The sequence below is a fragment of the Neopelma chrysocephalum genome, unplaced genomic scaffold (assembly GCF_003984885.1).
Source record: "Neopelma chrysocephalum unplaced genomic scaffold, ASM398488v2 Primary Assembly neopelma1_60, whole genome shotgun sequence".
NCBI lineage: Eukaryota > Metazoa > Chordata > Aves > Passeriformes > Pipridae > Neopelma > Neopelma chrysocephalum.
This window is the reverse complement of record NW_020897715.1, coordinates 17,540,755-17,662,650: the sequence shown is the minus strand read 5'-3', so window position 1 is coordinate 17,662,650 and position 121,896 is coordinate 17,540,755. Positions and strand designations below refer to the sequence as shown.

General features: G+C 43.5%; 4 protein-coding genes and 2 long non-coding RNA genes across 7 annotated transcripts; 2 read left to right on the top strand and 4 right to left on the bottom strand.

Annotated features, from left to right (window-relative positions):
- Positions 1-1,737: 1,737 nt before the first annotated feature.
- Positions 1,738-35,400, bottom strand: FAM131B (family with sequence similarity 131 member B). Of its 2 annotated transcripts, none has more exons than XM_027681411.1 (7): positions 35,110-35,400; positions 16,016-16,125; positions 14,556-14,591; positions 11,899-11,992; positions 11,099-11,305; positions 10,653-10,796; positions 1,738-10,220 (listed from the first exon to the last, which is right to left on the bottom strand). In XM_027681411.1, the coding sequence occupies exons 1-7, from the start codon at positions 35,135-35,137 to the stop codon at positions 9,676-9,678; spliced, it is 1,164 nt and encodes a 387-aa protein (XP_027537212.1). In that variant the 5' UTR covers positions 35,138-35,400; the 3' UTR covers positions 1,738-9,675. The 2 variants fall into 2 exon arrangements, with proteins under 2 accessions (XP_027537212.1, XP_027537213.1); XM_027681412.1 differs by having other exon boundaries at positions 9,676-10,220; positions 11,099-11,296.
- ZYX (zyxin) lies at positions 35,127-64,956 on the top strand. The gene is given in 11 exon segments (XM_027681407.1): positions 35,127-35,193; positions 35,196-35,285; positions 55,984-56,244; positions 59,875-60,068; positions 61,043-61,135; positions 61,431-61,937; positions 62,252-62,393; positions 62,478-62,647; positions 62,805-62,983; positions 63,210-63,330; positions 63,753-64,956. Coding segments are annotated over 11 exon segments (1,935 nt in total). The 3' UTR covers positions 63,864-64,956.
- Positions 35,656-41,620, top strand: LOC113966555. Its single transcript, XR_003533869.1, has 3 exons — positions 35,656-35,694; positions 37,524-37,823; positions 40,198-41,620. It is a non-coding gene; the product is annotated as an uncharacterized LOC113966555 (long non-coding RNA).
- On the bottom strand, positions 50,489-52,238 carry LOC113966556. The gene is made up of 2 exons (XR_003533870.1): positions 52,029-52,238; positions 50,489-50,677 (listed from the first exon to the last, which is right to left on the bottom strand). It is a non-coding gene; the product is annotated as an uncharacterized LOC113966556 (long non-coding RNA).
- Positions 64,957-68,583: 3,627 nt separating the features above from the next.
- On the bottom strand, positions 68,584-102,649 carry EPHA1 (EPH receptor A1). Its single transcript, XM_027681387.1, has 18 exons — positions 102,495-102,649; positions 99,384-99,451; positions 87,619-87,894; positions 85,571-85,961; positions 80,573-80,728; positions 79,329-79,661; positions 77,968-78,092; positions 77,706-77,865; positions 75,094-75,190; positions 74,310-74,365; positions 73,911-74,033; positions 73,622-73,807; positions 73,113-73,174; positions 72,513-72,722; positions 71,778-71,927; positions 70,950-71,143; positions 70,473-70,628; positions 68,584-69,609 (listed from the first exon to the last, which is right to left on the bottom strand). The coding sequence occupies exons 1-18, from the start codon at positions 102,559-102,561 to the stop codon at positions 69,531-69,533; spliced, it is 2,889 nt and encodes a 962-aa protein (XP_027537188.1). The 5' UTR covers positions 102,562-102,649; the 3' UTR covers positions 68,584-69,530.
- A 10,539-nt stretch (positions 102,650-113,188) lies between these two features.
- LOC113966642 (olfactory receptor 10AC1) lies at positions 113,189-114,199 on the bottom strand. The gene has a single exon (XM_027681566.1). The coding sequence runs from the start codon at positions 114,197-114,199 to the stop codon at positions 113,189-113,191; it is 1,011 nt and encodes a 336-aa protein (XP_027537367.1).
- Between the last annotated feature and the right edge of the window lie 7,697 nt (positions 114,200-121,896).

Below are 121,896 nucleotides of genomic sequence, written 5' to 3'. Positions count from 1 at the left end.
TTTAAAAAAAAACAAAACCAAAAACCTGCTTTTTTTCTCCCCCTCAAACTTCTACAGTGCACTTAAGCAAATGGGCTGTGAAAAGAAATGGGAGCTGAGATGGTTGGATTATGACCAAACATGTCACAGAATCTTATGCTTAAATCAAATTTGCAATTTCTCTGGCACAGAAGATATGAACTGTTTGAGGAACTGTATAGAAAATACCCTTGCAGCTGGCATAGTGCAGATTCCAGTGAGGTGTGCAGCAAAAATGCTCTTATGCCCTTTTTATTTACTGTTTTCATAAATGACTTAGAAGTAAGATAGGAGAAATTGTAAAACAGTAACATGAGAGAAACATATGGTAGGTTTGCCATCTAGTCTAAACAGAGAAATAAGCAGAAAGTGGAAATCAGAGCCTGAGGCAGACACCATAGAATAAGATTCATGTTGGGGCTAAGCAGCTAAATCCAGAGGAGACAAACTTAACTGAGGGAAAGTCTAGCCTAGTGTGATGGTAAAAGAGTTCTTTTAGGTGAAACACTCAGCGGCTGGACATCATCTTTGTAGCATAATGTGAAATTAAGAAAAAAAGACATTGCAGAGATATGACTTTCAGGCCCAGAAAAATCCTATTTTCCCAAGGACTTAAACAAATGTGGAATAACTGATTTCATTTGGCATATGTCTAAAAAAACCCAGTAGTGACAATTTAAAGGCCATTTGGAAAAAAACCCAAAAGACAGAAAACCCCCCGCAAAACCAGGAGAGAGTACTGTGGGACTTAAAAGGATTGACAAAAATAAAAAAAACCTGAAGAAGTTAAGTGTGTCTTATGCAAGTCAAAATTAATTATATGCACATAATTATGCAGATATACATACCGAGTGGTGGGTGGCAATCTATTCAAGTAGCAAAAGCAGGTAAACTAGAAAGAAGCAAATTAACTTCAAATAGAATACAGAAAGCAATGATCACCTAAATAGCCCTGATTGTGAAATATGCTATGCCTTAAGCAGGACAAGGGACACTGCCTAGCCCCTGGAAGAACCAATGGAAAAGCACAAGTATCTTGACAAGGAAATATATATCTTTTATGACTGGAATTTAAAAGTCTCATATGGCAAACAAATAGCTACTGGATCTGGCCTAATGTCCTAGATCAGAAGCAGATGACACAACAATGTTGCAAGCGCAGAGATGTTCCTTTCCCTCTGGGTCAACTAATTCCCCAATCTGCTACGAGAACACCAGGCTGAGAAGCACTGATTTAAAACTGAAATGTGAACTGAAGAGTTGTGCTACCCAAAGTCAGTGTCTAAGCATCAAACTCCTCTTTGTGTCCAGTCCTAACCTGCTGTTGTGAAAGTTCTGTCCAACTCTGTGCCAGATGTGTCTGCATGTCACCAATATTGGGACAAAACTTACATGTATCCAGTGTAACAGGAAAACTCACTCTATGCTAAACTAGAGGATTCTGTTGATGTGATGGTATCTATCCTCAAATCTGCCACAATGGCCTGGGATTCATGCCATGGTAGTCACAGACACACATCAGATTTTAGCTCTGTATGGTCAAACATTCTTATCTTCTTAATGAGAAAGAGCGTATCAGATATTTCCTACTCTGGAATGCTTCTCAACATGGTCCATCCGACTATGGAAACCCAACCCCTCTTCCTAGGATCCTCCTTCCTGAGACGCAACTCCCCTGGAATCAGTCCCACAGAAATAAAACACTTCCACCAGCCAGGATGGCAAGACCACATTCTGTTTAATAACAACTCCATAAAGGACTGTACATGCTATTTTGAGCTACCTCCCCTCCTTTACTGTGGTTACTGCCACATACAGGCATGGAGGTGTGTAGTGCCATATAGTTTTCTAAGTCTATATGTAGTGTGTGCACATGTATGTATGTGGTTGTACATGTATGTATTTATATATATCTTTGTAGAAGTGTTATCTCATAAGTCACATTATCAAAACATGCGAAGTATATCCAACAAAAATTTTCAGGCAAACATGTTTTGGAGCTGGAAGACCAAAGGCAAATCAGACTCATTTTAATTATTAAGGGCTAGGGTGGGACAAGGTAAGGATGAAAGCTTTCAATAGTGGGTCCCTTTCCCTTTTTGTTTTACTTCAATTCAGTACTTTCTCCCCAAACATCAATGCACCTCTGTAAACACTAGCTTGGAAGAACAAATATAATCACCATGCAGCCTCCCCGCTACAGAAAGTGTACAGGCTTGGGGGAAGCTCTTTAAAATTGCTTTGCAGCAACCTCCATTGTCCCATACACTTATGCTAAAGTAGTTTCAGATACTGAGAATACAACATTTAAAGACCCAAGCCTTTAGTTATTTTTATACATGCTTCAGGAATCCATTCTGCATGCCACCCCTGAGACTCCCATCCACCACCCCTGTACCTCCCAAAATCTCAGTCTTTACCCAGCCATATCTAAAAAAGAGCTGAAACAAGAGAAATCCTGTTCCCCATAAAATTGAGTCCCAATTTTATAATGTAGGGATTCCCAGAGACCTCCAATCATGCACAACATCCACAAATTAGAGAAGAAAAATGAAAGCCAAACAAGAATATATACCTGCAAAAGAGCTTTTGGCTTGCTACATTGCTCAAGCATGCAGTATCTGAAAGGAAGGGAAATCCACTTGTACTTGCCTCATGGGAACTTGGCAGGGCTCTGGAAGAGGGTTCTTAACCTTTTGGCCTCCAACTCATGACCAGATTTCCATGCCCAATGAAAATGAACCCAGAAGGCCAATGAATCTGGACTAGATGCCTGTATCTTATTAGAAGCAAATCTTCATGCATGATCTTGTCTACATAATGGAGAAAAGCCTTTATTGTCTTGCTAGCATGGACATTTGATCCCTTATGGGAAAGCAAAAACAAGACTAGGTTTCAGAGGGCATTTAAAATGTCCCCAGTCAAAGGAGATGAGGAAGATCCACAGAACACTGTAATCTCTCTCTTCCTAGAAGACAGCAGTTACTACTTATCAATAGGTAAGTCCTGCCCATAGCAGAGGGGTTGGACTAGACGATCTTTAAGGTCCCTTCCAACCCAAACCATTCTGTAATTCTATAGTATCTGCACTGAGAACATTCTTGAACAAGTCTTTACAGTTTTAGTAAACATAATCTTTCTCGGACTAAATTTTTCCTCTTCCAACAACATGTATCTGCACTGGAAAAATACATCACATATTTATTCTCTTTTGTGCAGACCAACACTGACAATCACAGAGCTTCTCTTCATTTCCAAGGAAAAGATAACACTTTGATCTGCCTATGCTGGGGAAAAATGCCAGTGCAAGGATGTAAATAGACCCTAATGTTCCAAGTGCAAATCGTCCATGTCCATTTGTTAACACAATAACCATTTGTCTTCATGCCTACACCTGTCAATTCATGGAGCTGGTTGTGCTGCTGAGAGAGTGTAGTGTCTCCAGGTTCCATGACAAATTCTGAGTTCTCTCAGAGGGACATTGATCTGGCACACAAGTCCAGCTCTTCTGCTCCTGCGCTACTTAGCCTGGGAAAAGCCTATGACACAAAAGAGGCACCTGACATTGACTTTACAGCTTGCAATCATATTTGAGACTGTGCTTTAACGACTGTAGTCTGTCCTACACATACGTTTAGTTCTAATAGGCACTATTTTACTCACATTTTCCCTGTTTATTTTTCCTTTCCCTGAGCCACGGCATAGAAATCTTTCCCTGTCAGATTGCTACAGGGGAGGAAAATCAAAGATGAAACTGTTACTTAGTTACATTTTTCTAGATGTAAGGGCACCGGCTTTTTTTTCTCTTTTTTTCTTTTTCTTTTAGAAAAAGTCAAAAAGTTAATTTAAAAGACATGCCAGAGTTGTCTGAACAAGAAACGTTGGAAATTCCACCTGGGAGAAATCAGAAGGAAGAGCTTAGACTACATCAATGTTGCTCTGCTTTCTATAGCATTTAGAGGTGGATTTACTTGAGTTTCTCCTTCTAGACAATCACCAATACATCAGTTAAGGCAAACTGAGCTGAATTTAGGTATTTTGAGTTTCCAATGAGAACAAAACTCACATTAACTTCATTTGGACAAGGAGTAAGTTCTTATTTGGTGTATTTCTCATAAGATTTCCCTGAAGAACTAAGCATATTGTGAATGGTTTTTCAAAGATAATGAAAAGAAGCTAGCAGGTACCCTTTCCTATCACTTTGTCTTACAGAAAAAAAAGTGTGGCTTGGACTAAGGAGTACTATAAGCTGCAACAATCCTGGACTTACAGCTTGTGCAGCAAGTCTGCCATGAAGCTTCCTACCCGAGTTGTGTAAACAAAAGACATTCAGCTTTTCTCGACCTTTTCCCCAAGCCTTTCTCTCAATGTCTTTCCCTCTCTAGCTAGACTTCTCCTCGCCATTGCACAGAGCACACATAGATGTCCACAAGTCTGTACTGTTGCACACTACCTTGCCTCACCACCATACCTCATACCTCTGTCCAACCAAGAGAACAATTTCCTCTCTCTGGTTCTCTTCTCTGGGACTACAACTAACATTTTTTCATTGTTGCTGTACACAGTACAGCATGCACAGACTCTGCGTAGGTGAGAAGTGCTCTTCTGGATCTCACACTAGAATGGAACTGGCTTAAAGACAGGGATAAGCCTCCCTTGCTCCAGCTGTGCTTCACTCTTGCACAAGGCTCTCCTCTTGCAATTACAGGATAAGACTTATCAGTACCTTTAGCTGCCATGGAGTTTAATCACTGAGTGCATATGAGATTTGTGCACGTTAATTTTATTAATTTCATGCATCTATCAAGTTACTCATGCCCTCCTGTCCCTTGGAAGGGTTTATCTCAAAAGAGCCTTTGGAAAGGAAGGGAATAGTGAGGGAAATAACAGAGCATAAATAACAACAAACACCAAATCAAGTAAGAGATACTAGAAATTCCAAGAAAAACACTATGGGAGAGAAAGGGGAATATGTCCTTCATAGTACCCCAGTTGGGCTTATTCTTTTCAGACAGGTACTTCACAATCAGCTTAAGCCAATTTAAGTTGCATCGGCAACCAAACAGTCTTCCACATGACCATCTGCACATTTTACCAGCCCTCAGTGATGCTTGCCTCACCAAGTGAAGCAATATGAAGAGTTCATCCCACTGAAACCCTTATTTTGATAGGGGACTGGGTTAGTTTTCAATGGGACCAGTTCCTGAGCAGGCAAATGAGTGCTAGTGCTGGTGCTTTTTAGGCAGTAGAAGTACACAGCTGGTGCTGGCGGAAAGGAGGAGGCATGAGAGCTCCTTCGAGCAGCTTAGGTTCATCATGAAGATGCCACTTCAAAGTGCACTTTCCCTGTTTCTCTAACCTGATATAAAGGAAAGCCAGCTGCTGCAAACAGCACTATCTCCCCCTCTGCTCACAGCTGTTCCCTCTTCACTTTTATAGTAGGGTAAAAGTGCATGGTTTGCTGTGGGTCAACTGTGCATCAGCATCAGCACAAGGGCTGTGGGAGGTGAGCACAGCCAGGGCAAAGGGCTGCCTTCCTTCACAGCAGCTGACCATTGGATCAGCTTAGAAGCATGGTTAAACTGTTCTTTGCTGCAAGTCTGTCACTAAAGGTGACATTAACATTTTTAAGGGGGAAAAGCAAGTGGGTGACTTGTCGGCAGCTTTCCAGAAGAAGGTGATGGTAATTTAGAGGCACAGAAACTGAAAGGAGCAGACTGACTTCTCCATCCCAGAGTCTGAGGTAATGGAGTTGAAGAGAACTCAGAAGGCTTATAAAGAAAGCTTCAGATTTATTAAAAAAAAACAACAACTTATGAAATAGTGTAATCAGGTATGAGCAATCATGGGAAAAGGAACAAGGGAGAATTTTCTTGCAGTGGAAGCTTTTAAATTAGGGTCACTTGTGTTTAAGCTTTCTTTGTGTTTAGCATAATAATTTCAACAAGTTCCTATTGAAGACAAAGGCTTGGGGAAAAGATGAGAATCTTCTACCACCACTGCTTCAAGAATATCCAAATTTTTTCTGTAGTGCAGCTCTGCTTTACAAAAGGTTTGTGGAAACAAACAGCAGGCTCAGTTTCTTAGTAACTGCAGATCAGGAATATTGAGCTTACCTTTCTTCTTATTTTCAGCCTCACAAATACAATTTGGGCTCTGACTATTTGGCTGGACTCTCTCCAACTCATCCCCCCTCACCAGGATAAAGGGATTGCAGGCCAAATTTCACTCACAGAGCACCTGTGCCTCCCATATGCTTGAATAGGTGTATCTACATAATAACAGCTTTTCTGGGAAACGTACACTAGGTTCCAGGTCTCTCTCTAATATTGGATACACACAATCAGCAGGCCTGTTACATAAGAAAAGGCCAGGTTATACAAACAATTTTCCTCTTTCAAAGAGATTCAAGCTGCCTTTCCAGTTCAGCTCAGGATGCTCACACAGGCGGCAAGTGTAGATAGGCAGATCTGCTCTCTCTGGTCAAGCTCCTAGCAAATATAGATACATTTATCTTTTGGATTGCGGAGAGGTCATGGAAAATAGCCTTTTTCTTTCTTTCAGGAAAAGGCTGAAATTTTATTATTCACAGAAAGTCAAGACTTTTATGAAAAAAAAATTTAGTAAGTTTGGAAGTTTTTACAGAGAGTAGTGTTCAAACTAGTCTGTATTCACAGAGAATGAGGCTATCTACAGGTTTCTAGAGATCAGGTTATGGAATTATACAGCAGGGTATAATTCTCTATCCCATTCCAAGGAGGTTAATTTTTTTCACATTTCGTCCCATGTAGATAATTCCTTGTCACTGTCTTCTATGGAGATAATGTACATCTTTTAGACATGAGTCACACATCTTAGTAAATGTACCACACATCCATATTAAAGAAAAAGAAGCCCTGGACAAGCTAACCCATTTGTCCCAGTCCTGTAAACAACACAGAGGGATCATTAGAAGCTACTCTAAAGTTACCGTAAACATCCAGAATGCTCCTGGAGAGGCACATGGGAACAAAACGGTTTGGAGAGGAAAACAAGAGGCCACCCAAATCTCCCAGAAAGAAACATACCCAACCAATGTTTGTTTCCCTGAAGGATTTTTAAAAAAGAAATAAGAAAAGGTTAACACTCACTCATTTGTCATCTGCTGATGTGCTCTTGGCACTTGCCCGATCTCCCTTTTCTGGCTAGTGTGATTTCCTAGGCCCCGCTCTAAGGCTAGACCCAAACCAGTTCAGGACAATGAGCTAGCACTGGCCCTGCAAGAATTATAGAAGATCATATTTATGAAACCCTACTGCCCAGGGGAGGTTAGCACCTGAATGTGTAAACATCTTTGAAGAGATATTGAAAGGTCATCATTCAGGAGAAGAGCTACCTCCTTAGAGAGATGTAAGCAAGACCAAACAAATGGGTAAAAAAGATGGTAACAAAAACTTTTCCCTCTTACCTACACCAAATTACCAATCTTACTTAAACATCCCAAAGGTCTTTCCTTTAGAGGTGCAAGACAGGGAAGAGAGATCCGCTTGAAGTGGACTTTGCTGGAACAACTTAGGTATTGAAAGAGGAGTCCCTCTTCATGCAGTTGCTGGTGTGAGTGGGAGAAAGCTGAGTGGGGTAAAGTTCTACCTGAGAGCCCCATTCCTACTTTTCATAATTCCTGGATGTCACCTGCTTTGCTTGCCAGGAGCTGTCTGAACTCTGAGACTTGATGATATTACTTCAGTCACAATTTCTTCTCCTTAGACATTTTTCCCTGCAAATATGCAGGAACTAAATCTGAAGCAGGGAAGGAGCACGCATCACTCTCCTGTCATCCAAAAAACACAACAAGCCCGAAGAAGAGGCAAGGAAGAAACAAACGTACCATGAATTAAACAGAGCAGATATGAGTCAGAGTAAGTGAGAAAGAGTTGCCCCTGGAACAGTATGGCAGTGCCCAGGCAAATTCCTTTCTCTAGCTCATCAGATTTAGCATCTGATTTACACCCATGCTTTGCTGATGTTTTTTTGCAAGACGTCTTGCAATTAAAACTCAGCATTTGGGTAATCTCTGCTGGTTCTGTTCAGTTCTTCAGCAAAATCAATAACCTTGTACAATTTTTGCTTTTGTCTATGTTTTTTTTTCTGGTGAGAGCTCAAAAGGAGACAATTTCCTTTCAAAACCTCTTCCTCCCAAAAGGAGGTCTGTAGAAACACGGCAAGGAATTGCAAGAGACCAAATTCCCCTGGTCAATGAACCATGTTTTTTTAACAAAAAATGTAGAACCCGTAAAAATAGGGAAAACTCCTGAAATCAGCTTTCTCCACACCTAAAAAAGAGATGGGAGGGAAAAACAAACAGACCAAATACTGAGCATTATTGATACCGCTTGGGGGTGGGAAAACAAAAGAAAACATAGGCAAGAAGAAGACAAATAGGAGGAGAAAACTTCCTCTCACCCCTTTTCCTCCAGCTACATTTGGCACTGCAGAAGGAGTGGCAGAAATGGGAAGTGAACAGTCATTTCTGTTAAGTCATGACTGGAGTACAGGCCTTTCCTATTATTAACTGCTCTGTTATTAACACTTATCCAGCAGTATAAAAAGATTTAAAAAAAAAAGCAAAAGCTGAAAACTCTAATGTAAACTGGGTATCTGTGATCTCAGAGCTGTACACGCTGTTCCTGGATCTGCTGCCTACTCTCTGGGTCTCCCCATACCGCTGGCAAGGAAGAATACAGAAAGATGCAGCAGCAGCACCAAGATGGACATGTTCTCAAGCCTCCTGCAAGAGTCAGCTTTTTATTACTATCTCCGAGGCTGAAAATGTCCTTTCCACCAGCTTCCAGTGCCCAATGCCAAAAGGACACACCGCTCTTGCCAGCTCCTGGGAAGGCAGAAATGTCAAAGAAAGAAACAAATAAATGAAAGAAACCAAAACATGAATATCTGAGAACAGGGTTAGATTCGCATCTGCATCCATTCCTCCATGCCACAGCAGAGTCTGGCCCACAGAGCCACACCATCTGTACAGCAGCATAGCCCGTGCCCATGGAGCACAGTTTGTATCCATCAACCTACCATTTTGTATCAAGGTGCTATTGAGGATCTGGTTACACAGCAAATCTTTCATTTCAGTACAATATGTATTGAATACAGCCCTATTGTCTGTATCGGTCAAAATCACACAATACTAGTGCAATCTATATTTGCAAAGCCAAATCTTCATTTTAAACCAGTTTATATTCACATATTCTATCAAAGGGGACCATGTGCACAGAACACCATCCATTCTGCCAAGATGAATTCTAGCCACATAGCCGCTCCCTATACCCAGCCTGTCTCATCAGCCATATCAGAAGAATTTGTATCCACAGCCAAGACTTTGTATTAAAAAGATTTAGAAATTATTTACCAATCCAGATCTCTACAAGCACCTCACATGTTGCCCAGAGCAATGAAAATCCAAAATATATGTCCATGGGAGAGGGGAGAAGAGGTTTTTATGTGTCAATCACTTTGAGATTTTCCTCTTGTTTAAAAAAATAATTAAATGTCAGGAATGGAAGGTGTGCCTCCTCAGAAATATGGGGAGCTGGAGAGAAGAATCCCTGTAATTTCATTCCTTGCCACCCCTCTCTTTGTTCAGCAGTGATGAGAACTTCACAGAAAGCATCAGTTATTTGTTTCTCCCTCTTCCTCATCAAAGGACTGCACCCCAGAGGAGGTGACATCTGAGACTTTGCGGCTCAGTGCAGCATGTTCCATCTCCTCTCGAGGAGATAGAGATTCCAGGTCCCGGCACACTGCATCATCCTCCTCTGGAGAGGGCTTCTTGTTCAGGAGAGGAGCCTTCTCCAGCCGTGGGTTCCCTTCATCCTCAATGTGGTCCTCCATGTATGTGCTGGACTCAGCTCCACCTCCACTCTGAGCAGTCTGCAGGGGCCACACGTGGACCAGCCCCGTGCTCTGGATGAAGTTCTGCTCCTGCCGCTGTTGCTGCAGCTGTTGCTGCTGGAGAAAGCTGCTCTGAAGCAAAATGCTTTCCTGAAGGTTTGTCTGGGACTCATCAAAATTCTGGCCTAAGTAGGAGCCAGTTGCTGGGGAAGCGATGAGGGACTGATCACTGGCTTCCCAGGCATCAGATGAACCTAAGCAATACATGCCCTGCGAGACGTAGGAATGAGGCCAGCTATCATACTGCGTCTGGGCCATATGCTCTGCAAGTAAAGGAGGGAAACAACACACAGTTAGACACTCTCTCTAGGCCAAGCTGGCTCATTCAGGTAGCCTGTGCGCCTGTGTATGGCACTGCACTGTACAGGGTAAATGAATCCCTTAGAGGGAAGGAGGGCGAAGAGAAAACACAGTTCTAGGCAGTAGGCAGATAACCTTGATTATATCCACAATTGACTGCAAGGGCTGGTAGCTTTCCACAGTTGTGCCCGAAAAAAGGCAAAAAGAACTGGACTTTGGAGCCTCCCTATTATAACTAGATTCCTTGGACAGCTCCACAAATAGGGATGACTCTACTAGTCCCACCCCCAAAGATTGAGGCTGCAGAATAAAACAGGGTAAAGGGAAAGACAGCAATGTGAAAACAAGAGGAGGAAACAGAAGTTTTAAGATTAGCAAGAAGCACTGGAGCTTACCTTGGCTCTCCATCAGCTCCTGATAGTTCTCAGAGTAGTTGCTTGCTGGGTTGTCCTGATTTGAGTTTACACTCACATCCTCACCATCCATGGAGGACCAGGCCATGAGAGTTGCTTCAGAAATAGCAAATTGCTCCATCACTCCTGTGCCAAAGGAAACAGGAAGGGTAAACAGGGATGTGTGAAGGTCTCCACTTCTCATCCCCCTCCTTAACCTCATCTCTTGGTCACACTGTCCCACTCTTGTCCTATCTCAGCAACACCCATCACCCACAATGGGCCCTGACCCTCTCACATTTGCATTCCGTTGGCAATACTTCAACCACCAAGTCTCTATCTGTTTTGGCCATCTGAACAACCCACAACCTCTCCTGAGTGGTCTCTCGGGGATTCTGCTCTGGGTCATCTCAGCCAATCCAATCCACATGCCAGAAAGTCAGTGCTACCTGCAAGGAACCGGGCCTCCTTCTCCCCGTCACTCAGGTCTGAGTAGGCGTCGGCGTCTTTGCGCGCTGTCTCGTGCGTGTGCTGCTGCTGCTGGCTGTTGGCTTTGCCCCAGCCTTGCCACTCAATCATGTGAGCCACACGGCCTTGGCCCATTGCTGTTGGCTTTGTGACATGGTCCTTCATGCTGCGAGATATCCCTAAGGGGCCAGACATTAGAAAACAAGGAAGGGCTATTACACAGTTCCAGGGTCGTCTGCCATGCTGTTTACCTCTCTTAGAAGTGGAGCTTCTCCCCTCCTTTCCTGACAGGATTCATGCCTGCGGCTGGGTGTCTCCCAGTTTCCCTGTATCACTCTCCAGGAGAGTTTCTCCATGTTTCCTTGGACTAGCTCTCAGAAGGGGGAAAAAGGGAAACCCAAAATCTGAAAGACCATTTCCTTCCTTGCCTAGAATCCATTTAGGATAGAGTTGGGCATGAAGGATGAAGCCTGGAAGTGAACAAACTAAGAAACAGAAAATGGGGTTAAACTCAAGACTGTTTGAGGGGAAGCAATTGAAGATGTCTGAGCGGGGGTGCACGGTGAGAAGTCAACAGGAGTAAGAAAAATCTGTTCTTTGAAAGGGTAACAACAATGAGATTTCTGTATTTAGAACCATGGTGGTGGAGACTCCTCTAAGGCCTTGAAAAGGCGAGAGTCAGAAAGGAGCAGGTGTGAGAGCAACAAAGAGATATGGGAAGAGGCACAAAGGCCTGTGGAGAGAAGCTGCCAAGGATAAACTCAAATTCTGAGGACCTCACCAGAGAAAGATGATTTAGCCAAAGCCCCAATCCCATAAGCATTGGAGTTGCGTTTCAGCTTGGGGAGGATGGAGGTCGTATCTTCCATGGAGAGCTGAAAAGAGAGAGAATACGAAGAAATGATATACAGGAAGGAGAAAAGGAAGTGAATTGGAGTGAGAAATCAGTAGGTAGTTGGAAGATGAGGAGCAGAAGCAAGCAATAGGAACAAAAGAAGGAAAGGAAAAATTAGAGGCTATTTAACCAGGACTGGGTATTGCATAGCATTGGCTATGCATAGCATTGGACTGAGTGAGGCAAGGTCAGAGGGAGAGGCAGAACCAGGCTGTGAGAAGCCTCCCTTTGCTGCTGCCAGTCCTTCACAGACATGCTGCACCGTTCCCAACTCTTTGTTAGAGATCCAAGACATGGCTGATGGACAATTCAGGGAACTTCCAATGGGGAGCTGTCAGTGCAAATGGCAAGGCACCGTAATTAATGTATCATATATTCATCATACTACAGTTAATAATTTTTATATGTCACTTTGGGGGTTTTTATTCTTCTCATATGGTCTTAATAAAATGAACATGACTGTATCAGTGATGTGTCCCGTTTCAAGCACCTACAACTACCTGTATATAAATGTGGTATACAGCTCTGCTAATTTTATTTATTGTCTTCTCTATGTTCATCCAAAGTCCCAGAATAACAAGGACAGGACACTAGTGGGACAGGCAGCAGTCACAAACATCATCATGAAAATAATCTCTCAAGATGAATTCATAAGGCTTCTTCAGAGATGCCACACATTTCATCTGAGGCTTAATTTTCACAAGGGCTAAACAAGCATTGCTTCTGCTCTTCATTTCAACCTCACCAAAAATCAAGGCCAGAATGTTGAAACACAACAATACTCAAAAGTAGTGACCATGATGCCAGAAATTTTAAATCCTGACACAAAACAAGCATTTGGTCACAGGCACAGACCTCACAAAAAGTGAGTGGAGCAATAACTGGGCAGTGAAATAGCTGCAGGCAAAGAAAGGCATTTTAAAGATGTTGAACTGCATATAATTCCAGTCAACTGCTGAATTATGAGAGATGAGTTTTTCTGGAAACTGAGCATAAAGGCAGCAGCTAAGGCATCCTGTAACTTTGGAACCAGGAATGCCTGTGTGTAACACGAGCTGAAGAAATCACAAAGCAGGAGAAGAACAGTAAAAAGTGAGAACACATCCCTTGTTCCATGATGCATTTCCTTAGGTGATGAAGCTTGTTGGAGAAAGTCCATCTATGCCCCCACTGGTCATTCCTGCCTGGGCACTGCTGTTCAGTATCCACTCACTTGTTCCATGACAGCCTGCAGGCTGGGCCGTGAGCTGCCTCATGGAAATCGTCCAGAGAAGAAAGTAAACTCAGAGGGTTTCTACCACTGCAAGGTTGGAGAGCTATGACATGAAGGCAGGAATGAATGGGATCGGAAGGAAATTAATGATCCAGCTTAGATACCAAAGAAGGTTTATGGAATTACGCTGCTAAAAAGCTGCATTACGAAAGAGCTCCATGGATTCTGAATGGGTTGGAAAATGGGAAACTGCAAGTAAGGAAACTGTCTTGTACTTTCTTTAAGGATACATGACTGTGTACCTTGCTTTCAGGTAGACAGAGGTGCAGTGAGGAAAAAAACCTGACAAACTTCTTCTAGACAGTTGCTGCATGCACCATTAGTTTCCTGCACAACTTGTTTCTCTAACTGATCCTAGGCAAAAGATCCCAAGCCATAAGTGCTACAATAAAAGAAGTACCAGCAGGGTGAGAATTAGTTAGAAAAATGTCCTCTTGATATTCAGTGTCCCAAGTGCTTTTAAACCACAGATAACCAGAAAATTACAGACATTTTAAAAGTTTTGAAAGTATATGGAATATGAAAATACTTCTACTACTTAAAATGGAGCTTCTAATCTTGCCTTTACAAGTGTACCAAACTATCAAGTTAACTTATGTTAAAATATTTTTTAAGCCTACTGAGCAAAAAAAAAAAAAAAAGAAAAAAAAGTTTGGTAGCATAAATATGCATTATTCCTTTTCCAAGATGTTGGTTTTGCTTTTGTGAAAAACAAAACAAAAAAACCACACATTTTTTTGTTCATAGCACAGGTATTAAAAGCAAAAGAAACGTGTTAAAATGTTTGCTTGTTTTTTCTTCTGCTTGTTAACTGAAGTTAACTAGTACTGACCATCTCCCCCCAGGGGACATTAAGAATTCTTTTACTTCTGTATGCAACTGAATATGAGAGAGACATTTCTCCCAGAGAAGATCAAATTATGACCAAGGACTAACAATCTTCTTAACATGCTGGACAGACACCTTTCTTATGTAGCAGCACCCACAAATTTCAAAAATAGAACATAGGAAACGTCACGCATTTGTCCCAAAAGGGATGAAGGCAACTCAATAGCCATCTGCAGATCTAAATACCTGCCAGACAGCAAAAAACGCAAAGCAAAAAAAAAAATTTAGCACCATCCTTTGAATCATAGACAGTTCCCAGAATTTCAGTGGCACTAAAAACTTTCAGTCGTATTTCCATTCTGGCCTCCACTGTGTCCAATGGCAGACAAATCCTGGTCTTCCTATAACTGGAAATTTGAACAGTAGTGTAGCGCATACTCACATTGATGCCATCCCAGGAGAAATCTGTCCGTGTTTGCTAAAGAAAGTAAAGAATGACAGCACGTCAGTGCAACAAACAAGTTGCAAACAGCCAAGCAACTCTAGTAGTTTTGCCATAATCAACAACCACTACGTTATCTGATATATTAAAAGAACCTTGTGTCTTTCAAGCTGGTTTCATTCCCTCCTGTTGATTACGGCGTCTGTAGGTGTCACGGTGTTTGGAGGTGCAATAGCAGATAGGATGATAGAGGAGGAAAGGGAAAAACACTTTTTCACAAGGCTCCCCTTCCAACTGTGGGGGTTGCACCACTTTGAGGCTAACACAAGGAGGAGCTACACCACCTTTATATTTTAAGTTATAATACAGCAAGCAACAGAATTCTGCTGAAGTTATTTTTTCTTGTAGTGTTTCGGTTTGTCCATTCTGACTCACTCTCCCCTTGCAAACTACAGCCATTTCCTATATCAGCCATCACAGCACCAATTCATAGTGTGTTTCCTTCGGCTGGGAGGACTCACATCTCAACAACTTGGTTTTGGGGATGTGGACACAGGAAAATTTAGATGAGTCAGTTACACCTATTGTATCCATTCATATAAATCAAGATGTGCACTGAGGTGTAGTTTATGCTCATTGACTTTTAGATCTGCATTTGATTTAACTGAATCTTTCACACAAGATCGGGCCCAACAATTTCTGCCAGGATTCCATGAAACTCGAAGTTTCTTGAAGTTATATTCCAAGACAAAGACATATAAAAAGGAAATAAAAATACCGATACATTAATATTTTTTAAGGTTTTGCAAACTGTATGTTATTTTTTAAGGTTATTTGTGAACATTATTTGTAATTCTTCAAATATTATGCATTTAAAATAGCTTTGGTATTTTTATTAATCATCATTGCATGCACTAAACCTTACCAAGCTGAAAATTCAGGTATCTAAGAGTGCAGAAGCTGCAATAATTCAGAACAGCAAATGAACCAGCCCTTGAGATACTGCATGGTAAATCAATTGTCTGGGAGTTACTAGTGAATGCAGCCCTAAAAATCAAAATGTGAACAAATCAAAAGATTTTATGGCTATGCTGCAGAAGCTGGGACAGACATAGTGCTGGACATCTCAATATTAATCCGTACTCAAGGAATGCAGACCTACAGGCTTGTGAGAACTGTCACTGTTTATTCCATGTTGTGTTCCACTCCCGTCATGAGTGGTTAAAAAGCACTTTCATTTGCAAATTCTTACTCACTATGGATCTTGTGAAGGAGTGACTCAACTCTATTCAATGCAAGCCAAACTATACAGGTATGAAAGTCTGGTGCTCAGGTGCTCATTGGCATTCTGGTCCTCTCCCAGATGATGCCTCAGTGATGCACAACACCCGCTTCTGACCTCAGAGAGAATTCAAATTTTCTGATCCCCTTGGGTAAGTAGGTCTGGGACAGGCACTTACCTCAGTGGAAGGTCGATGGAAGCTGCTGCCATGCAGTGAACTCGTGCTGTCCATATTGATTTGGTCCACATCTTTCAGTCCCTTCCAGTCTACTGCAATCACCTCATTTCCTGTGGGAACACATCTGGTCAGGCCTCTGAATGCCATTACAATTTGTTCTATTAGTCTTAAGCCAACTCAGCTAAGCAAACAAGAGAATCATTGAGTTTAAGGCCACAATAGCCTCAAATCAGATATTCTGTTTTTAATCAGACCACATGTACATCATCAACTATTATATTTCTCACAGCTATCTCCACATGAAGACTAGTCACTTGTGTTTTTCTCAAGCATAATGTATGCTTGGCTGAAGCACAGATTCATCCAGTCATGATGTGTGACTGAGAAAGAATCAGTTCTTTTGATATTCCCTTCCAATATTAAACCATCATCACTTAAAAAGGCATTTCTCCATTATAATTTTAATTGGTCTGACATCAGCTTAGGGCTGCTGGAGCCCTTGCTTTGCCATTCTCACCAAGATTAAAGACCTTCTTAATACCTGCCATTACATTTCAAATTTTAAATATCAATAACATAAAATACAAATGATAAAATTTAATTAAGATTAAAAAATTAAAGAACATGAAATTTAAAAAGCGAAACTAAATGCAAAGAAGCACACATAAATAGTCAGCCAAGTAACCAGGACTGTTCTGTGCTGTTAGTGATTTACTGTGCCTTCAGCCTTTGTGCCATCCTCAAACTCTGCTTAGAATTATTTGCTGCCATGTCAGAGAGGAACAATTGTACTGTCTTTAAACTTGAGCCTTGCTAGAACTTGGCAAGAAATATAGCTCCCCAAATGATCATTTATTCCTGGGATCAATTCAGCAATGTCTAGTCTATTTGGAATGCCACTGAATGTGAATGGTTCTATTTCCATCAGCTTTTAGCTTTTTATTTACTCTTTATAGCAAATTTCTCCTCCACAAACATATGCACACTCCCTTGCTTGTTCTAGCAGCTCTGCTAGAACATTTACATAGTTCTCATCACTGCACTTCCCAGGTAGAAATCTTCTGACAGGCAAGAGATGCTGTGCTCCACCCCACATAGGTCTGCACTTACGGGTGGGAAGCGTGAGGCATTCATCAGCTGGAATTCAAAATGCAAAAAAATAATTTGGTCCCCTAGAAAGGCTAAACACGCTAATATGTAAAATATCAGAAAGCAAATGTTATTTGTATACTGTGGTGTCCACCACTCCTTCACATCTCAATTTTCTGCTGTACAAAAACATCTCCTTTCTGAAAGAACTAAGGGATATTTTTCCCTTCACGTCCAAAGTGTGTTTCTGTTCACCAGGATTATTCAAACCAAGTGTTTTAATAGCTTCACCCATATGCTTCTAACTAGGCTCAGTAAAGTTGCAGTTAAAAGAAACTTAACTTAAAAGAAACTTAAAAGAAAAAGGATTCCTGTACTGTATTCTACAAAGGTGAGCATAGAGGTCAGACACGGCCAGACTTCAGGAGAAGGCAGGACACAAAGACCACCTCTCAAGGTTGTGATCCACTCAACTGATTTTCTTGACAAGCACATGCATACATTTGGACTCACTGAGCTCTTGCTGACTGCACTGCCACGGATCAGAGTGGCAATCTTGAGACTTGGGCATTTTTGTATTCAAGCGAGAGGAGCAAGGTCTTAACAGGCCACTCATGAGTTGCTTATTTCCAGCATGCCTGGAGACCTCTTTGATCTGGGGTCCAAGCAAATCTTGCAAGGCTGGAAATATCTCTGGCAAGGGGAAGTGCCAGGCAGAGCTGTGAAAGCCCAACTGACAGTCCCAGGCACATCAGCTGTAAGGTTTGGTTGTGGCTTAGAATGGAATACACTTGTATTCGGTCTAAGGAGTAAAGGGGAGAAGAAACGGGCACTGTCAGGAAGCGCAAATCTAGGGAGAACAGGTATGAGAAGCAGCGGAGGGGTTGACTGTGGTCGGGTTGAGCTGAGGGATCAACAGAGGTCAGCGGGAGGATGAAACTGGAGTGAAGAGCAGAGCAGGAGCCTGTCCCTGCATGCTGGGATCCAGCTGCCTTTTTCTGTCTGTGCTCCTTCCCTCCACCTGCAACCCTTCACACTAGAATGGGAGAGCTGGGGCATTCCTGCCACAGACCTGACCAAGGCAGGGATGTTGGGGAGGCAGGGGAGATGCCACCTCTCCAGAGCAGAAGGCAACTGTACAGAAGCCTTCAGTGCAGGTAGCAGTGTCACGCCTGTTTTATCTGTTTACCGGAGGTCGTTTCCCTGTACTTGCAGCTGTTTCTGAGCATAACACTGTGGCCCTTCTGTAAGTCTACACAGACATCCTGGCACACATCACAGGCTGCAGCACAGCTCTAGGAATGCACTGCAAACACACCCCCACCCCTGCCAAAGAAACAGAACAACCTCAGGGAGCCTGGTTCTCAGCACATGCGGCTTGACAGCCCCAGAATTTGGCAAATGACACCCAACCTTTGCTCTCAATTTCCCTGAAGTGTTAAGACTGTGGAAAATATTCCGAGAACCACATAACGCTTTGGGTTGGAAGGGGACCTTAAAGATCATCCAGTTCCAACCCCACTACCATGGACAGAGACACCTTTCCCTAGACCAGGTTGCTCAGAGCTGCATTCAACATAGCCTTGAACACTTTCAGGGATGGGGCATCCACAGCTTCTCTGGGCAACCTGTTCCAGTGCCTTATTACCCTCACAGTAAAGATTTTCTTCTTAATATCTAATCTAAAGCAACACTCTTTCAGTTTAAAGTTATTCCCCCTTGTGCTATCCTTCCATGACCTTGTAAAATGTCCCTCTCCAGCTTTCGGGCCCCCTTTAGGCACTAGAAGGTGCTATAAGATCTTCTCAGAGCATTCTCTTCTCTAGGCTGTATACTAACATTATTCTGGCAGATGGTGGCATCAAATGGTTGAAGAACAATGACATCAAACAATTATTTGTCTCAAAGTCCACACCTGTTCCACAATAGCAGAACTAAAGGCCTACAGAATTTTATTTATGACTGGTTTTCTCCAGTTGAAATAGCTCATCCACCTAGTTCAGGGAAAAGAATGAGTAATATGTGATTTTGCATGCTCCATAAAGATTGAATAATTATTGAAAATAAATTCTTGATCTAAATAGTTTCATAGGTAGTAAGAAAGAAAAATATTGAGGGAAAATAACTCTTTAACATCTGTTAAATGCTTTTAAATGCAGTAATATCTGCTGAAGAGTTACAACATCACACACTGGCTGAAAAGAAAATCCCTGTGTTCTAACTGGTGTTGGGTCTGGGCCAATGTTACTTTCTCTTATTGAAAGTTGGATAAAGGTTACTGGGTTTTTTTCTCTTCTGCTAGAAATAGCAAGAGCAACATTAACCCACAGACACGAAAGATGAAGTTCTGCTCTGACAGATGGAAGGAAAAAACACAGAAAATCAGGAAAAAAAGAAGTATGGACAGTGAAGTGGAAAAAGAGGAACTGAAAGCAGTACACTGTATATTAGCATTGTTTTTATCCAACCTCTGGTCAACTTCTTTCTACCATCAATTTGTATGGTTTTTTTTCTTTTGTAATGGTATGTTTCTTCTCCAATACAATTTATTTTCTCTTATCCATCTTCCATTCCAGTTTCTGCTAATAATCATGACTAGTCCTTTTGTAATTCTATGATCAATCACCTCTTACAGAGTAGTATTTGCTCTTCTCCATATAGAACTGATAAGCATTTTAAAACGAGTGGGTCATAAACCTAATTTTAAAGTGGGATTTTTACAAACACATGCTATCAAATTTCTCATTTAAATATTCTGAAATGAGATGATGAAAGTTGAAAGATAACTGGGTTTCTGATTTCCTTGTCATTGTTTCTGTATGGTGTGTACAGCAAGGATATAGAGGGATTTCACTTTCATTAAACTCTTAAGAGATGTCTTCATTTTATTTAAAAATTTAATATGTGTTTTGGGGGTTTTTAACATCATAAATTCTGCTCTGGAAGACTCAGTAGATGACTGAAGAACAAGTAGGAAGCTGATTACATGAAGCAATGAGAGAAAACCAAAGCAGTTGAAATACATAAATATATTAAGACATTATGGCAGATCATCGTTGCTTTGTATTTTTTAACATAAATTAGATAAAAACAACCTCTGAAAAACACTCATCAGAAAAAGGTGTCTCCATTACAACTAAAGTAACATTCCAGCTCAAGTCATTTAAGCCTTTGGGGGAAAACATCATCCCTCTTTTTCTTACATTATTGTTAAGGTAAAAATCAAGATTCATTTTTAAATCTAGCCTTTCTAAATAATAGAGATGAAAAACACTCAAAGCAGAAAAAAATGGAAGAAAGAAAATACCCTTTTCCCTACTTTTTGTTTTGTGGGTTTTCTGAGCAACATGGACTCTGAGAAATTAGAAAATGTATGTACCAAGTGTTCCCCAAGCAAAGTGACCATTTTGATGAATGCACTGGAAAAATCCAAGAAACCATCTGGATGACTGTATCCTACCTTGCTGATATAGTATAACTACTTTTTTTCCCTATTTCGGTAGTTCATTTTGCCACATACCTTAATTTACCATGGAGACACAGAATTTCTTAGTTAGACATATTTTCAGTTTCTTTGCATTTCTTTGATCATAAGAAATTCACTTCGGTTTGAATTACTCATTACTTAATCTAAACAAGTCCATTCTCCTTGGGTTTCCTCTTGACATTTTCTCAATTGCTATTACCACTGTGCATTCGCTGATACTATATTTGGTACCTGTGCCTGTTTTTTGTTCATTTAACAAGGTATACATTTGAGTCAGGCTTCTGCATCTATGACTTTAATCTGCATCTACAGCCTGTAATAATCTGTTCTGTTGTAACTTCTGTGCTGGATATTAATCATCTTCAACTTGTCTTCTCTATTTTGTTCCACACTAAGTAGATGAGTACAGTTTTAAAGACTTAAATTCTGTTTTTCCCTTTTGGATATCACACTAGTGAAGATGTATACCGTATACCAAATATGTATTTGCCTCATTTGCTTTCTGATGTGTCATGCCAATTAACGTAAGAAGAAACATATTATTAAACAATGACTTTCCAGCACTGCTATTATGCCCTGTTAGCACACTTTCTTCTGTTTCTCAAATTTTACTTTCCAGCAGAGAGTAGAAACCTTATCATTTGATATCAGTAGCCAATGTTAATGTTGGTAAAGATGAATATTTAGAGTACACGATTCATTATTCTTTTTCATTCCCTTCTTTTCCCTGAACAACTAAGAAAACAACAAATGTAATTGCAGTAATTATGATCAGTCTGTAAATTGTTCTTTCCCTGGTACCAATTTTCATGATACTTGTGGGAGTGTCTGTCAAACACAACATCACCACGTCTTGTCAAATGTGGTTGAAATTAAAGCAGTTGAAGCTATAGGGAAGGACTGACAGATGGATGGATAGCATAACCATAGAAACCTTCTCCTCCCCTGCATGCTTTATACAAAGCCAACCAAAGCTAGCCAAAAGGTCAACATCAAAGAAAGGAATAAACCTCTGTGAGGCAAACAGTCCCTGAGGTGAACCTCCAGTGGAACTATTCAAATTCTCTCAGGTAAAGCAGAGAAATCAATTCACCTGAGTTATTCACAACTCCATAAGTATTCCAGCTTGTACTGCATAAGGAAACATAAAAATTAGTTAGTTGCTGTTGGCACCTACCAACAGGGTCACTTGTCGAAGAGGACCAGAAAAAAAACCTGTTTTCTTGGATGAGACAGAACTGATCATCAGCTCAGCTGGTGCTCATCAAGGCAGAGAAATGTCTCGGTCTCCACAAAACAGATGTCTTGGAACTTTTTGATAAAAAATGAAAACACCTACAGCTCTGAGATGTCGGTAAGAATAGGAATCAGACGAGCAGTTCTCTGGATCTTTGCTTTGGATTTGGATAATTTCAATAGTTTCCCAGACCATTCTGCCTCTTTCTGCAGGTAGGTCCCCTTTTTAGAGCTGTTTAGGAAGTAGAATTAATGAACAAAATCCAACACCAACATTTTTCTTCTTGACTGGAAACATTTAAAGGCTACTGCATATCACATCCTTGAAACTACGAGGAGATGAACAGAGAGCGTAATGCGAGACACAGGCAGTTCTGTCCTGAGAAGCAGTCATGTCATTTAAGCTAAGGAGGTACTGCAAAATGAAACACATCCAATTAACACAAATTTTTAAAAAAAAATCTCAAAGTCCTGTCTCATTTGCAGAGCAAGTATCAGCCAGCATGAACAGTGGCAATGGGTTTATCCTCATTCTTCACTGCCTCTCTGAAGTGCAGAGAATGTGTCCCCAGGGGCCTCATTCAGCACAGTAAGTATGAAAACGTCAATATGAACCAAGGTAGCAGCCCTTTTTTGCTGGCCTACAGCCAACATTACAGAAGTAATACGCAGCAGGCAATTTCATATGTTGCTCTCCATATGTGTTTAAATTTTAATCTCTCTGTAGCCCGCATGTCACATGCGCACTGTCCTGGAGCATAAAAATACCGCTCAATGTGACATCTATGTGCCATAGCTTCATCCCTAACAGTATGGAAGAACCATATCCAATATTCCTCAGGAGTCAACCAGCAGGTGACTACATCTTTCTCCACCACAGCTATCACACACTCAGTCACGATCATCATCAAGCACCTGGTTTTGGAACAGCAGCAACGGTCAGAGCCAGCCAGGAGGCACCGAGACTGCTGACTGCCTCTCACCGCTCTCCCCAAAAACCAAAGTGTGAGAGTTCACAGAGGCAGTGATACCCTAGGCCATGACAGTGACCTCCAAGCCATAGTAGGTTTTCTTCCTGGCAATACAAACCACCCCATGGGACGCAATGCATAAAGGGCTCTTGGCAAGGGCTTCTTCATCCTCCTCAAGCCCTTCCAGGTGCTGGGTGTAGAGGTGACACTAATTTCTGCCTCACCCCTCTTCCCAATGTGGTTATTCTCATTAAACCTCCCTTGTTTATCCTAAAGAAGCTGGTATTTCATCTCTCCTCTGAAGGGCTGCAAAGGACAACTCCCTCAGCCAGTGAGTCCTTATCCAGACAGTGAGGCAGGACACAGCCTGGAGAGCTGCAGAGTCCTTTACATTCAACAACAGGAATCTCTTTGTGCATCCACAGCTCCTCAAGGGACACTCCTGAATTGCCTGCTTTCTGACCCAGGAAAGGGTCATTAATCCTCCAAACAGTGAAGGAGTGGTCACAAGCAGATAGCCCACACACCTGGGAGGACCCCATGCAGGAGGAGAGGGCTGTTTACAGGGAAAAATTGTTACTTCTCATGCATTCCTCTGTTACTTCCTCTGTGCATTCATTGTTGTCTGAAGACTCAAATCCTCTCCACTGACAGCACTGCATGGGGTTGTTTTGACCCAAGTGCAGAACCTAGCACTTCACCTTGTTGAACTGGCCTCAGCCCATCAATCCAGCCTGTCCGGATTCCTCTGCAGAGACTTCCTGTCCTCCAGTACATCAACACTCCCACCCAACTTAGTATTGTATGTGAACTTACTGAGGGTGCACTCAATCCCCTTATCCAAATCACTGATAAAGATATTAAACAGGACTGGACCCAAAACTAAGCCCTGGAAGACAGCACCTGTGACCACTTGCCAACTTGATGTTAACTCAATTCACCACCACTCTCTGGGCTTGGCCATCCAGACAGATTTTTACCCAGTGAACAGTGCACCTGTCCAGGCCATGAGCAGCCAGTTTCTCGAGGAGAATCCCATACAATCACAGAATGATTTGGGTTGGAATGGACCTTAAAGATCATCCAGATCCAAGCCTCCTGCCATGGGCACGGACATATCCCACTAGACCAAGCTGCTCAGAGCCCCATCTGGCCCCACAGACCAGCGTGTGTGTCTAAGTGGTGTAGCAGGTCTCTGACCAGTTCCCCTTGGATTATGGGGGCTTTATTCTGCTCCCCATCCCTGTCTTCCAGCTCTGGGTGCTGAATACCCTAAGGACAACTGGACTGACTATTAAAGACTGAGGCTAAGAAAGCATTTTCCTCATCCTTTGTCACTATGTTTCCTCTCACATCCAATAAAGGATGGAATTTTTCCTCAGCCCTCCTTTTATTGCTAATATAGAAACATTTTTATTGCCTTTTATGGCAATGGCCAGATTAAGTTCCAGATGGCCTTTGGCCACCCTAATTTTCTCCCTGCACAAATTCACAACATCCTTGTAGTCTTCCTGACTGGCCTGCCCCTTCTTCCACTCTCCCTTTTTTCCTGAGTTCCAGCCTAAGCTCTCTGTTCAGCCAGTCCAGTCTTCTTCCCTGCCATCTCATCTTTCAGCACATGGGGATACCCTGCTCCTGTGCCTTTAGGATTTCCTTCTTGAAGAATGTCCAGCCTTCCTGGACTCCTTTGCCCTTCAGGATCTGCCTTCCAAGGGACTCTGTCAAACAGACTCCTAAACAAGCCAAAGTCTGACCTCCAGAAGTCCAAGGTAGCAGTTCTGTTGAACCTCCTCCTTCTGAGAATCAAAAACTCTCTCCTTTTGTGATCACTATGCCCAAGATGGCCTCCAGTCATGACAGCACCCACAAGTCCTTCTCTGTTCACAAAAAAGAAGTCCAGCAGGTGCCTTCTCTAGTTCGCTTACTCACTAGTTGCATCAGGAAATTATTTTACACACATTCCGGGAAACTCCTAGTCTGCTTCCTCTCTGCTACATTGTTGCATTTCCAACAGATATCTGGTGAGAGAAACTATTCCCAATCCTAAAAATCCATCAGCAGGGCTTCAGGTGCCCTCACCAGACAGAGCAGCACAGCTCCCCAAGCAACTGGGAAAAACAACAAAGACCTGCTAACCCTGAGACTGCAGCGGCTGAGCATACCAGGCAGAGCTGCAGGCATAGAGTGCCCAGTCCTGTCTCCAACTGCCCAGCCCTGTACCTGCTGGGGTGAGGCCACAGTTCACCATCACAAACACCATCACACCCACCCCTAATCCTACCTCACAATTTTCCCTGCTGTCCCCAAGGGCATATGCACCTACATGGAGCAGCCTTCAGGGGGTACTTACTGTTCATGAGGCCCCTCTGATCCCCAAGGGCTACCCCACTCCCTCTGCTGTTTGTCCTCACATCAAAGGGACAGTCACTGCTCTCTGTCGGGTGAGTGCAGCAATTGTTCAACCTCTTCCCCCTTAAACACAACCACAATACGTGGTTGTAGGACCACTCGTTTTCAGGAGAGACTGAGGAATCCCGGCTGCCAGTTTCTACTTCAAGTAATTTCATGGACCATTGGGAACATCATTGGGAAAATCCTTCATCAAGCAGAAGGCACAAGTTTCTTCACAGGACCCCCTAGGTCATGTTTCTTCTGCAGTCAGAGGGAGGCTGGTACATCAAGCATGCCAGTCTTCTGACTCCTCCAGAACTTATTATTAAGATTCTGGCTGCACTTCTCACATCTTTACTCTACAGTTCCTATCCCAAGACCCACTAAATTCTGAGCTCTCTTTATCAACTTTCCCATTTCTCATCAGGTTGGCTATCTTCAGCCCCAGGAGGAGGAAAATCCAAGATCTCAGTAACTAACAGTGTGCTATTTCTATTCCCTTGTTCTGAACAGGGCATCACTAGGCAGTGTTTACCAGTTCCTGAATATCATGGAAATACAGGAGTGCTCTGCTCTCTGTTCCTCTCTGGTTCCCTATTTTCAAGGTTTTAGCCTGTTAGTCTTTACCTTGTACTCTTTTCTTATTTCTTCTTCCCATTCCCCACTCCAGTGACTGTCTTTTTTCTCTTTGGTTTCTTTTCTTCACTTTTTTCTTCTTTGGGGGAGTGGTGGGAAAGGAGGCATTTAGTATCTGTTTGGGATGGATATCAGCTTGCCCCTAAAGTGAGAGTGGATGTGTAAGAAAGAGTATACGAATAGAGGAAACAGCAGTGATATTTTCCCAAAATACTTGTCCTAGCCTGTCACAATTTACACATCAGGTAGTTCCTGAGACAGAGACATTGCCTCTGTATTTAGTCATCTTTAAAGGAGTTTTCTTCTATTCATCTGTTCTCTTTTTAAACTAAAAAAGCCTCTTAGTACCCATAGCATCCTATGCCAAGTAGTTCCATAATTTAATTCTGTGTTGCATGAGGAAGTGCTGACTTTTATTTGTTTGAAACTTGTCACTTGCTAGTTTCATTTGATGTCTAGATTCTCTTTAGAAATAGATAACGAAGTATTCTTCCCTCATCATTTTCTCCATGCTGCTCCTATCACAGAGAAAATTCATGATTTTATAGATGCCTGTCATAACTTTCCTTAATCATCTCTTTTTCATACTTGAGAAATCCCTGTCTATTTAAATGGTTTCTTACATATTCGCCATATGATACCTTTGATTGTCTTTGCTGCCCTTTTCTGAATCTTTTCCAGCTTGATTATGGCCTGTCTGAAATGGGAATGGACAATTAGGGACAACACATTATATTCAAAATAAGGGCACAGAATGGATTTATGCATAGTATAATGCTGTTTCTAATTTTACTCTCTTATTCTTTTCTTAATTGCTAACATTTGACTGGCATTTTTAGTGATACTAAGGATTAAGTTACACATTATAATCCCAAGATCTCATTCTTGCACGGTAATAGTAAACTCAGAACCTCCATCATTGCAAATGTAACACTAGAATTGCTTTACCTGTGTGCATCATCTTACATTTATCCACCTCAAATTTCACCCATAATTTATGTTATTCGATATTGTGAAATCAAATGACCTAGTAATTCGATATTATGAAATCCTTTTTCAAATTTCTGCATGCAGTTTTTTGCTTGCTTCCCCAAATGACTACTGTTATTATCATACTTTGTTACCTCATTAGATACCCCTCTTTTTTGTATAATTTATGGATATGCACAAATCTGAAAAAAATATCCCTCTTTCATGCTAATCCTTTTTTCCTACCTTTACCCAGCTTCTTAATAATTTCAGGAACTTCTTTTTGATTCAACAGCAGATTCATGTCTTTAACAGCCTGGGGTGAGTGACCTTATTAAATGTTCTTTGCAAACCCAAGTAGACTATAGTTACTGGATCTCCGTCAATATGCTTGTTGAACCCCTTCTAAGACTTATAAATTGTGATGTTCCTTAACAATAGTAGTGTTAACTCTTTCTCAGAATATCTTATTTGTCCATGCATGCACTAATTCTGTTCTTCAGAGTAATGTATATTAGCTTGTTTACTAGCCTATAGTTTTCCAAGTCTCCAAATCATTTTAAAAACTGGCACCATATTATCTACCTTCCAATCGCCTTGTACCAAAGTAATTGGAAAGCATTACAAATAATAATCAGTAGTTCAGCTCTTTCACACTCAAACCTGTCAAGAAGCCTTGTATGAATACCATCTGATGGCTTTTTTGTCTACCTGTTCTGCAACCTCGATGAGTCTTTGATCTGAAGCTGATCTGATGCACCTCCAACACAGAAAAATTCCACCACTTCTTCCATGATGAACAGATATAAAACTGTTGGGGTTTTGAGGTTGGGGGTGGTGGTGGTGGTGATGTTCTGTCATGGTCTGAATCTCCCCAAGTCACTTGAAGCCTCTTTAGTAGTACCATCATGCACTAAGTCATCCTAACCATTGCACAAGGCAAGTTACTCTTTCACAGTCTGTTGAATAGCTCCTGAAGTAAACACTTAATCTGCCAGCCTACACGGAGGGTTAACTGAAGTCTCTGTTACTACCGAGTTTCCTGCCTTCATAGGTTCTTTGATCTTCCTCTGGCTGTCACAGCTTTCTGTGACCATCCTAGCCAGTGAGCAAAAATGATCAGTAGTATAAACCCTAAAACTCTTTTTCCCACGAGGAATGTCAATCCACATGGTCACCATTTGGATCACCAAACTATTTTCTCAAATGTACTTTAGAAATTTTGCACTGAAACTCTTCCGCAAGCCATGTCTGATCAGTATCTGCAGATACAACCACATTCATTCCAGGATATAGGAATTACATTTCCTGTAAAAGTTTAGTATACTCCTGGACTCGAGAACTTGTAGCTTAAACTCAGAGAGAAACATCCTGATCATGTAATCTGACCTCCTTGAAATAAAGAGAGGCTAATGGTATTCCCTTTGTTAATTATACTTTCTGCTGCTGTGCTTGAACTAGAGCATTTTTTTTTAATCTTGATTCGTATATGTTCACATGACAGAGGGCTCACTATACTCTTGGTAAATTATTCCAATAGTTCAGTATCTTTACCACTTGATTTTTGCCTTATTTCCAATCTGAATGTATCACATCTTAACAGTTTTCTACTGGGTTGAAGACTCAGATGACTTTGAGGTAGTTTTTTCTTCAGTCAAAAATTTAAAGACTGTCATCAAGTCACTTCTGTAAGTTTTTATTCAGGGTTCCATGTTTATTTTCTGGCCATTTGCGTTATTTCTCAAAGTGATAATAATAGAATTAGACAAAGTAGATGAAAAATATTTTTTTCACAAGTGCCAAATGCAGAGAAAAGATGTCCTTCTCTCCTCCTGTTCGATATTCAGCTCTCAACAGATCAAAGAACTATATCAGCTTCTTTGACTGCAGCATCACAATAGTAGCTGTTGATTTACTGATTAGAAGTTCTGATACCTACAAGCTTTTTTAGTGTGACTGCTTTCTAACATAGAGTTCTGGTCCTGTAAATACTATTCACGCTATTCATTAAACATATGAACTCATATTTGGCTAGATTGAAATACACACTGTCTGTCAGGCCTCAGTACTCAAAATGAATCAAACTTTCCATATCAGCGATTTATTCTTTTAATTTGTACTTTCATTTTTAGCAGTTCTTCCAGTCTTTCTAGATTCTACCAAGTTTATCAGTATTTTAGATCTCCCTTAGGATTTTGAGCAATATGTTAAAATCACACAGTACTGTCAATTGCATTGAGAGATGTGGGCTCACATAAGAACACAAGTTTTTCAACAGTGATTCTTTCTTTGTTACTATTTTGCTATCTATTGAATTTTGATGCCTTTAAAATGTACTGTATTCATATATTATTAGCCAGAGAATCATGTGGTGCTAAGCCAACTGCTAACTGATCAGTGTTTTTATCTTTTACCAATCTCATGTTTTAGCTCCATTACCGTGGTTGTAGGTAAAGGTACTTCTATCACAGAAGTACTTGGCTGCAGGGAGTCTCATAAAAGTCAAGAAATTAAGTCAGTTTGACAGGATCTGTTTTCTATAAACCCATTCTCACTGACATATTGTCCTTCTAATATTTTATTGGGAATTTTATCAGACTGACAAAATTAAGTACCTAGGTCATCTCAGAGAACTTTTAAAGTTGTAGTAACACCCCAGCTTTTCACTTCAAGTTCTTCCTCACTGTTTCAAAACTTCTAAAAACAAAGCTTTGACTTTTGATCCAAGCACTTAAAAACTCTCGAGTGCAAATTATCTTGAATTGGCTGTTGGAAGTCTAAAATCAGGTTTGTTTACTGTTGGAGAGCTTAACCTTATTAAACAAGCTGAAAACTATTTTTTTCTACTTCCCCCCAAGAAAACAGACCTACAATATTTATTGATTAGTTTCACTTTTTCTGCTTCAATACACATCAGTCTATAGAAGTCAGACTCCCAGCTCTATCACGCCAAGGAAAAGCTATTCGTTACTTCCATTTTTTCATCAGCTCCTTCATAATTTTTCTCATAATTCTTTTATATTACTGTCCATAAGAGTTCACAAAGTCAGTATGTTGTTCTTGAGTTCTGTTCCTCAAAATCTGTTGCGTTCCTCAACATCTGTTGTGTTGTACACACATACACACAAAAAAAGTCTTAGGTCAATCAGCAACATGCCAAAGACTGCTTTCTAATACTAATGACTATTGCTAACACACACATACCTTGCACACCTTTTTTAGTACGGTTTCCTTATACAGCCAGGCTTAGGCAATCATGCTATTTGCTAGATGTCTCCCCACAACAACTTTGAAACAACTCACCTATGTTTCAGAAACCCTGACAAGAGAGACAGAGGTCTCAGAGATGATCAGTTTGTATGCTCTTCATGACAACTGGCTGCTAGGTCTGGGAGACGGTCTCTGTTCAGATCCTTACAGGCAGAAACAAATTCTTATGCCTGAGCTCTTTACTTGAATTTTTAAAGTGATCAGATTGAGAACGGCTCAAAAGTGAAAAAGCCAGACTGAAGAAATATGAGTAATGAAGTGAGAACAACCTCAAACCAGTCTAATCTGGAAGGAAAGGTATCCCTCTGTTCTGCTTGTCTCTCCCCTGGGTAAGAGAGGGACAGTACATCTAGATGCCCATCTCCATGTATTCCCACACTGCCTATAAAGCGGCAGCATCTACATGGAGCTCTGTGCTCCTTCCCCTTCTACCTTTGTGCATGCAAATAAATTAATATATCCCTACTTTCATGACTCAGTTTCCTTCTGCATTAACATTTCCTCTCTGAGCCTTCTCTCTCTATTTCTTTTCACTGACTCCCTTATATGTTGAAGGTGGAGGAAGGAGGAACTGGACACTGGGCCTCTTGATATGTATGATGTATGTATGCAGACTGGATGTCTCAGTTTTTCACACTCCAAGTGTGTAGACTACACTTGGCATTCCAGATCTCACTTTACACACCTACAGATCTGTGGGGGGCATGAGTAAGGAGAAAAATGCAGGGGATGTTCACTGCTTGCTCCAGCTGCTTTACCCCTCTCCTGTCAGTCTCCTATCCTGCTCCCACTCTGCTGAATCTAAAGTGGCTGGATTAGAAGTGGGTGGTCTTTGGCTCCACTTCTCCTGCTGTGGATGCTATGAGCCACTCATTTACACCTAGTATAGAACATCCAGTGCAAAAGCAACGTAGAAAGTATGTACTGCTGCCTCTGCAGTACGCTGACCATTCCTTGTAGAGGGCAGTCCAGCAAGCCAGGTAGCTGGCTTTGGCCAATCAGATTTGACCCAGAAACTGAAAAATGAAAACCACTGCCTTTACCAGTCTGCATGGTCAAGAACCGATAACTCGGTGCATGAGCCTAGCTATGGCTTGGGCTGTTTCTTACAAAACTGACAGAGCAAAAACACACAGGGAGGACTTCAGCTGACAACCGGGATTATCATGGTGAGGGATTTTAGTACTCTCAGTAGTTAAAGGAAAGTGGTGATTGGGGGAATGTATAGGAGTGTACTAACAAAATGTAGAAGACCCGGGGTCCTCTGGCAGAACAAGACTAAAGCAATGGGTCCAACCTGACTCAGAAAGGCAACTATGCCAGGCTTTAGATCCTAAGCATAGGACCACAGGATAATTGGGTTGGAAGGCACCTCCTGAGGTGCAAACTCCTGTTCAAAGCAGAGTCAGCTATGAGGTTAGACCAGGTTGTCCATGGTTTTATCCAGTCTAGTCTTGAAAACCTCAAAGAATGGACACTGCACAACCTCTATGGGAAACCCCTTACAATGCTTGACACTCCTCAGTCAAAAAGTTTTTCTTGATACCTAGTGTGAGCATGTCTAGTTTCTCTTCTCCCACACTTCAAAAGTACTATTGGTTTTTAATTTCTTGGAATATTTTCCCACCGTTTTTCATTACTTCACAAAACATGTTTGCTGCAGGCTTCTGTGCAAATACATGAGAGAAATCAGAGACAACACTGAAAAAAAACCCAGAGAGCAATCTTGAGCTTAATAGGTTTGAGCTTTCTATTAATCTAAATCCATTCAGGGAATTAAAAGAAATCTTGCCACACTAATCAGAATAGCCAATGTTAGGAGATGTCTAAGCTGTGGTCGAAAGTATCCTTGCAATGCATTCATACATCTATGCAGGCCTTAAATCCTAAACTTGGCTAATTCAGTTACTGACACCAATCAAGCTGATATTTCGCATTTAGTTGGTACTCAAATATCTACGAGTTCCTCGCTGGATTTTGCAACCTTAACTATGTAGCAATCTCAGTGAAAACCTTCTGTACATTGCCTGAAATTGAGTCCCACTATGACGAGAGTTGCTAGACAGCTCTTTAAGAACTATGATGGGGTACCACCAATACAAAGACCTGACTTGTAGCTATTACCAGAGGCAGAAGCCAAGCTGCAATGCTCATTGTGTAATTGCTATCATGCCATGTTACACAAGGCACATGTATGACATTGAGATGTGACTGGATATCAGCTTAGACTTTTAAGATCACTTTTTAGCTTTTTCCATACCCTAGGAAATCATAATCTGATCATTACCATTGTGTGTGTCCTCTATAAAACTAAAAGATGTTACATGACTCTGTTACGGCCCTTTCAATTACTTTTCCCCAGGGAGAAATAACCAGAAAACTCATATTTGGGAAAGAAAATGTAAAGTTGCACGTCACTAAACATGTGCAAACTATGACATCTAACTAGATCATAGTAAAACATCCCTGCAGGAGATGAAGAAATCATGTGGCTTGCTTAAAATTGGAATGGAAAAAGGCCTGGAGCAAGCTCAGGGCACAATCCTGCACAGGCCCTTGTGTGGTGAATAAACTAAATGTGACTGATTACGAGCTTTCTATCACTAATTAAAACCATCCAAGTTCTGAGTTCAAAATCTGTCACATGCAAATTCCAAGGTAAAGCTAATACAAGAGTACCATCTTTCTCCTACCTTTAGGACCTCTTTCTTTGCAGAAACTAATTCTGCAAAAACCTAGATACACTATACAGCGAGAATACAAAGCTCTACATTCATGCTAGGGTGTCAGAGCCAACCGTATTCTAGAGCTCAGACCTAGTACTTTTCCCTAAACAGGTCTGAAGAATCCTCCCTATAACTTCAGGAAGGCTGGAGTGAAAAATCTAGGAAGCCATATAAGATTTGTTCTGAACAAAACTCCTTAGATGGAGGAGTCCAAATAAAACTCAAGGGTCCCATCTTCACTCAATCCAGCCTTTAAGACTGAGAACAGATGAAGCCCCTACTAAAGCAAAACAGCATAGAAGTTTTACACAAAACAGGCATCAGGCACTATCACTACATTCCTATCTGACTGCCACGGAGATTAGAATCACAGTTGTGCAATCCCCCTTAGCACACACCTTCATAACACCAGGTCAAGAACAATTCCTCAGTTAACTGTACAAATAGGTCCCTAATGTCCACTGTGCTATTACCATCTAGAATGAACATATACTGCATCAACCAAAAGTCACTATCATATAGGGAGTCCAATATCTATACCATTAAGGTCTGTATTTAAGGACTGCAATTGGCAGATGAAGTCTGCAATTATCATTATCCCATCATCATTTTAATGCACAGACACTATTTTATACTTTCATCTAGGCCCACATATCTGTATAACATTTATAAAAATATATATAACTATATATATTCTCATATGAGAATGATACTTGCAATAGCTCAGTTATACAAAGGGGTTTTTTTGTAACAGAGATTTCAAGTCACAGACCATAAAAACACTGGCATGCACAGGAACAAATATCTGTATGGTTAGGTATGACAGCTTAACTACACTCTGGAGTGGAGAGTGGGTGCTACTAGATGCATGCTCTTTCTTTATTTCAAGAGTGTTGTGGTGTGGGAAGAGAGAACAAGAATTAATGTTGCTACTTCAGACACACATCAATAAAAGGCACATGGACAATTTGCCAGCTAACAGGATAATAATGTCCTCGGCAGTGTGGATGTGTGAGGGATATGGGCAACGCAGGAAGTGGAGGCAATATATGTTTTGATATGCTAGAGAGAGAGAGATCCAGGTGAGCTTGAAGAATCTTAAGGGAAATAATGCAGTGATCATTATCATGTGGACATTACAGAAGATGTCAGAGATTTCTTTAGGTCATGAGGATATCTGAGACCACTAAGAGACACAGGCTAGATGTGGGAATTAATTCCCAAAGTAGAAATGGGATTCTGTAGTTTAAGTTTGCTGCTGCAGGAGTAGATTCCCTGGAAGTGCTCGCAAAGGGCTTTCCCATTGAGACAAGTGTCACAGCACCAGGTTTTGAGACAGCCCCTCGGATTTATTCTGGGGACGTGCTGCAACTCTGTTGTGCTCAGAGGTCTCCTTTTCCCACAAATGTCACCATGCCCATGTGCTTTGTGGACAGGGTTGGTAGAGAGACGTGTACTACCAAATGAACTCTGCTCTGCTCTGCTCTCAAGACATTCTTTTGGTGTCTTGAATGACACATCTCCATATAACTGATGACTGTACCTGTGGTTTGCACAGAAAGAAATTTTCCTGCAGGGAAGAAAGTGTGCCCAGGATGCTGGTTTTACCTGTAGAGACCTGTGCTTAGGGATCAAGGGATCTCTTGGTATCTGCATGTGTGTAGGAGGGGAGAGCTGGGTTACACAGCCTAAAGGCTTGGGATCCTCTGCTGTAAAATGTGCGTGGCCCACTAGAAGGATGCGATCCCTCCCCGGGTCCCCTCGCAATGGCTCTGCGAGAGGGAAGGGATTCAGATTTGTTTGCTGTTCTCCATTGAAGTCTACGTAGGGGGAAGGGGGAGAGAAGAAGACGTGCAGATCATGCAATGTTATGTATCCTCGGATAACAATAAACCGCTACCGAGCAAAGGAGGCAGCCGCCGTCCGCCTGATCCCGCTCCGGGAGGCACGGCACGGCACGGCACACCCCGCTCCCACCCCCTCCTCCGGAGGCGCCGCACTGACCCACATGTTCCACGACCTTCCGTCACGGGTGACACGGGCAGACGACCCCCCGGACCCGGGCACGTCTCGCCGCCGTGCTGCCAGCGCCTAGGCCAGCGGCCGGGGCTCCGCGGAGCCCCGCCACGCCACAGGAGACCGGGCACAGGAGGAGGTGGGGAAGGGTCGCACGCAGCTAATGGCGCTGGACGGGCAACCAGGAGGGGGGCTGCGAGGGGCGACCCTCCACCCGCCGTGCCGGGGGCTGTCGTGCCGGTCCCCGGGCGGGGTCCGCGACTGCCCGAGCATCCTCTAGCGCCGTCCCCGCCAACGCCTTACCCACGGTGCGGGATCCGATGCAGCCCATCACTCCAGCGGGGCTCCGGGGAGAGGCGGCAGCCTCACCAGCGAGTAGGCGGAGAAGGTGGGGAGCGGTGGTGGTCGGAAAGCAGCCAGTCCCTTCAGCGGGAAATGCCGGGGTGGCCCAGCGGGGACCGGCGCGGGGTCATGGTCAGGTACGGGCGCGGGGTGCCCCCGCCGGGGGGAGGCGGGCGGGCGGGGAGCCCGCGGGCCAGGCTGTCATCTGCCCCCGCCGCGCCTCCGCGCTTTGTTCCGCGCCCCGCGCGGCTCCCCGACCGCGGCCGCGTCGTCGCCGGTGCCACCGCCGAGCCCCCGCCGCCCGCCCGCCCCCCGCTCCCAGCTCCGCGCTCCCGGCTCCCCGACGGGGGGCGGGCTGAGATTGGGTAAACAGCTCCGGCCCGGCAGCGCCGCGCCGATTGGCTGCCGCCCTCCGCGGCCCGGGGAGGGGAGGCAGCGCCGGCCGGGCCGTCCCTCCTGCCCGCGGGGGACGCGTGGCGCGCCGGTGGCGGGGCGAGGCGAGGGACCCCCGGCGGGCGGGCGAGTGGGCAGGACGGGACAGGACAGGTGCGGGCGGCGCGGGATGGAACGGGGGGGTGGTGGTTTGCAGCGGCGCGGGGCCCCTCCCTCCCGCCTGGGGAGAGGAGTGGGGAGGGGCGGGCGCAGGTGAGCGGCGGGCGGTGCCGCAGGCCGGGAGCCGGTGGGGGCGAGAGTAGAGCAGGTGGGGGAACAGGGGGAGGTGGGCGGGTAGGGTGCTTGTCTCCGTCCCAGTGAGAAGCAGTAGCAGCAGCAGCAGCGAGGGGCACGGGGGAATGGATGGAGGGATAGAGGGAGAGAAGGAAGAAAGGATGGAGGCAGGCGGCGGCGGGCGCGGTTTTCCCGGTAACTACACTTGCGGACCCGACTCAGTTACCGGCAGCCCCCCAGCGGCCGCGCCGCGCCTCCCCCGGGGCGCGCCCGGCGCGCTCCCTCCCGGCTCAGCCGGCCCGGCGCGGTCCCGGTGCGGTCCCGGTGCAGTCCCGGTGCGGTCCCGGGGAGCGGCCCCGCCGCAGCCCTGCCTGCGGGGACTGCGGGAGCCGCCGAGGGGCGGGCGGCCCGCGGAGCGGCCCCAGCAGCGAGCTCGGGCAGGAGGACGTTCTGCCCCTGGCCGTGCTGCGGGGCTCGGGGCCGCGAGGCGCAGACGTGCGGCGCCGCCTGGCATCTCTCTGCCCGTGGCCCCGCAGGTCGGTGAAGGAAGCTCATCCCTGAGGATGATTGCTGAGGCCTTTTCCACGTCCTCCCCGCTAACATGGCAGTGAGGAGGGATCTCTGCAGATGGAGAAGGTGTGGTTAGGTCAACTCCCTTCACAGCCCAAATTCTTCCTCAGCTGATGGCACAAGCAACAGGCAGTGTCCTCCTTGCCCACTTCCCCTCCACCACAGTCTCTCCTCAGTCTGCTCATTCCACCCCCACTCTCTGAAATGCTCAGGATTTCTCCTTGGTCCTTTGTGCATTCCTCGCCCCAAAAGCCTCTCTGAACTCGTCAGCATCCTTCCACTCATCTCTAGTTAATGGCAAATTGAATTTCGTTGATCCCAAATGAGCTATTTTGATCTTATCCTTAGGCCTGGAAAATTCAGGTTTTGTCAGCATTGCTGAGAAGTCACTCAAGACAGCTGAAAAGCCCTCATTAACAGCAGTACCAGGGAATATGTAAGTTCATTCATTCCCATTCACAACTTACAGTCAGCCTAAGGAAGAAAAAAAAATAAAGAAAAGAAAAGGACTTCAGGCATATCATATTTTGCCTGACCCTCTGAAACAATAAGCAGGAAGTCTACTCATACAAACTAAAATTTATATAGGAAGGAAATTTATGCAGGAAGGGAAAAAAGGCACTGTCTGAATATATACAGCTGTTGTATCTTTTCCCTTCTTTATGGTATCGAAGATAGTACTATGTATGATGAACATGACACTGCTGAAGTGTAGGAAATCATAGTCTTCCTCTCTCTGGGTGCCCGAGGCCAGTCTGCTCTGGTGCTATAATGCTTATCACTGGGTGCAACACATTAGATCTCTGCTGAGGATAAAGTTTTTCTTCAAGTAAAATTCTTTTCCTTTTTCACTCCTCCTTCCACCTCCCCCATGTATTTCCAAACCTATCAGTTTTCATCTAGTCTTTTTGAATGACTCACTAAAGATACTTTTCTCAACACATCTGCACTCTTGAAATCCAGGTTATAAAAATACCAGGGAACCATAGGTTTGGCAGAGCTTCATGTTAACCAGAGGTGTTTCACCATCGCTAAAAAGCAGATCTATATTGACTTGGAAGGCTAAATGCAAGGAAAGGGGAAACAGAAGCAAATTGCAATGGGAAGAGTGGTATATTAAGACCCAAATCCTGTTTCAGATAAATGTTTTTCGCTGCCCGGCCAACTGTTGTATCTGCAGTCTCCTGTGGACAGATTGATCAGGACAGCTGTCCTTAGGAGTTTCACCAAACTCCACCAAACAGCATTTGCATCTCATCCTGGCCTGAGAAGATGTATTACTGCCACAGCTGTGAGGAATCCCTTTTCATCTGTTCAGAAAGAGTCTGGTTTCATCTTAATCCCCTTCTCTCTCTCACCCACCCACCCAATCTAAATCTGTTCCTCAGTGAAGCTGCTTTTTGCACTGTAAGTGATCTCTGCTGAAATGAAGATTTCAGGTAAGTCATATTGACTCTTCTTAATTCCCCCCGCATGATGCTTTAGCTTGTCTATCACTTTATCTCAAGTCACACCCCAGGTCCTAGCAAGTGCACATTTGGCTTTCCTTTCATTAAGCTACAATATCATTTACATCTGCTCTGACTTCTACCTCAGGGTATGATTCTACAGGCAGGTGGGCAAGTCCTAGCACTTACCCTGCCTGAAAAACTTCTTTCCAGTTCTTGATGGATTTGTCTTCTGATGCTTTAGTGAGCCGATAGTTTACATAGTGATCTGGCAAGCACCCATGCTGCTGCAAAGTGTCAGACACGCACAGCAGAAAAAAGGACTGGAGAGAAGGAGGATTATACCTGAGTGTCCATTCATTCACTCCACAGAACTATTGGCCTGTCTTGTGGCTACCTCACATGTCCTGATGCCACAAGCTCCCTCTTTTTAATTTGGAATCAATATCACTTAGCTGCTGGAAGCAATACCTATCTTGGCAACTACAGCCATGCTTTGTCTGCCATTTTTAATATAGTTAATTTAATGAAAGGATAGACTCTTCACATCCTTTGGTTCTTAGTCACACCTTTATTTATTATGGACCATGTTTACATGAATCTCCATATTTAAAGCAAATTTCATTCTCATTAGAAGTTGAGAAGACTTTGCTAGACTGTCATCTCTCAGCTTTCACCCAGTTGCTTGGCTCTTCTGTACAGTAGGTTCTATGCAATAGGGAACTCATCATCAGTGAATAGTTTCTAGGTTTTAACAAGCCAATAACTAACTTTCTAAAATCAGTTAAAATATGTTTATCATACAGTAGCATAAGAAAAGTATCTATTTTACATTCTGAATCAGTACATGGTTTCATGAGAATTATCACCTGGGAGGGAAGTGACAGGACTGCATCTCTGAAAAAGGGACTGAAACAGAGCATAAATCTAACTGTCCCCCACAGTTTCTGTCCTTGCTTTTCCTGAGCAACAGTATTCCCACTGCTGCTGCAAGGAACTGGAGGTAAATGACAGAAAATAAATGGTTTTGTTTTCTTTGAAATACACTTTGACAGGCGCTAAGCATTTTCTCTAAGCATTGTGGGTACTTTCCTAAACAATGAGGCTATAATTTCATGTAGGAAATTGTGTACAAAATACCTTTGATAAGTGCTGATTTAAATGCTGGTCTAAAAGATCTTTGAAAATAAACATTTTCATACAGGGTTGGGAGAGAGAGATATTTAAGTGTCTAGAGAGACGATCCTTAACATAGCTGGGTATCTCAAAGGAAGGAGCAGTAGAAAACAGCCACTTGCAACCTCCTAAATTGTTTGTATGATGGATGAAATTATGTGCCTCTCTGTTTATTGTAGAGCTGTAGACCTCCCTTTCCACAGCCCCTGTTGTGAGAGGCGTGCTGGGCAAAAGAGAAGGAAGGTTTGACTTCTTGTGGGGCCGTGGGTCACTGCCATTAGGAACTTCTGTTTGCAGAGCAGAGCTTCAGTGCTGCCCAAACTAGGTCAAGGATGCTGGTGGAGGAAGTGCGACATAAAGCTCCCTTGACCTTTTTCTTCCTCCATTCCTGCACCTTTGTCCTGAATGCAAGAGAGAAATTGAGATGCCATAATCAACTCAAGCATGTGCTGCTAGGCAAGGACCACCTCTTTCTGGGGTTGTATGCCAAGGTGAGTTGGGAACAGACAAGCATCCACACCTCCAATGGTCTCTTCCCCCCCACCCCTGGCATTCAGACCAAGTGGTCACTGTAAGTCTGAGCAGGAATGAGTGGAGAGGAAAACATAATTCCAGCAAAGCTAAAGATAGTGACCTTGTGCCTGGTAGAGGGACTGGTAACAGCAGAGAGTAAAGCAGCTTTAGATTAAGTATAGTTTTTAACAACTTGTTCTAAACCCACTCTGAGGCCTCTGTCATAAACCTGGAGACTGGCTTATGCTGTAAATTGTTAACTTCTTGTTTGTGTTTTAAGAGACAGCTGTTCAGCAGCGTTTATCTTTTCTATAAGCCATTGATGAATACATTAAACCTATTTTACCAAGTATTCCCTATATCTCTATATAAATATAAAGATCTTATAAATTATAAATACCGGAACAGCATCTTCCTAAGAAACAGTGCTTATAAAATACAGAGCTATTGTCACTGTCATACCTGCTGCGTAAATTTATTCTTTTCATCAATTAATTATCAGGGATGCAGATTATATCACAGTAGGTAATGTGCCTCTGTCATCTCCCTTAGCTACCACTTAAACCAGTTAAAATGAAAAAAATACCAATATAAATCTTGCCAACTAATGCTCCACTTCCAAGTAAACATCACCAACCACGAAATATATCTTCCTTCTGTCTACTCCTGTCCCCAGAGGTGTCATTGGGAACCATGTCTATCTTCCCGTGAAAAGGCTCTGAAAAATGAACCCTAACCCTAACCTTCTCCTTCTCTGATGCTTTTTAAAATCGTTATGTAATATCATGTGACCAACTACTATCCCAGAAAGACATGGAGAAACTTTCTACATGCTTCTTGCAAGATGTGTCTTCAGCTGTGGAAAATATACAGAGGCCTATGAAGTTCATGAGTAGGAGATGTTTACAAAAATAGCATCTATATCAGATCTATAGAGGCAGAAGTCATCCTCTGGGGACTGTAGCTCCAATATGCTTCTCTTCTGGCCTCCTTCCACTGGCAGTTTGGATTCCCCAGCAAAAGCTACTTCTGACAGAGATCTCAGTAATTGCTTCATAGAAGTAATGGATAGATGCCATAAGAGTTAATTCTACATCAAGCTGTATTAGCTACTGATAGGATTTTCATGTGGACCAAAAAGGAAATGAGATATCAAAATGACTCATATAGTTGTTCTTGTTCAGAGCTACTTTGGTGCAGGAGACAAACAGAAAGGCTTTTTATGAGGTTTAAAGAATGAAAAAAGCAGTGTCAATGTAGTTCAGATCCTGAAAGTGGTGCAACTTGTCTGACATAAGTGAAAGGCTGGGTCCTTTCAAGCTGGGAAAATATTTGAGGCTGTGTGAGTCAACTGAAGATTAGAAGGGACAACAGATGGAGAGAGGTAGGATATGTTTGCATTGCATATTGTGATATAAGCTCATGCTTACCTACACTCACATCTGAGCAAACGCGATCTTCTTCCACCTGCAGCCACAGCTCATAAAAAACTTCTAGGAGAGCGTATTAGTTCAGTGCTGAGATAGAACTAATCAATACAAATAATCAATACCTCAATAGTGTATTTATCAAAAAAACCTCCTGGGTATTTTGTCCCATATTGCTGAAGAGAGGTAATAGTGAGTGCCAAAACATTATTTTCCTCTCTCCCTGCATGGTGAGTTCTCAAATTGGCCCATGCTGCTGAAGCAGAAACACGTGCTTTGTATAGCCTGGCATGATCTATTGGAAACTGAACATTGATGGACCGTCCCAAATTAAGGACAGTCTTACTCAGAGGAATTCAATACTTTGATGTTAGCCAGATACCTTAAAAACACACTCATTTCAATACAAGTTGAGATTCTTAAAAAATGTATTTCTGAAACAAATTTTAAGAATTTCTGCAGTGGAGAGGTATGTCATCCCAACACATAAAGCGCAGGCAAACAGTGGGCTAGCTGTAGTCTAACAATAGGCAGGACTCACATACGTACTTTGCTGCAAGATCCCTGTTATGTGACCTCACTTAATTTGGTGGTATTTTATTAAAATGTAATCAACTTTCTGTATAACACATGGGTTTGACATATTGGTACACAAATGAATGTTCAATACTCGGTGTTCGCCATTCTTTTCTCATCTTATCTTGATACTTGCCTTCCATTAGTTTTTCTTAGGAATTTGTAGCTTCAGAGTTTTTCAGAACATTGCTGTTTTGTAGGTTTTTAGCAAGTGTAATATTCTCTCAGAATCTTCACCCGTGTTTTGATTTTTATCCAGAGTCATGCAGAAGTGTCATGCTCTGTTTTGCATATATTAAGATCTCATTTTCATACAGTTCCCATTTCATGACTTTACAGAAGACATAGAAAAGGAATTTACCATCTGGGACTGTGGTGGTGCAGCTTGCTCTGTTAGCATTTCACTGATGCCTTTGTAGCACACTGACCTACTGCATGTGATCATGCATCATCTTCCATTTGAGCATGGAGAACCATTGCTCTCTGGAACTGCAGCTCAGCATCAAAGAATTAGCAAGTCTGCTTCATCTGTCACAAACTTCACCCACTCAGCAACACCATTCTGGCAAGTGTCATAAATCTATTCTGCATCCTCATGTGTCCTTACCTTGTGTCTAAACCAGCTAAATGCCTGCTACACACAGATTGAGACTGAAGGTATGCTGGGCCATGCTCTCAAATTCCAGTTTCTTCCACCATGGCCTGGGACTTTTCCAGCAGCAAGTGAAATGGGAAGATAAGTGATTTCAGATAAGGCACTCCTTTCCACTCCCTCCCTGTCAGGAAGGGCTCAGTAGATGCTAACAAATGAGGAGGAAAAAAGAAAGGAAATTCCAAGAGTGTAAAAAAAAAGGGAATTTGTTGAACCTCTGGCAGTCACATTGAGAATGTGAAGGTTCCTCACCATCAGGTAGATAGTGCCAAGAGGTAAGGTCAGAGGAGATGGCTTTGGAGGGTCAAAAAGGCTACTTGATATGCATTAGAGAAACAGACACCACCCATGACATAAATGTGAGGTGTATATTAGAGTGCAGACATCTTTGATGCAGTCTGAGTCTTATTTTGCCTTTTTTAAAACATTTACTTATTTCTCTACTGAATGTCTCATTTCCCAACAGTGAAATATACAGCAGCTACTTCTGCTAAATGTCAGTTGAATCTATACTAGTGGTGTTGCTCAAACTGCATTTTTAAAAATAATCTGCAAGCAGTTAATGTGCTTTTTAAATTCTCAGTGTTATGTAAAAAGGCACAATATTTTTAGCCTTACAAAATATCAGTTGTCATCTCCTCACTCTCTCCCTTTGATATATTGGAGATGGGGGACTAGAAGCTCAGAGAAACTGTGGATACTCGCAGTTTTAAAAATACATTGTTTGTTTATTTTTTCCTGCAATGTGCTTCTGGAGTTTTACAGATCTTAATAAAAAGGTACAAAAATACCCTAAACCTTAAAAGCAAGTCTGAACAAAGAAAGTACTTCTTATTGTAAAAGCTAGAGATTCTGTCCTCACTGCCAAATTCTTAAGTCTGGAATAGTGACAGTATAATGTATCCTGAAGCAAAATATCGACTTAAACTGTTCGCTCATGCACTGACAGAATGGCCCTCACATTTTAAAAAATTTCCAGAAATTGCTCTCTAACATAGAGAACACAGCTGTTGTGAGTAGGCTCTGGCAAATCAACATTGACTCAAACTATTTTTGGAATCAAGTCAGGCCTGCTGCTGTTTCTGGAAGATGTGAATACGTCTACCTGCTCTGCTCTGCTGTGCTGCAGTCCATAAGGAATATGGTGGGTTCCAGAATGTTTCCCTCTGTGCTTATTTGGAGGTGACCTTTCCATTCCCATCTGTTTACAAGTCTTCTGAGGTCTAATGTCTTTCCCTGCTGACAACCACCTTAATAAGAACATTTGGACCTTGCTTCTTTCTGTGTTCTCTACTGAAGTTTGAGGAACAGGATCTCAGAAGAGTCTGTCTTGCTGCCTTTTCTTACTGCCTTGCAATACTTGACATCCTGATGGTACCTTCTGAGTAGGAGGCATCCCCTATCAGAAGCAGCCCAGCAAAGAAGAGCATCCTGACCTCAAACCTGTTGGGATCATAGCTGATCCTTGAAAGAAATCCACCAATGCAATTCAAGAGGTGGCTACTGGAATAATAATGTTTATTGTTGCACCACATAGTCTGTGGAGATACTATGTATCAATACTGGGCTTAGGCAAAGGCTGTTATCTGTTTTATCTGCTGTCACAGAAGGCTTGCTCTTCAATTCTTTCTACCTTCCCAAAATTGTTTTTAATCTGTAGTAGGTAAGAGAACATTTATCATACTTTCATATTTACTACTTCTTCCTCAGTTTACTGTCAGCTGGGAGAAAGAGTTGAAATTATTGTAGATGAAGAGAGTTCTGGTCTCGTGGTCCCTCAAGTCACATAAATAATTGCTATGTTTAGGAGAGTGGAATTCTTCAGGCACCACGTAACTTGAAATTCCATTCCTTGCTTGGAGGTGCAGAGATTTGGAGAATAACAATTTTCGAGTCAAAAGCAAACAGAAATGGAGACTCTAGGACTCTGGTATTATCTGGTAAGACAGCAAAGCAGGATGCAGCATACTGTAGGTTTCTCATCAGTGTAGGCTGAAAGACAAAATGAATTCTGAGTCTAATGAGGGAGTCATTCCAGCCTCAAAACCAAGCCAGGGGCCTGAGAATATGCAACATTAAAAAGTAAAAAAAGTCTACAATTTAGTGTCCCTCTAATTTTGACCGCAAGCTAAGGTCATTAAGCTGAATTTAGGTTTTTGGCACCAAAGGGCTGATACCTGTCTGCAGTGATACCATCTGAGGAGTTAGAGACAATGAACAGCATCAACCAGACCAGACCTTCATCCATATTCTTCACAGATGAACTGTACCCTCTACCCTTTCCTGTCCCATTCCTCAAGAAAACTTATTGCAGTATGTAGTCTAGCCCTGTGGAATGCCTCCTTTTGAAATCTAAGAGGGAATGGATACAGATAGTATCCCATATGTACATTTAAATGTGGACCTCTATGCAGATTTTCTCTTTCTTGGATCAGGACAAAATGGGAGCAATTTTACTGCATTGGAGAAATGCAGGATGTCCAGTGTGTCCCAAAGCAAGTGGACAGTTGGAACTAAGGTGGCTCCTTCCTTGTCAGGTTATTTCATCTGAGGTTGCACTGCTTGCCTGTACATTGATTGGATGTAATGTGTGGCTCTTGCAATGTTTCAAATCTGCCAAGCTGTTACACTAATCCACGTTATTTTCTGGTTTACTCCAAAAACATTTTCAAACAAATATAGTCTTCCTTTTTTATCAAGTCTCATTTTTGTTTTATATTCTTAAAATAGAAGCTTAATGACCACCTTGGGATGATACAGTTTTGGAAAGCATGCCCATAAAGGCCAAATAAACAGGAAACAAAAGGATTATTGGTGGTAAGACCCAGCAATCCTTTTCATGGCATTGAACACTACGTACCAAGGCGTTGGGAAGAAAGCTGTTGGTGGGAGGCCCAGGAAAAGCAACACTGATCTGGAGAAATAGCTTTGTAAATATCCCATTCATTACTTTTGGCAACTAACACTGTCTCTGAAACCATCAGTCACTCTGCAGAAAATGGTTTGATAGGGCTTTCCTCATAACCTGAGCCTATTTTCATTAGCAACCTGATGAGATTCTGCTGGCTTAGTTTCCAAACATCTTTCACTACCTGCTGCTCCCAACTTTTAGCCAGCACTGTCACAGGCATTACCTGGGCCTCAAGAATCCCAGGGAAGAAGCATATTTGCATATGAAGCCTGAACAGATGACCTTCAGGCAGACTGCAACTGGCCAAATGCATATCTAAAGTGGTTTATATGGAAACTGAATGCTTTGGATAAGGTTAAAGGTTCTAAATTACTTCTTTCATAAGCCATGGAAGCAAAGGGGCGGGAAGTTTGCCAAGTACCTCAGAGACATGGTCATCATATTGACCTTCATCAAGGCAACTGAAGAATGCCTTGGAAGTGCATCTCCAGAAATGTACATCCAGAGCTGAGTTTTTAAATCACAGAATCATAGAATCATTATGGTTGGAAAAGATCTCTAAGATAATGTTATGTCCTGAGCCTTTGCCCAGGCATCTGCAACTGACAGGCAGGTATGGTTCACAGTTATGGGAGGAAAAGCACTTTGCATTGGTGCAAAGTGGTGGGAGTCAACTGATCCAGAATTTAGGCTATGTCTCTGTCGTGCCAGCACACCTCGGGAGAACCCAATGTGCAAATAGTCAATGACTTGGTAATACAAAGTGGAACACTTTTTGAGGACCTCTCCTGCATTTGGAACAATAGCTGTGGCTACTTATCTCTCAGTCTCACTTAGACTAGCTACAAAAGCTGGCAATGGTGGCCTATAACTGCTACTACCCTATCCTGAACAGTCCGTGCTTGATCACTTTGCTGCATACAGAATGAACTTACCATAGATCTTCAGTAAGGCCTGTCACACCCTTATATTTTCAACCTACTGAAAATCATACTCTGTTTGAAAACCAGCTCTCTCCTGTAAATTGTCACTTGTCACAGACTCCAAGCTGCCACTGAAAGGACAGTGGCTCCACTGCAAGTCCCAGCTAATTATCTTGACAATCCCATGAAACAAAGATTTTTGTCTGGTCTGTAGTTATCCTTTTACTCATACTATCAGTAAATTAATTAGCAAAGGTACTAGTAGCCACATGTACTAAACCTGGGAACTGCAGGAAACTTCATATAGCCCCACACCTTTTGCTTTTGGAAAGCAAAGAAAGCTGTACTCAAATGGTGTTTTACTATGCAGCTTGTGGGTAACATTTGGCCTGGGGTTTTTTCCTTTTTCTTTTTCTTTTTTTTTTTTTTGCAAGCAGACTGTTGGACCATATGCCTGTATTGTCTATTTGGTTGGTTTGTTGCTTTGCTCCAGGCCTTGGTTCTGTGATCATCTATACTGTGTACATACTAGGTTTTGCCAGGACTCTAATCTGGAGTTAACCAATTATTTGGTTTTATGAGAGGGCAGTTTGCTTCAGGATCCACACCCTATAGATAATGCAGGTGTGGACTATACCAGGCTTCATTCTTCCTGACCAGAGCCATCTGCTTGTGCATGCCTAATGTATTCACAGGTCCAGCATGCCCTGACATATGCGTAGCACCTCTTCGTAGGCACCATAGAATTAGCAGTCTCTAAAGCCTGTCTCTGCTTATCTGGCTATCCCAGTTCTTAAGCAGGAAAATAATAGCACTGGGATAGAAAGGGGCCATCTGTGGACTGGACTGATTAGGATCCTGTCCCAGGTTAATGTTACTGAGACTGTAGCTTGGCATCTCTGTCCCTCCAGTACCAAGCAGCTGCACCAGATCCTTCCCTGGGAAGTCACTACACAACTTCTACTGTATGACATAGGAGGACACTCAGTATGATATCAAGAGAGTTGAGAACCTGCTTTTGCCTCTCAGCTTTGTCACAGGGAGGATGCAGGGAAAGAACCCTTTTCTCAGGATGTGGCATCCTCCCCCTGACACATATACTGAAATTATTTCTGGGACTTTTTTTCAAAATCCCCTAGGATGCAACACAGTGAGCACCCAGGAGTACATGTCTGTTGATTACACTCATTTGTAGGAAGGAGCATGGCTTGTTTGTGCCATGCTTACAAGACTGCTCTAAATAATGGAGTGAAGAAAGGAGACTTCTGCACGAGAGCATGGTACCCGGGTGGAAAGAGGCTTGCACCACACACAGGAACTCTTAAATTAGCAGGCTGACAGATGTGTTTCTTTGATAGTCACTTCTGACAAGCAGTAATATTTGCCGTAGAACATCCAAATATGTCACCACTTGTCTTGCTGGTGGCAATGGGTGGGGCACACAGTTGAGGAAATGGTAAGGGTGCCTTGGAATGTGGAAATGGCAGCTTTCCGAGCAGAATGGGCTCTGGCGGCTGTCTGTACTCAACCACACACATGGGCATGCCCCAGGAGCTATCTCGTAGTTTTCCAGAGTTGCAGAACAGGTCGTACAGCACCTGAGGGAAGAGATATCCGCTGGGACAGCCTGCTTGCATCCCTCATTCCTCAGGCACAGAGCCCAGCAGCAGTGAGCAGTAGGTGTGGGAGAGCCATGTGAGGGGAAGCCTGTCAGTGAGCAAGCCCCAGGAGCCATGGAATTGCAGGCCTGCTGCCATGCTGAGAAGCAGATAGAGGCAGCAGCTTGGCAGGAAATTTTGGTGGAAGGAGATAAGGAAACAGCAGTGGTGATTCATCTGGGAGCTGCACCTCCTGCTCAGGAGGCCCTACTATGGCTCTGTCTAGGAAAGATCTGCCAGCCTTGCTGGAAATGGAGCTTCTTCCCTGGACAGACACCACCTAGTCCCCTGTTCTCCTGGGTGCCTGGCTGCCATGACCAGTCATGTCCTGGCATGTCCAAGGTCATGCCACAGAGATCCTCTGCTCCCTCTTATTTGTATGTGTCTGATTTGTCTCATTAAAAAAACGTTTCACAGGTTTGGATTTTTTTCTATTTACAGTTTTTGGCCTATTCTAGTGTTTTAGTCAGGGTAATCTAATTGTATGTATGTGGACGGAATGGCCTTTTGAAGTATGTACATATGTGCATGTGTACCATGCAATACCTTCACAGTGGGATTCAAGGGCCTTCAGTTGCAGAGATCACAGAGGCTCTCTGTAGCTACTAAGAAGCTCCCTTTCTTGGGAAGGGACACTTCTGATGTGTGCTTTGAAGAGAACCAGCAAGGACACAATAGATATATGTCCTGGGCTGGTCATTCAGGGACTTCACAATTCATGACCTTTGCAAATAGCATTCCTGACTGTGTGCCAATTTCACAGATGCAGGAAGATGACTAGGCTCATAAGGACTGCTGTCTCTTAAGGCTCTGCTATCCCCAGCACAGCTCTCTGTGTATGGCACATAGCTGTCGACACACATCCCGCAAGGGGACTAAGGCACTCCAACTTGAAACCGCTGTTTGGTCAGGAGAAAGGCAGCTCCACACACGTCATGGCCTCCATGAAGGGTGTGAGCAGCAGCCATGGCAGGTGACAATCTATGCCAGATGTAGTCTTTCACACGGAGAATGCACTTGAGGGCGGGAGCAAGGAGCGTGCCAGGAGACGGACGTGTTGTGGGAGCACAATAGGTCCTAGGAGACCTCTTACCAAGGTGCATTACATAGAATCATGGAATTGTTCAGGTTGGAAAAGAACTCTTAAGTTCATTGAATCCAACTGAAACATCTGTTGGTCCATATGGATGCAGGCAATTTGCTGCAGGTGGTTCTGCCCTTGACAGTGCAGGCCTAACCTCATCTGTACTTCTCAGCCTGGGGACCAAAGCAGATCCATTACATATTCCTAACTCTTCCAGTAGGCCCAGACATAACATTTAATACAGCACGGGGAAAGCTTATTAAGTGGTAACTTAGCAATAATCAGTAAAATGTGGTTAGACTAAACAGAAGTTATATGACTAAAGCATCAGAGATTTGACACAGATATAAGTCAGAACTTTTCACTGCTTAGGAAAAACATGGACTCCTGTATGGCATCACTAATTGTTAACTAACTCACGCTGAGAAAAAATGGCACTAATTGATCTGTTGATATGAATAGAAATTATACAGATGCAGACATTTTGCATTATTAATAACTAAAGCACCCTGTCCAGATTCAAGATTGCTTTCTTCTGACATTAAACATATATTTAACACAAAGATTCCCGTCTGCAGCTACCTGAACCCTACCGGGCTATCAGAACAGATTTTCTGCCCAACAAGTTTAATTCCCTGATAGTGTTCTGGCAAATAATCCTTCCTTTTGCATTCAAGGACTTATTTTTGTTTCTCTTACATCTATTTTTATTTTTCTTTTATAGGCACCACTGCTAGTATACTCCTCATCCCAGTGCAGTATATGAATTTGCCACATCACTTCTGTGTGGCATTATTCTTTATTTACTCTTTGCATTACATGACTGAATTACCAGTGAAGATTCTTTATAACTGTCTCCATTAAAACTTAGTCTCTCTGAGGTGAGGGCCTTGAACTCTAAGCATTTCTAAGCTTTGATTTGATAGCCAGTACTGGGGCTTGCATCCTGTCATTTGCCTCAAAGAAGCACCCAGCTAGAACTTTGTCTTCAAAATGCCTCCAACACCTGCTTTGTAGTGGGCTGTCACTTCACCCATTGTGTATAGTAGCATTTGCACCACAATATAATCCAAATATTAGATCGTTTTTAGTCATGGTATGGGACAGACAAAGTGATTTATGCAGAGGACTGCTGCTAATTCCAGAAATAACAAGGTCTGGCACAAGCTAAGTATACCTGCTAATCCATCACTGTACCCAGACAGCTAAATGCCTCTTCAGGACTAATATTTTCCTTTAGCTAATGAGAGTGACTACAACTGTGTACATCTTAGGGCTCTGATTTTCATTTGCAGCGGAAAAATGTCTACTCTTTCAAGCAAATAATTCCATGAAGGAAGGTTGCTAGCATAAGGAGATTCTAATTCTGTTTCTGGAGCAGTCAGAACTAACATAGGGAAGTCATCTTCATTTCTGATTACAAAACACAAACTTTAAGTCTACTATATGGCAGGCATGAAATCAGATTAGCTTCCCCCTGTGTACTGATATATTCTGATTTGAGAAGTCTACCTTTCACATGTGCAACCTGCAAAACACCTGTGTTTCGTAGGTGTTTCTTCATAGTGAGGAATTAATACAAAATGCCTAAGATGATCTGCTTTTCTTATTCCCACTTTGTTTTATCTGCCTTCATGAACTTTTAACATCACCACATGGGTGAGACAATCAAACATGCAAGCATCTGGTTTTATGGGGATGTGACCAGAAAATATGAGAGCACAGATCTTTTTTCATATTCACTCAGCACTTTTTTAATCTCAGTCTGAGACATTCTTTGTTTCCTCTGGAGTCAAGGCTAGCCCAGGGAACAGCAGCAGAGTTCTCTGACGTCAGGCTGATTGTGTAAAGGGTGCTGTGGTGTTCCAGAATTTGGTTAGCAATTCCGCAATGAAATGTTTTTAGCTCTGCACTGACATCTTTACCTGAACAAGAGGGAAAAGGACTCACTGCACTAGAAAAGTGACAGTCTTAGAAGACCCAGCACAGAGATACCTTCCTTATCCTATATAATTACCTTGTGCATTAATCATAGGAGGTAACAGAGCTGATGCCATGCCTAGAAAAGCAGCAGTAACTTCAGGGTTATTTAGAACCCACAGAAGAGCTATATATGCCTAAGAAGTTCACAGCTATATATCAATGGTTGCAGCTATGTGAGGAGTGAGATACTCAGCATTGTTATGGGTGGCATTTTCATATGGTATGTAACACTGAAAAACCTCAGAGAGTAAATTTTTCCAACTGTATCATCTGGTTAAATAAAAAGATATAACCTCTTTGTACAAGCCTTATGTGTAAAATTAAAGACTTGTTTACACTGGATTTAAGCCTTGGATGAATCTCTTTGCCTAGCTCTGTAGTGTGAGCATTTTGCAATAGTGCAGACTGGGAGTCTCACTGGTGTGGTTTGTGGCTTACTCACCCACCTGCAAGTAAATTACCAGTACTGAAAGATACCTGTGTTGATAGGTAAGTCTTAGGAGCAGAAAAACCACAAATCCCTTGAGCATTACCAAATACAGTAATTCTCGAGGACATTTGCAACAGTAGGGCTATTAACCCCAATATTAAGACCAAATTCCGAAGTCCAAGTACAATGATTTCTCGAAGCACAGGAATTCTGCCTTTATTGGTGCTCCTCCTTCCTGAGAGGCTTTGAAGCAAGAAGCAGCAAAGGCTGAGGTTGAAGATTGCATGTTCTGTTGTGCTGGGTCAGGTTGTCCCCTTTCTAGAGCGGGGCTGGAACCACAGCCAGCACTGGGATAAAAATAAAACCGATGTGCAGCATTGGCAATGCAACAAAGCAATTCCTGTGGATAGTATTTGATATAAACCAGCTTATAGTGTTTGCCTTGCAGCCAGTGTAAGGAGAACAAGTCGCTTTTCTGCACGGTGGAGTCATCTGATGTTTGCTTTAATTTCTGGCAGAATGAGGGAGCGTGAGTCAGATGCTCTCACAGCTGGCTCGGGCAAGGAAGAGGCCAGCAGGGACCCTGACTCACCAGAGCCGCCGCATTTCTTCCGAAAATCCAGCTCAGCGACTGGAAGTGAAATCACGGGCTGGGGGCAGCTCCAAGGTTAGGGAAAGCGGGAGGAACAGGGCTCTGTGCGGGGGGCAGTCAGCGAGCCCAGCCCAGGGTCGGTGCCGAGGGTACCGGTGAGAAACCCCGACAGACACGTCTCGTTCGCGTCCTCGGGCAGGCAGAGAACAGCCCCCTCCCCAGCCAGCACAACCCAGGGCCGCTGCCCCGGCAAGCCCCGTCCCCCCGTTACCTCATTGCCACATTCCCCAGCGAGTGAGCTCAGCTGTGTGCGCAGCCTCGCGCCTTTTATGGTCAAACAACTTTGCCTGGGCGAGGCTTTTTTCGCGAGTTGGGAGGAAACGCCGGGGTTTAGCCTCTCCCCCGCCTTTCGGTGCTGCTGCCTCTCCTGGCGGGCGGGCCGGGGCAGCCGAGGAGCCCGGCCCCAGCCCCGAAAGCCCCAGCCCCGGGGGTGGCATTTCCCGCTCCCCCAGAGGTGAGTCTCTTCGCTTGGCTTAGCGACAAAGCTTTTGTTCTTTGCCCTGGGGCTGGCGCGGGGCGTGGAGGTGTGTGCGGGTTTCCTGCCGCTCCCGCCCTCACGGCTCGTCGCCTCGGACAGAGACCTTCGCCCTCGGTGGGGCTGATTTACCGTCGTGACTCGTGAGGGCGTTTGCCCCTCCGCAGATAGAAGGTTCGCAGAGAGAAGGTTCGCGTGTGTGGGGTGAGTTTTCTTCTCTCTCAGTGCAATGGAGGCGGCTCAGCGCTCCCGCACAGCCCCGGGAGCGGGGGAGAGGGAGGGGGTGCTGCCGGGCTTTACTCGGGACAAGCTCTCTTTTGTGTGCGCATGGATGAGCGAGACACCTCGGGAGCCTTTTTCCAGATGTGCTTGAGAGACGAATCTGGGGCGCTTTGTGTATGAAATTTACTCAATTTATGATTTTATATCTCTCTGGGAGTGCCCTGAGAAAGCGAAGACTCAAGTGCTTGATAAGTCGTAGAACTTTCTAACGTTTTAAATATGTTTGCGTAGCTTTTTGGAGTTTTTCCTCTCTTTTTTCCTCACTTGCAGAGGGAGGAGGCAAACCCAGCATCTGTGAGAGAAGTTTGTAACTCCGAATATCCCCCTCCCCCAGCCCGGTTGCTTTAAGGCTCTACCTTGGAGCTTGCATAGCTGACTGACTTTTCTCTCTTTGAAGCTTTGTAACTTTGGGGCAGGCTGGGAGAACTTTCTGTATGAAAATAAGCATAACTCCTAAATCTGTTGAATCTATTCTTAATACTCTTATTTTTCTTTTTTTTCTTCTTCTTCTTTTTTCTGTAGTTCTTCTTCTGACCCCCCTCAGTTGGGAGGAAGTTGGGAAATAGGGGAAGTACAGATGCCGTGTATGGAACCACGATGCTGGGCTGGCTTTTACAGGGGCTCCCAGCGTGGCTGGAGCCAAACTGCTTTTACCAACAGAGGTGAAAAATGGCTTTTAGGTCTCTGCTTCCTCAGATTCCTCCTGCTTTCACTACCGCAGGAAAGGAGCAGAGCTTTTGAAAGTGGTATCATGGGATCAAATAACTGAAAGCTCTCTGGGTGCATAAGAAGTAGCAGACCCACTATGGGACCTCCTGGGAGGTGTCACTTGGTTTTGTCCTCCTACTTTTCCTTGTTGTCAGAGAGAAACAGTGTATGAGGCAACTAGGTATCCAGACTGTGTCCTTTGGGGGCATCTTCTTAGCTCCACCTGAGTCATCTTAAAAACTGTTACAGGAGGTAGAAAAATCTCTCCCCTTGGGGAAAATGTGAGGATGAGAAGGATTTGAGATTAGGTCTCTTGGCATCACATTCCCTCTCCCATAGCTTTCACAAACTGCGCCACAGGACTTGCATGAACTGTGTGTTTCTGCAAAGGCTTAGATGGCATTGGCAGCGCCCCAGGGTTGGGGGGGGTGACTCTGCAAGGCCAGCCTTTCTCAGCCGGTTTGGTCTGTGTGGGGGTGGACTGATAAACAGAAATAAGGATGAGCAGGGGCAGCTGCTGGATGGAGACAGCCGTGAGCAGAAAAGGGCCTTAAGTGCAACATAGCATATCGGGAAATGGGCTTCTTTGGGTTAAGGGAGATAGCAGCTGCTGGTAGCAAAGCCAGTGGATTTTTGTGAAGCAGCCAATATCCCAAGAGTGTATGTTGACCAGCTCCGGTATGGATCATGGTTAGAAGTGACATTGTCACTGTAGTGTTCTGCTCATAATGCTGTCAAACCTGGTAGAACTACTGTTCCACCATGTGGCTCACTACACCATAGTGAAATAGTCGAGCATGAGGCAGAAGTCTCTAAAAAAAAGTTGGAGGTCTTTTTAATAGCTTTTGTAGCTTGGCTGGAAGCTGTAGAATGGAGAGAGTTGGTCAGTCCCTTCTGACTTGCAAGTCTGCTTGACCCCTACAAGTTTGAGGGATGAAGGACAGACCTTGCTAATTACTCTTCAGCCTTGGCCCTTTCCTCATGCTGGATCAAGTGGGAGATGCTCAGCACAGCTTTTTGGCTAGTGCTTACTGTTTCAGCCTCTTTCTCCCTTTGAAAAGCCCAGAAGAGTTTGTCCAAGCATATGCAACTCATCAGCCCTTCAACAAAATAAAAAAAATAATGGCCAGTCTTCGCGAACGAAGATCTGGGGAAAGGTCTTTTACCTTTCCAGCCTGCGCAATGGATTTTTTTAGGTGAGACACAGCCTGCGCTGAACTGAGCCCACCCTTTAATCCTAAGGTTCATCTGCCGGGGCCAAGCACGCTTGGACAATGGCAGTGAGGTCCTCAGGACGTAGGTTTGTTTAGAGTGACCTTCTCATAGATGGATGGCCTCACAGGGCTAACGGGTTCCATCTGCCCGGGAGACCGAGGAATCGAACCCGGGTTGCAGCAGTGAGAGTCCTGCATGCTAACCACTAGGCCACCAGGGGTCTCAGCCCTTCAACAAAGGGAAGGAAAAGTGCAGCAGCATGGACGTTGTGTTTGTGTTGTCACATGCTTGTGACCTGGAGAAGCTGTGACAGGTCACTATATCGTGCCACACTGCACTGAGTCGTGGGAGCACTTAGAATGGGGCACGAAGGTCTTATCAGCAGCCAGGGGTAATCGGGGGTGGGCGGATGTTTGTGGCACCAGGGCTGTCTGTCCCAGCAGCTGTTATTGTCCGTGAGAGAAGCCGGCAGTGTGGAGGGGCACTGATTTGGACATGCCAACGTGAAATGCTGGCACAGAGCCCCTGTGCTGACGGCAGCCCTATTGTGCTGGGGTGTTAGGAGGGCTATAGGCATGCCAGGCTTTACAACAAAGCGTCTGGCTCCATGGAGGCTTTTCGCACGAGTGAGGTTGTTGGCTTGGGGGAATCCTGGAGATGCGCCTCTTCTCAGGAGACCTGGGGTTCCCCCAGCAGCCGGCTCGGTACCGGTATCCTCCGGCTGCTCGAGCCGAGGGAGAAGGGCAGGTTCACAAGCCCCCAGGAGGCCTGGCCGAGGGGAGCCCCGGCTGCGGGGTGCTGCCCGCGGCCCCGGCAGCCCTAAGGGGCGGGCGGGGGGCGGTGGCGCCGAGGCGGCATCCGGGGAGCGCTTCCTGGCGGGGGCGGAGCGGGCGGCGGAGCCGCGGCCAGCCCGGCCGTGGGCAGGGAGCGGGGACAGCGGGGGTTCTGCTGGGGGTGTGACACCGAGGAGAGCCTCACCTGCCCCGTCGTTCTGCCTCCGCCGGCATGGAGGAGCCTGGAGGTAAAGGGTGGGCGATGCCGGGGCTTGGAGTGGAGGCTGGGGGAGCATTGCTGAGGCTGTCACAGGCTGAGGTCGGGGGGAGCTGTCTGGCGTTATTGGGTAAAGGGGAAGAGGAAATGCTGACTCCAGTTCTGGGGGCATCCCTTGGGGTGCAGGGGATCAGCCTCCTGGTCACCATGGTCCCCTGCGGCGTGTGAGGCTCTGGTGCAGCAGAGATCTGTGTTTCTCTGTGTCCAGAACCCCTTTGTGGTTAATGCCATCCTGAGTTGAAGTGGTGAAGTATGATGGCTCATTCGAGCTGTCTGCAGTTTCTGTTCCTCTTTTTTCCTCTGCTTAGGCACCTCACCCTCTGGCCCGACTTAAATTCCTGTATCCCTCTGCTTCACATTCACATCTTCTCTATTAAGTTCCACTCTGGCTCAAGGATGACTTCACGTAGGTTTCCTCCGTCTTCTTTCTTGCCAGGTGCTGAGAAGATGGCCTCCCCAGGTGCCCCAGGGACCCGCATGACGTCCACAGTCAGCATCAACATTTCTACGCCCTCCTTCTACAACCCACAGAAGAAATTTGCACCTGTGGTTGCCCCTAAACCCAAGGTGAACCCCTTCAAGTCTGGGGGAGCATCAGAGTCGTCGCTGCCACCGCCTCCTGGACCTGGTGCCCAGCGTGCTCAGATAGGGAAGGTGGGGGAGATTCCATCAGCATCCATGTCCCTGCTGGCAGAAGGTAGGTGAGGGCTGGCATGGCAGATGTGAATATGCATTTCTGAATTCTCAAGGTGTGAGGTCTGTGCCTGGGCTAAACGTGACAACAGGGGCATAACTGCTATAAATGATGGATATTCTTGCTGTAGAGGCTGGCAGATTCCAGCCTCAGATATCCAGAATGAGATAAATGGATTAGAAAGGCTTCTCAAAGTACATAGTATCTTCCTTAGGAAAGGAGGTGGGAAAGCAGTCCTGCATTGCACTAATGCTGGAGGAACGCAATGGATTTTTCACAGTATTCCCTGGGTGCATAGTTGTGTAATTGCAGTCAGTTTCTGGCCAGCATGTCTGAGAGCAAGTATGTTGCAGAGAAGTTGACCCTGATAGTGATGAATCATGCTGTTGTCCTTCTTCATGATTGGTTCCAGCTCAAGTTGGTTATCTCTGACTGTGGAGATCCTTCTTGTGGACCCTACAATTGCCATCTTTCCTTCTGGAGAAGAGGAGGGAGAAATATTTGCCTGAAAAAATGATGGCAGTGATCATAAACAGGAAGTGAGACTTAGAGTTTATATGTCTTGTACAATTTTGTACTTTTCCTAGTGGTTTGGGTTGGGTGTGTTTTCCTGTGAAGAGTGACTTCTTGATTCACTGTGGTTTTCTTTTTTCTTTCTTTTTCTTAGTTTTTTTTTTTTTATTTCCTGTGGTGGTGGCTTGTTTGTTTTTTTTTTTTGTGTCATGTTTTGTTGCTTGTTTGGTTTTGTGTCCTCTAAGAAGCAGAATGTTGCCGGTTGTGTGGTTCTGTAGTTGGAACTAATCAGCATAGATCCATCAGAAATTTCCTTGAGGACCCCTTGCTAATGCTTGATGCTGCACATTACCCCAAGGTTCTACCAAGTCAAGGGTACATCTCAGTCAGGACACACGTATTCAGATAATACTGGTTTAAATTTCTTTCCCTGTTTAGCATAGACCGTGCAACACTAATATTTTTTAGGTTAGCATGCTAAGTTAGTGGGCAGCTGACCTGATGGTAGGAAGGCTGTTCCTGTGCTTAGAGGAGAGAAATTAAGCCCTTTTTTTCCATGTCTCAAGTCACAAGGGCATGCCGGTGCTTTTGTCTCCTAGAATTGTACCAGCTAACTCTGGTGATCTATTTCTTGTATGTTGTTGGCTGGAATCTTGTATCTGTGGAAACCAAGATCCCATCTTAGGCTTTATGGTCTTCTGCTATAGTTGTGTGGATTAGGGATGTGTCTGTCAGAAGGTCTCAAACTGACACAAATGCATCACATGAAGTACTAAAGAAGACAGATTGATGTTAAATTTTTCAGTGTACAGTGTGAGTGGAACACTGGGTGTTGTTTGCTCTGCTTCTCTGTTCCTTAAAATGTGTATTGTGAATGAACTAGACAGAAAGATTAGCTAAAGAACCATTTGTCACAGACTGCTGTGTCATCATCATTTGAGAGCTGCCAGCAAGACATCTGAAGTACAGATGAACCACCAAAACTCAGTCATGAGAGAAATGCATCTGATTTGACCCTTTTCTGCCTTTCTCATACACTCCCCAAACAAAATGTAGTATAATATAAAGCCATAGCAATTGGTCTCTTTGTCTTAAATGACAGGATGGCTAAATTAGTATTGCTGTAGGAATGTTATATTTAGTATTGATTATTCTATAAAACTGGTATAACAACTTTATGGACAGCTTCTTTTTTTCTATGAATAATTAATAAAACAGGCTTTTAGTGTATCTGAAACAATGTGACAACAGATCAGGGCTTTGTTTCTGCAATATTCTTTGATTTCAATAAACCAAAAGGTAAGCATGTACAAACTGCACCCCAAACTGTAATTTCAAAGAAAAATTACAAACACAGTATTACTCCCTGCCCCCAACAGAATTTCTGTGGCACAAGAAGGCTTGGAAGAGGTGTTGCATACCAGGGCAGTTTATGCATTCCACAGGCTAATAAGATTTTGGCTTTCATTTTCTGAAAGGGCAGTATCCTCTCCCTTAGCTTACCAATCAGTCCTTATAAAGCCTGTTGACAACAGCTGGATATGAAGATGAGACAATTCGATTACTGCTGTTAGAAGTTGCACTTGGAGTAGCTGGAATGAAAACCTTGGTCTTTTACCCTACTGCTGGTTGGAGATAGCTAGGAAGAGAGGTGGGTGTCCAGAAGAAGGGATGTGGAAGTTACACCTCCTCATCTTTGGTGTTCTTGCTGCATGGTTGATAAGAGGACAACTTTACCCATACATGGTGAAGGGAAGAGGATTCACATTTCTTTGACTGTGTTGTAGTAGAAAACGTCTGGTTTTGCCTGTTCCACATCTTTGGCAAATTGGAAGCAATGGGGTTTTCTTCTAGGAGACTGAAGTTCTCTAGTGCTTTTTCAACCTGCTTTAAAAGGTTCTGGAAAATTTCTCATGTCCTAATGTGCACTGGGTGTGAGGACATCTTGGCCTCCAAAAGGAAAGCTGTTTTCATCCCCCAGAAAAACAAAGAAGTTTCAAAGATTCTTCATATGCATAATGGGCAGTTGGTGCAACTTGCTTTTTTTCCCCCCACACTTGTTTCTTATATGCTTACTGCCCTGCTGTGAGGTGCCAGCTAATTTTCTTGTAAAAACACAGGCTCTTCTGGATCCTGGGTTGTCCACTGGCACTCTGTCTTTGCTGCTCTGTATCCAGTAACCTGAGCAAGTTACTGGCAAGAAAAGTATATGCTGTGGACCAGAGACTGAGACAAGGAGCAGGAAAGGACATAGTGAGATGTGTTTACCAAATATATGATAACTATTCTCAATGACTAATAGCAACAGCTATTGAGGAAAGATTACATGATTGTGAAAAGCTTCGGACAAGGTGGAAACCAGCCTGTGGAGTTCAATTGTCCTTGGTAGGTGCTAGGATCCCCTGGGTACAGTAGAAGTAGAGTGTGCTCACAGCTCAGAGGGCCAGTGGCATCCTGGGCTGCATCAGAAGACCAGCAGGTCAAGGGAGGTGATTCTGCCCCTCAAGTCTACTCTTGTGAGACTCCACCTGGAGTGCTGTGGTCAGCTGTGGGGTCCTCAGCACAAGGAAGACATGAACTTCTTAGAGTGGATTCTGGGGAGGGCCACAAAGATAATCAGAGGGCAGGAGCACCTCTCTTATGAAGACAGGCTAAGAGATCTGGGGTTGTTGAGCATGGAGAAGACTGGGTAGACCTCATTGCAGCCTTCTAGTACCTGAAGAGGCCTTATAAAAAGGAGGAACTTTTTATACTGGCAGATAGTTACAGAACAAGGAGCAAGAGTTTTAAACTGAAACAGGGCAGATTTAGGTTAGATTAGATATTAAGAAGAAATTCTTTACTCAGAGGATGATAAAGCACTGGAACAAGTTGCCCAGAGAAATTGTGGATGCCCCATCTATGGATGTCCACATTGGATGGGGCTCTGACCAACCTGATCTAGTGAGTGGCATCTCTGCCCATGACAGGGGGGTTGGAAATAGATATTCTTTAAGGTCCCTTCCAACACAAACCATTCTATGACTCTGTGACTCTACTTGCTGCAATACCTTTAAGAACCCTCCTGGCTTGGAGTAAGAAGTGATCCAAACTTTTATTCTCATTCTTTCTTCCCCATAGACTTGCCGCTGCCACCTCCTCCTCCACCCGGAGAGGAGGCAAGTTTCTCCTCAAACTGTGCGTTTCCACCACCCCCGCCACCCTTTGAAGAACCTTTTCCACCAGCCCCAGAAGAAGCTTTTCCTTCTCCTCCTTCTCCTCCTCCTCCACCGATGTTTGATGAAGGACCTGTGAGCACAGTACCTGCCCCACAGGTGAGTGAGGTTCAAAGGAAGTATGGTTTCTGTGATGCTCTGTCAGTTGTGACAGCTTCTTACTACTCTCTGAACTCAGCAGCAGGAAGCCCTGAGATCTGGGAAAGCTGAAAATGCTACCACCCCATGGACCAGCATAGGTTAGGATCAGCTGTCTGGGCTGCAGCTCTGCAGATGAAGGACCTAGGGTTCCTGGTGGACAGTGAGTTGAATGTGAGCCAGCAATGCATCCTTGTGGCAATAAAGGCCAACCACACGCTGGGCTGCACTTGTGAGAAAAGGGCAAGGACTGTGATTACTCCTCCCTTCTGTGCTAGTGAGGCTGCATCTTGGAGGACTGCATCCATTGGGTCTCTTCAGTATAACCCCAGTGGAATACTGAAGGAGATGCAATCCAGTAGAAGGTTGTAGCGGTCATTGGGGGTTGGAGTAGAAGAAGCAGCCAAGGGAGGGATCTAACTGCAGTCTGCAATATCTAAAGGAGGGCTGGAGAGAAGACAAGATTCTTCTTACTGGGGCACAGCAAGAGACAATGGACAGAAGTTATGGGAAAAGAAATTCCTCTTGGACAGAAGAAAACCCTGTTCCACTCCAAGGGTGGCTCAATGCTGGCACAGATACCCAGAAAGACTGGGGAACCTGCATCTCTGGGAATGTTCAGGAATCATCTGGACAGGGCCCTGAGCAACTTGGTGTATCTTGAAAGTTAGCCGTGCTGTGAGCAGTGTTGAACTATAGACCTCCAGATGTCTTTTCCCACCTAAATCTGTCTGAGAACTTCTTTGGGCTGTGCATTTTCCCACTCTTTGTAGACCTTGGAGACTGTATCCTGTTCATCCTCACCACCTTGTTATCCACTCAAAGCAAGGAGCAGATCTGTACCGCAGTCCAAAGTATCAAAATCTGCTATCTCATTTCTCTGGCTGTTCCTGTAACATGCTCTGCTCCCTTTTTCCTCATGGATGGCGGTATAGGTACGTGGCAAGATGAGCAGCATTGATCTTGAGATTGACTCACTGTCTGTAATGTTGGATGACATGGAGAAGAATGACCCCTTCAAATCCCGGGTGAGCTCTCCAGAATGTTGCAGGTGGAAGAAGAGATGACTGGTTTGCTGAACAGAGGTAGTGAGAAAGGTGCTACTGAAGATTAAAATGTCTGGATAAACCATAGCATGGAAGTATTTGTGAAGGACCAGGAAGCATAGATTTTGAAACTTGTCAGGACTGCTCAATACGTAACAGTTGGTACTCCTGGCATTCTGGGTCTAGGATAGCTGCAAACTTACTGCTATAGATGGCATATTTTCTCTTCCACCTTGCTGATAACTGCCTGTTTTCTTTCTGCTGCTTCCCTTTACAGATAACTCCAGGATCCACAGGTTCTCTGGAGAAACCATTGGCCCCAAAAGCCCATGAGGAAATGCCATTTGCACCCAGAGATACTCCTCATTCCTTTCCTTCCAAGTTCACACCAAAGCCAAGTGGAAGCTCATCTTTCAAGCCTCCTGGAGTTGATTTGAACCCCACTCCAACCCCATGGGCAGCCCCACAGCAACGCAAGGAACCCCAAGCACCAGTCCCTCCACCCCCCTTTCTCCCTCCTGCTCAGCCTACCTCTAAATTCACCCCACCTTCTGTTGCTGGCTCTCCTATGTCTGTGTCCAAATCAGATGCCAGTGTTCCCATGGCTCCCTCAAACTCAACAAAATATCCTACCTCCCTTCAGACTCAGTTCACAGCCCCTTCGCCTTCAGGTCCCTCCTCTCGACCACAGCCTCCCAATTTCACCTATGCCCAGCAGAGGGAAAGACCCCAAGTGCAGGTGAAGCCACGTCCAACAGAACAACCTGCTGCTGCAAAGGACATGGTAACGGTAAGAGCTACGGATGTCTTCGGACAGGCACGCTGGGAGTGAAATCAAAGGATGAGGGAGGTTCTGTCACAGACTAGGGTAGGCTGTTACCCATCTGAAAGAGAGATGTAAATATAGAGATAGTGGTGAAGAGGGGATAGGACTTCATGTGAAGGTAGAAAGGAGCAAGCAGAGTGGATAGCAGATTGTTCCCTAAAGAGGGATAGAGACGATCAGTAAAAGTGAGAGAAATAGGTCTGTTAGGGACAGGGTGGGAAGGACTCTGTCTATGTGTGTCCTTTGGAATTGAATGTTTCTTCTTCCTGCAGCATAGACCCACAGGTTCCAGTGCAGATCCACCTAGAGGGAATCCCTGTCTGACCATGAAGGAGGTAGAAGAGCTAGAGAAGTTGACCCAGAAACTAATGAAGGATATGGAGCATCCGCCCCCGTCAGAGGCTGCTACTTCTGGTGTGTTCCCTTGGTGGACAGCAGTAGGACTAAGACTGCGGTGAGTTTTTATCTCTCCTAATCCTTTTCTTCTACCATTGACAGAGCTCTGCGGCTTCTGCCGGAAGCCCCTATCACGAACCCAACCAGCTGTGAGGGCCCTGGACAGCCTCTTCCATGTGGAATGCTTCACCTGCTTCAAATGTGAGAAGCAACTGCAGGGGCAGCAGTTCTACAATGTGGATGAGAAGCCCTTCTGTGAGGACTGCTATGCTGTGAGTCACTGGAATAAAAGCCACTGGAGAGTGCTGAGCTTGCTGTGGTTGCTCTCTCTTGCTTTCCCTTCCTCCTTCTGTCTTGGCTCTCTGTGATGTAGCCTCGCACAGGTGGTGGATTGGATTAATGTGTCTTACTTGTTTCCTTTGGGCTCAGGGGACCTTGGAAAAGTGCAGTGTCTGCAAACAGACCATCACAGATCGGATGCTGAAGGCCACTGGTAACTCGTATCATCCCCAGTGCTTCACCTGCGTGATGTGCCATACCCCTCTTGAGGGGACCTCTTTTATTGTGGACCAGTCCAACCAGCCTCACTGTGTGGATGACTACCACAGGTATGGAGAGAGCACATGCATGTGGGGTTGGGTTGCCCATGTCATCTGTTGGACGTGGAGTTAAAACTGAGTCAGCAATGCACCCTGTAGCAGTTAAGGTCTCTTCCCACCTAAACTTCTTTGTGATTTATTATTCCCTTGTGGCTAATACTATTGAACAGCAGTGAGAAACCTACCTTGAATGTCACCACAGTGGTCATGGTCTCCATGTTTTTGTGTGTTGCAGGAAGTATGCTCCACGCTGCTCAGTCTGTAGTGAGCCTATCATGCCAGAGCCTGGGAAGGATGAGACTGTGCGTGTGGTGGCATTGGAGAAGAATTTCCACATGAAATGTTACAAGTGTGAGGTAAGCCTGGTGGCCAGCTCCTCCCATCTGTCCCATGCCCATCACCAGCAATTGGGTGCCTTTTGTTATCTATCTTGGCAAAATACTAAAGTTGTTTTGATTGAATCTGGAGCATTTTCGAAGCAGGTTCAGGAGAAAATTAGACATTCTCAGATCATGGGTCCATGAACAAGGACTATACAGGGTGGCTGTATTCTCCAACACCCCTAATGCAGCAGTTGTGTATACCAGGGGAACATGCTGGGACCACAGAAGTGGCTCACTTTCCCCTCAAAATAGCATCTCCCATTTGCACCATCAGAGAAAGAGCAGTAGGCTGTGAGCCATTACCCTGATACGGTGGGGCATTTCTTACGTCCTTGAAGGCTATCACCTTGCCATGGACTGTTGTTGAGTTCCCTCCCTCTTCTTTCCCTGTTCAGGACTGTGGGAAGCCCTTGTCCATTGAAGCAGATGAGAATGGGTGCTTTCCACTGGATGGGCATGTGCTGTGTATCAAGTGTCACACCGTTCGTGCAAAAATGGCACGCTGAGGAGCTTGGAGTGGGCATATCCTTGAGACCCCCCTGCACTCATTACTCTTCCCCTCCCTGCCGTTGTCCTACCCTTCTGCCTGACAAGGCAGATTGCTACCAATGGAGACTATGCCAGCACAGTTCTTTACTCATGTAGGATTCACCGCTCCTTGACTTCACTCTGCACACCCACCAAGAAAGGACCACTTCTGTTACTGTTTCCTGGCCCCAGTATATTCCAGGCTGGGGTCTATGATCAAGGTGAGTGCACAGTTGCTGTTCCCTTAAGACTCTGGAGGAGGAAGACCAGACCTCCACCACCGCCTGGTGGAAGTAGCAAGAATGACCTGGTGGCAGGTGCTGGGAAGGGCTGAGCATTCTTCAGTTCCATGGAGCCAAGAATAATGATGGGAGTTTAGAAGGTGGAAGTCTACATCTCAGCACCACTTCTGTCTTCAATTTTATTTTCTGTCTTGTGGCACGTCATTGTCGGGATGTCTTCCCCTGCTCCCTCCCTCACTCCTAGGTTGGAGTGTGGAGGCAGAACATTAAGGATCTGTTACTGTTGCTGGAAAAAGCTAACCTGCTATAGCTTTCCTGTCTAATGGATTTTACTGATTAACTGTCTTGTTGCCTTTTTGTTTTCCTTAGCCAGATTAAACTGGCAATATTTGAATTACTACTCTGTTCCTGAGTTTGGAAACATTTTTTTGTTTGTTTTTAAAAAAATCATTTTCCCTTCCCAAAATGAATCATTTCCCAGTGTGGTTTCTGGACAGCCAGGCTGGGCACCAGAGTAGCAAAGCAGTCCAAAGAATGCATGTTTACAAGTAAAGACTGTCATAAGGATGGGCAGCACACGGAGAGGAGACGTCTCTGTGCACGGATGAGGATTCAGCAGACTGAGGAATGTTTCCCCATTCCAGCAGGGATTCTGTCACTGCTGTCAGTGAAAGCTGCAGTGTAATTGCAATGTACTGTCTGGCTCTAAGTGTTACTGCACCGAGCCCCATTTCTGGACTAGAAACTCTCAAACTGAACAAACCTTTTGAATAACAACACTGTCCAACCACTGTTTGCATTCAATAAAATGTGTGGGTTTTTCCATTAACCTATGTCTGCTGTGTTTGTTCAACTGCCCATGAAAATTGCTGTCTTTGGCAGTGGAGAATGTATAGCTGCTCTTCCACCTTGCCTCCAGAGCTGAGGAGTCTGAACATGGTGTTTTTCTCTCTTGGTCTCCTTTCCAGAGTGTTTAGTTTCCAATTTTTCTGTACCTGAAGAGTAGCTCTCATTTAAAGCAGTGGAAGACTGCATTTCAGTACAGCAAGATTGTGGTCTGCTTGATGTGTCACTGGGAGATGAATATTCCAGTCTGTTGCAAGTGGACTGTAATAAAAGTGGTAAATTAGCTTGCTTTGCCCTAACTATTGCTACTCTGAAAAGTGTTTGTGCTTGATGTTTATGGTTTTAAGCATGGTAGTGTAATGGTCACTGCAGGTGAAACTCCTTTGTGGTAAGCACCAATGTTTCCACACTTCAAAGACATGAAACCTACTCTTAATCTCTTGCCAGTTTTTGGAAAATCTTTGATGACTTCTTGCAAATTGATCCAGTAAATGCTTTGAGGTTTTCTATAGGATGAGCAAAGAATAAACAAATTGTACCTTTGATTTATTTTTTTTTCCCCTTACCTGACTTCTTGGTGGTTTGTAGATGTTGTTTCTAGACTATATAAAATTATATATAAATTATATATAAAATTTATTTATAAAAGCTCATGCCTACAACCACCAAGGAGTGTGAAGGAGAGAAACTGTGATGGGATGGAGAAGCGCTCTAACCTAGAGCTATCAGAGGATCATAACCCCGGTGTCTGGAAAGCAGTAGGAAACCTGTCCAGTGGAGTCAATGGGAAGGACACTCTGGATCACCTTGTGGATTAAGGGGAGATTAATCATTCTGAGGGGCATGGGATGCAGGGAAAGAGCATTTTATGACTGTACAACGCTTTGTTATGGGATGTCTAGGGGTGGGATCAAAGGCAGGAAAAGGGAGTGATCAAGGACAGGAAGCACCATGGGAAAACTGAGGGGAAAAGGGCAAAGAAGGAGGTGTCTGCATGTATGGAGCACGTCTGGCCATGCCCTATGTGTCATCAGTGCAGTTTGTCCTGCCTTTGCAATAACTTTTTTTTCCTGTGAATGGACTCTATTCCATGCATGTGGATCTAAGCACCAGCAGCTGGAAATACCTGAGTCCATGCATATTGAGTGGATGTATATGCCCTTGTGCTACCGCTAGCAAAATCAAGTCAGAGTAGCTGGTGAGTAGGGTAAGAGATTTGAGAGCCATGACATGGCGTAGCTGTGAGTCTAGCTAGAAGCTGTAAAGATGCGTCTGAGAGTCAGCTGCTAGAGCTTCCACGAGATCCAAGCCAGCTACTCTTGGGTCTGAAACTCAGCTACTGGACCAGCTATAAGTGAAAAGTTTGCATTTGTGTGTGAGGTGACTGGGAGACCAGGGAATCCTGGGGCCAGCTGCTGAGTAGAGCCAATGTCTAAGGCTAACTACTGGAGGGCTCCAGGGTGTGTGTGTGGGGGTGTATGTGCATGTCTGAGTGCCCACCACTGAGCAGGGCTGCTGGCCTTGAGAATTTGCTTGTCCTGGTGCCAGCAACAGAGGAGACTAGCTCAAGCTCCAGGTCATGGAGCCAGCTGCTGAATAGCTAGTCTTGGACGCTAGAGGGTTTCATAGTACATATGTATGTATTTCCCTCTAACAGGTTCATCCTGATCAGCCAGAAAAGGGAATAGGATCAGGCTGTTTGTGCTGTGCTCTCTGCCTCAGGCCAGTCATGTGCACCATGTGTGCTTTTATGTACATGTACATATTATATACACAAGTATATAAGTGCATGAGTGCCTATTGGGAACACATGCTCAGGCTTGCTACTGGCTGTAACCTGAGGACATGGAACTGAACAGCCTCTTCTCTATCAGGCCAGCTGATTCAGCGGGTTTTAACAGTTGAAGTTGGAAGGGACCTCCTTGCTTAGAGCAGGGTCAATTAGAGCAAGTTGCTCAGGAATGTACCCCTCCATATTTTAATACTTCTGAGGATGAGAACACAACCTCCCTGGGTAACCTGTTCTAGTGCTAACTACTTTCAGTACTTTTTTTTCTTACCTTCAAATGGAATTTACTGCATTCTGCTGCTCCTTTCAGTGGATACCACTGAGGCGTGTCTGGCTCCTTTTTCACTCCCTCCCATCAGGTATTTATACACAATGATGAGCCACCCAATCCTTTGCCTCTAGAGTCTGAACAGTGCCAGCTCTCTCCTTGTATGTCTGATTATCTAATACCTTCAAAATCATAGTGGCCTTTTACTGCACTTGCTCCAGTAAGTCTTTGTCCTTCTTTGTGCTGAGGAGCCCAGAATTGGACATAACACTCCAGGTGTCTGATTGACGCTTGAATGAAGAGGAAGAACTGGCTCCTTCCAGTTACTATGATGCATTTGCTAATGTAGTCCAGATACTATTGTCTTCCTTTGCTACAAGGGTTCAGGCACAGCCTGCTGTTTACTGTGACTTGCAAGTCCTTTCCTGCAAAGCTACATTCCAGCCAGTAAGTCCCCAGCTTGTACTGGTGCATGGGGCTATTCTTCCCCTGTTGCAAGGCTCTGTTATTTCCCTTTGTTCAGCTTCCTGAATCTCCTCTCTTACCACTTTTCCCCTCTATTAAGGTCCCTCTGAATAAGATCCCAGATAGCACAGCTATGTGATGTATCAACCTCCCACCTTTCTATCACCTGCAATGACAGGCCAAAGTTTACACATGCATAATATAAGCTTGTAATCATGTGTCAGCCTCGTCAGGGCTTATCTGTTAGCCTGGCTATCTGCCAAGTAGCAACTTATTATCTGTATTTCATATTAAAGACATCAATTACTAAGGCTGAACTTACTGATATACTACTGATTCACAGTAAGAGCTTAGTTTGTCAGCTCTAGTTGCAGTGACTTGAATAGCTGTAGTATGTGTATTCTGTGGTACCTTGTGTATATTCTGCTGCTTCTCACGTTGAACAGAAACCAGCCTTCTTGCTTTAGGTTGCAGTTCTTTAGCTCTTTGCTTCTTAAGTCTTCTGTCCATCTATGGTTAGGCAAGTCTTTCCCAGGAGCAGGAGTGTTAACTTATAGCCATAAGAACTTGGAGCATTATACAGTTATGGAAATGTTGATAGTTATCTCTAGCAAGTAACTGATTGCTGAATGTGTAGCACTCGCCTTCACCAACGTAGACTTGAAAAATAAATCTTGAGGTAGCTACTCTTCCTAAATGGAAGAAAGTCTCAGGAACATCAGTGAGAATTTTTTTTTTAATCCCTGGACAGTCTATTCTGCAGGGGAAGGAAGTATTACTCATGTATTTCATCAAACTACAGCAGTAGCTGCTAATCTTTCTTATGACTTAGGAATAATAAGAGCTGTAAAAAGATGGATAGTAGATGTGTATGTCTGTAACTGGGTTGAAAGAAAAAAATCTAAAGTGACCAGGTGCATGGGTATCCTTTAATCCTAATGCAACTGTACTTCCACATCAAGTCTGCAGTTAAATGGATAAAGACCATCAGCTGAAACAGCTAAACATGGATGTAAGTACCCTGCTGGAACTAATATGCTAAAGGTCACAAAAATATTTGAAATAAACCAAAGAACACCAACACAGCCTGCTCTGCCACAGATTTATTTACAAAATATTATTTACAGATATAAGTGTCTTGAGATCTGATAAATAATAACATTTCCTCCACAGAGAAGGAATAAGACAGACCCCCTACACATTTTTCTGTTACAAATACCCTATCCAGCCAAACAAGACTATTCTCTCTTTTAAAAAGGGGCAGAGAAAAATGGATAACTAAAGGGGTTTCTGTTCATGGCATACAGAAAGGTATTAAGCGGTTTGGAGAGATGTAAATCTCCCCTCTGAAGTGTGCATGTGCAAAACAGCAACATGCTGAGGTGATGTAATCTCACAAGTTACAGCAGGGTGTGCTGCTACTCCCAATTTGTCCTCTGAAGAAAGAAGTACACCACAGGTTGGTGTTCAAGGCAAGAACAGCTGAATTAAAAAATATATCCCTTACCAGCAGCCTTTTGAAAGGCTGAGTAGTTTGTTCCTGTTGTAAAATAAGGCTGCTGAAGGGAGAAGGAATGCATGCCAGGGAGTGAATAAGCCCAGTCTCTACCTGTCTGTATTCATGTGCCTGTTCCCTGAATGACCCAGGCTATAAATCTGAACCCTCATTTCCAATCCTCAAACATAATTCACCACTCCCAGCCCAGTTTGTATTCCATGTAATACACTGAGGGTCTGAAACTCCAGTATATGGACTACAGGGACTACTCAGTGCTGCACCAAATGGACTGTAGAAGACAGGGCTGAGAACAGTTTCTAAGACCAGTGCTCTGAAACATACTGATGGCTGCTGTAGAGCTAAAACAAGGGGGAACAGAAATGAGAGCAGGTGGTGTTGCCTCATAAGCCTTTTCAGTTCTGGTTGTTTTGCTTTGCTTGTCCCAGTCACTCATTTGGAAGCAATTGCCATAGGAATGATTCCAAGTGATATCTGGTAAGAATGGGCATTTTTCAAGCTTAAGAGCACAACAACTGATCACTCCTTAAATCCTTGGATGCTACACAGGATCCTCTTCTGGTGGCCTGGAAGTGACACTCCCATCTGTTTCAAATCCCTAGAGGAAATGGGAAAAGAAAGATAAAAATGAACTGCTGTTCTTATTCCTTGGGGATGAGGATGTGGGTAACAATTACCAAGCATTAGCTCAGAAAGCTTCCTTTCCCTCAGTGCCTCCTACTACACCTATCTTTACTCTAGAGGGAAGAAACTTCTAGATGTTCCTGCCCTTTCCTGGCACCTCTGCCCACCCAGTCAACTGACCTTTCCCACCTCATAGCTAGGCCTGTGCTCCCAGTAAATCAGGACTTGTTAAATCAGCTTGTGATATGGGCCATGTCTCAACCCTTTAGCATGTCTGTGCCTGCTCATTTGTTTTATGTAACTGCCTTGGTTGGAGCTGGCTGTACATCCCCGACCCTATGAGAGAACACAGCTGTGTTGGTAAAGCATCTGACCTGAGTCCTTCTAAGGAGCCAGAAAGATTTGCTCTATGACAGACCAGTGCCTAGCTGATGGAGGCAGGGGGATATCACTAGCCCATATGGGGTTCACGGCAAGAAAATTATCTTATTAAGTCCTACAAGGGAGGGGAGATGGTCAGGTAAGAGAACTGTTTTCCACCTATTGTTTCCCCTTGCTGTTTGTGTCTGATGTTAGTTCAGAGCAGCTCAGACCCCTGAAGAGCCTCAAGTATGGACAAGGACAGTTAGGGAATTAGTCTCACAGTTTAGGCTGATCTCAATTCTGGGCTGGTTCTTCCCATTTAGGGCAAGAAGCCAGTCCACTTCCATTTAACTACATAGAGAAAGATGGAGAGATGCCTTCCAAGTAAATCTCAGTGCCTATTTAGATAGCACAGAGGCAGGCACAGCTATTTGTATCACAGTCTGAGGTGCCTCGTGGGTGGCCTATGCTTACTCAGCAGTGAGCTCCAGAATGGACTCCATGGTGTCCAAGCCAGCAGTGCGAAAGTTGGAGATGTAGCGCTTCATACGAATGGATTCCAGCCATTCAGGGATGGAGCGGTAGGGGATTCCATCAGATCCACTGCAGCTGGGGAGACGGAGTGTTACCCTAGAGACAAATAAAACCTTCATTAGCCAGGAAACTACCTTAAGTGGCCAGCACTATGTGACAGCAGCCAGAGGGCAAGCAAACATCCTCTGGCAGGGCTAGGCCAACTATCTGCTCTCTGCACAGTAAGGTCAGACCAGGCCACTGGCTATTTCTCTGTCACCAGGAGAGAGAGAGATGATTACTTACTATCTTCTACACACAGAGCACGCAAGGTGCCTCTTGCCAGTCTGCATTGCTAGCACTGCCTCTCTTCCTGCTGAGGACAGGGAGGTGAAATCTCCCAATTAACCTCTCCTCCTCCAGTGACAGCCTGCTTACCTGGGATCAAAGTCTGCAACAGGCCGGAGGAGCTGGGGACTTGAGATGAAATGTTGCAGCTGTGCCCGGATTTCCTGAAAATGAGGCCTCCTCATTCGATCATGTGACCAGCAGCTCTTCATGAGTTCATAGAGGATAGATGGACAGTCCACAGGTGGGGGGAGCCGGTACCCATCCTCTAAGCTTTTCATCACCTGCACAGAGGACAGAGAGAAATCTGGCCAAGAGCAGAGAGTGCGGAAGAGGAGCCAGAAATCTCTGTGGGGCTAAGAGCAGGCCATTCACTGTTTTGCACAGTCAGGGATGGGTTGAAACAGATTACATGTGTATGACACCAGATCGGGACACCTAAGGGATGTTAAAAAGCGAAGTGGCACGTGCACATACTTTCAATCCTTTACTAGCTTAGCTCCCCTTTGCCACTCAGGACATTTGTTCATGAGAAGTAAGGACCAAATGATCTTGGCACAGGCATGGTGAAAAAAAGGGAAACAGACTCTGAGGAATAATTTCAACAGCATGTGCTGACCTCACAGATGTGCTGAGCCTAGAATGAGACTAGGCACAATACTCGAGAGCCAGAGGAAGAAGATGAAACAAACAGAGAAATCTCCAGATACAAAGCCATAGCTGATTCATCCACTCTTAAATCTGGCTCATTGCTGTTTTTACCTTTAACTTGATTGTATTGATTTTTAGCAGGGAGGGAGACATAGTTATGTGTCCTAAAGAATATCAAGACTGCAGGCGGAGAGGGATCTACAAATGTTGGGCCTACATGCCTTGTTTATTTTTTTAAATCAGCCCTTGAGCTCAGTGTGTTGTTACCTCTTGGTTGGTCATGTGCCCATATGGCTTGTCACCAAATGACAGCACCTCCCACATGACAATTCCAAAGCTCCAAACATCACTGGCTGAGGTGAAAATCCGATGAGCAATGGCCTCTGGAGCTGTCCATCGGATGGGAATCTTACCACCCTGTGAAACAGCAGAGACATAGCATATCCAGCATGCATCATTAAGTTGTATTTCTCCAGTGCTTTCATGCAAAGACCTTACAAAGCGGTTTAGAGTCTGGGCCTACTTCACTTGAAGTGACATGTAACCACCCCGGGGAAATTTCTCAAAAGGACAGAAATATTCTTGGAAAGTAAACAAGTTTAAGCCCTTTGTTGAGCTGAATACTACACAAAATCACTACTGTTGGAGTAAGAGCCTGACACCACGCACAGCTCTACTTTGAAGGACACCATGCACTAGAATCACCGGAACTTTCATTGAAAGACACAGAGATGTTTCTAGTCCAAAACCCTGAACACAGCAAGGCTATCTTCAAAGCTAGATTTAGTAATTGAGTCCAAGAGATCAGACCTCTTACTTTGCTTCTCATTTTAAAACCACAGTCTCTCTGAATTTCTTAGCAAACAAAGTCAACATAGACTCCAGAAAGAAAAGTACCACCTTCTGAATCATCCACACTGTGACTTGCAGTTTTACTATGGGTTTTCCTCAGATACTACAGTTAATTTACAATACAAGACTGAAAGATTGTTTTTGCATTACCTTGGTTTCATAGGTTCCCTCTGCATCATTCTCCAGTATTCGTGAGAGACCAAAGTCAGACACCTTGCACTGAAGACTGCGTGTTACCAGGATATTGCGAGCAGCCAGATCCCGGTGCACATAATTGTGTTCTGAGAGGTAGGTCATGCCAGAGGCTATTCCCTGCAGCATACTCACAAGCTGCACAGGACTAAATTTTTCCTCATTCTCCTGCATGGAAGAAGAAGTCAGAGAAGGTTTCAGTGACATCAACCTGCTTGGCTTCTAGCCACTGACCTTATCAACTTACAAAAGTGGGCATTGGTGAGCAAGCAAAAAGGCAATGCTGCAGCCCGAGGGCCCCAACACGTTCTCCCTAAGGGACTGGTGGTGGTCTCCAGAGTCATAATTAGGCACCTGCACTTCAACTACCAAAGACAGCACTCTGGTCACTGAGCAAACTAGATGGAGTCAAGCTTCAGCTGCTGAGACTGGAAGTGTCCGTAAGCAAAAGTAAGTGGATGTCTGGATCTTATTTCTAGTCTTATTTTAGGGTCCTAAATCCAGGTCAAGTGCAAATTCTGGCAGTACACAAGCCTATTACAGATTGGAGTTTCTCACCCGGAGGAAGGTATCCAGTGCTCCATTCTCCATATACTCGGTGATGATCATCATTGGCCTCCCTTGAGAAAGACAAGAGGTGTCAGCCTTTTTGAAATTCTCCTACTCTTGCCTTTCAATGCTCTCCATATTGCCCCAACACAGAGAATCATGTCCAACCCCAGCTAACACCTCCACTCCGCTGGCACAGCGGCTGCCCCTTCTCCTTAGACATCTCCCAATGATCTTGTACTATTCCGTGTGTCACATATAACCTTGCAGCATCCCTTACACTATCCCAACTTCTCATCTACTCACCAACCCAAGAAGATCTCTCCTAACACTGCCTCAGGACTCTGTTGGAACTCCATACCACTTCTCCCTTCCTCATTTTCTGCCATATGATAACATGACAACGCCTGTCTTCTCCCAGCACAGCCTCTCTGACAGCAAATTCTCTAAGAAAGGCATGAGAAATGTGCCAGGTTCTGCTCTCATCCCAGGACCCTCTCCCATACACTCTTACTTACTTTTGGTGACAACTCCTTCCAGACGCACAATGTTTGGGTGATTGAATTGCCCCATAATTGTTGCTTCACGCAGAAAGTTCCACCACTGTGAGTCTGAATATGTTGACTTCAGAGTCTTGATGGCAACCACAACACGTTCTTTCCCTGGGAGCCGCAGGGACCCACGATAGACCTCCCCAAACTCTCCTGAGGACAACCAGAGGCAAAAGATCACAGACGAACTCAGGAATAGGCAGCAAAATAACAGTGTGGGGAAACTGAAAGATGGGGAGAGCAACAAGTAACTCACCCTCTCCAATCACATTCTCCATAGTGACACAAGAGATGTCCAGTTCCTTAGTGAACTCCAGCACCCCTCTGCTGGGGTCATCATATGGTTGCAGGTCTACATAGGGTTTCAACCAGACCTTCTCTATGGTAAAGGGAAACAAAAGAGCAAATGAACCTGTCAACTCTTTGGACAACACTTGTAAGGCAAAACTACAAAAGCAGAAGTGAATCCAGGGGACTCTGACAATGGCAGCAAACAAATCTACCAAGTACACAGCAAAGAGTAGAACTGTTGTGGGAAGAGGGAAATTACATGAGAAAAGCCATGCTCACATCTGATTTGAAAGTAATGTTTCTTTTCATTTCTTCCAAACCATTCCAGGCTTCCCCCTGTTTTTACTATCCCTTTGAAGCTCACCTCGATCAAAGCCTGAAGTATTGTAATCTGGCCGTGCACGTCTCTGACGAGTCCTCCTAGTCATGAAAGAAGCAGTCATGAAAATAAAATGGTCAGCAGATAGCACAGAGAAAAGCAAGACTTCCAGGGTGTCTTGGACAGAGTTCAGGGTAGCACAGAATCAGACACTGCACCTACTCGGAAAAATACAGCTGCCAATAAAATGTGATGCTTCATTTACGTTTAGAAAGGGAGCTGTGTTTCCATACAGGTAGTTTAGTGCTGAGATACAGATGAATTTTATGTTTTCCGTACACTTTCAGTGCAATATCTGATCTTCTTAAAATCAAGCAATAGCAGCCTTATAGACATTGAGAAAGGAAGTAGAATTTTGTATCTGGATAGAGTACCACTACAATAATGGTATATGGAAAATGGTTTGAAAAGGCTGGATACATGTATTACCACTTTATGGGTCAGTAGCTATAAAATGATTGCACCATAACAATGTTTTTATTCCTCTGTCATGGTAACTGTATGATAGTGCCAGATTGCAAAAAACCTGAGAAATCACCACATTTTCCTCTGTTCCAAGCAGCAAACCATATCTTACAGACATCAATCCCTCCAATCCTGCTATTCAAAATTACTTACTGAGACCCTTTCCACCTTGCTGCAGCACACTGGTCTTTTTCTTTTCTGACCTCAACATCCCATGAGAAATCAGGGCTTCCCTTTCTCAAGCTCCCATAGCTCAGCTGTTCCCACATCTATAACATTTTCAATACCAAAAATCAACACTTACTTTCGCCGAACGATGAGAAATCCCAGAAGCAGCCCAATAAATAGTAGAATTCCAAAGATAATAGAGACTATGACTCCACCAGACAGAGCTCCCGTGTCTGCAGAAACAAAGACAAAGCCTATATCGTTTAAAAGACCAAGTTCTATTTGCCTGGAATGTAGCAACCAGCTTCTACTAGTTAATGGCATTAGGTAAGCTGCAGTCATTCATCTTCCAGGCAGCAGAGCCACCTCATTTGAGTCCTGCCATACTGTTATTCATGTGCATGGAGCACCTTCTGGTGGTTATTTGGTTGACTCTTAACTACAGTCTTGGTCTTCTAGTCAAGTAATTCATCCCTATGCCTGATTTTCTACATAAATTCCATGACACTTTTAAAAGTGAAGAACAGCTGTTCCTTCACTCCCACTCCTCTCCAACACTCCTTTCAGATCAGACCCTTCTTCCCCCTCAGTAGCTGATTTAGGCCATGACAGAGCAAAGACATGATTTTCCCTAACAGTCTAACTTGACTCTCTTCTTTTTTATGACATTAATTATACTCTCCCCTCACATCAATATCTGGGGCTGGTCCTTTGCCTAATTACTCTGACAGAAGCCTCTGTCTGCTTAGGACTTCTGAAACAAGCAAGAATTGACTTACAAACTTGCAGTATAACATCATATTCCTGCTTTCTCAAAACTGAGCATCAGGTGGTTTCATTTTGTGATTGGATAGCATTCAGATAGCACTCACATCACACAGGTTGTCTCCCTCCATTTAGGTTCTCAAGCTAAAGCCAGCCATTTCCATACAGTATATTTTAATTAATCAGAGAAAATCCTAAATTACCTCTGTTGGTGTTTTTAAACCTTATTTCCTATAACTTAAAAAAATATTTTAAAAACTTAAATATACATTACTGAAAAGTTTTAATGTCCATGTCTAATGAGAATCTACATTTTTTTTATACTTTCCCTAAAGAGATTTAGGAAAACACCCAGAAGAAAGAAAATCCCTAAACAATTTTTGTCAATAAATGAGCAGATTTTAAAGCAAGGAACAGATGATGCAGAGAACTGTGTGCGGAAGTGCTTCCTAACATCTAGTTCAAAGGTCAGCATCTGTAAAGCTTAATTGACACTTCTTATTTTTGAACAATTTGATGCTGACTCATTTCACTAAAATAATAAAAAATCACCAGCTTAGTTAAGCAGAAATCAAGAGGCAGAGCTAATGGTCTTGGTCTGTTAAAATCAAAACCTCCAGATTTGAAAGATGAAATAGTATCTTTTATTACTAAAATGGACAAGCTTTTAGATACATAGCACTTCAGTAGGAAATTCAGGGATCTAAATTATCAAATTCAGACTTAAATAAAAAATTGCCTCTCCTTGCAAATCCTATCCCACTAATATCCCTAGGTCATTACAGCTAAACAATGCTTCTAGTATTACCAAAGAACTCTCACCAAATGAAACCTTGCAGGCACTTCTTTTTAAACCCTTTCAAAGTCAAAATACCTATGTCTTGACATGATGAAGTGATCAACTTTTATTTGAAATAAAGCATAATCTCGTTTAAAGTATTTTCTAACATATTCTTTCATAATCAAACAATTGTACATGCTAATTTACATATTTTCCACAAAGTCTTTGTAGGACATTATGATATTGGTTAAAGATAATTTATGTTATCATCATTTGGCACTGTGACTTGATGAAAATTTTACCAGAAGCTCCTGGTGCCAAAAAGAGCCCAATCTTTATATTCCACTCATGGTATCAAAACTCCTTATCAGCTTTTGCATTGTTAATTTAACTATTTATTCACATTAAGTTATGCCTTTGCTTTCTTCCTTATTTCATTACAATAAAACTAGCCTCTCAAATGCATCCCTTCAACGCATGTATTTCTAAAATTATCTATAGGGTCAATAGGAGGATCTGTGAATTTGGGAAATGAAGAGAGAGCAAACTCCATCATAGCAAACTTTTGACAAAGGGCAAGCCTTTGGGTGACACAGGGAAAGAGGAGGTTGGATGTAAGACCTATATAAGGTGTTCTTTGATATGAGAGAAAGGTCTTCTTGTGGCCTCAATAGCTTGGCATTCTACACATGGTGTTTTGGCTGAGAACTTTTTTCAGTGGCACATACCATCTTTTGGGGCAGAGCTATATTCAGGAGCTGGACTACATACAGTGGAGCTGTTAAAGCTGGAAAAAAACAGTATTGAGGTCCTCTGAGTTCTCCTTTTCACTAGTAACAGGCACACAAAAGGAGGCATATGGTAATCATTTGACTAACATTCAAACTTACAACCCTTAGCCAGAATCAAAATGTCTTTCAGGAGAACTAGATAAAGAGATGGTTAACTATTGTTCCAGTACAACACACTAACCTGATCAGGTCTGAATGGGAAAGTACAAGTGAATTTTATATGACAGCAAGGAAACAGTAAAAATGCCTTTTGTGTCTACAAAGCAACAAGCTTGGCCTTCATGACAAGGAGTTCAGGACTGTGGTGTCTGTGCCTTACAGCCAGCAGAACACAAGAAGAGATCTGTGTACTATGTGAACATACAGTCTGATGGAGTTCTCTCAAATGAGATACCAGTGCTTGTTCTCTACCTGGCGGAAGAGTGCGGAATTCCTGCTCTGGGGAGTAGGGCCCAGGCCCGAGGGGTGTAATGGATCTCACACGAAGCAGGTAGGCTGTGTCTGGCTGCAGGTCTCTCAGAGTGACATTTGGCTCAAGAAGGTGCTTCACTGTGTAACGTGCCTCCTCTCCCTGCAGAATTCGAACAGGGCCAAGTAACGAATACACATTGAACAAGAGAGCATTTCCACCCCTCTGAGTGGAAGGGGGAAGGACAAATAAGGCAGGCCTTACCTTCTCAAAGAACATGACCTCATACTCCACTGAGGTCCGGCTGCGTTGCCTTGGGGCAAGCCAAGAAACAGAAAGACTACTGTCATCTCTTTGTGTCAGGATAAACTGGGATACTGTCACCGGAGCTGCAGGGGAGAGAACAGAGAACATAAGGAAGAAATACAAATATAATGCAAAGTAGGTCCTCTCTCTTTGAGAGAAGCTCTCTCTTTCCTTCTCTGATCATACCATGCAACTGGAACTGACTCTCATTGCCACTGCCACTCCCTCATCCTTCTCTTCTGTGGTGAGAAGGAAATGAGGTCTCCGGTTATAATTAATTGCTTTCCGTGAATAGTATGCTTCTGCCCCAACAGTGGAAGCATAACTTTGTTTGGCCCTCAAAACAAAATCAGTGTTCCAAGAAATTACATTTAATCCAGGACTACACTGAAAACATTCAATTTGAAATAAAAATGTTAGGATTTTATGCCCTTACAGCAGCAGAAGGACAACTATCCTATGTGATGATTTACGCATGCAGCTCCACTGCATAAGGGTACAGTGAAACTCAATGCTCAAAATCTCTCAGCTGACTGCAAATGCATGCTGTTCATGAATAAAAAGATAATTCTCAAGAGCCTGCAAAGACTGAAGAGTTAAGCCTGGTTCTCCCCTTGCCCTTCAACATCACCAGGAAGTGATGAGGCAAGCCAAAAGTAGCTTCACTTTTCTGGATCAGAGTTGTGCTGCCCCCGCACAGCGTCAGGAAGAGAAGTCATATTTTGCCACTAAATTAGAACCTGGGGAATGTACCAAGTGCTGTTGAACACTGTGATGTCACTTTTCTATAATCACGTTTCACAGCAGTCTGGAAAGTGTTCACAGGACAGCCAAACTAGCCAGCTTGAAGATAAACGACAGAAATGCATCAAGAACTGGAATATTTTTAACATCCTCATCTCTCCATGCTTTCAAAACTTTTTTTTCAGTTACAGCAAGGTTTTTGTTGTGTTTGGTTTTTTGCAATATCTGAGTCATGGAAAATATTTCATGACACAGTCCTTGGTCTTCCTGTCACACAGGTAACAATACTTAGGCTGGACTACACCACTTGTTTGACAGGGAGGGCTTCGCCATCCTCATGTCTGTTAAGTTCTTGGTGGATTCAGAACTCTTGGTGGGTAATGATTACTGCTACTTTGATTTGCATGAAACATGACTGACGGATTTTACATGCCAGAGGCACTTTAGAATCCTTATCATACCAAACCAACACATGTGGCAGACAGAAGGAGAACATGGAAATAGCTTAAATATTCACAGAGATTCCGCTTCCTGTTCGTGATGAGTAGGAAAAGCTTCTCTCTGCTTCTGCTAACCTGCATGTCCAACTGAGACCCAGACAGCTGGAGCAGTTCTCTGTGGAGCAGGTCCCATTCCTGAGACACCATTATGGGCTTCAACAGCAAATGTGTAGTTGGTGTAAGCTTCTAGGCCGTCCACGTCCACAGCAGGTTTTGTGAGACCAGAAGCACTGGGGGAGAACACCACACCAGCCTCACACGGCTCACATGACAGGAAATGGCAGCGCTGACAGAAAACTGTGTAGGTCAGGTCCTTCCGCCCACCGTGGTCACTGGGTGGCTGCCACCACAGACTCAGCTGTGTGCCAATAAGGGAGAAGCTGACATTGCGGGGAGCTGAGGGGGGGCCTACAAGAATCATGAAAGTGTTAGATCCAGCTGTTTATACACAAAGTACTGTGGCAGTTTCATATCTGCTGATGCACTTCAAATGCAGCCCTCTGTCCCCCCCTAGCCTCTCCCTCTCTGATCTGTCATCCCCATTTCCTGACCTTTTTTTTCCTCCAATATCCTTGTTCATGGAATCATAGAACGCTTTGGGTTGGAATGAACCTTAAAGATCACCTAGTTCCAACCCCCTGCCACAGGCAGGGGCACCTTCTACTTGACCAGGTTGCTCAAGGGCCCATTCAGCCTGGCCTTGAACACTTCCAGGGATGGGGCATCCACAACTTCTCTGGGCAACCTGCTGTAGTGCCTCACCATCATCACTGTAAAAAATTTCTTCCATATGTCCCATCCAGATCTACCCTCTTTCAGTTTAAAATCATTGTCCCTTGTCCTGTCACTACAGGCCTTGCTAAAAAGTCTTTCTTCATCTTTCTCATATGCCCCATTTAAGAGTTGAAATGCCACAACAAGATCTCCCCGGAGCCTTCTCTTCTCAGACTGAACAAACCCAGCTCTCTCAGCTGTTCCTCATAAAAGAGGTGTTCCACCCCTACAGTCATTTTCATGGCCCTCCCCTGGACCTGATCCAACAAATCCCTGCCTCTCTTGTACTGGGGGCCCCAGAGCTGGACGTAGCCCTCTCGAGGGTCTCTCAAGAGCAGAGTGGAGGGAGAGAATTAGCTCTCTCGACGCTGCTTTTGATGCAGCCCAGAATACAGTTGGCTTTCTGGACTGCAAGAGCACATGGCCAACTCACACCCAATTTCTCACCCACCAGTACCCTTAAGTTCCTCTCTGCAGTGTTGCTCTCAATAGGTTCATCCCCCAGTTTGTATAGATATTCTTCCTTCTTTCTATCTGCAACTCACGTGTGCAAGCAATGTTCTGGCCCTCTGAAGGTGCTCGGTAGAAGCCTGCATTGCAGGAACAAGATGTAGCCCCGGAATCATTGGACATGCTGTTGGGGGGACACTTCAGACAGTGTTTAGTCTCTAGGGAATGACGGTAGAATCCTCGCTGGCAGGCTGTGAAAGGACAAACAAGTCAATGTAAGATAATCAATAAACCATGATCAACAAGAAAACACCTGGCAGTTTTGTTCAGCTTCTTGAACACTCCTTTACCTGCTTGCTTTTCTTCCATTTTCTTAGTTCACAGAAATATGTATGTTGGGAGGAACCCCTGGCAATCACCTAGACCAATCATCTCAGAGCAGACAGAGAGGAGATGCAAACTCAAGGTTATGACAGGACTTGCAGACTGAAGAAAGGGGATCTCATTCCTCACAGATGCTGTATGAATAGGGAATTCGGTCAACCTCAGAAACTTTTTCCAACAAAAACCCAGACTGGTCTGCACCTTGCACTTCAAGATTTTCACACTGTAAATAAGAGCTGTGAATAGTAGCTCCAAATTCTTGTACTCCTCAGAGTCCTCTGCTTCCTGACTTCATATGGGATAGCCAGTGGGATTTTTAGGGGGATCATCTTTGCTGATTTCAAGTGTTTTACCAGAGCAACACCCAGCAGGGCCCTGGGGAATATCAAGGTAACTATCAGTTCAACTGGCAGCACTGAGTGTAACTGGCTGTGGGTCCAATACAGACTGCAAGAGAATAGTCATCACTTGATTTCTATTTCCAGTCCCACAAAAATAATCAGCCACGTTCTTTAAGTATAACATCTGACAATCTGTCTTTGCTTGATCTACAGAAGCACTGGTCAGTTTACCAGTTATCTCAAGGTCAGTGCTTCACATCTGTAGCTGTGTAGCAAGGAGAAAATGAGTGAGGGAGGTTGAATGGTTTACCAGCCTGTGCTAAATGAATCTATCAAATGTTCTTAAACTAAAGAAACTACCAACTTATTGCTAATTAGATGGTTGAGGAATGCATACACTAATTTTCTGTCACAGCTACCTCCTTGCATTTAACTTGAGCATTGAGGGAATGACCCTTTTCCTATTGCACTATAAAAGCAACAATGTCCTGAATAATCCCTCAGGAGATCCCAACAGAGAAAACCATCTGTTCAGGAGCCTGACACAAATGGCTTACTGTGGTGGAGCATAGCATAGGAAGTGATCCTTTATCTAGAAGACAAGAAAACAATTTAGCCATTCCTACCGTGTGACACAGAGGAACATCTGAGAGACCCTAAAAACTTTCCAGTAACAAAGGCCAAACAAGACTACTCATTGTTAGTCTGCAGCAGTGATGCCTAAAGAGCACAGAAAGGAGAAATAATCACAAGTAGGAGCAACCACCACCTTCTGATTTGGGGAAATAACAGAACCAATCAGGAAAGCCTATCATTCTGAAACACAATCATGCAACTATAGAGTCAATGATAGCAGAAGCCATTGAAAAGAATTAAAAGGGTCAAGCATTGATGGTCACCAGCCCAAAGAGATTCCATTTATATTCCAGACCAAATCAACTCCTTGATAAATAGGCAATAAAAGTTACTTTCATCTCCAGGCTGCTCACAACTGAGAACAGTTCTACATGCTGGAGTGAAGATGAAAGCTTTGAAGCCCCGTGCCCCTTTGCTCCAGCATAAGATTTCAAAATTCCTGATATTGGATCAGTTTGGGTCAGGAGAGCTTTGACAGCAACAAGAAAAACAAAGAAAACACAGACCCACAGACTTGTATAACACAGAGGTTCTGATGTTGCCTGTATAATACTACCTGCCATAAATTTGAGACAATATGCACACCCTCTTATTATCAGGCTGAGATTGTCTGCAAGTAAATTATGGAAATTTGGGTTTGAGGGCCTTTGCAAGAATCAAGGAATCACAGAATAAATTAGATTGGAGTCTGAGATCATTGAGTCCAACCTATAACTGAACACCATGTCAAATAGACCGTGGCACTAAATGCTACATCCAGTCTTTCCTTAAACACCTTCTGGGATGGTGATTCCACCACTTCCCAGGGCAGTCAGTTCTAGTGTCTGATCATCCTTTCTGTGACAAAATTCTTCCTAAGTCCATCCTAAACCTCCCTTGGTGCAGCTTAAGACAATGTCCTCTCTTCCTGTCACTCACTGCCTGCAAGAAAAGGCCAACCCCCACCTGGCTACAACCTCCTTTCAGGTAGTTGTAGTGAGTGATAAGGTCACCCGTGAGCCTTCTCTTCTCCAGGCTAAACAAACCCAGCTCCCTCAGCCGCTCCCCATGAGACTTGTGCTCCAGAACAGTTAACTCCGACCCCAGGAGAGCCTCTGTTCCTCCAGGCCTAAGCTCCGGTGTCACTCCAACCCACATCTGCTGTACCCCGCGGTGGTGCCGAGTCCCTTCAAGCAGGGAGAGCTGCCTTGCAGAGAGATAACACCCTGGCAGGGAGAGGGAGCTGCACGGGGGACTCCGGGCGTAGGGGCAAACCCCAGTCGGACCGGGTCACATCACCCGCGGCGATGTCAAGAGCAGTGAACTAAAGCGGGGCGGGCAGTACCAGGACACCGTGTGGTGGCAGCGGGCGCCAGGTGTCCGGGCCGCCGGGACCCGCTCGCGGTGCCGGCAGTGTCCGGCAGGGGGCGGTAGCGGCCCGGCCCGGCGCCCCGCAGAGCTCGGCCCGGCGCCTGCCCGGGACCGCCCAGCGGGCCGGCTGTGCGGGCGGCGCAGCCCGCGGGCCAGGCCTGCCCGGGATCTCGGCTCCCACCGCCCTTCCCTGGGGGCCCCGGGCAGAATGAGGTGGGCGGCTGCCCGCGGCTGCCCCAGGAGCGCGCCCGCCGGGGGAGGGAGGCGCGCAGCCGGCAGTCTCGGCTCCCGCCCAACCCCTCTGGCCCCCGGTTTCCCCAGTCCCTGGGCACCCGCTCCAGGCGACATGATGGGAAACACAAGCCTGGAAAAGGACCTGCTCACCGGGCACCAGAGGGCAGAGAGGATAGCTGGGGCGCTCCCTTCATTCCTTATTCCTCGGGAGTCTGAGTGCCAGCCAGCGCCCGGCAGCCTGCAGACACCAGCCCTGAGCTGACAGGGAGCTCGGCTCACCTGCCACCCTGCAGAGCCCATCAAGGAAACAGAACACAGGCCAGGGCACAGCCAGCCTCCGTGTTCACCGTAAATTACATACTTGAGGAAGTTAATCACGAGCTGTGGGTTTATCAACAGCAAAGTCTGAAACACTGTGAGAGGCTTGAGATGTAATGCTCTGGGCAGGCAGTTTTTCTGGGACCATGGGATGGCTGAGCCATTCTGTACCCAGGAGTTTTGTATGGCTGGGAATTCACCAAGAGCTCTAGTGAGCTAGTTAAGAACCTCAGCCTCTGGCTTTCTGTTGTCTTTTGCCCTGTAGCAGAGGTCAGGTTCTTTTCCCTGTTTAGAGGCAACAGTTCAGCCTTCATTTTTGTTTCTGGTTTCTACTTAAGGCAAAACTCAGATGACACTGCCAGAAGGTCTTCCATCCTGTCCCACTTTACATGTCTGAAGAAGTCCTTCCATGTTCTGAGGACAAAGTAAAAGCTGTGATCTCAGTCTTTATCCTGACCTGGATTGCTCCCAGTCCATTGCACAATGCCTGGTCTTTTCTACTGAAGGAGAGAACCCCAAGATATGCCCCAGCAGACAACCTACATTCACCTTCTCCTCTGATCCTCCAAGATGACACTGCTCTGGTCATGAAGTACCTCTCCCTACTGCTGCTAGGTTTCCTTCTCTTCCCTTCCTCTCCTGGGAGACCCCCCCAGTCCCTGCTAATCCTACAAAAGATACTTCTGGCTGCAGCTGTACTTGGGCGGAGTGGGATGAAAGCACAGATGTAGAATGAACCTGTGCTGTGATAGCAGTCAAGGCTTGTCCAGACATGACAGCTTCCCTACCCCTTCCCAGACGAGTGCTCTCAGGAGGGCGGGGAGAGCTCTGTAGCACCTAAGTGGAAAAACTGGCTGGGCTGTGCAGAGAGGGGATTGCTGGAGGAGGGCAAGGATTTTGTGCTTCAACCTTCAACAGCTCCCCAAGCGAAATGAGCAGTAAGTGGGGATTTGTAGAGTCACCAGCTCCTTGTAGCAGAACAAAGCAGAGACACAGAGCACCTACTGAACCTGAGACCAGTGCATGGATTCCTTTTTCTATACGCCTTAACCTTGTGCCATAGAGCTCTGACAACAAGAGCAGAGTTGTGCTTTTGCCTCCCTTTCTGCAGTAGTACATACCCCCAGAACAACATACATATCCTCTCCCATGACAAACAAACAAAGTTGCCTTAAGAAGCTGAATCTTGTCCTCTCAGTGGCCAAGGGTGGGCCCTGTGCTGCCTGCTTCAACAACCCTTGCTCGCTGGGACTCCAGCACCCTGGTGACTCTTTTGCTTGCTATAATTGCTCTTCCTCAGAAGAGCAGGCATGACGATATTGTGCAATGTGCTTTACATGATTTCCCATGGCAGAAAAGCTATCCCAGTCCAAGAAGAAGGAGAGACAGAGGAGAAACCTATCCCCTCTGTCTCTCAGCTTTCTAGTTACTGGACAAATACCCTGTTCTGGGCGTCTGACCCATCTGCCCTGGGAGAACAAGGCTTCTGTTTAAGGGTTGAGAACCAGTTGTTGAGTGAGTCAGTGTCAATCACATAGTCACAGCTCCCAGAAACTAGCTGCAGAGCTGAAAGCTCCTGGATGAAGCCCAAGAGGGAGTGGAGAGGTGTGTGCAAGTCTTACACCTGACACATAAGGAAAAAAATCACAATTGAAAAAGAGAAGCTACGGAGGAGAGGAAAGGTATGATACACCTGGCAGGCACAGAGGGCGGGCAAGAGAGAGATAGACCACACTAACTGCCCTGATCCCACTCTGTGCTTACAGATACTCTGATCTCTAGCTCTCTGGAACCTCTCCCATGGCCTACAGCTAGTGTCTGCATACTCACCTACGCAGCTCCCATCAACTTCCTCAAACCCCACAGCACAAAGGCATCGGCCCACTGGTACCAGCCACTCCCCATCGGTGCTGCAGTGCATCCTGGGCGGAGAGCCCACTTCTTCAGCTGCATACTCCACGCAGACCCCAGGCACTTCTGTCAGCCCCTCTGAACCTGCTAGTGTTTCTGGAAAGCGAGCCAGGCCCCGCACTGCCTCTGGGCAAGTCTTGTAATACACTCGGACAGACACCATTGCTACGCAAGCTCCAGAGTTCTGGAAAGCCAAGTAGAAACCCCGGCGAGAGAGCTTCCCAATGGGGCACACTTCTGTGTTCAGCTGCATGGCCCCTGATTCGATGTCTCTGCTTGTGAAACTTCGATCTGCTGCCACAGTGTTGAGCTAAGAGAAAAAGAGAAAGACAACAACAGCTTTAACACCTGAGCAGGCCACAGCAGCTGAGATACCCATGTCTCTCAAGCTTCTTTTACACTAAGGCCTTTTAGGGGCTGTAGGGTCAACTGCTTCTAGTGCCAGTGCACTGCAAACTTTCCTTGTACTTGGAAGAGGTGTTAACAAAGCATCTTTTCCTGTCTCCGTATCTCCATACTTTCCATCATCTCCTTCAACTGTTTTGTACTCATTCACTGATCTTCTACAGTACCCTATGTTCTGAGTCTCTGATTTCAGAGGTCTTTAGGAACTGCCCCTAAAGGAACAATCTCTCTTCTGTGATAATTTTGTTTGCAAATTGTATGCAGTAAAATCAGAACACCACTTAGAGCTGTGCTTTTAAACTGACTAGTGAATTACAGCCACCTGTTTTTAGGCTGTTCTTGTTGCAGTTCAGATCATCTACTGCAAGGTGCTTCTCATGCAGCAGTCAACATATTTCAGCACTGTAGATACCTGGGTGAAAAATGCTCTCACACTTTTGCATTCCCACTGCCTCAGCAAACAAAGGATAAGTGTGAGTGAGAGATACTTTCCATGCTTGAGCAAATGGGAAAGGTCTCCATGACATCCTGTGATATGGAACAGCTGGACTGCAGGTGGGGTGGCCTTTCTTCTCAGAGTGAGCCTGGTAACTGATCCTCTCCTCCGCAGGCCCATCCCCATTGCATGACACCACCCACTCCCTGTAGTTGGATGGGAGATGAAAGGATCTGTAGAGCAGCTGCATCTGGCAATGGGATCATAAGGCATGTTTAGGAGTTGTGGAGGTATCTCACAAATTCACATCGTAGGCTGCAGGGGAGGTGGAGGAACACTGGGGAGGGAGGGGAATCAGTTACCAGTCCTGCTCTGCCTGTGGTGGCTTTTACTGCTCTTTGTTTTTATCATATCCCATTTAAACTGCAAAGAAAAGGGGAGTCAAGTAATTTAGGTCTGTGGCTTCTTTTAGGACAAAAACTAGATTGTAGAATTTCCTGTGCAAAAAAACTAGAGGTTCCCTACTCTGCAATTCAAATATTTCCATGGCAAGAATGTTCCTATGTTGAGGAAAACACCAGGTAAAACATGGCAGTGTTAAATACTTTCACACCAGGGAGAATTTCACTATAGCAAGTCATCACTTTCAGGTTTATAAAAGAAGACCCTATATCTCATAGCAATTGGAGTAAATGATCGGGACCAGAGAGACCTGAACTGGACTTGTTCGTCACTTGGTCTAATCTTGTTTTATTACCTAAGGCAAATCAAATTCCTTTGGTCTCTGCTTTACTATTTCTAAAGATTGGTGCAACCATCCAGCTCAATCACAACCTTTTAAAATCCTTACCTACGTGGTGTCTGGTTAAATACGTGGTTATGCAGAACAGAAGTCCGATCTCATTTGAAAACTCCAGTGCCTCCTGTGGCAAAGTCTGCTCTGAGCATTGCAGAGAGCACTGGGGCAAAGTTTATTCTAAGGACAGTGCTTACTATCCATGCCCTTCCCCAGATGCTGGTTCTCCTAGCCTCTCCCAGCCAGTAGGACACACCTAGTTAAAGCTAAAAGATACAACTAGTTTAAGCTGAAAGATATGACTCAGTCTTCACCCCCAGCAATACGGACCTTGGTGAACAGCGGGCGGCGGAACTGGATCCCAACATCTTGTTCAGACTCCATGTAATAGAGATTGAAGGTCTCTTTGCAGGTCACCACTTCACCTTTGAAGCTCTTGCAGTCCCTCACAGTAAACTTTAGCTCCACATAAATGCGGGAGGCTGCCTCACCCCGATAAATCCAGTTGGTGCGAAGCCAGTGATCAGTGTCACCCTCGGAAAGTACACTGCAGTCTTGATACATATAGATCGGGGTACCATTTATCATCTGCTGCACTTCGCTCCACTGCTCCCAGGGCAGAAGAAAACACAACTCATTAGACAGAACTGAGAATCAAGTTTCACTTCAAATATGACATAATCTTCTAAAAAATAGATTCTCATATAGGGTTCAGGGCTCTATTCAGCTAAAAGTTTTCCTACACTTAGCAAAAGCTCTGTCTGGTCTAGAGCCCCATGGCTGCCTAAACTCTGTACATGGAGAGCAAAGAGGATACTGTTATTAGGATCTGATTTACATGGACCCTTGTACATCCCCTTCATCCTCCCTTGGTTCCAAATTATTTCTTTCATGTACTGCCTTACCTTAGAGATTGAGAAAAAGACCCACTACTCCCATATATTTGCCACTTCTCTCTGCCACAGTTTACATTCAAAGTGTACAGCAGGACCTACCAGACCAGGACTATTATCTGCCCCTGGAAATAACATATACCATTTGGGAGTAAGAGAAAAGATGGCCTGACATGATAGGAAGGCAAATTACAGGACTGTGCTAGAGCAAGCACTTATTAATTTGGAGTTCACGCTTCTTTAAGTGGGATATTCTGCAAACCCTACTTTAACTATTAAAACTCAATTGATTCTCCTGACTTCATACTGCATTTAGGTTCTGCATCTTCCTCAGCAAAAAATAGCTGAGAGGAGGACATGGGCCCAGCTGGTTATATGACCTCACTAATACTATTTGCATGAATTCAATAAGGTTTGATTCTGATTTTAACATACACTTTTGCAAAATTTTATGTGGTTCTAGTTTTGTTACCTTACCACAGGTCAGATACAAAATGCAAACAACAGTCTCTTTGAGTAGGTCACACATGAGAACTGAACATTTGGAAAGCAAGGTTTTGTCCACAGGGAAAATAAATTAGATCCTTTTTCCCCCACTTGCTAAGACTACCTTTTCTCATTATGCTTTAAATGTTTAATCAAATTAAATTGAAACAAGTGCCCACATAGGTATTGGCACAAGTTTAAGCATCCTGGTTTTAAATCACACCCCAGGTTAAGATGCAATTTAAACAAGGCCTCAATCTCTGTATTACTCCAGGCTTGTCAAGTCTCATGGGCTGAGCATGAGATTCACACATTTCTCCAGCACCACCCCCTCCTGTGCTCACAGCACAACAGCTTCTCTCCTAGCTTCTGATGCCAGGGACCAGGTCACTCTGCTACTGGAATACAAGAGATGGACCCACAGAGTGCCAAAGGAGGCTCTGTTTTGATGCTATGACTTAGAGCATACCTCCTACACAGCCCCACTCTGGAAAGTATGGGAATGCTTTCTCTGAGCCAGCAAGCCCTGCTGATAGCACAAGCTCATATCTGGATGATTTCAGCGTTTTACCTAAGTGCATTCTAACAGTCTCCTCCCAGGAAGTTCTGTGGATGGTATCTATGTGTCCCTTCTTGTTCCCTTTTTTCTCCACATAATTAATCTCCAGTGTTACCCCACCCTCTTAATCTGATCCAGCTGGCATATACCTGCACCACACAGGATTTACACTTATTTCGCTAACTGGAGGTCAAAGGACTTAAGATGGCAAAATAGAGAAACAGGCTGATGGGTCAATCACAATTGATGAACTGGAAGGGACAATCACTTAATCATCTCTTGCACTATTTAATTGAAAATCTCCTGGAAAATGCTACAGAACTGAATTTACAACACATCCTGAAGAAATTAAGTTAGAAAGGAGAATAAGAGAAAAGTAGTTTTCATAAGGAACTGCCAGTGTTAGGACTGGCTCTTAGAAGCATTTTTAAATGGGTGTCTGCCTCAACCAAGCTGATGGGAAAAGCATAATTGCATTTGGAGGCCAAGAGTTTGACAAGTTTCCATTAGCAGTTTATCCTAAGGCAGTACCACAGACAAGTGTCACCAGAAAGTGTTTTTTTCATGTCTCACCAAAAGGCATGAGCTGTTGTGATGCATGTCCTTAATATACCATTTTCAAAATTTAAGTGATGCAGGATCAAATTTACATTTTCAGTAGTGACAACTCTAGCAAAAAAAAAAAAAATTCCTTTAAACTCAACTTCTGGAAAAACTCCTACTGCTAACCCCTGTATTTCTTAGCTCATCTTAGCCCAGCCTTTTCCAGACTGAGCTCTTCAGGGCAAAGATGCTTGGCACTGACTATTGCACAGTTTCATATGCAGTGTGGTGCAAAAAAATAACAAGGGAGTCAGACATGTTTTTTCTAGACTCTACTGCTGATGGGTAAAGGAAGTAAAATGAGGATATTATTTATGCTAACAATACAGAACTATTGTTAAATATGCTTCTGACTTCTTTTTATTATTCAATGAAGCTTTTAAATTCAAAGCAGTAGAGGAAAACTGTTACATACAACACTTAATGAAAGGGTGATGAGACCAGAAGTTGCTAGGCAACTGTCTCACATCCTCAAAGAATCTGCTGCAAAATCAAAATGTATGCCTCTGATTTTTAATGTAATGTTCTTAATAGACATGTGTGGTAAAGTCTGGCTCAATCAATATTAATTACTTGGCTCTCCAGTTTGTCTGCCAATGACATTGAACCAACCTCCTTTGATAATGTAACTTTCTACTCATTTCATTCCAGGCACTGTGTCTTTGCTCCAGTCATCAGGCCACAGGATGGGTGACATTCTTCTAGCAGGAGTGGGGGACAGTGTTAATCAAACCTCTTCATTCTAGCAGCGAGTTAACTTGTGGTTTTATGATGCTAGAGAAAACTTTCTCATGACATGGAGAATCATGGAAAGATTTAGGTTGGAAAGGACCCTTGGAGAGCATCAAGTCCAAATCCTTGCTCCTTCTTAAATTCTTTAAATTTTATTCTTTAAAAATCCCTTTAAACTCTTTTTTTTTTTAAGTAAAGTCTAAAATGTCTTAAAACAAGTCTTCAAACTTTTCAAATCAAATAGAATTCTTTAAAAGTTGCTAAGAAAACAAATGCCAATGGATTCAGGAGAGGGCCATGACTTAGTACTTTGACTTCATTAAAAGTCTAAGGATGTAGCCATCGGATTTGAGAAGAAAAAGAGTGTTCTCTGCTTCTCAGGAACCTATATACTAATACAGGCACTTAGTTTCAAAAGTTTGTTCTTGCAAGTCTTGGTGTGGTGGTATAACACGGAGCAAAATAATTCCAGCACAGCAATTTGTGTTAAGTGAATGTCAACCTCAAAACAAAGTACTGTCTCAATAACCTCAGAACACTACAAGTTTAATAAAAAGGAAGACAACTTTCCTCCCATCGGTTGGATTCCATATAAAGAAAGTAGTGGTGGAGCCAAGCTGTCTTTATGAAGGCAGTTCAGAATGACTTGAATGACAATCTAGAAGGGCACCAATATATATATGTAGTAAACAATATTGGTTTGGTCTGCCATGTGAGTAAAAATCCAAAGATAAGATAAGATAAGGTATATGCCTTTTAATATCTGCCTCCCTCGACTCAGAATTGATTACACAGTTTGAAGGCCTGAAGCCTAAGGAAGGCTTACTCTTCTTTTTCTATATAATGAACCTTCTCTAAGTTAGGTCTGTGTCAAGGATTCTATCTAGGACAATCTGTCTTCTTAAAGCCACTGTCTCAGGCTCTGCGAGCATCAGTGAAGTGGTCTCTTTTGGTTTTAGTCTTTTTTAGGTGGGGGGAAAAAAAAGCAAACAAGCTTTTTATGTTGATGAATACAAAATTCATCCCTGCTAATGAAGAGATAGGCTACCAGTGACAGAGGCAGCAGACTGTGACAGTTTTGCAAATTGTTAGGCTCAGACTGGAGTCAAAAGAGCTTGTGACTTGCAATAGGAATGCTGTCTCCATCTCCAGCTTGCCTGTCTCCTTTCAGATAAGAGCCTGCATGCTGTGACCTATATCTCATTTGATTTCACATTACCTTAGCACAGTGGCTTCCAATCTGTGGCCTGCAGGCCCCTGAGGAAAGGCACAGCAATACTTTTACGAAACTTACAGAAGCGACAACGGGGCAAGCATATTGCCAATAGGTTTAAAGTAACTAAACTAAGATCCATGTCTCCACTGGAAAAGTTAGGAGTTCCTACTGGAAAAGTTGAGTGTTCATATGCTGAAATATAATAACTTCTTTAACTTTGGGTTAGAAAGTTCCACTAAGATGAAAAGACTGGCTAAGTTAGTACACCCAGCTACAATGTACCTGTGCTTAGCAAGTGTATCTCTTTACCATCTAATTTTCAGAGAATTCAGAGGCCGTTAAATCTCCTCCTGAAGAATAATTGCAAGGTCCCAAAACAGCAAACTTCTTCAGCAGCAATACATCACTGGTGCGCCAAGCCAGAAACCTCCTAGCAGAACACGTGCCACTGAACAGTTTCTGTCCCCTTTCCCTGGCTGCACTTTTGCCTGTGGAGTGTCTGACTTTTGTATAATAGCGTTTGCATGCCACCATGACCAAAAAACCTTCCTGGAACAGATTCAGAGTTGAAGACAATTGCAGCTGTACTACAATCTTAGTGTAGTGCCTCAGAGGAAAGCCTGTGACAGTAGAGGCACTTTGCTGGCACCTGCCATGGTATGATGAAGAGCTTCTCTTTAGCCAAAATACATCTGACAAAAATCTGTCAGTAGGTAAAGCTAGACCAGCCAGCCAAGAATAGCAGCGCCACAGTGGTGTATTCCAAAATGAAGCTTCTGTGACCCTTCACTGAAAGTTTCTCAATACTCTTTGAAGTTCATTTGCTGGTGTGGAAGACAATTTAGATGGCGATGATGAAAGAAGTGTGGTGCCATCTAGACACTTCATGAGTGTCTATAACTTTAAATCTGAGAACAGCCAAGGCTGCTTTTATTTCTTTGATCATTTGGCTATGGTCAGGCAATTTTGATTTCATCACATCATCATGGAGCCTTTGACACAAATGAACATAGAAGTGATGTTTACTTATCTACAGTATCTTTATGGGTGGGATGAGATATTTTTTCCCCACAATGATCCATTGATTATTTTCAGGGAGGAGCAACGGCTTTATGTAATTAGTCGTTCTTTAGGGCACTAGCACATAGGTCTCCATCCCACCCACATCCTTTTAATTTAACTTGTATTCATGTTTTTATGGGAAGATAAGGTGCTAATGTGAGCCACAGAGCTCCAGCACATCGGTTACAGAACCTGTTTATCAAACCCAGGTTCTGCTGTATGCTCATTCTCTGAACTGTCTGGCCACATTAAGGTCTTGCATGAAAACAGTTCTGGTCACGAGAGATGCTACTAGATGAGGGATAATGATACTCTAGTCCAACATTTCACCTCAGTATTTTGGAACATTTGTTTTGTATATACCTCTTTTCTTAACACTCACTAATGATATCAGTAACTACAAAAAGGACAAGAGTGGAAAATCAGATGGTGCATCTTAAGAGTTCAGAATTTATGGCTAAAGTTGTATTACCACTACAGAAAATGTTAGCTCTCATGTTACTTTTGCACTACATCGTACATTGCATAGGATCCATTGTAAATGGAAGTGATTTTTTATATTTTTTCAAGTTGAAGAGCTTTTTATTGTGAGTTGTGGTTTTGTATGGTGTGTCAGCTACACTTCTAGACTTACAGAGAACCTGGAAATGAGTCTGGTGGTGATGGGGAATACTTGCTCTGTTTGTGTAAGTTCCTTTTAAAGATGGATCAGGAATTGGGTAATTGTGCCTTTTACTTGAGATGATCAAACCTGCTTGGAGAAAAGGAGCTATAGGAGTTGGCAGCATGGAAGTCACATGAGGAGCTGGCAAGCTTCAGGTCAGCTCAGCATAGAGAAGCTGAGAACTAGGCCTTAAAAACAATGGAAATAACATTCCAAGAAATCATGGGCATATTTTTCTGCAGATCCACCTCTGAGATAGTAAGAATCACAGTTCAAAGCATAGGTTCATCTAGCAAGCATACAGAAGGCAATAAAAAACATGAAGCCTTTTCTTTCTAACCCGCCTGCCTGCAAACTCACCAGTATTCTGGTTGGTATTATAATAAAAGTTATTTTGGTTTTGGTTTTTCGGTTGGTTGGTTGGTTTTTTATTATTATTATTTTTTTAAATAGCCTGTTAGTCTTCTTGGAGGACTACGCTATAGGCAGATTAATCTCAAAGCTCCAGCTGACTTGTGCTGCTTTTGTGTTGACGTGAGGAAGTTCACTGAACCTTGTCCACTCATTCAACAGCTATAAAAGGGTGAATCAGCCTTCTGAAGCTGCTAGGCAACAGTGCTGTCACCACCACAGTGCCCAAGCAGCTGTAGTGATGAATGTCATGGTTGTACAGCATCTTCACTTTGGCTCAGAATGTGCTCTTTTCTGCCCTTTAGATCACAACACTGAGTGTACTAGCTGAGATTGTTACTTGGGTCTATGGCAGTGACTCCATCCTAGGCTACCTGGTTGGTACCGTACAGCTGCTAATTTACACTTTATTTGCTCTCATCTCACTGTTTTTTACTCCCCCTTCTCACCCTTCTGAGTAAAGTATATCTGGATATCCATAATATTTTTATCCCTTTTCTTCCAAATCCACACAAAATAACTAATTTTCAATTAACGAAATACGATCAACAAGTATCTGCACCCAGTGCATGCATCAACAGCAGCAGGTCATGTCAGGATACAACCCTGAAGCCAGAGCTGTTCCCATTTCCAGGTAGTTGTTGACTTTACTAAGCATTTGCCCCTTATTTCTATCAAGATCCTGTTCACTTGGAGGAGCTAATCCCCTGTGCCTGTACTTAAGCTGAGAGCAGCCTGAGGTGTATGCTGCTACTCTACTCCAGTTTCAGAAGTGATGACACCCTTCTGAGTTAGCTCTTAAAGGACATGCATTGCCCACACTTGTGGGAGGAGGTGCACAGAATAGAATTTCTGATATTTTTCCCACCACCTTCTGATGCTACAAAGAGCTGACTGGCTGAGACTTGTTCCAGGTAAGACTGAGTAAGATACCAAGGAGTCTGACTAAGTGAACTGCCCAGGTTTAACGAGATAAGGAGTGCTCTGCTGGAACTGCTTGCAGGTTGAAGGCTGTGTGGCCCACAGCACTATTTCCTTCATGACAGGCCTATCTGTCTGACCAGAAGTGGTGGAAACAGAAACCAGCCATCAGCTGATATCAACATCTGGGACCTCTTAGTCTGCTAGAACCTGAAGGCATGTAAATGTTATTGTGTGGTCAGTGATACAGAAGTTGCTGACAGGTCACAGGTACTTGATCTAGTCTATTACCTGAAGACAACAATTTAGCACTGTAGAATTTGAACCATGCCTGGAATTTAATAGGACAACAACAGCATCCAAAAAAAAAAAAAAATCTGATTTTTGGCTTACTCAAATTGTATTCACATAGCTTTGGCAGCTGCTATGATCATGTGAAATACAGGGTCCAGAACTGAACAAGAATTATATAATTTCCAAAGTTTTCAAGTGTTTTTGGAGCTACAATAGTTGTAGCTAGTGGCTATTTATTAATAGCCTCTGGGATACGTTAGGCCACTGGGATTACGTGCACATCCTTTGTCCTGTTTGAAAGTAGACTTTGGAAAAGTTGAGCAGATCAAGTGCCATGCACACTGGGAAACCTGGTAGAAAATTTGATAGCTTTGATGTATGTGGGGAAGCAAGCAAGAGAATGGAATAGGCAGGAAAAAAACTATGGCCTCCTCCTCACCACAAATAGGAGATTGAGAACAATAGCAGCCTAGAAAGGAGACTAAGAAAATAATCTGGGAGTTTTAATAATACTATCATCCATGCAGGAATATAAGTTGGGAAAAATAAGCTCCATAAACCAGCTACCAGTGGAGAACTGAGCCTTGCCAAACCTTTAATATGTAATAAATATTAGAGGATTTGGCTGCAGCAGAGTTCCTGTGATTCCTATAATAACGTACATCCAATTGAAAACAAAGTTGCTTGAAACAGAACCCTTCTACAAGCAAAGACAGCTGTAGAACTGGTGAAAGCACACCTCCCAAGAAAATATAGCAGCAAAAAAAGAATAAAAGAGTGTTTAATTTACAATCCATTCAACAGCATAGAGAGAGAAAGTCGTATTGACAAGCCCAGTGTGCAGCATCCTCCAGTACAAATGGCTTGGAACTTTAGTAGTCACATATACTCATGAAAGTATGACTGGATTATGCAAATACTATTCACGTACACAGAAAGGAAATTGGAAATTGTGGATAAAGACAGGCCCACAAGCTGGGGGTGAGATAATCATAGCATTAAAGACAAATATTGCATTGCTCAATACATTGTATCGTAGGCCTACATAAACTGATACAGAAAATCCATAGGAATTGTTATTACAGAGTTCATGTAAAATTGGAAGGACCTTTTGTGCCTGGGCTAAAAACTCAAGCTCAGAATTCTAACAAACAAACAATTCAAAATATCACACAAACACAAAGATTTAGGTGGGAAGGGACCTTTGTATCTCTCCTCCAATTCCCTGCTCAGAACAAAGCTAACTCCAAAGCCAGGCTGCGTGGCTCAGGGCCTTGCCTATTAAAAGCAAAATGCAAGAGGATAACATGATTCTTCATCACGATCTGTTCAAAGCTGATGCAATTATACTTGAAAGAAAATTAGAAATTAATAACTTTTTATACTGTTACTTTAAAAGCTGCCAGAAAGCGATGCTACTATGCCTAATAACTGAATTTGTTCATGATAGGATTTGGGAAGTCTTTTTTGAACAGTTTCAGTGATTTTTGAAACCAGTTCAAGTAGCTAGGCTGTTTGTGCAGCATGAGGAGTCTTAAAGAAATGTCAGGGCAAATAAATTCCATACTCCTGACACCTTCAAAGGGGTCATCATTAGCTCTCTAACATATGTTAGAAGGTGGAATTCTACCACTATTGCTGTAATACACCTCTCTGTGCCCAACTGCTGTTGCTGTTGCAAAAATTTCAAAGACAAAAAAGAATTATCGAGAAATTTGTTAGAAGATGGTGGAGGGGGGTGGTAAGGTAAATAAAAAAGGAATTATAGAAACTATAGTCTGCCTTTTTAAAAGCCTAGTTTCCAGTAGTAGCCTAAAATGAATGAAACCCTTTCTAAACAGCTACTATAAAACAAGCTAGCACAAACCTTTTAGCAAACACAACTCTACAGACACTTTAAGAGACTTTCACTTAAAGACTGTCTTTAGGCTTAGGCAAGATGCCAGTTAATGTAATCCACAAGTTTTGAACTACTAGACATACTGTCTAAAACTGACTGGTGTACAGCTCAGTGTACACCACCTGTTAACAGAAACATTGCCTGTGCTGGACACAGACCAAATCTGACCCTGAAACAACCACCCATGGCAATCCATTTCACCCACTGTCATTGGCCAAAAGTGAGAAGAAAACAAAGGTGTAATTCTGCCTCCACAGACTTATCCAATCTCTCTGGGCTATGCCTCGGAGGCCTTGTCCATATAAAGCATGGCAAATTCCTCATGGCAAATTCCTCCTCTGTGCGATAAGTATATTGACACAAATCCAGCTCATAGATGGGAGATCTCTGGCATCTGAGGTGAGATACAAGTACCAGTGTTACATGAAATACACCCTTCAACTGTGTATGCAATACAGCTCAGGTGTTTCCAGCCTGTTAATAATCAAGCTAGTCAGACTATTCAGTATTACTCTTAGCTCATTTGTGTCAAATTCTGAATTATTTTCAGTTCTTTTTCAAACATATTTATTTCTTCATTTTGGATGAATTATTTCATGAACAGTTGTTCAAAGTTCTGATTACAAGAGAATCATCCATTTTTCCCTTTTTGCTTGTGGTAATTTGTCAGCCTTCCATCTAACAGTTATTGGGAAATGATGTGATTAGACAAATCTCTGCAAAAGACTTGCTCATTGAGAGTCAATGAATCTATTCTTCATACTCTGTTATTTTATCAGTCATCAGTATCCTGATCTATTAGTTTTGATTGCTCACAGGCCATGTTTTCTCAATTACAATTACATTTTGAATATACATATTTTGAAAAGCAGATGTACCACAAGTAGATGGGTATGCCTACTCCTTACACTGCTGTGAACCTACTATGCAAAAATCAGATGTTCCGTAATAAAGGTTTTATTTTCTTCCTATCAGATCTTTTTAGAATGCACTTTTCAGTAATTTTTTTCTAATCTCTTCAAGAGTCAGACTTCATTGTGAACATGCTTGGAGCCTAGAACTGGGGTAAAATTACCACACAGACAGCTGATGGGACAACAAAGGGAACAATGGGCAAAATATGATCTACATGTATGTATGTCTCACTAGGGCACCTGTTTTGAGTAGGGTATAATAATAATAACAACCAAAACAGTTTTACTAATAAAACAAATGCAGTTATGCCAGTACTGGAGAACCTCACTGTCTGGCTCTACTTTACCCAGCAAAACTACTGGGAAGAGGAGGAGGAGGAGGCTGGGGTGAATTTAGAGCAGTCACAGCACATTACAGAGGAAAGTTATGAAAATGAGTTAGGAACAGGCTGAACCCAGGTCTACTTTATAGGCATCAAGGGTGAAGACTCTCTCTCCACAGGAGAGCTTGGGACTTGCTAGAAAGACAAGAGCATGGATGAGGAACTAGAACTATGAATTAACATATGTCCTTCTAATTACTCCCTAAATTCCATTTTCTTTGTGCCTTCCTTCCACCACTACCACAGTCCTGCTGTTACAAAGGAAACCATCTTTGACAACGTTGGTTGTGACACTAAAGGGACTGCTCAACTGTACTGCATACAAAATAGCTGTACTTGTACAAAAATATCTGAGAGTTCAGCTGTCTTTTGGGGTCCAATTTTGCAGTGATTTCAGGAGTAGATTTTTAAGCAATTCCATCAACTCAATTTTGCACTCATGAAACAAAGGGAAATGCTTTTCTCATTATCAGCTGGGTGGACCAAACACAGCATTAGAGCGGGGTGGAAGGTCCTAGAATCTTGCAGCCCACCCATAAGAGCAGATTGTTGCCCCATGAGTTAGCAGTTATTTCTTGTCAGCTGCTGAATTAAATGATGTGTAATGTGTTTCTAATTTCTTGAAGGACTTTGAGACAGTAATACTTCTGCTATGCCTATTTGCTTAGAAAAAGAGATGTAAGATTTATTTGCAATATGACAGAATGAAAAACTGGGTGATGATTGGATTTTTTTTCTTTTTTGTCTCTCCATTGCTTCATGGAAACAATATATTTCAAGCATATGTTTAATCACTGAGAGCTAATGAAAGTCAATAAGCATCAGAAAAGCTACTGAAACTCAATGAGGCATCAGTCCTTAAAAGCTGGCTAGTGGCTGAGACTGCAAAGGTGAAGGGGCAGCAAGGGAGAGAGATTTACAAAGCATAAAATTTTCAGGAGAGAGTAGAGCTGCAGAAGCTCAATTTCAGGAGGAAGGGTGAAAGTTCAACACGGATTATGCTTTTGCATCATTTAGTACTCCCAGTGGCTCCCCTTCCTTGAATGTGTGTACTCACCCCTACTTCTGGAGGGTCTGGAAGCCAGCCCAGTTCACCCTGTGCAGTGCTTGTGTCAAGTAAATTCACTGAAAACCAGAAGAAGAGGAAAAAAGAAATCAGTGACCCAACTTATATGGCCCATAGAATGGTTTTATCCTTATTTTGTCACGGAAGAAAAGTATTGCTAAAGGAAAGATGGAAAGATACGAGACAGTGCAGCTAGTCAGGAGTTAAAAGTTTTTACAAGACCCCCTCCCACACACATCCAAAAAATGCAACCCTGACAAATTTTATTACTTCCTAAAGCTGCCCCAAAAGGGAAGGAGAAGGCTGAAGCCTATTCAAATGGGAACCCAGCATTAGCAGCTGAACACCTTTTCCTTGGAATACGAAGGCAGCAGATTAAAGGGATGAAGAGGAAGGCAATCAAGCAAATTACCAACACAAAAGATCAATCAGTGTCACCTAAAGTTAGTATTCGGTGCTTGAAATACAGTGGGAGAGTACTGAGGGAGTGCGAAGTTGTAGAAGGGACTTGCCATTGTCACAGTACCCAAAAGCCGTGATGATGCCTCAGTTGTGCAAACTGATGAGCCTTCTACTTCTGACTTTGGCTGTCCACCATCTGATGGTGGCCTAGAAATCGTTTGTCTTTACCCCCTTGCCTTTAGCAAGGACATCAAGAGAGTAACAGCTCCAGCCATACTATGGCCACCTCTTGCAGAATTGCCCTGCACAGCTGTGTTAAGCTTTGGCTACTGGAGTCGTGTGACAAAGGAGAAAATCGTTGCTATGTTCATTTTTAGCCCTCAAAAAAATTTGAAAATGTGATCAGAGTTTGCCCTCAAGTCTTGATCTGAAGAGATATTAGAAAGGTATCACATTGTAGGCAAACAGGGAGAAGAGAGTTGGAATAAGTCATACTTATATCCATGCAGGATGTGCAGCTTTGTGCCTGCCTTTGGGTCTGCTGGTGCTGCCAGAACAGACTACTGGTTTCCGTACACCTATCGCAGCCCCAGCTGGGTAACACAGGAAGCAGGAAAAATTCCTTGGATTCTCTTTTAGATTCCTGTGGGTGTATTCAGAGGGGTCATTTCTAAACATCTCAGAAAAGAATTTGGGGTGAAAGGTATGAGGGGGGAAATTTTAAAATGGCATTTAAATAGCCGGGTTTCCTCCCCCTCATCTGACTGCTTTACAAATACTGCCTGCCAACTATAAGTCATAGAGTGTAAAGTGCAGATCAGCAAAAGTCCTGTGGAATGAGGAAGCAGGCTGTGGGCCCAGAATCAGAGATAAGAGGGATTGTGCTGCTGTTCTCACCTCTGAAACACCCTTTCAGGATTGGGAGAAGGGAAAAGCAGGAATCCAGGTTTTGCAAGTTCACAGTGTTCACAGTGTGGTCATATGGCAAAACCTTCCTAAGCCACAGACTCCCTGTCCAGACAAGGCTCCTCAATCACTTCCCTTCTACTCTCAATCTTTCTATTTGAGATAGTATTCTTCTGTGGTTAGCTCCAAAACCTCCAAGGGTGAGGTAGCCAGTCCTACCAGAACATTCACCGAGATAACATCTATCCCATGCTTTACAGGACTGAAGCATCAATGTGGAAGTGAGAGGGGCTGCATGGCAAGTTCCATCAGAGCAAGGGAAAAGGAACTTGGAAGTGGCCAGGATAAGAACATTGCAGAGCCCATATGCCATGCTCTGCACTGTCAGCAAGGGCAGCTCCTTCAGCTCCTGAGTGCTCACTGGAGGGATGAAGTCCATTGCCAAGAAGTACCTTTCAAAGTGAATCCCACAACAGGGATTCTCGAAGGAAAGGAAGATTGAGTCAGCAAGACTAGAAAAGCACAAGGAATATGACTACTTGGAGGCTACTAGCTCTTTGGTCCACAGCCTCGCTGCTAGGAATCTCATGTGGCTGTCCAGCCACGTGGGCGGAGGTATCCCCCAAAAGAAGAAAGACTTCAGATAAGAGAGGACGCTGGGAAAATGAGCTGTTTCCCAGATTGAGAGTTAAGGAAGAGTAGATCACAGACACAGCCCAAATGAGATGGCTGAGATTGGGGAGAAGCTGGCGGACAGGTCCCTGAGTGTTACTGCCAAATGCTGGTCACAAACTTCTGGAAACCAAAGCCTGTGTGGTGCTACCCTGTATTATTTCTCACCTAGGCTGGCCTCCTCCACAATGTCTGCTAGCTGCATCCATGTAGCTGGATCCTTAATAGAAACGTGCTTGTCACGAATGCTTTAAAAGAGCACTCAGCACTCGCTGAGTCTGAGATGAGCCCATGGCTGAACTGCCAGCTGTGACTAAGTCCTTTTGATCAAGAGCCTGGAGAAGCAAAGTACTGTCTTTGGGATGGAAAAGCCCCAACATCTCTCACTGTGAGACACAGAAGTACCCAGCAGAAATTAACTGCAGGAGGAGGTAGGGAACAGACCAGAGATGCACGCTTCCTCACCTCTCTGTTAAGAGTTACCATTCTCCCAGGTTTCATAACCGCTGTACTATCAAGACAGAAGGAAAAAAGATCACTAGATCTAATAAAAGGAAGTAAGTGGAACAGAGAGGGGAAGCAAGGAATTCTTAAGAGGTGGAAGACGAAATTGTAAACCCCAGCTCCGGCTTCCAGCACTGGGGTAGGTAAAAGGTTCTCCAATAAAATGACTGTCCGCTTGCTCACAAGGGTTAACTCCCAAGAGAGCTTCCTAAGGACTGTGCAGGGGTGTTGGCAGAGGGGGGGAAGAAACTTTCTGAGTTTGTGTTTAAACTTGTTATATGCAAGGCCCGTGTTTGAGGGAAACGGGCAGGATTCTCTTGGATCACTGAATATACCGAGGCATTTGTTCTTCAGCTGGGAGGAGGTGGAGAAGGAGGGGGAGAACATACCTGGGCTCGTTCACTGAGCCACCGAGATTTGATTGGGGTTTGCTCCAGGCCTTGGTCTCCCACCCGCCAACCTGCCCTTCCCTGATACCCCAGTCCCTCTGTGGTGTCCCTGGAGCCCCAGGCGCTTGGGCCAGGTCCCATTCCCTACCCTTCAACGAGGTCCCTCTCCGCCTGCCCGCCCCAGCCCAGCCCTCCAGGCAGAGGGACCGGCGGCGGGTCCTACGCTTACCTTCTTTCCCAGGCACCTCGGGAGGAAGGAGAGCCCAGAAGAGAAGGAGCCAGAGGTAGAGCTCCATCCCGGCACTCCAGGCGCTCAGCTCCACGCTGGCCGGAGAGGGGGCCCGGCTCGCAGCCCCCGCCGGCTCAGGCCTCCGCGCCCGGGCTGCTGCGGGCAGCGCATGGGCCTCTCCTGCAGCCTCCCGAGCGCAGCGCGCACGTTGCACAACCGCCCGCCTGGCCCACGGTGGTGATGAAAGATCAAGGCGAGTGGGTGGAGAAGCCTTACTGCCTTTACCTGTTCTAAAGGGGCTGGTCACAGACTTCCCATCTGGCAGGCAAATAAACCCACCTTAAAGGCAGCCACCTCTTTTCCTGGGAGCCTCCCTCCACCTTTGCTCCACTCCCGTAAGAGGCTCCCGATTGCCACCTCCTGGGCAGCCCTCGCCATCCTTCCCGCTCCCGCCGGCCCCGGCAGTGGCTTTGAGCTGAAATTTTAGGAAGAAATTCTTTACTATGAGGGCGGTGAGGGGCTGGAACAGGTTGTCCAGAGAGGTTGTGACTACCCCACCTCTGGAAGTGTTCAAGGCCAGGTTGGATGGGGCCCTGAGCAACCTGGTCTAGTGGAAGGTCTAGTTCCAACCCTCGCAGCAGGGGAGTTGGGAAGAGATGATCTTTAAGGTCCCTTGCAATCCAAACCATTCTGTGATTCTATGATCTATGATAATGGGGCTAAAACCACTGAGACATCCTCACTGAATAGGTTCAGGAAATCCATCTGTACACCGGGACAACAGCCCATTTCATTCCCCAAGCATGTCACAGAGAGTCAATCATACCACTTTGTCTGGCAGAATTACTGTTTTTCTTTTACTAAGCTCCTCAGCACTGACAGAAGGTGCCTACTTTTCAGTTAAAAAAAAAATCATGGGAGAGGAATCAAGCTAGAAGGATTCTCTCTTTCTCTGTAGGAAGACTTCATGGGACTTTAAGTTTTCTTCCTGAGGGACATAAATATGAAACTTGCCTTTGTTCTGTCTCTTCTGCCATTCATCATCCCACCCATGCACAGCTATTACACCCCTCCCTGTAAGATACAGATGGTATTATTACACTTACACTTGCTGTAAGACTGCATTCCTCCTGCTCTCTTCCTCCTCCTCCTCAAGGAAGGCTAAAGAAAGGACCTTGTCAGGTTGCTTAGAGAAACTGGGGGTTCTCCACCCTTGGAGATGTTCCATGGGAACATAGTTTGGGACTATGGACTTTCCGAGGTCCCTTGCATCTAAATCTTTCAGCGAGTTCTGTGATTCTCTAATCACACATCTTGGGAAACCAAAATCTATCCCAAAAAGTTTGAACACAGGCAAGAGAAATTTGAGAACAAATGGTTAAAACGCTAACCTTTAAATTTTATGTAGCACATGAAGTAAAAGTTCAGTGCAAATAATGTAAATGTTAATGACATTCAGAGTAGTTATATCTTAAATTTGTTACAGTTTAATCCTGTCTGAAGTGCTCTTTATCAGTCTGCAGTGCTAAGTTTCAAATTTTTATGCCCATGTTTCCTCCGCATTTGAATTATTCCCATTGCAGCACCAATATAAGGTTTTCTTGTCTACAACCCATACCTTGAGTTTGCAGTAGTGAAATGTATCCATTTCAATCTTCATTTGTACAGTACTGTGCCTTCTTCAGTCTATGATGTATCACTGGGGCAGATAGACCCACAGCTAACTTCTCAGTGATGGGACAACGTAGGTGTGGCCTGCAAAGATGTGAGATGGGAAAGAGCCATTTGCACTCTGGAGGGTAAGGCTCTAGGGCAGGTCAGGAGCTCATGTCCTTCCTCAGGAAAAAAAAAAGAAATCAGTATTGAGGCCTGATATTTGATTCCTCAATGCTATCAGAGTTTGTATCTGTAGAATCTTAGAAGTGCCAAGCTCTGAACTGAAGAACCTGGGGATGTTCTGTCTCCTTTCATTGGTGTGCAGATACTCAGGATATTTGATCTAAGGAATAGGCAGGAACTAGGACTTGTTAGAGAAGATGTCATAAAAAAAAGAATTATTTTCTTTTTCCCCCCCTTGTTAATGTTGGCTGATGGGGGTCAGAAATTGGACTATTCGAGATAACAATGATCAGAAATTGTATGTACTACTTTGTGCTTTTGTAGATTGGAGATGACCTAGTGTAGCTCACTGTTAGAATGTGTACAAGGATAGTGAAACAAAATATAATCTAATGTTACAATAGGATCAAGATCTGAAGAAAATCTATAAAAAAGTAGAAACACCAAAGACCTAGAACTTTGTTGATATCTGTAAAATGCCATGTGTCCTCTGCACCAAAATGCAGATCCAAAGGGAAGAAGAGGGAATATACACAGAGGCTGTACCCACTACGTGTGAATTTTCATACAACTCTGCTGAGTATTTTGCAGAGAGTGTTCTTCTGCTTGTGCCTTACAAGGCTGGATTTTGTCTTTGCAAACTGTTAGGCAAAACTAATTCCCTGAGTGTCTAGTAAAAAACGCAAACAAACAAAACACAAACAACACAAACAAACAAGAACGAACAGAAACCAACCTAACAACAAACAGACAAACAAAACTGAAAGAACTTAATTAAATGTTTACAATTTCTATGTCATATTCTAGGACTCTATGATTTACATCTTCAGAAACTCTCACTGTCATGGCTTCCCAGTGAGCTTCCTACCTCTGGCAAGCCTTTTGGTGGTAAGAAGATAACTGCATCTTTTAAACTTACTCTCAGCTTGTCTTTGGATTGAATCTCATCTTGTGTTTCTTGTCCCTCTGAGAATTTCTGAATTGCAGGGCATATTTTTTTTGTTCCATTTCCCAGTATCCTGTTTTGAGTACCACTGAGATTAGGTATCTAGCTGGAAAACATCACTGTACAGCACACCTGGGCTTTCCTCCTACAGATATGTGGGCTTGTGGTGAGGGAAGTGAGGAGGAAGGCTATGCACTAACTCTTGTTTTGGTGTACTGTTGAGAAAGTCAAAGGGCACTCCCAAGGCTGAGTTGGGACGTGCTTCTTTTGAACTGCATTTCAGGCAGAACTCTTTCATATGTTTCTTAGAAACTGATTACTGTGTTTGCTGCTCCTTACATTTTAGAAAGAGCTATGTGTTTCACCATTGTGCTGTTAAATGTCCTTATAGATGATGAGTGAAAGTGAACCTAGAAATCTCTGGAGTTCCTCACTTGATATTACTTTCCAAACTATCAAAGCATCCTTTTGGTACTGATAACTTGAATCTGTGCGTCCTGAACTGACTTTCAGTAAGGGGTCGTAGTAAGACAGATGTTAGGGGCCTCAAACGCATTTTGCAACAAGCCCCACCTCAGTCTAAAGGAGGAACTTGTTCTGTTCTGTGGTCTCTGATTCTCTCCTTTTATCCACTATCTCTACAACTCTAAGAAAAATCTATGGCAGCTCTGTAGAGCATAAAGTATGCTCTGTTTCAGTGTTTTATTCCCTGTAGAGAATTCATGATTTCTCTCTCTTATTCTCACCTCCATGACCACAGTTTAATATTCTAGTGTTTTCAATTATATCTTGGAAATTTTCTGGCTCTATCCCACCAGCAATTATCATAGAATATTTCAAAGAGCTGACTTCAGACTTCTTCTGCAGAAAACAGACTCCTACCATCTAGTGGTTTAAGCTGTTAAATTAGTTTTGTACAACGACTTTTTCACTCAGAAACTCAGATTTTATTTTAAATAGGTATTTTAAACTCCTTTGAAGGAGTACAACAGACTCCTCTTTATCACAAAGCAGCCACCCCTAGCTTAGATACATGAAGACTTGACTGCACAAGTAGTCTAGCTGGTTATCTTTCTCCCTTGAGAAGAATAACAAGGGAAGAGAATGAATGAAGCTGATAGAGACAAGCCATAGATTTGGGGTTTCATACCCAGAAGAAGCAGGGAACACTCCCTCATTCATCCACACATATGCAGAGATAAACACCCTTGGAGATGTACAAGCTTTGCCTGAAAGGCCCTGAGCAACTTGACACAGTTTTGGTGTTAACTCTGCTGTGAGTAGATATTCGGACTAAAGACCTCCAGTTATCCCTTCCCACCTTAATCTTTTTCTGATTCAGTTTATCATTGGTAGATGAGCAATCGCATCTTCTTTCACCTGGAATCTAGACAGTTCCTTACTTGGGCTCCAGTCAAAAAACAAGGGCAGCTTACCATATGTATTCTCCACTTAACAGAGATGTCATACTGGTGCATGGACCAGAAGTCCAGTTTTCCTGCATAAAACTCCACTTACTTGTTCATCAGCAACATGTTTATATGTGTTTCTCTACCTACTGATGCCCTGACTGGACATCTAATTAAACGGAGAAGTGTATTTCCACTGCCGACTGAACTGCAGGCTTTCTGGCTTTTGTCTCTGGATAAGCTTATCCTGCACATGGTCTGCCTTGCTCTTATTTGGCTTGCAAAACAGGAATAAATGAAATTATTACACCATCCTGCAAATGAAGGGGAGGAACTTTCTTCTCCGCAGAAATTGCCTGAGATAATTCTCTTGCCTTCATATCCCAGCTCTGCTCCCCCTCGTGGTCCAGTGGCTGTGGAGCCTCAGAAGTCCCAGCTGCCTCCAGGAGCGCAGCCCATCTCACCCGTTGGGACCACATGAAATTTATGTTTTATCTGGTGATGGCGGGGATTTTGTTTCTTTGGTCAGCAGTAAAACCGTGAGAGACTGAGAGATCTATTGAAAAGAAAAAAAAAAAAGGCAAAACTGGGCTTCGCTTACATTAGGTGTGACATTTTGGATAGAAAAGTGGAAAGTAATGCAAACCCAGTCATAATACAGTCTGATTCATGTTTCCATTCATAAAACTGCCCTAAATGGCACAAATCTGGGTCACAGGAGTTAGTTACTTTCTATTATACTATTAAATGCTATTATAACACATTATATACTTATAAACCCAAAAAGTGCAGTTCTACACTTAAAACTCCTCTTCAAGAGCACATTCTTCCTGGGCGCATTTGAAAATATTAATTTATCTTGGTGACATTAAGTTTTCACAAGATGATTCAATTTCTCCTTGAGCATTACTAACACAACAGTACATATAGGATAAACATAAAATTTGACCCAGATAAATTCAATTTCCATTAAAAATGCTCATGACTTCTTCAACTAGGTTGTAGAAAAATAGAATTATAATACTTTTAGTAGTTGAATCATAGCTCAAAATATAGCAATAACAATCTCTTCATGGCAAATACCTCCCTGTAATTTGTAATTTGTTCATATTTTCTAGCTGTTCTTCCCCACTCTTGGATTAATTATGCTAAAGTGTGAAAATACCTCACCAATTCTGGAAAAAATCATCAGCATTAATAACATGCAGTAAGCAGCCATATCACTAGACACTTTCATAGTGTGATTTTAAATTTCTTTGTTCTACACTTACAGCTGTATGTGTGAATTAATCAATCTTTTGTTTTCTGGGTGTTTATAATAGATATTTTAAAGCTTTTATGTATGTTTCAAGTCTGCAATTATTTTTATGCTCCTCTTCTTGACAAATTACAGTTGCCTCCACAATCTCAACACAATAAACTTGTCTTTATTCCTTGCTGTTGTAGCTTAATCTTGGTGTTGCAATGTTGCTATGCTGTGCAGAAATTAAGTAGTTACCACTGGTTACTGCATTAGCAACCTGTGTTCTTCCTGAGAGGTTTCAATGTGGGTATCAAGAGAAAATATTTGAAATAGATACTTGTTGCATTGCAAGTGGGAAGAGGGCATTGAACGTGTGAAACCTTCCCAACTCACTGCCAACTCTACTCGCAGTTCAGCCTCCCACTTGATTTTTGAAACCTGAACTTTTAATTAAATCAAAACATGAAAACTAAAATGAATGCTGAGAGCAACTGTATACCAAAACCACAATGAAACACGACACAGACTTTAGGAGACCTGATTTTCAGCAGTGACTAGGCTAGAGGCCATATGCTGCTGAGCCATCTGGTCTTCCCTCTCCTTTACATGCCAATTTGTAGAACCAGACGGTCTTATATCTTTACATACCAATTTGTAAAACCAGACTGTCTCATGTGCTGGCACTTAAGCAGGTGAAGCCAAGGGTACACATTGGGTGGATATCGACCTTCCCATTCTCACTTTTTCCTGGGCTTGCCTGGAAGACAACTGAGCACAGCAGAATCTTTAGAGTCAAGAGCTTTAGGTTAGGGATCCAATGCTGGTATTATTAATAACGCCTTCAGTCAGCTTTTTGATGTGGAGGTGCTTGCAGGGCAAAGTGAAACTGACTCTGAAACCAACCATCTGGCATGGAGCTTCACCTCATTCTTCAGCTCCACTTTGGTCTCCTGATTATTTTTTGTCTTACATTCCTGGTTACTTCCTGAAACAATCCATTAAAGGAAACTTAAGGCCTGTACAACAACCCAGTTGGTAAACAGAAAGCTTGTAAAGTCTAGAAATTTTTTATTCTGGAGAGAAATTGAAGGTGATTTAAGCATTTCTTTCCCATTAGCCTGTTTATAGGGGTATGGACTGTATTCTTTTCTATCCTATAGGAACTTTTCAGGTTTTATATGCTGGGCACATAATTTCATATAATAATACAAAGCAATCTCAGTAAGGACTCATCTCTCTTCTTTTGTAAGTCTTCTGTCTATAAATATCTGCAAAAGAAACTCCTATATCATTCTAGTTTTTATCATAGTAAAGTATGTAAATAGTAAAGCACAGTAAATATTGCTATTGCACTTGGCATGTTCAATGATAAACATGGAAAACAGGAGCCTTTTGTCAATAAAGCAAATCAACATCTGTGACAGCTTTTCACCCTCGTGATATTAACATCCACTTTCTAGGCTTACTACTATCCCCACATCCATTTCATTTTATCACTCCACTGTAAACAGCTGTATTAATTTCACCTTGATGCTTTCCTTGTGCTTCAGATCAAAATACAAAAAAAGCTATTTGGGTAAATATAGGATTATCTACAGGTTTTCTAAGCTTTTGAAGAATCCGGAAGAAAGGAGGCTGGTGGACTCACTTTCCACGTAAGCCAAAATGGATAGGTTGTTATAACGTCACTGTCAAGGGGAGGTGAATACATTGAAACTTCTTCCAAGCACTTAAAATTGGATTGGCAGTTTTTCAACTTCCCTTACCCATAGTAGAAACAAATTCCTTTTTTCTATTTAGATTCCTAGGAAAATAAGGAAATATTTTTAATGCAAGTGCATTTAATTCTTTTAGGAGATTGATTATTTATAGGAGCATATCTAGGCAGTGTCTTACCTGGATTGCCAGCACAATATGACAAGTGTGAAGAAAAAAACCAAGAATTTTTCACTGGTTTCTCTCTACACTGAAAGGGAGATTTCACTGGTATCCTACCAGTATCACTGGTACTGGTAGTAGTACTCAAGATATCCCACCTTGAAGTGTCTCTTTGAATGGCATGTACCATTCAAGGTGCTGGATCTTAAGTACCCTTAAGTACTACTTGAGTACCCTTTAAATATACTCAAAGTCTGTGCCATCATCGTCCAAACTCTTTTCATTTTTGACAATGTGGACAGCACTGATATTATCATAGAGGCCTTACAGGTTGAGCTCTGGTGCTCAACCACTGATAAGATCTGTGTTCTCATATAGTGCTTGCTCAGGGCCACCTTTAAAAACTTAATTGCAAGGATGAATACTCTGTTTTTATGGCTGTGTAAATCACAAAGTGATTCTTAGGGATGTCTTAGTTGGTTTCACCGGAAAACTTCATGACACCTGTGTTTGTCAGATCTCAGACCTCTCCAAATTTGGGAATGTAAGCATTCTTCTTCCAAGAAATGACAAGACCATTTGTGGAATGCAGGTGCCCAACTGTGCTCGTTCTGTAGAGAGTCTTGAGACCCTACACAACCCAAACAATTACAATGCGCATGGAAAGATCTTTGCCGTACCCATCTTCAGCTGCCTGATTGGATTCTGCTGTTCCCTGCAAAGTTCTGAAAAGGATTTAGAAATTATCTTTTTTTATTATTATTATTATTCTATGCTCACTCCCTACAACAGGGATATTGCTATCTTACTTCACTTGAGCATTCCCCAGCTCTCAGCAAACAGTGTACTGAGTCAACAGGACTGAAATAGCCACTTGGAAATGTGGGTGGGGTCGGGTGGAAAAGGGACCTCAGGCAGCTCCTGTCAGTTGAAAGATAACATATTAAAAAGAAGGTGGTTCTGACATCTCTTATACACTGCTGCTGCTCTTACGTCATAAGCTACCCCACTTCCCACTCTTATCCCTGAGTCCTCTCTACAGACCTGTACAATGCTCGACACAGCTGGCCATAGGGGAGGGGGAAGGGGTGCTGTGAATGGGTGTCGGGGATACTGATGGGGATAGTCGTAGACTAATGTGTGTGGGAATACTGGTGAGGATAGTCTTGGGCTCTGGGATATCTCTTCACTCCATTCATCTGCAAGGACATTGGGTGGAAAGAGTGTCCGGAAAGCCTCCACTGCTTGTTGTGCTTCCCACATGCATCTCAGAATGAAAGAGCTGTAAGTCTAGCCTGGCTGCTGTTTCAGTCATGTCATCCCTTCCAAAGGCATCATCTATATCCTTACAGTGAGGAGAGATCTGCTGAGGTGCCCCTGATAAGCAATGGTTCATGAGGAACGTCCCTAGTTCAGGACAGAGCCCTGCTGCCTTGTTATCTTCCCACAGCTAGCAGCAGATAACAGTTATCTATCTGCTATCCCATGCCTACAGCTACCAGAAACACATGAGGACCTCTACCAAGGTTTTGATCATAGTATTATAAACCTCAGTCTTTCTGTCCTTCAGTTTTATTGCCAGACATTTGAGCATATCAATACCTCCTAGAAGGCAAGTTGGAAACCTCTGCTGTAAAATCCTGCTAATCTCAGGAAGGACCTCTGGAGGTCTCAAATGCAGCTGACTGCTTGCAGCAGGATTAACTTCAAAGCTTGATTTGACTTGACAGGATTTAGAATTGATGCTTCAGATTTGTCCTGCGTTCATTACAGTTATTTAATAGTATTTGATTCAAAGTCCTTCTAAAGTACTTCTCCATTAGTAAGTAATGTGCTAGTATTGAGACCCTCCCCTTCTCATTCTTGGAAGACCTGGCAGGTGATTAAAATGTTCACTACAACTTTCATCATTTTAAATAATGTAGCTAAATATTTGCTTACAGCAGTAATTAAGTATTCATTGACATGAGAGCCAACATTCTGTGTTAATGTTTTAGGCAGGCTAGGCTGTCAACTTGAAGACAGCTTTTAATGCCAGTTTTAAATTCCACATTTCTCTTTTGTCAGATGACTCCAAGTTAGCTTCCTTAGTTACAGCGCCAATTTTTTACATTAGTCAAATCCACTTACCATAATTTTTAACGATTGTAGCCCAGAGAAAGCAAATACCACTTTGCTCTCTCAGTCTACTGAGAGAGAGAGCTGAGGGCAGCTGGGGTGCTGAAATTCCTTTGTATTAGGCAAAGAAACAGAAGCAAGCATTTTAATTTTTTCTCAACAATTTGCTATGTAAGAGGTGGGTTCTGAATCATAGAGTCTGTTTGGGCTCTAAAGAGCTATGGGGGAGGGAAGTATTAAATAAAATAACGAAGTTGCTTCTTTCCCCTCTGTTCCTGTCCAGAATTGATCTTCCCTAATTTGTCTGAATCATCCTGTTCCTCCTACATGTAGGAAACTCATAAAATAACACTGCTTTGCACCTTTCAGACTCATGCCCACTGCAGTCCAGCATGTGCTGTAGTTCTCTCTCAGTTGCTAAAGAAATTACAGTAACTGTAGCAGCAGTATTATTACTCTTACAATTATAGATTTCAACACTCCCCAGGCATCCTTATTTATATGATGCAGTCTTTCCTGATAAAAGTCACATGATAAGACCAATATCTTAGTCTTTATGTTACCATAGGAACAACCCAAATCTAAAGTATCGCCCTGTAAAAGGAAAGTTTACTTCCTGCAAAACAGACATAGGAAGCTCACGCTCTTGTCAAACCGATGGCACTTGAATTTTCTATATCTGGAATAATTCAAGGTTACAGGAGTTTGCACTAACAATCTTTCCATTTGTGATGGGATGCCAGAGTGCAAACTTCTGCTAAATTTGGAGAAAACCACAGCTCTTTCCCCTTCCTTCTAGCCATGGACTTCCTTCTTCTAACCTTCCAATAATCCTCTTTAGATTAATTGTGCTGCTAAATTTACCAGTCTAAAATTTTTATTGACTTCCCAGTTTCCACTGTCATCTTGATAGAAAAATAGTGAAACCAATACTTTAATATTGGTTTATTTGCTTTAAATATTTTTGTTGACCTTTTGATTGCTCTGTGATGACCATGAATGTATACCTGAATATGTATGTGTTTGATCACAGAAGTGAGACCACAAATTGATCAAAGCTCTTCATCCTCACAAGCCATTGAAGCATTTTCCTTTAGGTCAAATGTTATGTTGAAGACCTTTCTTTTTTTTTTCTTTTAGCAGAGATTTCTTTTTCTTACAAATGTAGTGATGTATGTAGAATTCTGCCAGGATATTTGCCACAGTGAAGTGTATGGTGATCTGGTCTTAACATGATTATGGGGCTATTTTCCAATAAGCACTAAAATTTACCACACACACACATCTCAACTCTGATTATATCACAGTTCAGCTGAGCTATTTTCTTCCTTCTCAACATTTTCCTGAGGATCCCTCTGATTTCCTTGTTCCTCAGGCTATAAATGAGGGGATACAATAGTGGAGTAATGTTGGTGTAGACCAGAGATACCACCTTGTCTCGAGCTGGTGAGTAACTGGACTTAGGACGAATGTAAATGAAAGTGGCAGATCCGTAGTGTAATAAGGTGATGGCCAGGTGTGAAACGCAGGTGGAAAAGGCCTTGCCCTTTCCCACAGAGGAGGTGACAGGTAACAAAGCCGCAGCAATGCAGATATACGAGGTCAGGATTAGGAGGAAGGGGAGCAGCAGGAGAAGCACGCAGGCAGCCAGCAAGGGCAGCTCGGGGGTGTAGTTCTGTGTACAGGCCAGGTGCAGCACAGCAGGGACATCACAGAAAAAGTGGTTGATATGACGAGACTGACAGAAAGGTAAGCGGAAAACAGCCACTGTCAACCCCAGGGCAACAGCAAAGGCTCCCAGGCAGCACACCACAGCCAGCCTGAGGCAGAACCCTTCGCTCATCACAGCCGTGTAGTGAAGGGGCTGGCAGATGGCAACGTAGCGGTCATAGGACATGGCTACCAGGAGGAAGCATTCAGCCCCACCGAGTGTGACAAAAAGGTGCATCTGTGCAGCACAGCCTATGAAAGAAATGGTGCTGCCGTCCACCACTATCAGGCTGAGGAGTGCCTTAGGGACAATGACTAGGGTATAGCAGAGCTCGATGGCAGAGAGCTGGCAGAGGAAGAAAAGCATGGGGGGACGTGAAGGCTCCATAACCACTGCCATGAAGACCATCATATTCCCTGCCAACGTGACCAAATGAAGAATGAGAAAAAAAAGGAAGAGGAGGACCCGCAGACAGAGCAGCTCAGAGAAGCCAAGCAGGAGGAACTCCATGGTTGCACCAGTGCTCATATTGTCCTTCTCCATGCAGCCTTCACATGGCATCTACAGGGAGAAAAGCAAAAGGGAGACAGATGAATTTGACCTGATGCTTGGCAATAATTCCATATAGGAAATAGTGTTGCAGTACTGTAGAACCAGTGTAGTAAAGCTGATTGTGTAGGGAGGAAGGTGACTTAGTTAAAAAAAAGCAGACTGATTTTACTCAGTCACGTTCAGCATGCTCTCGACCCATATTCTCACAACCACCAAGGTTCTTGTGCCTGAATGATCTCCCTAGGATTCTTTGCCATAACTTTGATGACAAAGAATTTCAACAGTTGTGTCTTCATTACTTCTTCTGAGTTGTTCTTAGGTATGTGACCATGTGCAGGTTTTGAACATGCATTAGGTACCCTTTAGGAGGTAACTCTGATTAGTCTCACTGTCCTGTCCTTTCTGATCTGAGTGTCCTAAGAAGCTGCAGACAGATGTGTTTGCATCTTGATGACCATCAACAAGTAGGTCTTGGAGACATTCTGCTACTGTTTCTTCTGGTGCTTCTGCTCCCAGGCAGACCCATTTGTTCTCTGTTCACACCACTAATGCAGCCCTCTACATCTGTGCCAGAGATGTACAAGGGCAACTAAACAGTGAGCTGGAGCTTCTGTGCTACCACCTGACTCCCATTAAGGGGAATTTGAGATGTTTGTTGACTGACTTTTCCCTCTGCTACAGTAGATCTGCCATAAAGTTCACAAAGAAGCAAGGTTTCAGTGATTAGACATAAGGATTGCAAATTAGAGCTGACGTTTTGGCTGCTTACATCTTTATGCCTGCCTCCACCCTATGGCATCAGAGTTAAAGTAAACAACCAAAGATTTCCATGACAACATACTTTGTAACTGCTTTTTTAAAGAAAATGCAAAGCTAATATTTTGGACTTAGAGAGAATGAGATTTTGCTTTTTACAGGAAGAACAGAAATTTCCTAGGAATATGAAGCGATGCAAAGCTATTTAAGTAGAAAAACCTAGGAAAGATAGGGATGTAGAGAGCCATATAATAATAAATTACATATACTGGTCACAGTTGAACAGTGTTCACTGCTAACATGTTCATCATGGAATACAATATTTACTACAAGGAAAAATTCCCACTCTTTCTACTCTTTGTTGTAAAACAAGAATAAAAGCAGTGATTCCTTGAAGATTTCTGCTTATATTAAAAAAACAGAAATATTTTAGTGTGAAAGAAACTGGAAAATTACATCAAATATCATGAATATTCAAATAGAAGGAATGGGAAGTTGATGGGAAAAGTATTAGTGGAGACAGGTGTTTTCCTGGAAAAAGCCATCTCAAAAAGCTCCAGAAAGAAACAATGAATAAAATTGAGGAGGTGAATATACTAAGCCTACAGACCTTTCTTTTATTTTTGCCCTAAGGTTTCCTTGTGATTCAGTATCTCAGCAGGATTCAAAACATCTGGGGACTCAGATGAATAATGAAAACATCCACAATTATATTACCTCAGGTGCAAAACTAGGAATTAAATTTCTCTGCTTCAGAGCATAAGTCAGCAAAATTGACAGGTTAGGAAGAAACTACCATAAGCTCCAAGACAAAAAAAATGGACAGTCAGTGAAGACCAAGAAGGAGCTCTTTAGAGAACATAGAGGGAAAAACAATCCTGCAAAAGGAGATAACAAAGACCACTGCTAGAAACAGTTCCCAGGGTTATAAAGCCACAACTAACTCCTACATCCAACTTTTGCTGCTGCAAGACCTCCCCAACAGCTATTCTAAACAATCTGACTATAAAGCTCTCTTGACACTCCATGTAAGTAGTAGAAAACAGGAGTAACAGGTTGATACATGACTGTGGACTCAGTCGCTGAGGACCAGCTGGGGCTCCCCTTGCTCCAAGTACTGAGACATTAAGAGGATTCTACTAAGCACAACAAAGCTAAAACGTGGGGAAGAAAGAGGGGGTTCCCTCCCTTTGGTTTGGAGCTGATCACTTCAGTGACAACATACCGTCTGTGGGTTAGAAGGTAAGGAAATAGAGACTTCTTCCCCTTGATGATGTGCGCTGTTCAGTCTGGGCTGAGATTCTGTTTCTTGCCCAGTCTGGGGTCCCTCTGGCTGTGAGTGTCCCTAGGGCCAATGCTTTCTTTCAGCATCTCATATTAATTCTCTCTGCAGGATCCAGCTCCTTATATACCATATGACACAGAAGTCTGTCCTCTTCCCTGATGCCTCTGCTCTTCCTGCACGAATGACAGGAAATTCCACTCCTCCCAAGAAAAGGGGGTTTACAGTTTTTCTGTAAATCAAGCAATAGTATGTAATTGGACCTTCAGAGGAAGGCAGAGTTGTAGCACTAGCACTCTCCTCTCTTGTTCTTTTCACTGAAGCAATTGAAAGTACCTGATTATTTACTGGGATAGTTTGTACCTGGAATGGCAACATTTTAATTAACAGAATGTGTTGCTACTCTTCTTAAATAAAAACAAATCTGTGGGTCTTTAAGTAAGTTTAAACTAAACTCACACTTCAAGGCAAAGCAAAGCAGATATAAAAGCTTTAAACCCATCTGTGTGTGAAGTTTTCACGAGTTCAGATTCTTATCTAGTCAGAGGAAATCACTATTCAGCAGTAAGTAGGACTGCGATTATTTGAGCCCAGTTTATTTTTATTGCCATTGTTACACTCATTCCTGGCCACTTACACTGAAATCATTAAAGAGATCTGTAGGCTTGTGTGAGTACAAAAGAGAGGCAAAGTCAAGATTTTTGACCGCTACAATGGATCTGCTTTCTGTTAACCCTGCTTGGCAGAAACATGTGAATATGCTATTTTAAGATTTTTCACAAGTTTAAAAGAAGTCCTTTCCAAATATTCTTCTATATTTTATCTATATGGCATAGCCATTTTGGGACAAAACTGCTTCATGCATCAATCCAGTTTGGGGACCAATTGCACTGGGAGCAGCTCTGAAGAAAAGAACCTGGGCTTCCAGTAGACAGCAAGATGAACAGGAGCCAGGAAGGGGCAACAAAGACCAACCACATACTGGGCTGCAATAGCATGAATGTGTTCAGCAGGAGAGTGATTATTCCCCTTTATCTGTCACACATGTAGCCACATCTGGAACACCGGGTCCACTGTTGTAGTCCCCCATACGAGAGATGACAACAAGCTCAAGAGGAGCACATGATGTCCAAGGGGAGACTGAGGGAGTTAGGTTTGTTCAGCCTGGCAAAGACAAGGCCAAAGCGGTTGATTTTAGCTACCAGTTGGGAGGCTACAGAGATATCAGAGCCAGAGTCCTCTTGGAGAGGCACAGCAAAAACAGTCACAATGTTTGAATCAAAGAAAATTCTGATTAACCATAAAGAAAAAACTGCTTCTCCTCACAGTGGTGGTTCAGCACTGGAACAGGTGTCCTGAGAGGCTGGGAGATCTTTCTCTTTGGAGATGTTCACAGGTTGTCTGGACAAGACCATGAGCATCCTGATCTAGCTCTGGAGCTAGCTGCTCCCCTCCTGTCTAAATCTTTCTTTGAGTCTATGATTCGGTACAGCCTTGGTCAGATATCCAGTATAGACAGGAGCAGAATTGTGTGTACCCAAGGAACTTTAAAGAACTTTACTGTCATGAACTGAAATACTCATGGAGTTTTGGCTCCTCCAAGGCCACTACCTGGGATTCTGTAATGTCACAATTTTGAAATTAGATAGAACATAAATGACAAAGTTGTTTTTAGGTATTTGTACTTGTTTTTAAACTTGTCATATAACTTCTTGGAATTAAAGCTATGACAGTGGATTCTATCCTCTTTAGTGTCTCAATTAATTTCCTAAACTTTCAATGTTTTTTATTTCAATTTTTTTCCCTTTTCTTTTTGTTTAAGATTCTGCAAACATTTCAGGGCACAGAATATCCTTAGAGAATTTACAAAACCAAATTCAGAATTTATCTGGAATTTCTAGATATTGTTGCGTAATACTGAACAAAACAAGAACCCTGAAGCCTCTCTCTGGCATGTTGTCTCTGCAGATGTAATAGGAGTAAAATCGAGGAGCTAGTTATTTTCTAATTATGCCTAGCAAATTGGGGAGATTATAAATGGAAGCAAATCTTTACAGCAAATTCTAGTTTAGTCAAATGCTTTGCAGAGTAAGATTGTCCCCCTAGTAAACTCTGTGAGAATTTCAGAACATCAGCTGATTAACTCATTCATTGTGTTGTAAAATAACATTCAGGGGTTTAGGTCCATTTCTTACTTTATATTTATCCTCTTCTCTAACCCAAACTGTAGAAGAAAATCTGCTGCCTCAGTAACAATGCAAAAATAATTACAAGGAACTATTTTGACAAGTCTGTTCCAACTTTCTCATCTTCGGATCGTCCTTTTCTCCCGCTGGACTGGAGGTGAACTGAGGTGAGTCAGCACGTACCTAGTAACCAATACCACAGAGTCAGCAGTTATACGCACTAATTTTTTTTACCATAGTGCCCAACCTTACACTGAAATAAGTAAGGCAAATTACTGTTTCAGTTTGTGAGTGTGTAGATAAGCTGTCGTTTATTAACATGCAACTTACACCTCCCTGCAATGTTTCAACACACTCCCACACGTTACCTCCAAAACACAGCTCACCAAACAGGGGAGCATTAGCTGGAGTGAGGTATGCATCTCAGTGCCAGAACACACAGCAACAAGACAAACAACAAGCAGGAGAGGATGAGAATATGCATGTCAAAGCGACTCCATACTTCCTCCTCTAGCCCACAACTTTCAGGTTCCCAGCATTTTCATTGCATCAGCTTACAGCCAAATTCATAATAGATTATTAAAAGCTGCACATTGGCATTAGTGTTTGCATGTCTTGAGTCTGCAGCATGTTACAGAGATGTACCTTCTTCCTTGCTGCAGAGTTCAGCCCTGCTCTCCTCCCCCGCACTCTAACTGTGTGATTTTTTTCAGTACATGCCTGCGAGGCTTTGGGACTGGCCTGCCTTAGCCCGAATTTGTATAAAGAGTTTCTTGGAATCCAGCTACAGTTAATGAATCACATCATATCAGCTTCTATCAGCAATTGCAACACACTTCAGAGGATGTTCCCCCTGGTCTTCAGAAAAAGGACCAGTGCTGGGCTTGCCTATCCACACCCATGAATCGCCAGCCTGCTCCAAAGAAGGCAACAGAAACTAGGAAGCTCAGTGTATTTGGAGCAATCTGGACAAAATGGAAACAACTGAGACAGGTATCAGGAAACCTGGAAGAGAGGGATGGCCAGTCCCAGTGACGGCTGGGGAAACAGCGAGCTCAGCCCAGGCAGCCATGACAGAGAGACACAAAACTTTTCAGCAGGCTGAAAATAATGTTCAAGCAACATGAAGTAACTAGCTGGTGGTAAAAGAGAATAAAGAGGATAAGAAAGATTGCAGATCTTCTTTGCATGCAAAAGCATGCTGATATTGATCCTCTGGGGGTATCATGCCATTGTATGGCAAAGAAAAGAAAGCGAAGATTTTGGCTTTAGCAGCTGCACTGATGTTCTGCTGCAGGTATGTTCAGTAGCAGAGGCTACTTCGTTATTCAGAAACATGACGGTGAGTTATCTGATTAGAGAACTTAAGGCAGTTTTAAGGCAGATTGCTTGAATTGGTTTTGGTGGTTGATGAAAAGTAAGATTTACTCTAATGAAAATGGTAAGAGTGGCAATGTAAAAATAAATGTTAGTATCATTTGAGAAAGTGCATTTGTGACTCCAGTAAGGCTGATTAGGATCAGAATATAGCAGGGCCACAGGCTGAAAATTACAGCATTTTGACAGAGACTTTTTAACAGGTATGGGATCCCCAATCTGTAGTCAACAGAAGTCAAGAATGTTGCCTCCCACAGAGGCAAAGCGCTGAAACGATTGTGCATAACCTTTAGGAGGAGCAGTGTTTCCTTATTCCTATGATGTTCAGAGCTTTCTGGAAACCAGGAACTGAAACTGGCTGAGATGGTAACAGCAGGATGCCTGGCATCAATTTGCCTTGGTGAGAAAAAGCATCACCCTTCTCTTGTTGAGTTTCTGTTGTTTGGCTTGATAAACACTGTCTGGGAACTCAGTCTGGGAAAGATGATGAACCATAAACCAACCAAAACAGAGTTTTGCAAAAAACTGACAGCTGAATACTCCTCATGACTTGTTAAAGGTGGGGCATTTCTTTCACCTCGTTGTACTTAGTCATAGTCTAACCAAGCCAAAGGCATTGTCTTGCATTCCTACTAAAAAAAATAGATCCCTTAAAAGTATCATAAACATGCAAGCTTTTCTTATCTGGAAAAAAATAAAGTTACTGGAAGAAAACTGGTTTAGAACTAGAGAAAGAAAGGACAAATCTAAAGGAGGAATTCATGAAAGAAAGGATGAAAATATTTAACCTGAGAACAGCAAGTGAAAATGAAAAAGACAGATAAAGTGAAAATTAGGCTACAGGCCCTGGAAAATATTTATTTGAACCCCAATAGTTAAGAGAAGTAGGCGAGGGTAATAAGGAAGACTGATATTCTGAGGACAGATCTAAGTTTTCTTCTTTTATCTGACATTAGTTTCAGATTCATTTGGACAACTTTATGAATGTCTCTGTGGATCTAATTAAAAGTTTGGGTTTTAACTACCTGCAACCAGAGAGGCTCATTTGGAAAGGAACAGAGTAGCTACAACTCTCATAGTCCTTGAAGGAACTCAGCAGTGCTCAGACTCTCTTGGGGCAGGGATCACTCTGGGGTCTTGTCGAGAATCACGGTGTTGACTTCTGAAAATCATGTATTTACTGTTCCCTGTGCAATGGTAGATGAGACATTGTCCCACCTGAGCTCTTCCTTAGGGTGGCAGTGGCTGAGACACTCCACCTGGGGACATCATTTGTTTTTGCTTAATTTATTCTGATGCAACTGCAGGTCCTGGGAGAAAAGGCAGAAAAGCTCATTCTCTTATGAAGTTCTCCAAAGGAGACACCATCCCAAGCTGATGCTGCACACACTTCATCCCCAATGTACCCAGGTTGCCACTCATTTCATCCTTCTTATCCCATCTCATGTTTGGCCATCTAGATTAACATTTTGCATCTATGTCAATTAGGAGCCCAAAGCTCATTTTCAGGATAGTGAGGTAAGTAACTATTAGATCAATACGCTTTTCCAAAGACACTTATTGCAGGAAGTAAACTCCGGAAACCACCATCCCAGAGTGCATGAACAAAATCCAGACAAACTGGAGCTTGTTTAGACAGAAGAACTATGGTAGACAGTCAATATATGTGTGGTCAGAGACAGCAGGTGAGCTTCAGAATGCATTCTAGCATTGAACTCTTGAGGTTGTTTCAAGCTATTTTTCAAGCAAGTTAGTTGGAGGTGAAAGAAAAGAGAAATCTGTCATTAATGGTGGGAAAAAACTATGTTTTCGAAACCATGTATAGTAAGTTGTTGGACTGGAAAGCAAGGGAGCAGATGCTCAATCAAAAAGCCATCCAGCTGTTGCCTTCAGCATTCTCTAGCATCATTTCTACTTGTTGTGTCACATAATTATATACATTTCATATTCTATTATTTTGTTTCTTGTGTTCACATCATCTCTTCATACTTTCCTACCATAAGAGCAAAAACTAAAACAACTCAGTGAAAATTTGGCAAACTATTCTTCATACAAAGCCAAACATTGCAGCACCACAGCAAAATACAGGGTGAGATGCAGTACAA

Excerpts from the sequence above, each read along its gene's own strand:
- EPHA1 (XM_027681387.1), bottom strand. The coding sequence starts at position 102,561 with ATGGAGCTCTACCTCTGGCTCCTTCTCTTCTGGGCTCTCCTTCCTCCC. Across the intron at positions 74,366-75,093 it reads TTTCTCATCGTTCGGCGAAA|GAGGACTCGTCAGAGACGTG; the intron begins GTAAGTGTTGAT and ends TTTCATGACTAG. Across the intron at positions 73,175-73,621 it reads GGAAGGAGTTGTCACCAAAA|GGAGGCCAATGATGATCATC; the intron begins GTAAGTAAGAGT and ends GTCTTTCTCAAG.
- FAM131B (XM_027681411.1), bottom strand. The coding sequence starts at position 35,137 with ATGGGCTGCATCGGATCCCGCACCGTGG. Across the intron at positions 14,592-16,015 it reads TCCATCGACCTTCCACTGAG|CAAACACGGACAGATTTCTC; the intron begins GTAAGTGCCTGT and ends TACTTTCTTTAG. Across the intron at positions 10,221-10,652 it reads GGAGCTGATGGAGAGCCAAG|AGCATATGGCCCAGACGCAG; the intron begins GTAAGCTCCAGT and ends CTTTACTTGCAG.
- LOC113966642 (XM_027681566.1), bottom strand. The coding sequence starts at position 114,199 with ATGCCATGTGAAGGCTGCATGGAGAAGGACAATATGAGCACTGGTGCA.